The 137,819-nt window shown below is 38.4% G+C and overlaps 6 protein-coding genes across 7 annotated transcripts; 3 read left to right on the top strand and 3 right to left on the bottom strand.

The window, feature by feature from the left end:
* Positions 1–22,311: 22,311 nt before the first annotated feature.
* On the top strand, positions 22,312–27,199 carry LOC145029315 (ribonuclease TUDOR 2-like). The gene is made up of 14 exons (XM_078977890.1): positions 22,312–22,540; positions 22,883–23,055; positions 23,187–23,261; positions 23,365–23,478; positions 23,555–23,650; positions 23,742–23,948; positions 24,037–24,249; positions 24,323–24,430; positions 24,504–24,869; positions 24,935–25,273; positions 25,344–25,574; positions 25,637–25,825; positions 26,008–26,658; positions 26,758–27,199. Exons 2-14 carry the CDS (start codon positions 22,906–22,908, stop codon positions 26,959–26,961), a joined length of 2,943 nt encoding a protein of 980 aa, XP_078834016.1. The 5' UTR covers positions 22,312–22,540; positions 22,883–22,905; the 3' UTR covers positions 26,962–27,199.
* Positions 27,200–32,606: 5,407 nt separating this feature from the next.
* Positions 32,607–33,125, top strand: LOC145003812 (uncharacterized). The gene has a single exon (XM_078962727.1). It carries the CDS (start codon positions 32,607–32,609, stop codon positions 33,123–33,125), a length of 519 nt encoding a protein of 172 aa, XP_078818853.1.
* Positions 33,126–37,454: 4,329 nt separating this feature from the next.
* LOC145048795 (calnexin homolog) lies at positions 37,455–40,021 on the bottom strand. Its single transcript, XM_078997411.1, has 6 exons — positions 39,806–40,021; positions 39,660–39,729; positions 38,189–39,315; positions 38,040–38,111; positions 37,846–37,959; positions 37,455–37,754 (listed from the first exon to the last, which is right to left on the bottom strand). Exons 1-6 carry the CDS (start codon positions 39,899–39,901, stop codon positions 37,611–37,613), a joined length of 1,623 nt encoding a protein of 540 aa, XP_078853537.1. The 5' UTR covers positions 39,902–40,021; the 3' UTR covers positions 37,455–37,610.
* A 5,544-nt stretch (positions 40,022–45,565) lies between these two features.
* Positions 45,566–54,302, bottom strand: LOC145048783 (uncharacterized). Of its 2 annotated transcripts, none has more exons than XM_078997391.1 (5): positions 54,191–54,302; positions 53,301–53,388; positions 52,716–52,787; positions 51,095–52,323; positions 45,566–45,665 (listed from the first exon to the last, which is right to left on the bottom strand). In XM_078997391.1, exons 4-5 carry the CDS (start codon positions 52,317–52,319, stop codon positions 45,646–45,648), a joined length of 1,245 nt encoding a protein of 414 aa, XP_078853517.1. In that variant the 5' UTR covers positions 52,320–52,323; positions 52,716–52,787; positions 53,301–53,388; positions 54,191–54,302; the 3' UTR covers positions 45,566–45,645. The 2 variants fall into 2 exon arrangements, with proteins under 2 accessions (XP_078853517.1, XP_078853524.1); XM_078997398.1 differs by lacking the exon at positions 45,566–45,665 and adding an exon at positions 46,175–46,266.
* A 9,455-nt stretch (positions 54,303–63,757) lies between these two features.
* Positions 63,758–64,351, top strand: LOC145003793 (uncharacterized). Its single transcript, XM_078962710.1, has one exon. The coding sequence runs from the start codon at positions 63,758–63,760 to the stop codon at positions 64,349–64,351; it is 594 nt and encodes a 197-aa protein (XP_078818836.1).
* A 10,396-nt stretch (positions 64,352–74,747) lies between these two features.
* LOC145003782 (uncharacterized) lies at positions 74,748–75,808 on the bottom strand. Its single transcript, XM_078962698.1, has 2 exons — positions 74,885–75,808; positions 74,748–74,807 (listed from the first exon to the last, which is right to left on the bottom strand). Exons 1-2 carry the CDS (start codon positions 75,806–75,808, stop codon positions 74,748–74,750), a joined length of 984 nt encoding a protein of 327 aa, XP_078818824.1.
* Between the last annotated feature and the right edge of the window lie 62,011 nt (positions 75,809–137,819).

Genomic DNA, 137,819 nt, shown 5'->3' with positions numbered 1-137,819 from the left:
TTCAAGTCATTTTCCTATATTTTTTGTTGTTATTGTTCAATTGTGGAGGCATTGGCATATATTCTAATATTCAAGAGTAATTGTATTCCTAACGTTGAACTTAGACCCAAAGAGGTCAAGAAATTTATTGTTTTTAAGCATGAGTTTTGATTCATTATATGGTAACTGGATTCATATTTGGGGTCATTTTAATAAATAACTTTTGATTTTTTTAACCGTGTTTAAAATATTTTCACACTTGGTTCATTATAATGTAGACGAATTTATATTTGTTATTTGGTTTGCATTTACTTTTTATATGATTAAAATTTGAAAATATTTCCCTAAGTCAGTTTTTTTAAGAAAAAAATTCACATGGAAAAGTTCGCAGAAAAATATGGGTTCGCAAAAGATATTATCATATATATATATATATATATATATATATATATATATATATATATATATATATATATATACATATGTGTGTGTATGTGTTGGGTTTTTATTCAAAAACTAGTTTCAAAAATATAAAATTTGGCAACAGAAGACTTGATGATTTAAATAACATAAAATAAGTTGATAACCCACCAACAATCTTCCTACAAAGTTTGGAAAGAAAACAAACACAACCAAAGAAGAAGAACAACAAATAACAACCTTTGTAGTTCTTTAGATCATATTGTGAGGTTTGGAAGTTGATGAAGAATGACGAACTTTAGAGAAACCAACAAGAAGCTAACTTGATGTAGATGCTACCAATCTCTGCCTGATCTGCTGAATCTTTTCGGTAGTTTGCAGAACTACCTCAGTCCGACCCATGACCCGGTGTCCAACCTCGCCCCAACAGATTGGGGTACGACATCTCCGCCCATACAATAACTCGAAAGGTGGAGCACCAATGCTGGAGTGAAAGCTATTGTTGTAGGAGAACTCTGCAAGGGGTAGGTGGGAGTCCCAGCTCCCGTCGAAATCAATGATGCAGATCCTCAACATATCCTCGAGGGTTTGAATGGTCCGCTCGCTCTGGTCGTCTTTCTGCGGATGGTAAGCGGTGCTGAAATGTAGTCCCGTGCTCAGTTCCTCATGGAACATCTGCTAGAATCGGGAGTTGAACCGAACATCACTGACTTAAACAATAGATACTGCCACCACGTTGTGAGCAACAATCTTCCGAATATAGACATCGTCCAGCTTCTTGGCCGATGAACTCTCCCGAATCGCCATAAAATGGGCACTCTTGATTAATCGATCTACGATGACCCATATCACATCATATCCATTCGCTGTCCTTGGAAACTTGGTGATAAAGTCTATCGTGATGTCGCCTCATTCCACATGGGAATCTCCAGAGGCTACAGCTTGCCATGCAGCCTCTAACGCTCGGCCTTGACCATCCTGTAGGTCAAGCACCTATCGACGTACCAAACAATCTCTCGCTTCACGTACGGCCACCAATAACTCAAACTCAGATCTCGGTACATCTTGGTGGCCCCCAAGTGAATAGAGAAACAAAACTTATGAGCCTCCTCCAACACGATCTACCTAATCCAGCCAGACATCGGGACCCATACTCGACCACGAGTCAACAACCCACAACTATCCTAAACAAACCAAGTAATCTTGCCCTTGATCCTCTAAATCTTCCAATTTTCTTCTCGCATTTCCTCGACCTGAGTCTCTATGATCAATCTCACTAGTGGGGAGTCCACATAAATTCTCATACGTGATGTCGGAACAGAAGATCTAGCCGACTTGCAACTCAAGGCATCCGCCACCACGTTCGCTTTACTCGGATTGTATAGGATCTCGCAGTCATAATCCTTGACTACGTGCAACAACCTGTGTTGCCTCATGTTCAGGTTCGACTGATCCACAATGTGTCTCAGGCTCTTGTGGTATGTGTAGATTGTACAACAGACCCCGTAGAGGTAATGTCTCCAGATCTTGAGAGCGAACACCACCGCCCCCAACTCTAGAGCCTTCCACTCAACTATATGATAATTGCAAACTAGTCCCTGCACTTTATATTTAATACTTTTAACCCCAAAATTAATTCTGATTAATTTCTGGATAACTATTAATTATACATAATGATTCCTAATTAATATATTAATCTTTTAACATATTAACAAATCATTTATATTGATTTATTAATCTTATAATAAATCAATATCTCTCATTTCATAATTTCCTTGTCCGGTTGTTAGGTTTGAGGGCAACCCAAAAGGACTGTGCTGCTATCAATTCAAGTACATACCAATTATAGTTATGGGCTTAGACACCTAATCCAATAGTCTCCCACTTGGATAAGTCTGTAACTTTAACTGCTAGTATGACTTCTAAATTTGACCAACAAATTGTAGCTTCCAAAAGCTGATGTCAAACTCTGACCCAGTCAGTTACGTGTCCTAAGATAAGTGATCACATGACCCTTCGTTCTACTAGATATCCCTAGACATAAGACATGGAATACAATCAATCTCTTTGTCCAGAATCTATGTATCCCGATTTCTGATTTGTGATGATATAGGACTTCTAATCGAACGTATCAATTTAGTCCTGGTTGGGCCCAACACAAAAGTCAACACCAAATCATCAAGGGGCCCACATATATCGCTTTTCCCGTTATGGAAAAAGGAACGAATAAACATTGACTCATATGCTTGTATCTTTTACTCATCAAACCATACATGATAATACGTTTTATAACACCAAGTTACTGATGCGTTTTCGTATCACCAATGTATAGCCGACTTGCAAATTACAACTCATATATCTCTGTTTCAAGATCATAGATATTATCGGCTCAGTATTACTCATGATGAATTCCATGAAGTAATACTCTGAGCGTGGGTTTATCCAATACTCAAATCTCACTCTCTGAGTACTCATGAACATTGCAACAATTCTATTGATATGTCTATCCTTAGACAATCTGCAATCCAATTCATGACAGTCTTAATTCACTACTTACTTCCAAAAGTACGAGCGACTGTGGAGTTTGAATAATCATATTATTCGGGAAGTAAAGCCCATAAGGTGGATGTTCTGACCATTTACCCAATAAAACAAGTGTTGTTAAGTTTGGACGCCTAGCCAAGTGGGCCACAGAGTTGGACGAACACGATGTCTAGTACCACCCCATAACCAATATCAAAACCCAGGCCCTTGCTGACTTCCTGGTTTAAATACCATATACTATCAAGGGAGTACCAATGACAATATTTGTCGACCCATTAGAGCCTAAGGTCGGCAAGGAACTTTGGAAGTTGTATACCGATGGCACAACAAGTAAAAAAGGCTCAGGCGCAGGCCTAATCCTCCAAATCCCCAAAGGTGAATAGATCACCTCTACGGTTCGACTTCCAAGTATCTAACAACGAAACAGAGTACGAGGCGCTCCTGGCAGGACTAAGGCTGGCCAAGGAGGTTGGCGCAAAACAACTAGCAGCTCTTAGTGACTCATTGCTTGTCACAAACAAAATAAGTGGAATATACGAGGCAAAGGATCCTAGAATGCAGAAATATCTTGATGTGGTCCGTAATTTAACTAGCACGTTCAAAAGTTTTTTCATTAAAGCAAATCTCCCAGGGGAAAAATGCAAGGGCGGACACCCTCAACAAACTAGCATCCACCTCGTATGATCATCTCACAAAGAAAGTGCTGGTCAAAGTACTCCCGAAAAGGAGTATTGATAATAAAAAAGTCAATACAATATCATCTCCCCCAGAATGGAAAAAACCATTTGTTGATTACTTGCGCCACGGTGTGCTTCCGGAAGATCCACAAGAGGCGAGAAAAGTCAAAGTTCGGGCACTGCATTTTGTGATACGAGACAATTAGTTGTATCGAAGGGGATATCTAACACCATAGCTCAGATGCATTTCCAAGACAGAGGGGAAGACTTTCCTTGAAGAAATCCATTCCGGGGACACAGCAGCACATGAAGGCGCTCACGTACTTACATGTAAGATACTTCACATATGAGTATATTGGTCGGGCATATACAACGACGCCGTAGCCTTAACCAATAAATGAAAGGAATGCCAAGCATTCTCCCCTTTCCAAAATCAACCAGCGATGCCATTGACAAGCATCACTAGCCCCTGGCCTTTCCACTAATTGAGGATCGATATAGTGGGACCATTTTCACCGGTGCCGGGAGGCGTAAAGGTTTTGCTGGTAGTCGTGGACTATTTCACCAAGTGCATAGAGGCTGAACTACTGGCCACTGTCACTGGAAAGCATATGATAAAGCTCATGAAAAAGAACATCTTGGCCCACTTTGGAACCCTTAAGATCCTCATAAGTGATAATGACACTCAGTTTGAAGGAAGTTTCTTCAAGGAATGGTGTGAAGACAAGAAAATACACCACCGGTTCACATCAGTAGTGCATCCTCAGGCTAACAGACAAACAAAGGTATTCAACAAAACCATAGTCAATGGTTTGAAGAAACAGCTACTCAGATCAAATTCCGCATGGATGGATGAGCTTCCAACAGTTCTATGGTCCTATCGCACCACATCAAGGTCAAGCATGGGAGAAACACCCTTCAGTCTAACCTATGGTACGGAGGCGGTCCTCCAATTGGAAATAATCACTGGCTTCTTACGAATAGAGAGTTTCGATGAGGTGGCCAAGGAAGAAGGGCGACGCCAAGACCTGGACATGCTCGACGAAAAATGTGAGGCAACACAGATGCGCTAAGCACTGTATAAATCACGAACCAAGAACTATTATAACCGCCAAGTCCAGGCCAAGAACTTCAAAGTTGGAGAATGGGTACTAAGAAAGAACGAGTCTAGCCACGCTGAACCATTGGGGGGAACTTAGTGTCACATGAGAAGGACCATAAAAAATCATAGGAGCATATCAGAATGATGCCTATATCCTTGAAGCTCAAGACGGGCGTGCCATTCCAAGAACGTGGAATGCGTAGAGTGTCACAACTAGCATTCTTGCTAGGAAATTCTACTCTCATGCAATCATTCACCTAGTGTAATAACTTGTACTCTAAGTGCATACTATACTTCATTCTCATTCAAATATATCTCATATGTTCAAATACGGGTTGGAAACCCTAGAAATCCCGGCTCAAGTTCATTATGGACTATGATTCTCTAATTGGGCCTAATGGGCCAATAAGTATCCAAACCGACTATTATGCCCTGGGAACCTTAAATGGGCTCCAAATAGGCCACATTCATAAAACTTTAGCATTTTGGGCCATAATGGGCCTAAAATATTATTTTTACCTTTAATGGGCCTATTGGGCCATAACAACTCAAATTAGCCCTAATGGACCATAACCCATTCTTTTAAGTCATATTGGGTCATAAACCACCTTAAGAGCTCAATAAAAGAAAATTGTTGGGCTTTATGATTTCAAGGAAAGACCAAGATTAGGCCCCAAGTAATTTTTTTTACCTCTCTAGCCCAATTCTCGGCCATAGATAAATAAATAATAAAAAAAAGGGAAAGAAAGGATGAATGAAGATTAAACATGCATATGACAACTCATGTTTAACCACCATATAACTAAGGTAAAATCTGATGTTTCAAGACTAGGTATTACCTTACAAATAACAAGATTATGATCTCTCTCCCTCCTTTCCATACTCTCGGCCAAACACTCTCATCACCTTCATTTCTCTCTCAAAAACTCTCTCAAACACTCTCAAAAACCTCTTCCTTCCATCAAAAATCTCGAGTTTGGTGTGTAGTTTCAAGAGGATTCTTTACCAAAATCACCATCCTTGGTAAGTTTATGCTTAGATCCATGGTCTAGTCTCTTGATTTCTTCAAAAATCTTCTCTTAACTCATGCATTTTCGTGGATCATGACTCTTAGATCCATCTTGAATTCGAAAACTCCTCTAAAAAAGCAAGCTAGGCCGAATTCTCCTTCCATCTTCTCACCAAAACCGAACCAAACCCCAAGGTGAGTTCATACCCCTTGTTTTCTGTTTTTATATGATTTTTGGGGGAGAATACAAGTTGCTTTGTGTAGATCTATGTGTATATGCATGACTATGTGTGTTTTCCATAAATTATTTGGTGATTATGTGTTGATTTCTTCATTAATCTAAAAATATGTCAAGAACTTGAACTTTATCACTTGGATCTTTATATGAATCTTGAGAGAAGTATGTTTTATCAAACATAATACATGTAAACTAGTATATACTGGATTTATACACTTGATATAGCAAAAATGAGTGTTGTGGTTAGAGATCTATAAACTAAACTCACAAAACAGCCTTTGACAGAAAAGTTTTGGTCCAATCTTGGACTGTTTTGACCATCCAAATAGAAGTATTTTTCAAAACTGTTTTACATGGATAAATTTCAGGTTTATACCTTTAAAATTACTACTCGCACGTTTTCATACGATTTTTCTACAATTTTTGGCGAATTTTACAAAACTGCCTATCATATTTGAAATAATTTCGGACTAGGAATGGCAATGGGGCGGGTTCGGGGCGGGTCATGGTTTCCCAAACCCGCCCCGATATCTTTCGGGTATCTTATCGGGGCGCCCCATTGGGTTCGGGTTTTCCCGTCGGGTTTCGGGTATCTTATCGGGTTTACAATAATTCATAACGAAATCCTTATTCCGTTTAAGGGTACCCCGATGTCTTAAAAAAAACATTTTCTACCCTCCCTTTTAAATTAAAAATATGATGGATCACTTTAATAAACTTAACTCGACGTTATACTAAAACTTATTTGATTTAAGTTTAGTGTAATACGTCAAAACATAAAAAAAGACCATTCACATCGGATTGTTAATAACTAAAAAGATTATCCACAATAAGTATTTTATCTTTGAATGCGTGCAAGTAATATATATATATATATATATATATATACATATATATATATATATATATATATATATATATATATATATATATATATATATATATAATCGGGGCGGGTCGGGTCGGGGCGAGGATAACCCATTCCCTACCCCGAACCCGATAAAAAACCCGATAGCGACCTGTTACCCGACACGAAATAATCGGGTTTCGGGTTTCCCCGTCGGGTTCGGGTTTTTTTTGCCATCCCTATTTCGGACCAACCTGTGAAGATGAGCAATTTCACACTTGTTAGAAGCCATTAAAAATTATGAGAAAATTTTTGAACAAATTAGACAAAATTTCTAAACTTTGAGAATTTACGGATCCAAATTTCGACTTACGATGATTTTTCTACAAGTTTTCAAACAACTAGGTCGGAAAAGCTCAAAAACTAGGAAATGTGTATTTTCACAAAAACCAAGCCAAAAATGATATTTTTGACAAAAATGGGTTTAAAATGTTATTTTTACCACAAAGTAGTCACCAATACAAGTTTGTAACAAAATTGGAGATTAAAGTGTTATTCTTACAAAAATTGGGTCTTAATTGTAATTTTTATGCCTTATTCGGCCAAGAACGTCATTTTTACAAAAGTGGGTTTTTTTTATATCAAATTTGTAAATAATCAAGCTAAAATAAACAAAACAATAACAAACGGGTAAAAAACGATATTCATATCCTTATTGGGCCTGGAAATAATAGACACGTATAGTGAGCCTTAGTGGTCCACTTACATGTTTATTGGGGCTGGGAATGGGTTTTCTGCGCGTTCTTCTTTTTATGCTATTTTAGTGAATACTTGAACTAAAACCAATGATAAACCAACAAATGGATTTAATTTGACCATTTTCTAGGTTATTGGGCCTTAGTGACCCATTTCTATGTGTGATAGGTCATGTATACTATTTACATGTTTATTGGGCCTCATTGACCCATTAACATGTGCGACGGACCTTGGATACTATTTGTGTGCTATTTGGGCCTGTAAATACTTTATATGTGAAATGGGCCTTAGTTGTCCTTTCATATATATTTCGGGCCCATGTTATATAATCTCATTCCATTTGGGTCTTGAAATGATTTACATATTTAGCGATGCCTTAGTGGTTCACTTACATAGATCATTGGTCCTAGAATGAGTTTATACATTTTTCTTCGCGTAAATTCGATTAAGGATCTAGCGAGTTTTTATCGGTTGGCACCTATTAAGTGTACGATCGTAGCCTGTAGTTATAACCAGGGTCTCTTGGAGGGAGAACGGGGATTTGTGTATAGATCTATACGGGGTTGACACCCCACACCTCAGCTTTTCGCTACAGTTAGACTTACTCCAACGACGCCAAGACAGGTGAAATTGTCATTATTTAGTATGGTTATGACGGCTCGCTTAGAGGAATTAACGTTATGAAGTTTATGGAAGACATCTTTTTTTTTAGGCAACGTCGGGTTGTCTGGGAACATTCTCTTTACATGCTCTTACATTCTCTCTACATTCTCTTTACCTTTTTAGTCAGATAAACAATACCATACATGCATTAATACAAGATCTAACACAAACACACTAAACATTTTCAGAAAATGTCGGATTTTCTGGTGGTTTTCAAACTTATACAAATCATTTTCACAAACATGATTATGAACTCACCAACATTTTTATGTTGACCGTTTTCAAAATAATTTGTATTCTCAGGATACCGTTTAAGCAAGATGAACGAAACAAACTAATGGATATTGTGTGATATTTTGTTTCATCATACTCTACTATTTTGGCATGTAATATTCAAATACAATACTCAATGTAAACAATGAATGTTGTAATATTACATGTGTGATGATGATGATGTTATGTTTCAATTATATTCACTGTAATGATATTTCAAGATGAAGTCACGCGCAAGCCCCTGGACGTTTCCGCCGTCTGGTTCGGGGGTGTGACATAAAGTCTGCATCACTTCTACTCTTAAAACAAGTGTCAAAGGTAGAACCAATGCTAGCTAACGTATTGTGTGTTAATTTGATATGTAAACGTAATCAACATAAATTACTTTACTATTTTCCAGTCATATTATGCTCTAAACAAAACTAGAGTAAACAAAAAGGGCAATTTAGATGCTCCTTATATCAAAATCTAAGAAACAAAGAGGTTGTGTACATTTACAATGTGACAACAAGGACTGATCATCCAATGTCACACGAGCGAAATCATTACAAGAAGGCAGCTAGGGATTTTACTTTAGAAAGGCGCATAACCTTCCTCCCAAAACATGTTCATCAATTAAAAAACATGTGACATGAGTGTAAAAGGATCATAACCTTCTACCAATAAAACAAAAAAGCATAATCGGGTGAGCCCCAAGATGAAGATCTTGGATACACCTAGGGTCTTTAAGCATCAAATTAGAACAAATTTCTCAAAGACCATCTTTGCTAAAACATAAAGAGTTCACTAGTAACAGAACTCAAATCAGGGGTGCAAGCAAAACCTACGTAAATACCATGTGATGGCCAACATAAACCATACATGAAGCAATCAAAGATTATGTGCGGTAATACCAAACACTTGTACCCACGAATATAGAAGAAACATTGTCATGATTGTCGGACTCCTAGACTTTCAAATGATCACAAAAGGAAAAATAGACAAAAAAAAACAGACAAAGAAAAAGAAATCATTGTTCAAGGGATTACATCAAAACAAGTCACAAAGCAGAGCTACTTGTTACCAGGAGTGTTGACATCACCAGAAGGAAAGCTTGAATTAGGGATCGATCCCTCGCTCTGAGACTACTGACAGAGATCACGAAGCCCAACCATGTCTAGGGCACCCAAAAGAAGATGGCTAGCAAAGTCCGTCTTCGTGAAAGTCACCAAGGCGTCTTCCATCTCTTGAGTCTTGGCTGCCACATTCTCCTCAGGCTTTGGTTCAGCCTCCCTGGCGGATACGTGCTCCCAAACAATCCTTTTACCCTGTTCCACACCAGCAGCAACACAAGCTTCTTTCACAAGAACCAAGCCTTGGAGGAATTGTGGACTTTCAATCAACCTATCTACGACCCGACTGAGCCCTCCACTAAGGACCCAAGAAATATCCCTTTCCAACGCTCCCCTTGCGACATTCTCAATCACCAGATCAACCTCCAACTCCACTATCCGCTTGCTCAGACCTGTGTTTTCCAACATCAGGACCCCCACATGAGCATTCAGGCCCTGCACCTCTTTCACCAACTCTATCGCTGGATCCGCCAAGCTGCCCTCCCACAACACACTGCCTCCTGCCCAGCCTCCAAGCTGCTCTTATTGGCTTCTAACTTCGCCACTTGGGCCTTTAGTTCTCTCCATTCAATGCTCCTTCTATCCAAATCGGTCTTGAGGGTCTCCATCTCAGAGATGTGTTCGGCGACCACGACTAAATAAGACGACACTTGGGTGGCAGCGTAACACAAGTCATCAGCCTTATGCTCATCGGACGGGACGCTTAGGGCCTCATTTGTGGCAGGAGGAAATGCACGCTGACACCAATTGAGAGCGATGTCATTATCAGAGACAAGGTCCCGAGCAGTTAGTCTCCAAGTTGGTTTATAAGCATTCGGATGAGAACCCATCAGCAGGGGGTGGTTGCGTTTTTACCAGAATAGGTGGAGGCAAGACCGTGAGGAGGTGAAGACCCAGTCTTTTTTACAACTCCTTCAATTAAGGGAACGAGGATGGTTGTTTCGATGTTTTCCTCTCTCGTATGATGGGGCGGTTCAGTCGCCCTGGTATGTGCTTCCTCCGGTAGTTTCGAAGGACCTTCATCGGGAGCACGGTTGGAATCCTTAGAACCCCCTAGTAATAAATTATGTTTCTCACATAGAGGGGGTCATGCTAGCTGCCTCAGTTCGTCCACCGGAAGAGGCTTCCAATAGTGTGAAACGCCAGAAAACACGCAAATTACAAAGCGGATCGGGTGGAACCATGTAAAGTGGATCTAGAACTAGAAACCGAAAAACCTAAGAAAACCGGGATTTTCTAGTAATTACCATAGCATGTTGCACCATATATATATATATATATATATATATATATATATATATATATATATATATATATATATATATATATATATATATATATATATATATATATATATATATATATATATGATTGATATAAAAAAAACAAAAACACAAATTATGATTTTTTTTTTATTAGATCCAAAAATAAAGATAACGCTTGAAAATTTTATAGAATCACAATCTACAGAAACTACAAAAGCATAAAAAGTGTTAAAAGTCCTACACAGATTTTAGACCCTGAATCGACTTCCACATGCGTAAGTGATATTGCATGAGCCACCAACTATTACAGTATACTTATGAACAGGTCTCGCTAGAAAAGGAGGCAAACGAACAAGAAGATCACAAACACATTGATCATCAACTTGCGACAACCACTTGCAACATTCATCTTGCATGGGTGTGTTTCTATGTCGGTGATGCCTACGATGATTATGTTGTCTATGACCATGTCCACGATTATGCTTATGCTCTTTCTCATGTTCATTATCATCATCATCATCATCATCATGCCTGTGTCCATGTCCATGTCCATGTCTGTGCTCGTGCCTTTCGTCATCTGATGGAGGTGATGGTGGACCAAATGGGGCGCGAGGTGCTTGAGGAGGTACTTGTGTGAATGGGAGATATAAACAAGCTTGATTAGCAAGGGCCATTTGGTAATTGCAGAGTGGGCGAGGGATAAAAGGGGTGAGTGGTACCACAGGGACTACTACCTGGCCTTCAGTACTTGGACGAAGAACCAGAACCAACATGAAGAGCGCCAATCTAAGAACGGTGAATTTAATCATAGTTTCTGTACAATATCTAACAATTTATGTCCACTGGTATATATGTAAATCCATTCTGCATACGAGTAAAAACCATAAACTTTGTGTGTTCTTGGGTAGGTGTTCTTGTGGGCACGTGAAAATCAAAACAAGGAGTTAAGAGCTTGGTTTACTTTTGTAATTGTTGTTTTGTTATTCACCTTCATTCCCTTTGCATGATGTTCAGTTAAGAATTTGTTTGGTGGAGTGTTGTTGACTTCCCATTTACCCAACTTATTCCTACCACAGTTTTACAAGAAAAGATATGAAAAAAGTTGTTCCTTTTGCCAAGAAATTGCAGCCATGATTTAGGTGGTGACAATAAACAGATTCAAGCTTATAGGGTACTTCATAGCTGGACGTTATGTTAAATAAATTAGAGGGTTAGAAAGAACATTTCTGAAAATATGTGGGAGCCGAGAGCAATATGACCCTTAAAGGAAAGCTTATTTTAAGAATTTCATTTCCCCGGATCATTTTGTCAAACTAGGTAACGTAGTTCTTTTTAAGTTCCTTTACTTTTAAAAAAGCTTTTAAAAAATTTGTTACCATTAGAAGAATTTTTTTGGAGACATAACTTTAAAAACTATTTTTTTAACATTTTTTTAAGTTTTGTCATATTTAACAATATTTTATTTTACAATATAATTATATTTAGATATTAGATTTTTATTAGTTGATCAATTATTTCAATAAGCAAAATAAAATAAATATATTTTATAAAAAAGTTATATAATTTAATAAAAATTGTCAAAACCTTCAAAATTAAAAAATTATATATATAAAATATTATAAAACATTGAGGTTATACAATATTTATCGTTTTTATATTTCTATGACTATATGTGACAATTTTATTACCTATTAAAGTTTAGAAAAAAAATTCCCAATATTTTTTTTGGCATTAAATGTCTATAAGATATGGCATGCTAGTAAAAAATGATAAATTGAACGAGGGAAGTTTAAAAAATGTTTAAGATGTATAAATGATAAAGTACTTTTTTATAAAAAAGAATTTGAAAAGGATAACAGTTGGAGATGGTGTTTAATATATATAATCTTTTTTGTTAAATACAAGTTACTAGAAAAATAATATTAAAAATGAAATTAACCATTAGAGATACTCTTATAATACGATAATTTATTTTTACCAATAGATTTAAATAAATCCCAAAAAACTATCGTTGTTATTATCAAGTTTGATCATTTTAATTTTTTGCAGAATTTAGTATATTTTTCACCTTGAATATAACGATTTACATTGATGGGGACATATATTACTAAAGATATACATACAAGGAAAATATATAACAAAATTATCCTCATTTTGTAATAATTAAAAAATCAAATTGAATTGAATTTTAGTTCTAAATTTCTAATACTCATTTCAAGCTAAGTATTGGACCAATAAGGAGCTTTGCATAGACAATTTGAAAAGAGGTCATAAATGTCTTTTTGTAAAGATATCATCTAGTTGAAGTTTTACGGGAACAAGTCTAGTATCTTTTTCACAACGGATTTTTTTTATAAGACTCTCTTCCAATTATTCACTTAGGTATGAATAGATATAGAAAAGACCCCATTAATTGTGCTGGTTGGATTAAATCCAACTCTCTTGATATAGAAAACCCTAGTTGGGCCTTACACCTTCTTGAGTGGGAGAAAGAGTTTTTTTGAGCAATTTTAGTGTGTTTGTGAAGGTTTTTAGAGCTTGAAGAAGGAGTAAGGAGAGAAGCAGTAGATATTACATCTACAATGTATTGGCCACCATTTTGAGGGATAAAGTCATTACATTGAACTCTAGTTTATTAGATCCCTTTCCTTGGAAGTAAATGGCTATTTTTGGTGCAAAATGGAGTCCTACTCAGATCTGGACTTATCACAAGGATATAGTTCCAGATCTGGACCTCTTTAGGTCCCCAACGACATAAAGTTACTCACTTTATCCAGCCTAGGCCCTTTCCATGCACAAAAACCTTGTAGGAAGCTTAGTTTTGATGTTATGACCTTAGAGGACCTTGAATGCATGTAAAGTTTGCGATTTTACGTGGTATCTGCACTAGGAGAGGTGGAATCTGAAGTATGGGACCTTAGACCCCACTAAAAAGGGCTGAACATGAAAGGGAATGAAGGAACTCATCGAGTCCCTTAGTTGACTCAACAAGTCTGGGTAGGGTTTGCCGTTTTTAAGTTTCCGATTGAGTGTAGTGAAGGACTAGGATTTTGGCCTGAATGGACTTTAGCTCTTTTGGACATTTGATGAACTCGATGAGTCACTAAGGTGACTCGACAACTTGGCTCGGGATTCAGTGGAATGAATTCGGGAGGAACTCGACGAGTTGCTCGATGCACTCGGCGAGTTGAGGTCAACTTGGACTGTTGACCTTGACTTTGACCAGGGTTGACTTTGAGGGTATTTATTGGGATTGTGACAAGTTAATCACATGTTGATAATAGGCAGTTGAGAAGGACCAGTGCATGGAAAATATATGATCTTAGCTTATCAGTTCAGCATTAGAGAGGTGAGTCTCCTCACCATACCAATGGGTCGAATGCACCAAGGACGACCCATTTATGATTTGTGGTACTCTAGTTGTAGTTATATTATGAGACATGATAGTTGGTTATGTGCTAGGATTGGATGCTAGTTGTATATGTGGTATGCTTGTATGGAAGACCATGGGAGAGCCCATGACACCTAGATGTAAGACCATGTGGAGAGCCCATGGCTTTCCTACTAAAGACCATGTGGAGAGTCCATGGCAACAGGATGTAAGACCATGTGGAGAGCCCATGGCTTTCCTATTAAAGACCATGCGAGAGCCCATGGCACATAGGTGTAAGACCATGTGGGGAGCCCATGGCATCCTGGAGTAAGACCCTGGGGACGAGTTCACGACATCCCTTTATGTTATATGCATGGCTTATGTGATATATGTAGCTTTGTGGCTAATATGTTATGTGATTATGTGGATTGTGTGTGGGTTTGCTCTGGGGAACTCACTAAGCATTAGCCTATAGTTTGTTGAATTGTTTCAGGTACTTCGGAGCCTAAGGGCAAGGCAAGGCTTGATGGCGTGACATGCACTCTTCGGCATCTGTTTTGATGGGACACTCTAATGTTATGAATAAATGATAATGTTATGAATTTTGGAAACAAAGCTTAATGTACTCCACATTTTATGGAAATTCTTAGCTAATTAACAATGATAAATTTATTGGAAAATTTTGGGTCGTTACAAGTTGGTATCAGAGCCGTGGTTTGAGGGATTCGGGCACGCTCTCAAGTGTGTCTGGACTCAAACTAAGGAAATGGTAAAACTGTTCTCAAAAAAAAAATTCAAAACTTGTTAGAATAAGAAAAAGGAGAATGCAATGCGTGCAATCAACTGAGCCAAGTAAGTAGTTCCCCCAGCATGTTAGCCATGTTTTACTGATATGTGAGTTATGATAATCATATGAATCTTGCTACGTGTATGCTTACAAAATTGTATACAGTTAGGGTCTTATAGCCTCAGAATGATTGATTTGGTCTTATTACATGTTTCTTGTTTGGTTGTGGTCTTAGGGTAGAGTCTATTATTTGAAAGTCTATTTGATCATTTTCTGTGTATAATTTGCATGCATAAGGCAACCTGTTGTGATTGAGTTTTGGCTTGATAGGGATGGAAGAAATCTTAGGTTAGCTTAGGATTTGGGCTATGTCGGAGTGTGTGAGATATGATTTGTTTTAGGACGAATTAAAGTTATCGGGTAGAGCTTTGGAGAAGGTACAAGTAGGTGTGGAAGGTATTATTGGGTCCGTACTACTGAAAACATAGGACCTGTACACAAACCAATGTTAGACCTGGAAGCTCTATGGAGGACCGGTGTGGGAAGATCTAGGGCTGTTAATCGGGTCAACCTGATCGGGTTTCGGGTTAAACGGTTTGGGTTAGTTTGGTTTTTTAATTTGAAAAAATCACCCGAAACCCGACCCTATTAAGCTACGGGTTAGTCGGGTTCGGGTCAATCAGATTTCGGATTAATAGGTTCGGGTCAATTGGGTTAGTCGGGTTGATAAACAAACATTACATTCTTTTTAACTAACTTGGTAGAATTTCTGATTCACATAAGGTTTTACTTTTGAGTTTGTTTATCATTATGGCAGGAACATTTTGGGTGCATGAATAATAGAAAGTCCATGCAAGTGATTCGAGGAAGAAACTAAGTGCACGTTTTATTCAATTAAATACTTTCATGGTATCATTCATATATCAATTGTAAATCAACAAATGAATTAAAAATAGTATCAAAACATGATGCGTCAAAAGCCAAGAATGAGGAAAAAGAAAAGCCAACAGTGAGAAAGGTATAAGATAAGTTAATAAATATAATATAGATTCATTAGATAGATCAAAAATAATTTAGTTAATAGGATTGTATTTATTAGTGATCATCAAGCATGGCATTTCAAGTATTTGATGAGATTAAGTATTATTATTCGGGTTATTCGGGTCAACCCGAACCCGAAAAAATGTTATAGAACGAACCCGAAACCCGACCCTAATTATAGTTCGGGTTTATCGGGTTAACCCGAATAAGCCGAATATGAAATTTTAACCCTATTAAACCCGATCCGTTTAAACTTATTCGGGTTTGGGTCGGGTCGGGTCGGGTTTGGGTATTTTTGACACCCCTAGGAAGATCCCTTCTATGGAACATCCTGATCATTATGTTTTATGGTATTGTAGAGCAGTATGGTGGTGGCACGGTTTGGAGCAGGAGGATCAAGATCAGGGTCAGGATCTGGGTTTGGGTCAGGTAACACTATTGAGACCATTGACGAGAGGTTGCATGGGCTCATCACAACAAAGGTTACGAGGGGGATCCTTGACGCTATCTCAACTATCTTTGGGACGATCAAGGAGGGTATGATGGAGATCATGGAGGAGAGGCTCAGGGCATTCAGAAATGAGATTGTTGCGGTCCAAAATTTTCGGTCATGATTTTTGGGGTGTTACAACAATTACCCGGATTTAGCCGCGTCACCCCCTTTGTAGCAACACTTTGTCGACTTGTAAATCCCGTAACTTTCACATACGAGCTCCATTTTTGAAGTTTTTTTTTATATATGTACACGCAGGTATTGCCAAGATATACAACTCTTCTTCTGACCCTGTCAGCTAATTCTCGACCGATTTTAAATTGAATCGTTTGAGAAGATTACACTGTTAAATGACCGTGTAAATCTCATAACTTCTACATACGGACTCTATTTTCGTCTATCTTTTTATCGTTGGGATCCTATTAATGAGATGTTCAATTATCATTTAGGTTATGTTGACCAAAAATCGATCGATTTAAAATTCGAATTTCGGGTTGTGCAATGCTATGCCAAATCTTAGAAAAATCATAACTTACTCATACGAAGTCAGATTTGAGCATTCTTTTTATGCACGCTCTTGGGTTAACGTATACTACAAATTTAATTTAGATCTCTAAGGATAAAAAGTAGTTTATCAAAAATTTACTTTTTACGTTAAGCGGATGTCGTGCCGGTTTAGCCGTAAAATATCGGCAGGTCATAATTTATTCGTTATAACTTGGATTTCGACGTTCTTTATACTTCCAGAATCCTAGTCACGACCACTACCACTTTCTTCATAGATATTGAGTTTATCTACACTTTTATTTGTGACACTTATTTTCACTGTTAATTTATTATATTTTATAAATAAGTATAAGGCACATAAAATTGATGGGTTTTGTACATAAGAACATTCCTATGTGCGCATACAAACCCTAATGCTTGGATCTAGGTTTCTCTAATTAAACATGCATTGAATCCAAGACTCCTAATGGCTAATTAGGTAAAAGAACAATACAAAACCAGAGTTAGAATCATACCTTAAACCACTTGTTTGATCTTCTTGTTCTTGGAGCTTTAGAGTCACAATTGTCACTCCTCTAATGGCTTACAAACACCAACTAGCAAAGAGAATGATTTGAGAGAGAGGAGAGAGGAGGAAATCGGCCAGGGTATCCTTGCTGTAGAGGAGGTGCCGATTTCCTGTGGGCTAGACAATTGTGGAAGAAGGCGCATCAAATTCACAAAGCCTTCAGCTCTCTTTATGGCTAAGTTGCTAATGAAACTAGCATCTCTGCTAATAGCTCCCCTGAGAAATTTCACCCCATTCGGTTTGGTAAATGGATCTTCAAGAAGAATACATATATGCATGGTAATGTGCACACATTTAAAGCATGGTTGGTTGTGAAGGGCTTTACTCAAACCACCGGGGGTTGACTATAACGAAGCCTTCTCACCAGTAGCTTAGATACAATCTATCAGGATCATGCTAGCCATAGCTTCCTTTCATGACTATGAAATTTGGCAGATGGATGTCAAAACCACTTTCCTTAATGAGAAGTTGGCTAAGGATGTTTACATGAGTTAGTCAGAGGGTTTTGTTGATGCAAAGTATCCTAATAATGTAATGCAAAGGGTTTTGTTCATGCAAAGTATCCTAATAGTCCAAGTTAACTATTGTAACATGTTTTGAAGTAATAAGAATAAATTATGTGAATTTATGTGCTTTAAACTTAATTATTGTGATTTAATAAATTAATGGATAAAAATATACGTCGAAAATAAATATTGGATAAACCTGATATTTATGAAGAAAGTTGTAGTGGTTAAAATAAGGATTCTGGAGATATAAAGAATACTGAAATCCGAGTTATAACGAAGAAGTTATGACCTGTCGAAGTTTCGCGACAGAACCGACATGACGTTGTGTGACATAAAAAGTGAATTTATGATAAAGTGCTTTTTAGCCTTAGCAATCTATATGAAAGACGTAGTGTTCGTTAAATCGGAAGCGTGCATAAAAATAATGCCCAAATCTGATTTCGTATGAGGAAGTTATGATTTTCCAAAGTTTCAGCTTAACAGTAGACAGCTAAAAACTCGAATTTTATATCAAGTGATTTTTAGCCGACACAACCTAAACGAGAATCGAAGGTCTCGTCAATAGCATTACAACGGTGAAAAGATAGATGAAAACGGACGTAGGATGAAGAAGTTATGAATTTTTAACGGAATTTCTTGTCCCGATATGTTAAAAATAATAATATTAAAATATAAATTCAAAATTAGCCAACAGAGTCTAAACGAAAGTTTTAGAGTATAATCTCACCTACGCATGCATATAAAGAACATCGGAAACAAAGCTCGTATCCGAAAGTTATGAATTTTTGAAGTTCGGAGCATAAAAACCGAGAATTTTCGCATACACAAGGTCAAGGTTCGGCCACGGCGCCTAGCATGCGAGCCCGCCCCATGTCCGAGCAGGTGATTTCGAAGCACAGGTCCAATTGCAAAGCAATGCACGTCGTACCGGTGGCACATCCGAGCTCGGACCCGTGTTCGCCTGCGAACCAAGTCGTGTGCCTTGCCACCTCGCCTCGTTGTTACCACCTGCCTTGCCTCGCATCCGACGTGTGTCCCTCCTCCCCCTCGCTGTTTTCGCGTGCCTTCTCCCTTCCACCTTCGGTCTGAGGCCTCGCCCTATATAAAGGGAGGTGCGAACCCTCCCGGTTAATGTTACCAAATTTCACACATTTTCACCTCTAAACCATTTTAAGCTATACCAACATCCCTTGAAGCCCCGGGATCACACCTAACACCTGAAGAATGTCCTGAAGTGCCCGATAACTCCGAGAAATTTATCTTTTCAGTTTGAAGCTCAACCCTCGCAAGGCCCGATTTTCAATAAAGCTCCCGGTTTCATCGGAAACGATTGTTTTAAGATATATGAAGTGTTGCCCGATTATCGTTAAATCACGTGAGTGCATAGTTACTTTCATCTTACACAAAGATATGAAGTATTTTATATAAAATACGTGCTATGTGAATATATATTGTTTGTTTATTTGAGATGGATGTTGAATGAATGATTTATACAGGTCTTAAATGATTTCAACTGTATATGTATTTTATATCTACAAAAATGTTGGGTAAAACATGGGTAGATGAAATAGTTGGTATGTGATGAAAGATGAGTTGGATGAATCAGATGATCAGTGATATAGATCATGAGTTGAGGGTGAGAGGTGGAATATGAGAGAAGCCCTTACCCAAACATTGGCCCTCGTCATTCAGTAAAGTATGGATGACAACCATGGACTATTCTAGACGGTTCGTGGAACACTAACAGGATCGCAACCTGTAGCTGTGTGAACAATATATTCATTAGATGTACTCTAAAATCCTATTAACATGTATTGTGAGTGGACTCTCGAAAATAATATTGTCAATAAATAAGAGCTATGGACTTAGCACATGTTGTATAAACCCTAGCGACGATGTGACTTCGTGCCTATTCCTTAGGAGGAATCCTTAGGAATAAGTGATAAATGATTCTTAATAAATGAGAGCTATGGACTTAGCACATGTTGTATAAACCCTGGCAGCGATATGGACTCAGTGCATATTGTATAAACCCTGACGACGATGAGACATCATGCCTATTCCTTAGGAGGAATCCTTAGGAATGAGTGATAGATTATTCTTAGGGCAGATCCTTAAGAAATAAAAGAAGATAATAGGGATGAGTAATTGAGTTAATTGTCTGATGATAAAACATAATAATTTTATTATTGTGGATTGAAAACCCCGATGTACTCACCAGGTTTTCCAACCTGACCCACTAAATTTATTTGTATCACAAGTGTCGATACGAAGCTACGTTACACTGAGAGATTAAAGGAGATGTAAAATCACTAGTGTAAATGAATGTAAGTTCTGTTTATGTTTATGTTCATGTATTAACGATGACATCCTAAAGTTTTAAAATAAATAAAATACATTTCCTCGATTTGATAACATATTTATCATGTTTTTCTTGGAATAAATTCCACAACGTATTTCTTTAAAAGATACTCTGATTTTCAAAATCAAGAATAAACAAATCGGTCTTTTCTGGCTGATGGAATCTTTGTTTCGAAAAGAAGGTCAAAGACTTTGGCTTCTCTTGAAGTGAAGATAAGTCTTATGTATACGTCAAAGCTAGTGGGAGTATAGTAACCTTCCTAGTATTGTATGTTGATGACATACTTCTTATAGGAAATGACATTCCAACTTTGCAAGAAGTTAAGTCTTGGCTTGGAATGTGTTTTGCTATGAAGGATCTAGGAGAGGCTGCTTATATTCTAGGGATAATAATCCTAAGGGATAAGAGTAAAAGGCAAACTGGACTTAATCAAAGTACATATTCTTCTTGAAGATCCATTTGCAACTTTGCAAGAAGTTAAGTCTTGGTGTGAAAAGTGTTTTGATTTTGATATCGTATATTTTTTCCCTCTCAATTAAGTCAATATAATTACAAATTTCTTGTAATATCAACCAAATGACTAATTCTCCATGTTCTCTCGGTAACCACTTTTCCCAAATTGCAATAAAGTCAATAAATTTACTAAAATTCGATTTTAACACAATGTTTTGTTCATTTCATTTACAATTTTGTTTCCATGGCAACGAATTAACCAGTTACCAAATATAGAATGTTACTAAATAAACAACGTGGCAATATTATGATGTGGAAGCCATGTTGGATCTTATGTGGCACGATTAAATTTCAAATATATGGTTTTCATCGATCCAGTGGTTCAAACTCGCTTTAAAGTCAATGAAAATAGCATACTTACCCTTTTAGGAGATGTTATTATTGTTTAAAAGCTCGATTTGCACAACAAGTAAATAAAAACTCCTACAATGTCGATCTAGGAGATACTTAGTGAGTTTGAACCATTGGATCGACCTTGTAGGGGTTTTCACAATTAAGCTTCTAAACCATAATAACATCTCTTGAAAGGGTGCTATGCCAGTTTTTTTATTTGTAAATGAGTTAAAACCACTCGATCGACCTTCAGACGTCATTTGTAATGAAATACTCTGATAAGAATAGGAGAAGAAGAGAAGAAGATATGTGAAATTGGGTTCGATGCAAACCCTATATTTGAAACTCAATCTTGCCACATAAGATCCGACATGACTTTTACATCACAATATTGTCACGTTGTTTATTTGATAACCTTCTAGATCGATGATAATCGATCAATTTGTTGTCACTACAACAAAATTGTAAATGTAATGTCATAATTGGGAAAATGGTTATTAGGAAAACATGAAGAACGAATCATTTGATTGATATTAGAACAAAATTATAAATATAATAAGTTAATTGAAAAAACTACAATGTAAAAATCAAAATTTTCAATCAACTAACCTAAATCATCAATAAAAAAGTCATATTGACAACATATTTTCTTATTGGCTATTAAAGTAGGGTTATATATATATATATTAAAGTTCTAATCTTTTTATCAATTTAATAAGAAATTTCTAAACTTTATTTATTTATTGTAAAAAAATAAAGTTTAAGATTTTTTTATCAAACCTATAAAAATACTGAAACTTTAGTCCATATATCTCGCTCAAGCAACTTCAACATTTATGCGACACTTAATGGCATTATAGTAATTTCACCTGTAGAGGAGGGCAATATCACTACCAAGTTATATTCATAGCTACATAAATACGTCTCTTTTGCTTTTTAGTATCAAAAACATTCCTCGAGGTTTTCACCTTTGATCCGCCGTCTGGATAATTCCCGTTCTCTCAATTTCGAATAAGTATCAGTTCCGATGCGAATCGGCATTTATTATGTCTAGATTTTGATAGTCATACGTTTCAGTTCTGGTTTCTTATTAGTTTTATTTTATAATTCCGCTTTTCGGTTTTCGTGTGTTTGAGTTCGTTGATCAATCCATCGGATTCTGCCTTCAGGTATCGTCCCTTTTCAGATCTTAAACTGATACTTATTTATTCGATATGTTTTAATTTAGGCCTTTCAGCACTCTTACACTACTACGAAGTGTAGCTTATTATCAATAGATCGGCTGCGGTTTTATTTAATGATCACGAACGCTATTGCATGAATGTGTTTTCGTCTTACTCTGATTTCTATATTTGCATTATTGTATACCGACCTGGATATTGTGTTATGGCCATTCTTTTGAAAAAAAAAGATGATTTAATAATATATAACTGCTATTTACATTTATATATGTTAATACGTTCACTACTTCTAAGCTTCTTTCCAATGTGGTGAATGTTTTATATTTGCAGATATTAAGTGGTTGTAAATTGTAATGGCGCAAGCAGCTGCAACTTCAGGGTGGCTCAGAGGAAGAGTGAAAGCTGTTCCATCTGGAGACTCCTTGCTGATAATGGGATTTACCAAAGCTGAAATCCCCCCGGAGAAGACTATAGTTTTGGCTCATCTTTCAGCCCCAAGACTCGTATGCCCTTTTTGACTTCACTATGCTTTAAAACTTGTAGCTAGTTATATTGAGATTTGAGATACATTATGTACACTTTAATTTCTTGATTATCACATATACAATTCATTAAATTTATTTTCTTTGTGTAGGCCCGTAGAGGAGGCACCGATGACCCATTTGCATGGGAAAGCAGAGAATTCTTACGAAAGTTGTGCGTAGGAAAGGTGCTTATTCATAAATCATAAAAACCATCTTCTATTTGTCACCTTGTATTTATAAAATCTATATCAAGGTAATTAATTCATCTTACTTCTGTCTGTTTGCTAGGATGTTGTTTTCAAAACGGAATACACCATCCCAAATTTCTCCAGGGAATTTTGCAGTCTCTTCATTGGTACTACAAATATTGCAAAGGAGGTTGTTACTCATGGCTGGGCAAAGGTAATTCACCTTCCCTTTATCTTTATCTTCTCACAATTCTGAAATCTTATGCCATAGCTGAAAATGGTAATTACAGGTTAAGGAGGCTAAAGGAGAGGTGACTCCTGAACATGCTGAATTGCTACGCATTGAAGAACAAGCTAGGCAACAAGGAGTAGGTCTATGGAACAGGGTTAGTATCGTACTTTCACACACCATACTGTTACTGATTTATCTTCATTTGTTGCTGATATGTGATCACCGTGTTGAATCGGTGGATTCAGTCTCCTGGTGCTACTGCAGCTGCAATCAGGAACCTTCCACCATCAGCTGTTGGTGACCCAAGCAATTTGGATGCAATGGGGCTCTTAGCTTCAAATAAAGGAAGATCCATGGAAGCAATTGTAGAGCAAGTTCGTGATGGGAGCTCACTTCGTGTTTATCTGCTTCCAGAGTTTCAATTTGTTCAAGTGTTTGTTGCTGGAATCCAGGTATATATATGCATCTCTCATTTTCATCACCAATGTAATTATCTTAATAAATATGTTGCCCTAATTTAGTCCTTTGATTGTTGCCTAGGCACCATCAATGGGAAGAAGAACAACGGTTGAACCTGCTACAATTACCGAAATGCCCTCTGAAGAACTCAATGGAGATTCAAATTCTGAGATTCGTGGCTCGTTAACATCAGCACAAAGAGTTACAGTCTCGTCAACCTACAATGAAGTTGCCCCTGATCCTTATGGAAGGGAAGCTAAACATTTTAGTGAGATTCGTGTTCTAAATAGAGATGTAAGTTATTTCTCTCTCTCTCCCTTTCACTTTTTCTACCAATTTGTGTAACAATTAACAAAGTAATTTACAGGTCCGGATTGTTCTAGAAGGTGTTGACAAGTTTAGCAATTTGATAGGCTCAGTGTATTACCCTGATGGCGAATCAGCAAAGGATCTTGCTCTTGAGCTTATAGAAAATGTAATTCTGTTTTCACTTTTCACTTTTTTTTATGTGACTCGAACGATATTTATACAATGATTGGTTCTGTTAGGGGTTTGCCAAGTATGTTGAGTGGAGTGCAAGTATGATGGAAGATGAAGCTAGAAGGAAGTTAAAAGCTGCAGAACTTCAAGCAAAGAAGAATAAGATAAGACTCTGGACAAATTACATACCTCCAGCTACAAATTCGAAGGCTATTTCAGACAATTTCAGCGGAAAGGTGGTTGAAGTTGTGAGTGGGGACTGCATTATTGTTGCAGACGATTCTTCCCCATTCGGTAGTCCATCAGCAGAAAGACGAGTGAACCTTTCAAGCATCCGGTGCCCCAAATTAGGAAATCCCAGAAGAGACGAAAAACCCGCCCCATATGCCCGTGAAGCCAGGGAGTTCTTAAGAACACGCTTAATTGGCAAACAAGTAAGTAAAATTTTATAAAAACCCCAACAGGAAAATGTTATTTACTTGTTTTGTTGTTTATTTAGGTTAAAGTTTCAATGGAGTACTCACGGAAGGTTCCGACAGCCGACGGCTCGGCGGCGGCTCCTACCGGGCCTACTGATACACGAGTAATGGGGTTTGGCTCTGTGTTTTTGTTGTCCCAAGGGAAGGACGGTTTGGACATTTCACAACAGCCAGGTGTAAACGTCGCTGAGCTTGTTATTGCCCGTGGGTTTGGCACTGTAATCAGACATCGAGATTTTGAAGAAAGATCGAATCATTATGAGACTCTTCTTGCTGCTGAATCTCGCGCAACTTCCGGAAGAAAAGGAATTCATTCTTCCAAAGATCCTCCGGTTATGCATGTCACCGATCTGTTAACTGTTAGTATTCTAGTGATATGTGTTATACCGAATTTGAAATATTTCTAATTCTAATTCCGATTCCGTTCAGGCATCGGCGAAGAAAGCGAAGGATTTTTTACCTTTTCTACAACGGAATCGGAGAATGTCGGCTGTTGTTGAATACGTTCTCAGTGGTCATCGGTTTAAGCTTTTTGTTCCTAAAGAAACGTGCAGCATTGCTTTCTCGTTTTCGGGTGTCCGATGTCCAGGTCGGGAGGAGCCGTATTCCAATGAAGCGATTTCATTTATGAGACGGAAAATAATGCAGAGAGATGTTGAGGTACTACTTCGTAATTCCATTTTTTTATACTAATTTTTATTTATTATAATTTTTAATTTCAGATTGAAGTGGAAACCGTTGATAGAACGGGTACTTTCTTGGGTTCTTTATGGGACTCGAAAACAAACGTTGCGATTACACTTCTAGAAGCTGGTCTCGCAAGGCTTCAGACTTCATTTGGAAGTGATAGGATTCCAGATGCTCATCTTCTTGCTCAGGCTGAACAGTTTGCCAAGAAACAGAAATTGAAGGCAAGAAAGCTTTGATTCTATTTTATATTAAATTACACTTTTGGCCCTTGAATTTTACCGATTCTTTCAATTTTAGTCCTGAAAAGTTTTCTCGGACCAAAACTTCAAAAATCAGTTACACTCATGGAACAAATAGTCATTTTACTTAAATTTGAAACTAAGAATAAAATTTTGTTGTGCAGATATGGGAAAATTATGTTGAAGGAGTGGAAGTTACGAATGGTCAAACTCAAGATAAAAAGCAGAAAGAGGAATTCAAGGCGGTGGTGACGGAAGTCCTAGGCGGCGGCAAGTTTTACGTCCAGGCGGTTTCCGATCAAAAAGTCGCCGCCATTCAAAACCAACTCGCTTCTTTAACCCTAAAAGAAGCTCCGGTTATCGGCTCATTCAACCCCAAAAAAGGCGATATCGTCCTTGCTCAATTCACTGCAGATAATTCATGGAACCGAGCAATGGTTGTGAACACTCCACGTGGCGCTGTTGAATCAATCAAAGACAAATTCGAAGTTTTCTACATGGATTATGGAAACCAAGAAGTCGTGACCTACAATCAATTACGTCCGTTGGATCAATCTGTATCATCTGCACCAGGGATGGCTCAGCTGTGCAGCCTCGCGTATCTTAAAGTTCCAACATTGGAGGAGGATTACGGTCATGAAGCAGCCATGCTTCTAAGCGACACCACATTAAACGGTCCGAAGGAATTCAGAGCCGTGATTGAAGAGAGAGATGTGTCTGGTGGAAAAGTCAAAGGGCAAGGAACCGGGAATATTCTCATGGTGACTTTGATCGATGAGGAATTTGGTGAGAGCGTTAATGCTATAATGCTCAAGGTTTGTACTCTGTTTAAGTTATTCAAAAAATCAAAACCCTTTGTGTTTCTATTATGGATAGAAGTGAAATTAGGTTTTTTTTTTTTGTTGGGATTTCAGGAGGGAGTGGCGAGATTGGAGAAAAGGAGGAGGTGGGAGCCGAAAGAGAAACAAGAAATTTTGGATGAATTGGAGAAGTGTCAGGCGGAGGCGAGTAAAGCGCGGTTGGGGATATGGGAGTATGGTGATATTCAATCGGATGATGATGAGAATCAGAATCCTCTGCCTTCTTCTGTTAAGAAACCTGGTGGTGGTAAACGCTAAAATGCACCGGTTTTGGTAGTTGTGTTTGGGAGAGGACAGTTTTGTTTATTTGTTTTTTTTTAATTAATTTATTTTTTAATTTATATATAGAGACGGTTAATAAGGGGAAGAGGTGGGGTGGGAGTGTGTTAGAGCATAAGGAGGATGTTTGTTGGTTTTATAAATTTATTTCTCGGTGTGAGACTTTGAGTGTCTATGAAAGAAGGTAAAGTTTTGATATTTAGATCTTTTCACGAAATTGCTTTATGGAAACACACTCTTTACCTTCGGATGAAGGTGCGTAATTACTCTTTAATTGTGTTTATGACATTTGGGTATTGTAGTAAAGCGCTTGTATCAAAATGTGAAATTGTCTAAAAGTTATTTTCAGAAAAATTTCATTTAGTCTTAAAGTTTATTTTTTAATAAAAAAAAGTCTTAACTTTTTTGTTTCTTATAGCAGGAAATGATATACTATCGGGTAAAATCAAATAATCAAGAATTTTCTGTTCAAAAAATAAAATTTGAGGCTAGAATGAAACTTTTCCGAAAATATTTAGTTTTTTCTAACAATTTCCCTACCAAAATCTACACAAAATTCTCTTGAGTGCAAAGTTTTTCGCAAAAGAGTCTCAACCCATGTAGACTTGGTTCCTAAATATGGAGTACTTTGATAAAATTTGGAGGGATAAACATGGGATTTTGGGGAAAACATTGGATAAAAATTGTGTAAGAATCATTTGCTTTTTGCTTAAAGTGTGTCTTTTAAGATTCGGAAAAAAAAAAAGAAAAAAAAAAGAAAAAAAAAACTTATGGACGAATATTCTTATGGTTTTATGGTCAAAGAAGATGCTATTTGGAATATATTTTGTGACTTCAATCGAGTTTATTTGTGTAGAAAGAAAATGTTCACTAATGGACCACCTTGAACGACGCTTTTTAGAAGTTGTATCCATGCTAGACTAAAGCAGCATTTTTATTATCCTAAGGCAACCTTTCTTGAATGTTGCATGTTGCAGGAAATTATTGTTTTAGATGCCTCACTGAAATTAAATCTCACAACACACAATACAAATTGTTAATAAATACATATAAGGTGTGAGATCGGTGTATTACATAGATTGATTAAAAAGTTAAATATAAGGTATAGACATTAAATATTTTTTAAAGTAAAATTTTAAAATAAATATAAATTAAATGATGAATAAGTAATTCAATCTATACTAATAAAATATTATTATCATGTTTTAAAAAATCATGTTAAATATGAATAGGTAAAAACCAAGTATTTTTAAAGTAAACTTTGGAAATAAATAGAATAAACTATAAGGACCATTTATGTAATTTGTCTTAATTAATCTATACCAATAAAACTAATTAATTAATATAAATTGATAAATAGAATTCATTAAATACAAATAAAAATTCACAAACGGAATGTTTATTATATACATTAATTCACATTAATTACTACGATGTGATATTTAATAGGTGGAAGTTGAATAAAAATGAAAAAAATACAAAAATGATAAGTGAAAAAAAAATTAAAAATTCTAAGAAAATTACATGTGTCAAATTGAATAAAAAGTTGACATTTAGCAAAATTATCTTTATTTATTAGACTGCACGGTATGGGTGCGGTCCAAGACCGCACTTCGTACCACATAGGACGAGAACACTGCCCCCAGACCGCGGTCTCATGCGGTCTTGGCCGCAGTGCGGTCCTCTAAAGCCGTGTGTTTTGATTAGTTGAGGAAGGATTGATCCGTTGAGCATTTAAACTTTTCTTTTTTTTTTTTTTTGCTTTTTCTTTCCTATATATATACATACCAACTTAATTTTTTTTCACAACAAAATCTCATCTTTCTCTCAATTTTTTATTTTTTTTTTAAATCACCATTCTCTCAAAAAAAAATTTACGTAATTTGCTTTAGTTATTTTATTTATGTTTTTTAAGTTTCTAGAATTATTTAAATGTCATGTGTGTGAGTTTATTTTTTTTTAGTAACGCAATGTACTATTTTTTTTAATTTTCAAGTAATGAAAAATTATGTTTTTTTATTAAAATAGAAGTTATATTAAATTAAAATAGTTAAAAAAAAGGAAGTTTTATTAAATTAAAATACTTAAAAAAACAAAAAAAAATAAAAGAAATGAAAAGTGTGGCACCACACCGTTGGTGTGGCAAGAAACCACACTTGAGTGGTAAAAAGTAACATGACGTTTATGTGGCGGGGGAGGGAGTGCGGTTTCAATAGCACCACTCCCTCCAGCCTTATGATAGATTTTATTGCAACTTAACAGAGCAATTTACTTTAATTATTATTGAGTTGTGCTACAAGTACTCTCTTATCCTTATTTACCCCCCCTCCCCCTAAAGTCAATCAAATCAAAATTTTGACATTTGATTTGACATTATTTTTTTCTTTTTTAACACAAATTATTATTATTATTATTATTATTATAATTATTATTATTATTATACACAATTTTAACATTCGGACGACTTTATAAATTCGAACGGTTATATAAAATCATTATTTAAATATTTTTTATATTTTAATATTAATATTACTATTATTGTTATTATAGTTATAAATTTTGAACAATATTTTATAAATCAGACATTATAAATTCGAATGGTTATATAAAATCAGAACAAAAACAAAGTTTGTCTCTATTAATTACGAATCATAACATTTGGCTGCATGGAAAACATCGTATAGTGCTCGATTAAATGTTTTCAATCCGCATAACGCACCATGCAATTGTAATATAGTACCAATTAATATCCATAATTAATAAGGATAAATTTTGCTTTTATTCCGATTTTCTATAACAGTTCGAATTTATAATATCTGATTTATAAAATGTTGTTCGAAATATATAATAATAATAACAATAATAATATTAATATTAAAATATAAAAAATATTTAAAACCAATTTTATATAGCCATTCGAATTTATAATGTCGTTCTATTGTTAAAATTTTATACGAAATTTATAATAATAATAATAATAATAATAATAATACTAAAATTTAATAATAATAATAATAATAATAATAATAAATAAACAAATAAATAAATAAATAAAAAAGATAAAAGATCAAACCAAGAGGATGAGATTGAAAAATAAAAGAAGATACTTATAAAAAAACCCTTATTATTTCCTCATATTTTTAAAGTTTAGTCCTATATAACTCAATACTATCATGTATATAAAATTTACAACCTAAACACTAATATAATTAATTAATGATTTTATTATACCTAATAAAATATCTATATAACAAATAATCTTATCTACAATTAACAAAAAGATAAAAGTGATTTATAAAATAAACAAATAAAGTTGTTTAAATTCATTGACAGCCAGAAAAAGACAATTTAAAACTTTTTCCAGTGTTGTCGTCAGATGAAGTAAGGCTGGAGGGGGTAGGGTGAGGTTCAGGTGCGGTTTCAGCTGATGTGGCACTGAAACACCACCCCCTCTATGCGGTTTTGGAAGTGCAGTTTGAGACTACGGTAGAAATTGGGAGCGCTCCCTTGCTCTCTCTTCCTCTATCTCTATCTCTCTCTCTTCTTTCTCTATCTCGTCCTCTGTCTCTCCACCCCTTGGGTGTTGTAAAAAAACACGGTAGGAGGAGGGAGTGTAGCACCACTCCCTCCAGTCTAATAATTGGGGCTTTTCTAGTCGTTATTTTGAGCTGGAATCTTGACTATTTTGTCTTGTAGTTGGCATGGAGTGCCTAGGAGGTCACACGACACACTTTTTGACTATAGAGTTGATTTTTGGACTAAGTTTGACTTTGGGTCAGACTTTAAGGTTTTAGGTCATGAGGTTTAACATTTCATATATGCTTACAATTTAACAATAAAACTCATGTTTTTCTTTAGAATTCGTACATGCTCACCTAACCTACTATTGTAATGATTGATTTATCATTAGTCAAGTTTCTTATATGAACATAACAATTGGTTTTCTTTTAACATACTTTTAGGTAAATTATAGTAAGTTGTTTAACATTTAATTTAAATATCTTACAATACTTGTAACATAAATTTGTATGGGAAATGAAGTATATGGATGACGATGAGTTCAAAATGATGCTAACGTCATTATTTTGTGGCAAAGAATTCGTTATATAGGATTTTGATTCCTAATTTTATGAAGCTTAATGACGTTTATCCTATTTATAACTTGAACCAAGAAATTTCTATATTTTTAATAAAATAGTAAAAGAGTTGAAGTAAAATGAAATAAAAATTTTTAAAAAACTTGGCCAAAATATTATGAATTTTTTGACGGTAACATGGTAAAAAAATAGTTTACTGGTAAAAAAATGGTTGATTTGAAGTGTTTATCCGGTAATCCGGACTTCTTGTTAACAAAATAAAATTTGAGAACTTTTCATAAACTTAACTAAAATATTGAGATTTTCTGGAGATTTCCCTTAAAAAAAAAATAAACCTATTAGATCCATTCGCCTGACTCTTACACCCCGTTCCTGAGTTCAACTTAACGAGATAAAGGAAAGGAAATGGGTGGAAACAATGACGGACTGTCTTAGGGGCTGGGGGAGGCCATGGCCTCCCCGATTTTAAGCCTTCTAATGTCTGTTATACATAATCGGATATTATAGTTGATGGTGGAAAATTTTGTTTAGTTGTTGATGAAGCACGTGATCAGTCTAATAAAAAACAAATGTCAATTGTTTTGAGATTTTTAAATAAAGATGGCTTTGTTATGGAGCGTTTCTTTGGGCTTGTTCATGTACCTGACACTACAACACAAACGCTTAAGAATGCAATTTATTCTGTATTGTCACATAATAATCTTGATCTTAAGTCAATCCGTGGGCAAGGGTATGATGGTGCAAGCAATATGCGAGGTAATTTCAAGGGTTTGCAAGCATTGATTTCAAATGATTGTCCATTTGCGTATTATGTTCATTGTTTTGCCCATCGATTGCAATTAGCATTAATAACCGCTTCACGAGGAGTTGTTGCATTACAGAAGTTTTTTACTCGATTATCTTTTGTTGTCAATGTTGTTGGTGCTTCCTCCAAGCGTGCCGACCAACTTAGAGATGCACAAGCTGATGAAATTTCATATAAGATTTCTATTGATGAGTTAGAGACGGTAGAGGTCTTAATCAAATTGGTACATTACAACGAGCTGGTGATACTAGATGGAGTTCTCACCTCAAATCAGTTTCGAGCTTAATCAAAATTTTTAGTCCAACTTGTGAGGTTTTATTTAAAATTATTAAAGATGGTACCGGTTCAATCAAAGGCGATGCAGATTCAGCATATGAGGCTATTACTACATTTGAGTTCATTTTTATTCTTCATCTCGAGAAAGAAATAATGGAGATAACGGATTTACTTTGTCAAGCTTTACAAAGACAATCTCAAGATATTTGTAACGCATTGAGTCTAGTTGCATCTACCAAATTGTTATTACAAAAATGAAAGATGAAAGATGGGATGGTTTGCTCTCTCTTGTTATGTCATTTTGTCAGGAATGCAACATTGATATCCCTGATATGTCTTCTCCATACTTTAGTAGAGGGGCTTGAGCTCGTAACGAGTGTAGTGATCATACACTTGAACATCATTACCGAGTGGATATATTTTTTGAAGCAATTAATTGTCAAATAATGGAACTCAATCATCGATTCAACGATAGCTCAACGGAGTTGCTTCGACTCTCAACAACTTTAGATCCTAAAAGTGTTGATGAGCCTTTTCGAAGTGGTGATATAATTAAGTTAGTAGATAAGTTTTATCCTGAAGATTTCAATGAAAAAGAGAAAGTAGTTTTGAAGATACAACTTCAACATTATGAGATTGATGTCGTTCAACATGCAGATTATAAACTATTGACATCTATGTCAGATTTGTGTCAATGGTTGATAAAGACTAGAAGGGTAGCAAACTTTCATCTTATTTATAGAGTAGTTAGTCTCATACTTACTCTTCCAGTTTCTACTGCTACAACAGATAGATCATTTTCAGCAATGACCCTCTTTAAAACAAGGTTACGGAATAAAATGGAAGATGAGTTTTTAAATTACTCATTGGTTTTGCATTTCGAAAGAGAACTTGCTGAAAAGATTAGTTTAGAGACAAATATAGAAGACTTTAAAAATGCAAGCATTCGTCGCTTTCCACTTTGATTAACAATGTAACAATATTTATATTAGTTTTCTTGTTTAGACTTTTAATATGTCATTATTTTGAACCAAATAAAACTTGTTAATATAATTTAATTATGAAGTTTTGATATGTTATAATATAGTTCAATTATGAAGTTTTGATTCCGGCCCCCCAAGTTGTAGTGCTTGTGTTCCGCCCCTGGGTGGAAATGAGAAGAAAATAAAAGAAATTGGTGTTCCCGAGTTTCATTAACGGAAGGAAGTGGAGGGAAATGGAATAATCACTTTCCCTCCTATATTTCCTTCCGATTTGGGAGGATTTGGAAAGAAAGAAGAAAATGATTAATTTCCTTCCACTTCTCTTCAACTCGGGAACACAAAAGAAAATTTTGTTTTTCTTTCCTTTCTCTTTTTTTCTCTCGTGACTTTCTTTTCTCTTCTTTTTTTTTTTTTTTTTGATAAACTCGGAAACAGGGTGTTAATCCGCAAAAAATCACACTTTTTCCTTGGTAGTTTTTCTCCATTGGAGGTAAAAACTCTGACCAATTTCATTAAACTTTTCTCAGGTGATTGATAAATTTAGATGATGCAGTATGAGCTAAAACATGCCATTATTGCCGACTTGTCACAACCAAAATGACGTTATAATGAGCGAACCCCTAACCCTACCGCCGGTTATATCTCGTTATTAGTGAATTTTGTTGTTGTTACCACCGGATGAAACGCCAAAATTTTGAACGTTAGGCCTTTTTGACCGTTCGCCAATGGTCACTTGATTAAATAAATAAAAATTATTTTTTCTAATTATAAATACATTTCATTCTCATCAAATTAAGATTTTCTTTCTTTCTTCATATATTTTATAAAATCTACTTCTAGTTCAACAACAAAAAATGGAGCAAAATCTAAATACCCTTCCACCTAACCAAAACCCAAACACACAACCACATACAACATCTTCTATCTGGTTTGCCGGTTACGAGAACTATTTTAGCCTTCTATCATCTTAGCTTATAAAAAATCACATACCAAGGGGTCTCTTTCAATCCCGCATCCCACATCACCACCACTCCATTTTCCTAACTCACATTGTCTTCAAAAAAAAAAAATTCGGCCAAAATTCAAGTTTACAAAAAAATCTTTTTCCCATGCCACCTCAAACACAACCACAACCACAACCTTAAACACAACCACCACCTCCAACACAAACATCGGCTAAAACGCAAGCGAGGGGTAGTAAGAGAGGGAGAGGGAAAGGGAAAGTTATAGTGGTTAACACGAAAAACGAGGAAGCTTCACATTGGTGGACACCAGATGAAGAAAATTATTTGGCACAAGCGTGGTGTGGTACTTCAAAAGACGAATGTCGCGGAAATTGGATGATGAAATGTGCTTATTGGGAGGCAGTGCTAAAAAATTTCCACACTATATTGAAGGAAAAAAATGTATCGCAATACAGACATGTTTAGTAGCAAATAGACTCAAATTAGCAAGCAGTGCACAAAATCAATGGTCTTTATAACCGGCTTGAGGCGCAACAACAAAGCGCAACCAATGACTTTGATTTGTTCAAAGCTGCAAAATAACAATATCGAGTTGAGATGAGACATGTGTTCGAGTTTGAGAAAGCGTGGGAGTTTGGGTGATTTGATCCAAAATGGCTTAAAAACCCTACATCGGTGGAGGTTCAATCCAAAAGGTCTCAAATTCGAGCTCGGTCGACGTGTCGGACACACGGACTCACATCAACCTAAACGCCGACACTAAAGAGATCCTAGATGATATAGAGGAGATCTCCCCACCACTACCATCGCTCGAACGCGACAAAGAGAGGTGCGTTGCAAGGTATGCAGAGGAGGTTGAGGCAAAAGCAAAAGATGCAGCGGAAATGAGAACGAAATTTGATGAGCACAATTTATTACAGAAAGAAAAAAAAATGAGTTGAAACATCGCCAATTGGAGTTACTAGAAAGGCAAACATAGGAGAATCAGGAGTAAAAAGAAAGAGAACTAATGACAATCAGGTAATTCCGGATCCAAAGGGTTGATGGTTTTATTATAATTAAAATGAAATTTTTAGTCTTAGTTTTTGGAATGTTTCACAAATAAATCATATGCACAATAAATAAAATGATTTGCACTCATCTTCTTCAAGCATCACTCCCACTATAATTTTGGAATTATGTAGTTGATGTATCTACCTATCTTTTAAATATCACACCCACCACTACAATCCACAACTTCACTCCCATCAAAATTATATACTTCCGGAAACCTTCTTTATCTCACCTTTGTACCTTTAGGTACTTATGTTACCCCAACCTCACCTCTACTACCAAACACAAGTTTGACCCTCGTAGCACTCCTTGTGTTTTTCTTGTTTGTCCATCCAATCATCATGGATACTTATGCTTACCACTAAACTCATCCATACGATTATATCTTGACATGTCATCTTCAAAGAAGATATTTTTCCTTATTGAAATTTATCACCATACCGCAATAGCTTATATGTGTTTCTTGAACCCATCGGACCCTCTCCCTATCTCCCTTGTTACCAAAAATACTCTTAAAATTCTAGTTTGACAAACACAAATATAGCCCCTGTCGATATAACCCTAAACCAACCCCCACACCCCTTCCTCAACCGCTGGTAATCCTCGACCCAATCCATTACCAACCCATTCTACACTAATTTCAGCCCAACAACCCAACCCATCATCGATTGTCTATAACCCACCAAATAGCCTATAAACGGATGTATCCCCTCCACCCTACTTTATCACACCCTATATGCTCTTCCTACAACTCATCCTTGCAAACAAGAGCCAAGAATGGTATTTTTAAACACAAACCCAAATATTCCTTCCATAATCATGGCATTTCTCCAATTCCTAAAGCCCCAGAAATTGCTCAACTTGACCGTAATTAGGAAGATGCCATCCTTATTGAATATAAGCTTTACTTAAACATAATACTTAGGAACTTGTATTTAAACCACATGATGCAAATATTATACGTTGTCATTGGCTTTTTCGACACAAATTTCGTTCAGATGGGTCCCTTGAACGATATAAAGCAAGATTAGTTGTAAATGGAAAATCTCAAGAGGTCGGGGTCGATTGTGATGAAACGTTTAGCCCTGTGGTTAAACCTGCAACAATACACACGATAGTTAGCTTGGCACTAAGTTGCAATTGGGAGTTACATCAACTAGACGTTAAAAACACCTTTTTACATGACTCTCTTAATGAAACAATATTTATGCACCAACCCTCTGATTTTCATCACCCTTCTTTTCCCGACTATGTATGTCGGTTACGTAAGTCTCTATATGGACTTAAGCAAGCTCCTAGGGCCTAGTACCAACGGTTTGCTACATATTCTCTTCAACTTGGTTTTACATGTAGTAAATGTGATACATTGTTGTTCATTTACACCAACGGTTCTAATCAGGTCTACTTGTTACTCTATATGGATGACTTTATTCTCACCGCTTCCTCCATAACATTCAAGACTGAACTTCGAAAGTTTGCTCAGGAGTTCAAAATAATAGACTTGGGCCCTCTTACTTACTTCCTTCACATTCATGTTACACACACTAAAAATAACATGTTCCTTCATCAATGCAAGTACACCGAAGCAATAATCAAGCACACCAAATTAGAAATGTGCAAACCTATTGCAACTTCAATCGATCCTAATTCGAAGCTTTATCATGACTGGTGATCCGGTTGATCACCCCTCCTTGTATCGAAGTTTAGCCGATGCACTTCAGTACCTCACGTATATAAGGCCCGACATCTCCTATGTTGTTCAACAAGTTTGTTTTTTATGAATGCCCCACGGTTCCTCATTTTAATGCTCCCAAACGAATTATTAGATATCTTCAAGGTACTCTTTAACTTGGTTTACATCTTTATCATTCCCCACCCATGATGCTAATAAAAATTAAAACTACCATGCTGGATAACAGCTCCGTGGAACCACTGTGAACGTGGAACCACAATGAACGGAACGACATGGAAAAGTTAGTTTCTATTCATTGTAATCTATTTAATATGTTTAAAAGAAATAAATATAACATATTTTTCAGTATCGAAATTGTCACAATTCATTATCCTAATCCAAATCCAAAAACCATATATTCTACTTTTTTAGAAGAGCCGAAACAAAACATTCGAATTTCGAATTGGATGTTCGAATACAAATTATTTTTGAACACCCTACATTTTACATCTTTATTTATGATAGATACGTATTCTAATAGAAAAAATAATGAACCCATCACTAATTGGAAACCGCCATGCATTGCTGAATTAAATTGCTACATGTCCGAATTTATGTTTAAAAAAAAAAACTCTGATATACGATGCATGGTTTTTTAAACCATCAATAAAATAATAATAATAATAATAATAATAATAATAATAATAATAATAATAATAATAATAATAATAATAATAATAAACTAACACCAATAGAATTCTACCAGAACTCATCTCTTCAGTCAACTTGTCGTTGCTCACGTCTTGCATTTCTCTTACGAGTACCAGTCGCATCATGATCATCTTCATTATTCCCTCCTTTCCTCATCTTCCTCTCACCTTCATCCTTCTTCCCATCTTCCACTTCCACTTTCACCTTACCCTGTTCATGAATTATATTTACACATGGAGTAATTAATTACGTACACAAAACTTTTTATTTACAGAAAACCCCCTCAATTCTTGATACTTACATGTTTCTTCCCACCAAACAGCACCTTCAATGAGATACTACAAACCACAACCACAATCGAAACCATAAGTCCAACTGTAAGATTCGGTTGTTCCTTAGCCTTGTCAACAAGCTCCTGAAAAAAAATAACATCACAAATTCAGTTTCTAATAAAAGAAATTAATTAACCCAAAAAAAAAAAAAAAAAAAACTTACCAAAACCTTTGTCTTACGTTCGCCCAGAAAAGGCAGTTCCGCGATCTTGTAAAGAACGTCAAACACAGTTTTCTGCAACAAATATGAATAAAGATCTAAATAATATAAAACCGAAAAATAAAAAGGAAATTATTATTTAAAAAGATCACCTGAATCCCTTTAAGACCATCTAAACCGGTTGACTTCTCCGCTTTTCGTTTCTCGTCTTCAACCAAAAACTTGGGTTTCCACGTGGCATCCCTGATTGACTTTGCGACCTTTTCGTCGTTTCCGATCAAAATGTTATCAAACAAGATTCCATCTTGCATGGTCCAAATCTCGATTCCAACAGCGGCAATTGGGTCGAAATTAGGGTTTTGAAGTTCGAAGTAATTAGGGTTTGGAATTTGTCGTGGCTTCCAGATACCTTTGTAATTAGGGTTTTCAATTAGAGGTGCATGCCATTTACCCTTGTAATCCGGATTTCGTTTCATTGGTCTTTTCCATTCCCCACAACCGGGTGCCGATTCACATTTCGGGTTCTCAATTTTCGGAGCCTCCCATTCGCCGTCCTCCTCATCGTCCCAATCTTCCGGCTTTAACGATTCCGGATCCTCGATTTCCTCCGGCTCTGATTCCAGCCATCCTTCCGGCATCTCAGCTTCCTCGTCTAAAATTTCCATCGGAGCATTCTCGTCCCAGTCCTCCGGTTTAACCGCATCCGGGTCTGGAATCTTGGCTCGCTCGTCCCAATCTTTTGGTTTTTTATCATCCGGGTCAGGGATCGTCTTTTCCGGGATGATCGATGGCTGAAAGTCTTCGGTTGATAAGAAATTTGCTTTCTTTTTCTCTTTTCCGTCGACTAGGATTCGCAGGTCGTTATCCCCGGGGTTTATGATTGCAGTGTAGACATGGGTTAATTTGTCGGAAGGGACTGACGGAGGAGAAGTGAGGTGGTGTTCGGTATACTCTCCATTAATGGGGTTTTTATGTTTCAAGATGAAATGGACTTTATTTGTAGCACCGCATTTGTCAGGGCCGAACATTATTGAATAAGGTGATTCGTTGTTGAATAGTTTGGCGCTCCAACCGGAATCTTGTGGACGGAGATATTTTAGATATGCGCCACCGCATTCCAGACCCTGTTGAAGGCGGACTTCAAATTGGAGGATGGTTGTGGTGTCTTGTAGGTCTAGAGGTTTTTCGAGCTCCTTAACAATGGCGTATTTTCTAGCTTTTTCACTCACTAGCAGTCCATAATCTTCATGCCCATCGCTTTTCGAGTGTTGCCATACACCTACAGGTTATGATTTATGAAGAATGCAATGCAATTAAGTCCACAAAGTTTTACAAAATTTGAAGAAATTGTTCACAAAGTGGAACACATTTGCATGCGATAAATCGACATCAAATGTTGAAAATGTCTATGAAGATTAATTGAACATAAGCATGTGAATTGTGATGTTGAATAATTGACGCCAACATAAAATGCAGTTAATTAAAATCATGAACATACCGATAACCATTAATTCAAAATATCACTATCAATAAGCATGCACGTCTAAGCGAATTGTCGCATCATTCGGATAATATATATAATACAAATTATTATTAATCCAAAGCAATCGGCCCAAATCATACCTGAATAATCTTCATTCTCAGATACGATCCACCTTCCTTCAAAAGATTCATCGAATGAATCGTAAAATATCTACATAAACGAAGAATAACCGTCACCGTTTATGAAGTTACAGATCTACAACACATTTATGAATTAGCTCACTTACAGAGTCCGAAGAAGAACATATCTGTGTAACGAAACAACCTATCAAAAGCGCAGCAAACAACAACGAACAACGCATCCTCTGTTCGCTTTCTTCCATAACCTAATTAATTAAAGAGATTAAACTCCACTGAAGATCTTCTTAATGATGATTGATCCGAAGAAATCAGATCCAATTTTTCAGATCGTTGTTTGATCAACTGGCGAACCGTGTAGAGCGAGAGACTGTGGCCTTCTTCTGGTTCCGTTTGCTGAGGTCCTTATAACGATCATGGAGGAGTTGCGTCGACTTGGTTCAACCACTAATAACATTTACCACGTGAAATGTGCCAATAGAAATTCGCCACGTATTAATTAGTTTGAAACTTACAGTGTCATATTCTAAAATTGTATTTCTTAATATAAAATATTTGTTTCAATGAAGACAAAATTTCATAAATGTCCCCGTGGTTTCTGAAAAGCAGCAATTTAAGGATAATGTTGAAAAAACGCTACACCATCGGTCACTGTGGTTTGGTTTGTCATTCTGGAATCATTTTCTTTGCACATTTGGATTTTATGACTAACTAGTGTAGGGATCCATGCTTTGTATGGGTCAAAAAAAAAAAAAAAAAAAAAAAAAAAAAAAAAAAAAAACTTTCACATTTTTTATTGCTATAATTGGATGGACTTTGAAATACAAAAATAACACAAAAATCTCTTGGAATGACGTTAGAAAAACAATAAAATCATTAATAGGGTAGTATTAAGCCCAAAACTCAAAGCCCAAAGATCATCAGTACATGAATCCCCAAAGGTGGGGCCTTGGTGCCGTAAAAAAATTGCCGACTCATAGATCGATGCCTCCTGTACACAACGCCGCCTTGGAGGCTGGAGGCGTTTCTCCTGTCGCCTTAAGCCACCTAGTGCCTCTGAGCGCCTAAGGCATGCTTTTTAAAACACAAATGGAAATTTCAAATATGAAGTCTAATTTATTTTGGCTAATAATGCAAATGTGAACTTCAGAATTGAAATACCATAGGTCCATTAGTGAATGATGAACAAACACGACCTCGACCACAACTACTATTCACATCGTACATATAACAAAAATCGAATAATAGTAAGCTACAAAACCGTACGTTCCCCACTTCCTAGTAAAGAGCCTGGGGTGTGCATACGTTGTCGTATACTTTCAAAAGCTCAACCTGGAATGGAATTCAACAATGTAATGGAATCCTTGATTGCATTCTATGATGGTTATGCTTTTGTATGTATTATATCTATATACAATGTGTGTTTTTATTTATTAGTTATTTTAAAAATATAAGATGAATATTTTTCAAAGGAATTGTCTGTAATATTTGTAATATTTTTCTATCATAGAAGAAACAACCTTATAGCAGTGGCATAACTTTTATTTATAAAAAATAAAATTAAAGATAACGAATAAAATAATGATTTTTTTTGTAGAAGGAATTGTCATTTCAAGATGGAATAAATAAAAATAGTTTATATCCTAATGTTTCATTCCATTCCATTCCATGAAGAAATGAAAATGAAAAAAACATTGGCTAAGGAAATGAAAGTAACAAAACAAAAGGAATCGGAATAGCCCATTGCATTCCTTCAAACATTCTAATGGAACCATTTCATTCCTTCCTTGATTCCAATATACCAAACACTATCATATTATATTTAGAAAATTGAAAAACAAAAGGAAAAAGAAGGAAAAAGAAGAAATAGTCATTAGTACTTACCATAGCCTTGGTCTTGGAATAGAATGATCCAATGAAATTGGGTTTATCATCTCCCTTAAAACCAATCGTAGAACCTTCCAGATGTCCAGAATCATGCTCAAACCAGTCAACATTCGGTCTCCCAGTAACACCAGCATCATTGGAAACATGAATAAGTTTAATAGCTTGAATATCTGACAAAGAAAGATGTGTTAAAGGAAATTATGTTTTTTAGACCCATGTTTGCAAATTCTCATGTTATTAGTTGCAATTATACTTTAGTTTAAAACACGTTCATTAGTGTTGTACACCTGCTATTAAGTCCAAGACATCATTTACACTTTTACCAATTTGAATGCTTTTCTCCGCTTTGATCTCTCTTTACCCTTTTCACACACGCATATAAATTTAGTGAATTTAAATTAATAATCATATACTAATAACTACATACATAAACATCAAAGATTATAATATTATATATAAAAATATTTTTTTTTTGTTATTTGTAGAAATATAATTGTAATTTAAATTAAAATCGTGCTACTAATAAAAACAACATTTAAAGTAATAAAAACATCACCATTGTAAAGAAAAACTTAAGAAAGTATGAAAAATAAAGCATGTAATACTCGATGAGAGGTCTAACACACGTGAGATTGCAAGAGTGTTAAAGATATTTCTTTTGGTCAACTGGTTCCACATCACCCCTCATAAAAGAACAAAATGAACCATTAGTGAACATATGATTTCATCGGATGAGGGATCAAAGATATTGTGAATTGTACAAGTATCGATCCTTAATCCTTTGTAACTCGTTGATGCAAGATCCAAAAACTTAAATTTTTAGATAATGTTTCACACAAAAAAATAACAGGAATGCAAAAGAATGTGACATTAATCACGTTTTATTGAATTTTTTAACAGTTTTGCGCATCTTGACATGTAGACATAAAATCTGGAGGTTCTATATTCACTGTACAACTTATTTAAAATCAATTGAATCAAGAACAAAAGGATGACATGAAATATGTATGAGGAACTATCATTCATTTCGTCTCCTGGAGAAGATAGAATATGATTTTTCTTTTTTTTTTTAAACACGTTCTATGATCTGATGCATAAAGTCAAAGATTATTGAGCTACTTTACTATGAAGTCTAAGGAATGACATATTCAGTAATATGTTCGGGTGCATGAGTTTTTGTAGACATAAATCTGTGTTGACCTTCAACAACTGTCACGGTCCTATAGAAAAAAATATCTACGAAAATAATAGAGCATAGCGGCCTTTTACAAACAGGAAATCAGATTAAACTTGTCTATTTTTATGATAATCGATTGACAATGAAACAACAATTTTATGCACACACACACACTTGCAGCACATACATACATATATGTAATAAAAACTAAAAAAAAAAATCGATGATTTACCTTTGGTTTTTGGCAATATCTAGATAGAGAGGTAGACCTTTCCCCATCTCCGTTCTCCTGGAAAACAATCACAAAAAGAATATTAGGGGATACCTACTCATTTTTTTTACCGCTGGCCTTGAAGCCTTTGGTGGATACCTGCTCATTCTCCTTTGTCTTTGATGGGTACAGATATATGAAGTTGTTAACTTCAATAATGGGTTTAAAGTCCTTTTCCTTCTAAAAACGAAATAAATTGAGGTGAAACTGATTGAGAACCCGAAAAAATCAAAACCAAAAGATTATGGAGTGAAGCCGGTGAGATTTACCCGGTCGATCTCTCGTGCAATTTTCCAAGGGTTTCCAAAGACCTTTCCTAGGTGGGCATATCTATACAGAAAGTAGACACAAAGCATTCCTGTAATGATGGTTATTGATGGAGGGGATATCCGTGAGAGTAAGAAAAGGCCGGAACTGAATTGGAAGCCCTAATCGTCGACCAAAAATCGACTTCATGTTGCAAATAATCAGACGGATCTTCTAGCTTTTGAGCGGTAGTTTGTTGGAAATCGAAGCCCTAATCGAATATAGATGGATTTATTGGAAATCAAAGCCGTAATTAAATAGATAATCAGTAGACTAAAATGGAGGGTGGCATGTCGCTACATTCGGTTTTGGGAATTCCATCGAGGAATCGAGAAATGGAGTAGATGAGGCGATGAATGGTGATTCGGTGGATCGGTATCGTATGCGTAATTGGAAAAGGGGCGATTGGAAGTAACCTTCTTGAGATAAAGTGATTAGTCGGTGAAGTGGTGGATTCCAAGTTCGATGAATAGTAACAGAGTATGAACATTATCCAACTCGGGTACTGTTCATAAGAATGTTGGGATTTAATTAGTAGTATAATACCATTGGAAAACACTATTAATTAATTGCTTCATCAAAGACCATTTACCTTACTTTATTTTTTTTCCTATTATTTTGTCTTTCTATTGTTTCATCAAGGGCCATTAATGTAATTTGTTATTATTAAGGCTATTCGGAGTGGCTTGGGTAATCAGCCCGGATAGCTCGATGAACATCATGTCGAGCCCTCGGCATGCCAAGCTTAGCTCAGCAACTTAGCTAAAACTTACTGATGTGAGAGGGTATTAGGTTTGAATATTTGTGGATGTTGGAAGGGTCTTTTCACCGTTTTTTTTTTCAAAAAAAAAATTCAAAAAATACTTCCTTTTTTTACTCTACATAAATACTAATACATATTCTATTTTATCCCACTTCCCCATCTTTTTTTTCACTAAAACAATACAATTTTTATGAAAAAAATAGATTATCCTTTTAACCCAAAAGCTCAAAAAAATACCAAAAGAAAAACCCAAAACCCAAACATCTCATATTCTTCATCAAATTTGGTTCAAAAACCAAAGCAATCGGCCAATTTAGTTTCCACCAAATTTAAACTTTGGTGGTGAACCTCAATACAAAATCAAGCACAATGCTAAAATCAACCTCAATTCCAAAACCATCTACAATTTCAAAGACAACTCCAATTTCAATACCAACCACAAATGAATTTTTCATCCCAAATGAAAACCGACTTCAATCCATTTGATGATCTTCCCGAATCCCCAATAAATTTCCAGACCCAATTCCAAACTCAAGGGGAACCCGAAGTCGTCCCTGAAACGGAATCAAAGCTGGAAAAGAATCCATTACAACCCCCCAAAAATTGGAAGGGCAGCTCCAAAGCAATGGACACCAGCCGAAGAAAAGACGTTTGCTCGTGCGTGGGTGGATGTTTTTAAAGATCGGGTTGTCGGAAACAAAGAAGATTGTCCAACATTTTTTCGGAAAATTACACGGCATTTTCTCACGGAGATGAATCTTGGAGAGTACCTGTAACACCCGATTCCTGGTACGTATTTAATTCAAGAAAACTTTATGCTTTACTCTGGGACTCGATGAGTTGGAGGCCCCACTCGTCGAGTAGACTCGTCTTTCATCGGGGGTTTAAGTGACCTACTTGACGAGTCGGAAGACCGACTCGGCGAGTAGGAGTTGTCCGAGTGAAACCCTAAATTTGAGTGTTTGCACCCTATTTAAACAACTTATCTCCTCCCATATCAGCCTCCATCGTCCCTCACACTTCCAAAAGACCTTAAACTGAAACCTTAGCATTATTTGAGTGCTCTTAAGCCAGTTTTGTGTATTTTTTTTTGTGGTTATGATGCTTGAGAAGAAGAAAGGAGTTTGTAAGTTCCAGTTGAAGCTAGAAGATCCAGAGTTTGTGTTCCATCTCTAACTCATTTAAAGTAAAAAGCTTCAATCTTGACTTTCAATATGCTTAATCAACTTTAGGGCTTGGATTTTGGTTACTTTATGGGATTTCTAAGCCATTTTCGGGTTGTGAGGTGTAATGTGGAGATATGGCTTCAGATCTTGGACGTTGGAAGGGTCTCATGGTGTAAGACCCCATTCACTAAAATTACCATAAAGCCAAACATGCTACATGCATATTCATAATTATAATTCACACTAGTGGTCTAAATACAAAAGCATGGATACAAACCAACTAAAAGGGTTTTTACAAAGTTTCATAACTAGTTGTATAAATACATAACTACCCAGGAATTTATAATCCATATACATATATGTATACCAAGTAAAAACGTAGTAGTGTCAACTACTCTAAGTCCTCCAACAAAGCGTGTTTACTCTGGATGCTTATCACCTGAAATAGTTAAACACTAAAAGGGATAAGTGGGCGTCACTTAGTGAGTTCAAAAATAGATACAATATAATGCTATGCCATATACATAACAATATGACAGGAACAAAAAGAAACAAAGGACAACAAAGGCTTATATGTGTATCAAATGAAGGACTTTCCAAATCAATAAACGGTTAGATTCAAAGGATTACAATAATTAAGACACAATAATTTAGGATCATAAGCATCATAAATTCCAGCCCAAGAGGCACATAAAACACAATCCCTTTTAATCATGTTGCTAGAATATACAGGCTTTCAGCCCTACCTAGCCCGAAGCCAATACCAAAGTGATACGAGTCATGCTCTACATGGTCAAAGGCACAAAGCCAATACCAAAGTGATACGAGTCATGCTCTACATGGCCAAAGGCATCAAAATCAATATCAAGTAATAACCACTTAGATCAATAACACAAGAAAGCACATTGCACATATAACACATAACATACAATTGTCCCTATATTGAACTCACTGTGCTGTAACCGAATGTTGCGATAAAATTCCTCTTTTTCTGATGAAATTACACCATCCTCAGGCCTCTAAAACCTTCAATTATACCCCTGGAGTTCATATTTCAAATTTCATAAGCAATTACTCAACTACTCTCAAGTTATGTTGTTTTCAATTTAGAAATTTTAGTTTTTGTTCTTTGTATAGCTGTCACTTGCAGATCTGTTTTACCCTTATTAAATGTCAAAATAACTAATAAATTATACATATTAATAAAATAGACTCTTATATCTTTCTAATGCCACTGACCTCACATTTTTATGATTTTTCTATAATTTACTATGAATTTTACAAAACAGCATCCTAAAGCTGTCAAAATGTTCCAAAGCTGTCAAAATTCAGCCTTACTGCACTGAACATATAGCTGTTTTCACCCCTTTTAAGTCCGGAATTAGATTTTGGTTTTAAAACAAAAATCAAAGTATACATTCTCAGCTTTCCAGGGATATATAGCACATCTCCATACGATTTTTCTATAATTTTTGGTGATTTTTACAAAAACAGGACAATTATACCCTTTATAATTTCATTTTACCCTTTACATGATCAAACCTCATGATCAATATCACCAAGTTCTTCTTTTACAATGATAACACTGAATATTTTAGTAATCCATTCTAATTCAAGTATAAACCATGGGTTTCATTATTAATTTTCACTAATTACTCTTAAACCATATGATTAATTCTCAAGTTTACATGTAGTTACTTGATTTCCATTTAAGATTCTAGGTTAATAACATAAACTCATGCCTAATTTCATTAAATCAGTGGTAAACCCACTTTGATAAAACCCTAATCTCTTAATAACTCACTAATTACAAGGGTTAATCCAAAAATTAAGAGTTCATACCTTGATTACTAGACTTGATACTTCAAGAACACTCAAAATCTTGATTTAATCTTCAAAACTTGATCAAGATTGATCATGTATGTGAAAATCTCCCATAGGGATGGTGACGAACTGAAAATGGCAGGAAAATGACTCAAAATCGTGTTTCAATGGGTAAAAACCCGAGTTGGGTCGGGTTTGACCCGGTTTGGGTACCCGTTTTACCCCTAAACACTAAAAATTGCATAACTTTTCGCTCGAAACTCCGTTTTCGATGAGGTTTTCGCCTGTACGTTTCTAACGAGATAATTTACAACTTCCAATAAAAATATCCCAGAAAAGATCTTCCAATAAAATCAGATTTAATTATTTTTAACTTAGACGTTATACTTTTGTTAATTCCGATAGTTGACTTTTTGATCGGAATCACATAAGACTTCCCTATCACCTCTAATACATTCCAAATGATTCTAAACTTAGTTTAACTTCAAATATTATAAACCTATTTCGTTAGAAATCAACGCTTAAAACCATACCAAAAATAATATATATATATATTTTTTTTTAAACGCTTACAATTCTATTTTACTATAACTACCTACTTTAAACGTTTAAAACAACATAATATATAATAATATTCATTTTTAAACTAACAATCATATGAAACATGATAATTAAACAAGGTTACTAAAGTGTATGTTACAAATACCTCCTCCTTTTGAGGATTTCGTCCCCGAAATCACGACGATTTAAACAAACGGGGATATTTTTCTCTTATGTCATTCTTATTTTCCCAAGTATAATTTGGGCCTCGATGATGTTTCCACTTGACAAGCACTAACTCCACTTCTTTATTACGCAGATCAACCGTTCTCTCATTTATAATCTCTTCAGGTTCTTCTATATATCTTAACTTATTATCCAATTTCACCTCTGATAATGGAACTGTCTCATCATAGATGCTCAAGCATTTGCGTAGATAGCTCACATGAAACACATCATGAATACCTGCCAAATCTTCCGGCAATTCCAAGCGGTATGCTTGTTTACCAACTCTCTGGATGATTTTGAAAGGACCAACAAATCTAGGACTTAGTTTTCCTTTCTTCCCAAATCGCATAATGCCTTTCCACGGGGATACTTTTAGCATTACGAAATCACCCACCTGGAATTCTATGGGTCGTCTCCTCTTTTCTATATAGGACTTCTGTCGATCCTGGGCCGCTTTCATTCTTTCTCGTACAATTTGAATCTTGTCGGTGGTGTCTTGAATCATTTCAGGGCCTCCAAGGATCTTTTGTCCTATGTCTCGCCAACACAATGGTGTACGACATTTGCGACCATATAATGCTTCATATGGTGGCATTTTGATTGAAGCGTGGTAACTGTTATTATACGAAAATTCAACAAGAGGTAAGTATTTATCCCAGTTACCACCGAACTCCAAGACACATGCACGAAGCATATCTTCTACGGTTTGGATTGTTCTCTCTGTCTGACCATCTGTCTGGGGATGATAAGCTGTGCTGAGAGCAACTCGAGATCCCATTTCACGTTGCATACTTGCCCAAAAGTGAGAAGTGAAGCGAGTATCACGATCGGAAATGATCTTTAATGGCACACCGTGTCTTGCAACAATTTCATCCAAGTATACTTGTGCGTATTTCTCCATTGGATCCGTTTCACGCATGGCAAGAAAATGAGCGCTTTTAGTCAGGCGATCGACAATTACCCAAATGCTATCATGTTGTCTAGCAGTCTTTGGCAATTTGGTAATAAAATCCATGGACAGTTCTTCCCATTTCCATACAGGAACACTAAGACTTTCTGGGGTTCCATAAGGCTTTTGGTGCTCTGCTTTGACTTGTAAGCATACTAAGCATTCCTGTACATATCTTCCAATGTCTCTCTTTAATCCAGGCCACCAATAGTCAGCTCTTACATCATAGTACATTTTACTTGTACCAGGATGTATTGAAAGTTTAGATTTATGGGCTTCATCTAAAATCTTCTGTCTTAATCCACCAATCTTTGGAATCCATAGCCGATTCTTGAATACTTTTAATCCTCGCGGATCATCAAGTAAAGCATCATTATAATGTATCATCCCTTCTTTCTTCACATTTTCTGGCTTTAGGGCTTCTTCTTGCCATTTCTTTAGTTCATCTAGAATAGTGAATTTTACTGTGGTATGAGTAATAGCATAACACATACTATTACGATAAATTTTTCTGCTAAGTGCATCGGCAACTACATTGGCTTTTCCAGGATGATATAGGATTTCACAGTCATAATCTTTGATCAGCTCCATGGCTCGTTGTTGTCTCATATTCAAAGTTTGCTGACTGAATATGTACTTGAGACTTTTGTGGTCAGTAAATAATTGGCATTTTGTACCAAAAAGATAATGCCTCCAAAGTTTTAGGGCAAATACCACTGCAGCGAGTTCGAGATCATGAGTGGGATAATTCTTTTCATAATCTTTCAGTTGTCTTGAGGCATAGGCTATCACTTTGCCATGTTGCATCAACACACAACCGAGTCCCAATCTTGAAGCATCGCTGTATACGGAGAAATCATCATCACCTTCTGGGAGTGATAAGATTGGAGCATGAGTCAAAAGATCTTTTAGAGTTGAGAAAGCTTTTTCTTGGGCTTCACCCCATTCAAACTTTACTTCCTTCCTTGTAAGACTCGTGAGCGGTATGGCTATACGAGAAAAGTCTTTAATGAATCTCCGGTAATATCCCGCGAGACCCAAGAAACTACGAATTTCGGAAGCATTACGGGGCACTTCCCAATTTTGAATGGCTTCGATTTTGATAGGATCTACAGATACACCATCACTAGAAATAACATGGCCAAGAAATTGAACTTGGCGAAGCCAGAATTCACATTTCGAGAATTTAGCATATAGTTTCTCCTTTCGAAGAAGTTCTAACACCGCACGAATATGAATGGCATGATCAGATTCAGACTTAGAATAGATTAGAATATCGTCAATGAATACGATGACTGATTTATCGAGCATTGGGCGACATACCCGATTCATCATATCCATGAATACAGCAGGAGCATTTGTTAAACCAAACGGCATAACAAGGAATTCATAATGCCCATATCGAGTACGAAAAGCAGTCTTTGGCACATCCTGCTCGTGAACTTTCAACTGATGATATCCAGATCTCAAATCAATCTTCGAGAAATAGCTAACACCCTGAAGTTGATCAAATAAATCATCAATGCGAGGTAGTGGGTACTTGTTTTTGATAGTCACCTTATTCAGCTCACGATAATCAATGCACATCCGCATCGATCCGTCCTTCTTCTTGACAAACAATACAGGAGCACCCCAGGGAGAAGTACTCGGTCGGATAAAGCCTTTGTCAAGTAATTCCTGCAGTTGGATCATCATTTCTTTCATCTCTGTTGGCGCGAGACGATAAGGAGTCTTTGCAATCGGAGCAGCACCAGGCACAAGGTCAATTCGGAATTCTACTTGCCTATCCGGAGGAAGGCCAGGCAAGTCATCAGGGAAAACATCAGGATATTCGTTAACAACATGAACATCATTTACCGTTTTCTTCTCCTCTTTTGAGACATCAACTGAGTAGGCCAGATAGATAGAACACCCCTTCGATATGAATTTACGAGCTTTAAGGAAAGAGATTATTTTGAAGATTCTTTGTTCACCATAGACATAAATAGGATTCTCCCCTTCAATAGGAATGCGTACTATCTTTTCATAGCACAAGAGTTCTGCACGGTTCTTTGACAACCAGTCCATGCCGAGAATGATATCAAAGTTGGGTAGGGAGATAGGAATCAAATTGGCAAGAAAATTATAACCTTCAATTTCTATGACACAATCTCTATAGACTTTATCAACAAGTAATGATACACTTCCCGCAGTATCTACATGAAATGGTTGGGCGAGTGCATAACATGCAATTTGAAAAGAACGCGCAAATTCACGAGACACAAAAGAATCTGAGGCACCAGAATCAAATAAGATGTGAGCAGGTCTAGAATTGACGAGAAATGTACCAGTCACAACATTCGGGTCCTCGCGTGCCTCCTCTGGGGTAATCTGGAATGCACGACCTTTAGCCTTTGGCACATCCTCCTTTTGGGTTGAAGTACCCACTGATTGTTGAACGGAAGCTTGACTTCTCACCATTTGGCTGGTAAGAGTAGGGCAGAAACGCTTTCTGTGGCCAGTAACACCGCAAGCATAACATGTAACATTCCTCATCGGGCAAACGGGCTTCATATGACCTGTTTCTCCGCATCCATAGCAAATCACTGGTCCTTTTCCTACCCTGCATTGACCTTGGTGGCTCTTTCCACATTTCTGGCATGGTGGTGGAGCTCTCGACTGAAGAGAAAAAGATTGTGGCCGACCGCGACCACGAAAGGCGCTCTGAGATTGTACTTTTGTGCTAAGATCAGATTGAGCAGATCGACCCAATGGATTAGTTGAAACAGAAACAGTTCGATCAACACGTGGATGCTTCGGGATAGAAAGAGTGGCACCACGTATCTCTAAGTCATGCTCGCGCTTTCGGGCATACTCAACAGCTTTATCGAATGATAGAATATCCCGATTGATCACGAAATCACGGATTTCATACCGTAACCCTTCCATGAATAACTGACTTTTATCGTCTTCAGTCGGGATATACTTCGCAGCAAACCGTGCCTTTTGATTGAATTGAGTTTCATATTCGGTCACAGTCATTCCTCCTTGCTTAAGTTCGAGGAACTCCTTCTCCAGTCTTCTCCTCATATCTAGAGGACAATATTTTCCTAGAAAGCGGATTTTAAACATCTCCCAAGATAAATTCTCCTGGTCATACTCGTTAAGAGCTTCAAATGTCGCTTCCCACCAGACTAAGGCTTCTCCAATGAGCATTGCAGAAGCATAGTTAACCTTGTCTTCATTAACCACATGGGAGATACGAAATACTTTTTCTGTGTTCTGGATCCAGGTAAGAACAACAATGGGATCAAGGACACCTGAAAACTCTGTAGCACCACTACTCTTGAAAGTTTTGAATGAGGGACGTTTCGCTTTCTCTCTTGAAGACTCTCCGGTGGCTTTCTCTTTACCCTTATCACTATCCCTTTTGTGTTGTTCGAGAGTTTGTCGAATAACACCAGTAAGTTTATCCAAAAGCCGCTCCTCACGAGGGGATATTGGAGTATCTCCCTCATTAAGATGAAGATCTCCACCCACATCTGGTGTATGACTACCCTCCTGCTCAGCCATTGCTCTGAAAAATTTGGAGTAACATAACACGTAAGAATATAAGGATTTATCATTACCCAACACCCCACTTAAGTCTTTCCTATGGTTTGTATCCATATACGGACAATAAATATGTTCATATATTGAACTTCCAACAGTTTAAGTCTAAATACCAATTCGTGGTATTTAGTTCGCTTAAACCAGTGCTCTGATACCATAATTGTAAGACCCCATTCACTAAAATTACCATAAAGCCAAACATGCTACATGCATATTCATAATTATAATTCACACTAGTGGTCTAAATACAAAAGCATGGATACAAACCAACTAAAAGGGTTTTTACAAAGTTTCATAACTAGTTGTATAAATACATAACTACCCAGGAATTTATAATCCATATACATATATGTATACCAAGTAAAAACGTAGTAGTGTCAACTACTCTAAGTCCTCCAACAAAGCGTGTTTACTCTGGATGCTTATCACCTGAAATAGTTAAACACTAAAAGGGATAAGTGGGCGTCACTTAGTGAGTTCAAAAATAGATACAATATAATGCTATGCCATATACATAACAATATGACAGGAACAAAAAGAAACAAAGGACAACAAAGGCTTATATGTGTATCAAATGAAGGACTTTCCAAATCAATAAACGGTTAGATTCAAAGGATTACAATAATTAAGACACAATAATTTAGGATCATAAGCATCATAAATTCCAGCCCAAGAGGCACATAAAACACAATCCCTTTTAATCATGTTGCTAGAATATACAGGCTTTCAGCCCTACCTAGCCCGAAGCCAATACCAAAGTGATACGAGTCATGCTCTACATGGTCAAAGGCACAAAGCCAATACCAAAGTGATACGAGTCATGCTCTACATGGCCAAAGGCATCAAAATCAATATCAAGTAATAACCACTTAGATCAATAACACAAGAAAGCACATTGCACATATAACACATAACATACAATTGTCCCTATATTGAACTCACTGTGCTGTAACCGAATGTTGCGATAAAATTCCTCTTTTTCTGATGAAATTACACCATCCTCAGGCCTCTAAAACCTTCAATTATACCCCTGGAGTTCATATTTCAAATTTCATAAGCAATTACTCAACTACTCTCAAGTTATGTTGTTTTCAATTTAGAAATTTTAGTTTTTGTTCTTTGTATAGCTGTCACTTGCAGATCTGTTTTACCCTTATTAAATGTCAAAATAACTAATAAATTATACATATTAATAAAATAGACTCTTATATCTTTCTAATGCCACTGACCTCACATTTTTATGATTTTTCTATAATTTACTATGAATTTTACAAAACAGCATCCTAAAGCTGTCAAAATGTTCCAAAGCTGTCAAAATTCAGCCTTACTGCACTGAACATATAGCTGTTTTCACCCCTTTTAAGTCCGGAATTAGATTTTGGTTTTAAAACAAAAATCAAAGTATACATTCTCAGCTTTCCAGGGATATATAGCACATCTCCATACGATTTTTCTATAATTTTTGGTGATTTTTACAAAAACAGGACAATTATACCCTTTATAATTTCATTTTACCCTTTACATGATCAAACCTCATGATCAATATCACCAAGTTCTTCTTTTACAATGATAACACTGAATATTTTAGTAATCCATTCTAATTCAAGTATAAACCATGGGTTTCATTATTAATTTTCACTAATTACTCTTAAACCATATGATTAATTCTCAAGTTTACATGTAGTTACTTGATTTCCATTTAAGATTCTAGGTTAATAACATAAACTCATGCCTAATTTCATTAAATCAGTGGTAAACCCACTTTGATAAAACCCTAATCTCTTAATAACTCACTAATTACAAGGGTTAATCCAAAAATTAAGAGTTCATACCTTGATTACTAGACTTGATACTTCAAGAACACTCAAAATCTTGATTTAATCTTCAAAACTTGATCAAGATTGATCATGTATGTGAAAATCTCCCATAGGGATGGTGACGAACTGAAAATGGCAGGAAAATGACTCAAAATCGTGTTTCAATGGGTAAAAACCCGAGTTGGGTCGGGTTTGACCCGGTTTGGGTACCCGTTTTACCCCTAAACACTAAAAATTGCATAACTTTTCGCTCGAAACTCCGTTTTCGATGAGGTTTTCGCCTGTACGTTTCTAACGAGATAATTTACAACTTCCAATAAAAATATCCCAGAAAAGATCTTCCAATAAAATCAGATTTAATTATTTTTAACTTAGACGTTATACTTTTGTTAATTCCGATAGTTGACTTTTTGATCGGAATCACATAAGACTTCCCTATCACCTCTAATACATTCCAAATGATTCTAAACTTAGTTTAACTTCAAATATTATAAACCTATTTCGTTAGAAATCAACGCTTAAAACCATACCAAAAATAATATATATATATATTTTTTTTTAAACGCTTACAATTCTATTTTACTATAACTACCTACTTTAAACGTTTAAAACAACATAATATATAATAATATTCATTTTTAAACTAACAATCATATGAAACATGATAATTAAACAAGGTTACTAAAGTGTATGTTACACATGGCATAAAGGTGCCAACTCTATGGCCATGAGAGCCCCATGCATCTTGTAGGTCTCATTTTTGGTCCTTTTGAACTTAAAGACCCATGCATGGACGTAAAGTTTGTGACTTTACTTGTTATATCGACCCTAAGAGGTCAAATCTACCCTTTGGATGAGATGTGCTCAATAGAAATCGAGTTTATGGACATGGACTTAGTGGACTCGACGAGTTGTTCTTGAGACTCGGCGAGTCGGGTAATGGTTCCCCGACCTTTGCTGTTTTGAGGAGTCTGGTTGAGTCTAGAAGGGGACTAAACAAATATGGATGTGATTATAGACCTGGAAATCATGGGACTCGACGAGTGTATGAGCAAACTCGGCGAGTCCAAGGCAATCTCCCAACCCATGAAGATGGACTCGATGAGTTATTCATACAACTCAGCGAATCATAGATTGAACACATTCTTATGAGGGAGATGAACTCGACGAGTTCAAGGGTGAACTCGATGAGTCGGTTGAAGATGGTCCCGATATTATGGTTGAAGGAGGACCCGTCGAGTTGTTGCCAGACTCGACGAGTGGAGTCGGGGGTTGAATCATTTTGGAGGAATACGGACTTGACGAGTTGGTACACTAACTCGGCGAGGCAAGTCAACTGGAGTTTGACTTTGACCTGGATTTGAGTTGACCCTTGTAGAGGTTATGAGTACGAATTGATGACTTAGAAGAGTTGTCGTGTAGAGATTGAGGAGTCGAGGAAAGTCGATTTTCACGCCGGGGACAGTACAGACACTACGCGACATTGAGGCGAGTTACCTTCCGGTAGAAGTGGGTCTAAGGCACCACGGTCGACCCACTAGTGGTTGATTACAATTGAGATGATTGTCTTTGTGATAAATGTCTGGTTTGCTATTACTTGATATGTTTTATGTACCAATATGCTATGTTCTATATGATAGTGGTAGTAGGAGGGGAATAGTCCCCCGATCGGTTGTTAGAACTGAAGGGTAGGTCGGACACCCCAGATATGTCTGACAACATGTTTATGATAGGTTATTATGTGATAGTAGTAATGGTGAAATAGTCCTAATGACTGGGTGAGATAGACAGGAAGGTAGGCAGACATCCCAAAATGGTCTGACATGGGTAGTCAACACCCTAGAATGGCTTGACACGGGTAGTCATCACCCTAGAATGGCTTGACATGGGTAGGTCGGGCACCCTAGAATTTCCCGACAACATGTATGAGTGTATGGTATGTGGTATGATGGGGAAACTCACTAAGCTTTGTGCTTACAGTTTCAGTTTTGGTTTCAGGTACCTCTTCATCCAAGGGGAAGAAGCCGACGGTGTAGCAGCGTATCACACACACACATGATTTCCGCATTAAATTTTTCTGGGATTGTACTCTGGTTTTTATTACTATTGATGGTATGGTTTTGAGACACGTTGTTACGGTTTATAAATTGATATGACATTGACAATGTTTTGGGTAACTATTTTATAAGTTACTTAATTAAAAATGAAATTTTTGGCGTTGAAAATTGTGATGTTACAGTACCGAAAATGACCAAATTTATTCGAAGTGGAGAAATGTCAACAAAGTGGTGATAGAGTTTAATGAGGTGTTTTCAAGTTTCAAACGACAATGACAATGTGGTGAAAACGACAAAACTATCTCGAAAAAATCTATTGAAGTGTACCAGAATCAGAAAGGGGCTGATTTGAAATTTCTATATGTTTGGAATATTTTGAAATTGTCAAAGAAAATGGCTAGAGGTTGACACTTCTGTAACCTTTACGAGTGGTTCTTTTAAAATAATCAAAACATCCGAAACAATAGTCAATTATCCAATGCGTATGTTGGGATTGACCTCAATGAGGAGGTTCCTATTGAGGCTCCAAGAGCCACTTGTCCCATGGGAAGAGACCGAACCAAGCGAAAGTGGTTCGGGAAATGCTTCGGTTGACCAACTATATATATATATATATATATATATATATATATATATATATATATATATATATATATATATATATATATATATATATATATATATATATATATATATATATATATATATTCTCTTGCATATATTGTAGTTAATACGTGTTTATAAGTATATATAAATCATCATAATACTAAATATGTAAACCAATTTGGCAATTTCTAATTTCGCCACTAACTGTGTAATTCAATTTCTGAAAATGACATTTGCAAGTTGCAACAAGAATCACGCCATGGAACATATGAACCTACATGCGCATGTCGTAACAAAACGAATATTTTCCATGAAGCATATGAACCAAAAATGGGTTTTGATTCTTTAAGGTTGTGTTTTGTATACAAGAAAGTATGGGATGACATGACGAGAATAGAAATAACTTGATGAAACAGAACAAGCTTTCACTGAAGCTTTCTATTACTTTTTTTTTTTTTTTTTTTTCTGAGAGCTAGTCCATGTTTTTTACCTTCTGGATGAGTATGAAAAACTGCAACTTGCATGTTTACCATTGACGTCGGTCACGACTGCAATTCAATGCACATACCAATGGAGTTCTAATAGAAATAACACCGAGATGTAATAGAAAAAACACCGAGATGTTTTACATTTCACTGTGACTAGCTACCAATGGAGTTCTTTAACGGTCCTCTAGGGCTTCCAATACCCTAGTGCTAAATTTATGTAGCAATTAACACTAGAATATTGGAAGCCTTTGAGGACGGTTGAATACTCCCTATTGTAATTCGACACAATGATAATACAAGCCATTTATTGCATTTATAGAGCTAAGATCTGATGTTGTTTACGACTAGCACCATCTCAAAGTAAAATACCTTGTGCCTTCTCTAAACTATTAGGGGGCACAAGAAATGACACAAAACATTGGAAATGAAGATGGGGTGGATGCCATATACATGGTAATATACACCAACTGTTCATGCACATGCACATCATCGGCTTAGGCAAAATTACATGGAAAGGAAGATGAAATGAGGTTTTTATATTGTCTTAATCTGTATGAAAAATGATTTTTAGATGAATTATGCAATAGATTTTCAGTTTTTGACATATATATATATATATATATATATATATATATATATATATATATATATATATATATATATATATATGTATGTGTGTGTGTGTGTGATCCGTGTATTACACAAGTTTATTAAAAATATAATGATAAAAATATGTAAATATTAAACGTTTACACTTAAAGTACTATATTTATATAAATAAAAACGAAATGATAAATAAATAAATAATTCAATTTATATTAATAAAAAATTATATTTGTTCTAAATAATTGTGGTGAATATGAAGATGTCAACATTATATATTTTTTAAAGTAAACTTTTGAAATAAATATAAACGAATTGATGAATAAGTAGGTATTTGAATATATATACTAATAAAAAAAACTATTGAGGTATTGCAAATAATTGTTATGAATCAAAAATTTCTAAAGACTTATTTGAATACAAAGTTAGATGTCTTATTGCTAAGTTTATCATAATTATTAAAAAAATTATAAGAGGTAAGTTACACTAAAAATAAAAAATATTTGTAACTTAACATACCTATTAAGAAAAAAATAATAATAAGTGAAATGATATCATTAGAAACCATATATATATATATATATATATATATATATATATATATATATATATATATATATATATATATATATATATATATATATATATATAATGGATTTATTAAATAAAAGTTAAAAAATAGATTGAAATCAATGTGATTACGATGAACATTAAGTATGAAACAATAATAATATTTACTATAAATATCTATTGGTTATTTCATAAAAAACTACACTTAATAAATTAAGCAATTAACTAACCATAAATGTGTAACACAAAGTTACCAATGAAAAGTCAAATAAATTGCATGTTAAAAAAAAGAAATATTGGTTGGCATAGCGGAAGTTCTAAACCACCCAAACCGCATAAACTGTCTGCACCGCATCAAACCGCACCGCATAACGTGTTTAGAACTTCCGTTGTGCGGTTTGTGGTTTCTAATTTTATAAACCGCACTACATGGTGCGCTTTGCGGTTTTTAACTATTAAACCACGGTTAAAACTGCACCGCACTATATATATATATATATATATATATATATATATATATATATATATATATATATATATATATATATATATAATCATTCTACACAAATAAAATGAGAAAGAAGTTCGTTTATTTAATTTTATAAATAGAATTAGCATTGTATGATTGTTGGTAGAAATTACAACTAAAGTAATTAAGAATCTTTAATGAAAATGCCATAATTATATGATTTATTGTTATGTCGAACAAAAAATTAAGAAATAAAGTTAGAATATGATGACGCGCCCCTCAAAGCGAGCCAGAGACAAGAGTACCCCCGACGAGGAGTTCCTAATGAAGCCTGGGATGGCGGCTCGGCCGTCCTGACCGCCCGAGACCCATGAGTGGCGACCGCATGGGAAGTCTGCCCTCGCTAAAGGTTATCCTCAGCTACAGTCTAAGGAACACGACTCCAGGCGACAAAGAACACGACCTGAGCACTATCGCCTGGACCAATCGTTGGACCACACACGAACGTGGAGCATGGTCCTCCAATAAGGACGGTGGATCTCGTCGGGGCTGCAATCCTTGTCCCTCGTACGAACCGAGGAGGATCCTAAGTATAAAATGTCGGTCACTCTGCCTTGAGAGGTAAGCTATTCTCTCCAGACCATTCACCTTAATACTTCCATACTCATCCCACTAACTTGACCGTCGGAGTGTCTTTCCGGGACTTCCCCTCGGAAGGCCGCTGGCGTTTTCTTCCATCTTTTTGACCTCTCAAGTTCTATTCCATCGATCATCTCACATCAGCCAAGGTGGTTTGGAGCTAGGTCGCATCATTTGGCACCATCCGTTTGTGTGACAACAGATACGCAAACCCTTTTCTCTTTCTCTTTCAACCTAACCACACATGACGAAGAAGAAGGTGGGTGAGCCATCGGAACAACCACATAGCCCCATACATCCGATGGCGTCGTTGGAAGGAACCAACACTCCAACAACGCCATCCTCTAATGGCCCGCCACCATCTCTTGAAGTAGTGCCATCCTCTGGTGGTCTGCCACCACCTCTTGAGGCAGCACCATCCTCCGACGGCCTGCCACTATGTCTTGAAGTGACACCATCACCAGTGACCTACCACTACCTCTTGAGGCAGCGCCGTCATCTGGTGGTCCACCACCGTATCATGTGACGATACTATCACTAGATGGTCTACCAATCTTCGTTGCAACAACCATGCAATCGGTCTTAACCCAGAACCAAACATCGCCATCTACCCTGACCCACGCAACACCCCCACCATTCCCAAATAGCGGTGTGCCTGACTAGTACCTTGTGCCCCCTTTGCCACCATTATTCCCTAACACCACCGGTTTTAGCAACTCCCAAACAGCACCCATAACGCCTTTCGTAAACAGCTTACATGCGAACAATAGTATAATAGGCCCAAGTGTTACACCACAACCATATAACCACCCATCATTGATGGCGGGCACTGTGTCAGCACTACCACTCAGACTTTACCAACAAATACCCATGGCCCAACAGTAAATACCCATGGCCCAACAGCAAATACCCATAGCCTAACAGCTGATACCCATGACCCAACAACAAATACCCATGTCCCACACTTTCCCTACTCCATTTCAACCGTCAAACTTCTACGACTCAGTAACGCCAAACCTCACGACCTATAACAAAATGTTAGTACAACCCTTTTTGGCAATGCAACAGCCAGGGTATCACTTCACTCAGTGGACCCCAAACCAAGATTGCTTGTCACGAAGGGGCACATCACTGTTCGTCATAGAACTCTTGGAATACGAAATCCCTAACATTGCCAAACTCTCCCACCTTAAAACATATAATGGTACTACCGAATCAGATAGCCACATTGACACACACGAATGGACCATGACGTCCCTCAAGTTAGACGAACGGCTCTGGTACACATACTTCCCCACTACCTTAGATGGAAATGCAGGGAAATGGTTTAAGACACTGCGCCCAGGCATCATCAGCAACTTTAGCCAACTGAAGTGCCTTTTTCTAACTAACTTCATGCAACTCCGGAAGTACAAGGTTGACTGTCACTCGATCATTGGGTGTAAACATAGAGAGGAGGAGACAATCAAGGACTATTTCGCAAGGTTCACCAAAGCAACGCTAGATGTCCCACAGAATGATGAGGGGTTGATCGCGAGAGTATTCACATGGGGATTGTTACCAAGGTCGTTGTCCCATAAACTCATGGTCAAGCAACCCCAAACAAGAGCGGAACTAAAGGAGTGAGTGGAACGATTCCTACGCCAAGAATAAGGTGAAGCAAGCATATCTCAATGTCATGACATCCTCTGCTGGCAAACGAAACCACCACCCTACTCCCCACCACGATCCTCGGGGGGGGGGGGGGGGGTGGGGAGGCAAGTTTACAGGGTGAGATAGACGGTTGCAGGGGAGTTTCAGACCTTTCATTAAAGATGAGAGGCGGGAAAGACGACATGAAGTCTACACAGTCGATGAGAAACCGGCGACAAAAGGCACCAAGACGCGGTATTGTGAATACCACGAGAGTAGGAAACATGAAATGATCAACTGCTCAGTCCTAAAAAGGGAAATTGAAGAAAAGCAACTAAATGGAAACGTGATAGAAATTTCCAAGAGCATACGAGCCAAATTTGATGCAGAAAACCCCAAAGATGCCGCTGGAAGGGCAAATTGTAGGTTAGAAATCCTTGCGATTCACCACAAGAGGGGGAGAGCAGAACACACAACAAATGCACTAAGCATCACAAAAGCAATGCAGGCGATGATGTTCTCCATGGACGACCCAAGCCCAACCGGCTGGAGCAGGGACAACCCCTTAGTCATCTAAGGATCCATTCGAGATGTCATCTTTCACCGAGTGTACGTTGACACAGGAAGTTCTGTAGACATCATCTATGAACATTGTTTCCGGATGCTACCGAATGCGTGGAAGGAAGGCCTGAGGCCAACTGCAGTCCAACTCATAGGATTCACAGAGCACATCTTGTGGCCCTTAGGTACGATTCACCTACCGTTTACACTAACTGGCCAAGAAAAAACCAAGCGACGGACCGCCCTGGTGGATTTTGTGGTCATACGACATCCCTTAAAACACAATGTTATATTAGGGCGGATGGCTCTACTAATGTTCGGAGCAATCTCATCAACAATCCATGGGATAGTGAAATTCAGCACAAGTCGGGGATCAGGGTTAATCCCAGCCACTCCCTCAAGGGAGCTCAAATGCTACGAGATCATGCAACCAAGAGACATCTCAGCTGAAGCCAAGGGACCAAGACCAGACTCATCAAATGGGGGAGAGATAATTAATGGGGAATACCCAGACCAGTAAGTGAACGTGGGAACGACCCTTCCTGCGAAAGCAAGGCAAGCGTTGGTTCAATTATTGCAGAAGTATAAACATGTGTTCGTCTGGACACCCACACACATGGTGGGGGTCAACCTAGGAATCATAGAACACAAGCTAATGATAAAACCAGGAGCTAAGAAATAAAGCAGAAGAAGCGAGTCCAAGGTGGAGATCGAAAAATGGTAATCAACGCAGAAGTGGCCGAACTGAACAGCAACGGAATCCTTAGGGAAAAAATTTTCCCCACATGGATTGCCAATCCGGTAATGGTAAAGAAACACAACGACAATTGGCGCATGTGTATTGATTACTTAGATCTCAATAAATCATGTCCCAAGGATTGCTACCCACTACCGGAGATAGAACAGAAGGTAGAGTCCCTGCAAGGTTTCTAGTGGAAATGCTTCCTGGATGCATACAAGGGGTACCACCAAATCCTGATGAGCAAAAATGACGAAGAGAAGACAGCATTCTACACAGATCTCGACACCTTCTGCTACACAAAATGCTGTTTCGATTAAAGAACACCGGGGCAGCCGTTTACCAACGACTGGTCGATTCCCTGTTTGCCAACCAAATTGGCAGGAACATCGAAGTCTACGTCGACGACATGGTCATTAAAAGCCCGGACGAGCAGAGGCTACCGCGTGACGTGGAGGTGACGCTGCAAACTTTTGAAAGAGCTAAAATGAAGTTGAACCCCGCCAAGTGTACCTTCAGGGTGGAAGAAGGACAGTTCCTGGGGTATTATGTGACAAAGGAGCGGTTCCAGCCAAGCCCAACCAAGATAAGCGAGCTCGAGGAGACGCCTTCTCCAAACAGGCTAAGAGATGCCCAAGGGATGAATGGAAAGCTAAAGGTGCTCAACCGATTCATCTACAAGTCAGCCAAAAAAGCCATGACTTTGTTCCACACACTCAAAGGGTGCATAGAAAAGAATAACTTCTGATGGACACCGGAAGCTGAGTCTGTGCTACAAAAAATAAAAAAGGTGCTACACACACTCTCTACCCTGGCCAGCCCAATACCGGGGGAAACACTGCAGGTCTACCTGTCCGCATCAAAAGATGACATTTTGTCAGTGTTAGTAGCTGATAGGCAAGGGCGGCAGCTCCTGATCTACTTTGTGAGTCGGGCCTTACAGGGGCCCGAAATCAACTATTCAATCATCAAAAAGCTAGTGCTCACCTTAATCTACACAGCGCGAAGGCTCCGCCAATATTTCCAGGCCCACCAGATAGATGTGTTAACCAGTTGCCCGATCAAGCAAGTGCTCCTGAAGCCAGAAACATCCGGACGACTTGCAAAATGGACCATAGAGCTGGGAGAGCACGTATTAGCTATCATCCCAGGGTGAGCATAAAAGGACAGGCATTAGGTGATTTCCTACTTGAAATCCTAGGGGAATTTTAGCAAGAAATGATTGGTACGATCCGACAAGGGTGTCCGGAGGAAAAAACCGACCATCAGTGGACTCGTTACACGGATGGAGCCTCTAGTAAAGAAGGCTCGGGCACGAGGCTAATCCTAACCAGCCCTACGGGTGAAGAAGTTACATACACTTTACGTTTCGACTTCCATACCTCCAACAAAGAAGCCGAATATGAAGCCTTGTTGGACGGTCTCAGATTGGTAGTAAAAATGGGGGCGGAAAGGATTATAGCTCTGACCGATTCATGCCTGGAAGCCAACCAAGTCACGGGAGAATTCGAAGCAAAAGATAAACGGATGGAAAGGTATATCAAGGCGATACAACAAATCACAAGCTCACTGAAGAGTTTCACAATAAAGCAGATTTCGAGGGGAAGCAATAGGCAAGCAGATGCCCTCAGCAAGCTAGCATCAAAATGTTTCGGGCACCTCTCTAAGGAAGTTTTGGTGGAAGTATTAAAAGAGCGGAGCATTGATGAGCATCAAGTCGACTCCCTATCTACAACACAACCCAACTGGATAACGCCTATCATGGATTACCTGCAACATGGCATACTTCCCGACGATCACGGAGAGGCATGAAAAACAAGGATACGGGCCCCCCAATATGAAATCTAGGGGGTGGGGGCGCTGTATAGAAATGGTCATACGGCTCCATGGATCAAATGCATAGACGGAGAGTCATGGAAGAAGGCTCTAAAAGAAGCCCACGTAGGGTCAGCTGGAGCAAATGAGGGAGTGTGGGTGCTCACAAGAAAAGTACTATACATGGGACTCTACTGGCCAGACATACATCAAGATGTCATCGAACTAACCCAAGCATGCGTGGAATGCCAAACTGTCTCTCCAGCACAGGTAGTACCCCATCCAAATTAACGACTATAGACAGCCTGTGGCCCTTTTTATCAGTGGGGGATCGATATCATCGGTCCTTTCCTAGAAGCACCAGGGAAAGTGAAGTTCTTAGTCGTGGCGGTTGACTATTACACAAAGTGGATAGAAGCCAAACCGTTGGCGTGTATCACCAAAAAATAGATAATTAAGTTTATATGGAAAAGCATCATAATAAGATTTGGTACGCCCAAAGTTTTGATTCGTGATAATGGCTTGTAGTTCTCCGAGAATCCTTTCAGGAATTGGTGCATCGAAAGAGGAATGGAGCAAAGGTTCACATCAATGGCACATCCCTAGGCCAACGGACAAACAGAGGTGTCTAATACGATGTTAGTATAAGGGATTAAGAAGCGATTTGGCAAAGCAAAGGGTAACTGGGTAGACAAACTACCAGAAGTCCTTTGGTCATATCAAACCACACCAGGGACTAGCATAAAAGAGACACCGTTTAGCCTGGCTTATGGAGCCGAGGCGATGTCACCAGCTGAAATAATGATAGCATCAATACGAACGAAGTATTATCAGGAGCAAGAAAACAATGAAATTCTAAGGGAAATTTTGGATCTCTTAGAAGAACGGCGAGAGCATTCAAGTATGCGTCAGGATGCCTACAAAAAAGTAGTAGAAAGATACTACAACCAGCAAGTCAAGGACAAGGCTTTCCGGGTCGGGGATTATGTCCTGTGAAAGAATAAGGTCAGCCACTCACAACCCCATGGGAAACTGAGTCAGACGTGGAAGGGACCATACAAGGTGATAGAGGCGCATCGTAACAGGTTGTACTCCCTGGAAACACTGGAAGGAAGGCAAATACCAAGACCATGGAATGCAAGGAATTTGAGAAGATTCCACTTTTGAGCAGAACCACAAGCCCCTATACAGAAGGGAGGACGATGAGACCCCACTATTGAGCAGAATTATAAACCGCTATGTAGAAGGGAGGACGATGAAACATCCCTTGGCCGGATTGATCACCTGGACCAACAGGTAGACGCCCAGGGAAGTTCGATAGAGAATTACAGTGCAAAAATTAGCATGTATCAGAACTACGTAAATAAAAGAAGATGTACTAACCTCAATATGTGGTGTAATGAGTATGTCTAATATATATATATATATATATATATATATATATATATATATATATATATATATATATATATAAAACAAAACATAGAGGATACTTAGTCAATCCACAACGAGATGGAAAATCTCATAATAAAAAGATAGTTGAAAACGGACATCGGATGAAGAAGTTATGAATTTATAACGGAGTTTTCCTGTCCCAACCTACTAAAAATAATATATTTGTAATATATTTATAATATATTAAAAATAAAGTCAAAATTAGCCAACGGAGTCTAAACGAGAGTTGTAGATCATAATCTCACCTACGTATCTATATAATGAACGTCGAAAACGAAGTTCGTATGTAAAAGTTATGAATTTCTGAAGTTCGGAGCGCGAAACCCCAAAACTGTCAGATACTACGACGTGGCAAGCAGTGCCACGACGTGGCAAGTCTTCTGACACCTCCTGGAGTCCCCCAGACGCAACTTGCGATGACGCATGCAGTGAAGACCAGGCCCATGACGTGGAAAAAGGTACGACGACGTGGCAAGGGAAAATTTTGCCCTATAAATAGATTTGAAGGGCCAGCCGTTTAGGGTTGATATTTTCTCTCCTCTTTCTCCTATTTTACCTCGATTTACGTGCAATAAATATCCCGAATCCCCGGTATCATCGCAAGTCCCGAAGCCCGAAGATCCCGAGAAGAAAAGAGTTTCCAAGCCGAAGCTCTGCCCGCGAGGAGCCCGATTTGTGTGAAGATCTTCCAGATCTACCGAAGAATACTACTTGTACAAGTTGTAGTGTTGTCCGATCATCTTATGATCAAGTGAGTGTGTAGTTACTTTCTTCTAATACATAGTTATGAAGTATTTTATACGAAATACGTGTTATGTGTATAATTTGTTGTTATATGTGTGGATGTATATTCACTTTCTTCAATCTCATAGATATGATTTATTCTCTATGAAATACGTGTTATGTGTATGTGTCTCATCTGTTGTTTGGAATATGTATTGAATGAGAATGTTATACAGGTTTTAAACTATGTATAAAAATATATATTTTTATCTACTAATATGTTGGGTAGAACATGGGTAGATAGTTGATGTGTGATAAACAGATGAGAGACCTCGATGTTGTTTTTGATTTAGTCATCTATCAGAGTTTAGATGAAGACCACAAACTTTTCTAGATAGTCCTGTGGAACGCTAGCAGGCTCGCCACATGTAGGTGTTAATGAACTTGGGTGTTCATTCGATGTACTCCATCCCCCTCATGGTTTCCTTATTTGACATATATTGCTGGGAAACCCCCGAAGCATGTGTTGTCACCCCGATGAAATATTCTTAGAATAGGTCCCTTGTGTTAGCTATTTTAGGGATGTAAAGTGAGAATAACGAGAATGGGTAATTGGGTTATTGTTGGTTGATGAAAATTAATTTAATTGTTTATTGTGGTTTGAAAACCCTATATGCTCACCAGGCTCCCAAGCCTGACCCACTCAGTTTATTTGTATTACAGGAAGTGGCGCAAGGGCATAAGATGGATGAATCATCAAGTTGTTTTGTTTACAAGTTTGTATATGTATATATTTGTTGAATGAATTGTAATGTTATCGTTAATACTCTATGCTCTGTATCGGAACATGACATCCCGAGTTTTGATTATATAATGAAAATACATTTCTTTATGAAATGCTTTGGTAAATATTATTTTATCACGTTTTGTTTTTGGGAACAAATTCCGCAACTCTTTTAAATCAAAAGGATTTAATCTGAAATTATTCTAAAAGCATAAATGAAACCGGTCTTTTCTGGCCGTGTTTTTGGCGATGTCATAGTTGGTATCAGAGCGTTAGTTTAAGCGAACTAGGAATTAGTAGGATTTCTAGACTTAAACTTAGAATTCTAAGTGAAGATTTTGAGGTGTGTCTGTTATGTTTTAGATACAAGCACTAGTTTATTTTAGGAAAATTTCCTAAAATGTCTTTATGTGCTAAATGTTATATGTTTGCCATATATGATATTATTTGTTCGGATCTAGGGTCTATTGCCGACCGGATCTGGAAACCTTATGTGTGTAGGATTGTAAGCATAAATCTATGAATTTAGAACTAGCACGTAAACGTTTCGGAGTGATAAGGATGATTTGAGTGTCTATTGTGAATGAGGATCTAATTTCACCTTATTCGGTGTATAGATCAAGAATGGCAATAACAATAAGGGGTGTTGGAAACGAAAACGAGAACAGGAATCAACCACTTATAATTGAATAAGTAGCTGTTGAAGCTGCTGCACCAGAATAGATCACCATGGTTGGAGTGCAAGCCATGATTCGGGCTATGTTAGCTGAGTAAAAGGAAGAAATGTGAAAGATGTTGCATGGAAATAGGGACGAACCTATCATACCCATTGTGGAACCCGAACTGATTCTCGAACAATCGGAGGAAGGGAACAATAGTCGCATTGTGAGTCAAGTTGGGACTCAAGAAGAACGAAGGAATGATCGTGAAAGGAGAAACAACCAGGATAGAAGGAATGATGGAATGGGATGCAAGTATAAGGATTTTCTAACTTGCAAACTATCGACCTTCACTGGAAAGGAGGACACGATCGGATTCATGGATTGGATATCAAAAATGGAGCTAGCCTTCATGACGTGTGGTTGCAGAGGCAAGTTGCAAACTACTTTCGCAGTATGTCAGTTCATGGGTGGAACACTTTGGGGAAGAACCTAAGCCCTAATGAGCCACTACAGTTGACCTGGGTAGAGTTCTTGGTGTAGTTCAAGCGCAAGTTCTGTACGCCCCAAAATCTGTTGGAGTTGGAGAACAAGTTTCTGACATTGACAAAAGGCAACATGTTAATCGACGATTACACAAACGCCTTCACCGATAAGATGGAGTTTGCCTTGCTTATCGTCCCAGATGAGCTAACAAAGGTGGACCAGTATGCGAAAGGACTCCCATGTGAGTACGAGGTGCTAGTACGTCAGACACATACTCTAGAGGCAGCTATATAGGCTGCCAAATCTGTTGAGAACATGATTAAGGGGAGAACCATCAACAAGGTTGAAGTTGGTGAGAAGAGAAAGTTTGAGGGAACATCTGGTTCCGGTAAGAAAAAAATTTCAAAATCTGATTCGGAAAAGTTTGGTAGAGGAAAAGGAGGAGAAGCGAAGTGGTGTGATAAGTGCAAGAAGAAGCACTCGGGGAAATTTAGTGAGGATGTGACCTGCTACAAGTGTGGGAAGACGGGACATTATGCCAATGAGTGTCCGTCCAAAAAGAGGATGTGCTTTTTGATGTAACGAAGAGGGGCACATTTTGAAGGACTATCCGAAAAAGAAAGAGGCAGCAAAACCCAACATTCCACCAAAGCTGAAGGCGAGAGCCTTCCAGATGACACTTGAGGCTGCAAAAGATGAAGCTGATGTCGCTTCAAGTACCTTTCTCATAAATGAATTACCTGCTCAAATTTTGTTTGATTCTGGAGCCAACTACTCATTTATTTCGCATGAGTTTGGTAGAAAACTAGCTTTTCCTGTTGATAGACTAGATAATGCTTTATTAGTCGAAGTTGCTAGTGGCAAGTTTATACCTGTTAGCCATCGTATGAAAAACATCTTAATCAAATTTAATGGGAATAAGTTTCACAAGGAATTATTGCCTATCGAACTTAACGGTTTCGACATCGTGTTGGGAATGGATTGGCTTAGCGCCAATGATGCCGAGATTTTATGCAAGAAGAAAATAGTGAAAGTGAACCCGCCAGGGAAAGAGTCATTTATGGTGTATGGGGATTAACGCAGGGTGAATTCTGGAATCATTTCCCTAATGAAAGCCAGAAAGTGTTTGACCAAGGGGTGTACATCATATTTAGCATTCGTGATCGACGCTAAGAAGGAAAAAAAAGGTGATGCAAAATATTCCCATGGTGTGTGATTATCCGGAAGTATTTCCTGAAGATCTTACTGGATTACCACCTGATAGACAAGTGGAGTTCAGAATAGACTTGTTACCAGAGACGATGCCAATAGCAAAAGCACCTTATCAATTAGCACCGACGGAGATGAAGGAGCTGATGATGCAACTTCAGGAGTTATTGGACAAAGGTTTCATTAGACCTAGTTCATCACCCTGGGGAGCTCCGATGTTATTCGTGAAGAAGAAAGATGGAAGTATGAGAATGTGCATCGATTACAGAGAGTTGAACAAGGCAAAAATAAAGAATAGATATCCGTTGCCGAGAATTGATGACCTGTTCGATGAACTTCAAAGCTCAAGTTATTTTTCAAAGATCAACCTAAGGTCAGGATATCATCAGCTGAAAGTGAAAGAGAAGGATATAGAGAAGACTGCATTGAGAACGTGATATGGACACTACGAGTTCTTAGTTATGTCGTTTGGACTAACCAATGCTCCAGCAACATTCATGGATTTAATGAACATGGTTTGTAATCCGTTTCTAGATAAATCTGTGATAGTGTTCATAGATGACATTCTGATTTACTCAAAAAACCAAGAGAAGCATGGCAGACACTTGAGAGCAGTGTTAGAAGTCTTGAAGAAGGATAAGCTATATGCTAAGTTCTCCAAATGTGATTTTTGGATTCGAGAAGTCCAATTCTTGGTTCACGTGGTCAACCAAGAAGGGATAATAGTTGATCCAACAAAGATTGAAGTTGTAATGAAGTGGGAACAACCGAAAAGTCCCATGGAGATACGAAGCTTTTTGGGATTAGCCGGATATTACCGAAGGTTTATCCAAGGCTTTTCTTCGATCATTAGTCCATTAATAGGTTTGACCCACAAAGGAGCTACTTATGCTTGGAATGATAAGCATAAAGAAGCATTCGAGAAGCTAAAGAAGAAACTATGTGAGGCACCGATACTTTCTCTGCCCGATGGAGTTGAAGACTTTGCTGTCTACAGCGATACGTATGGGTTGGATTGGGTTGTGTTTTGACCCAAAGAGATAAGGTGATCGCATCTGCATCTCGACAGTTGAAGGAGCATGAAAAGAACTACCCGACTCATGATTTGGAGTTGGCAGCGGTAGTTTTCGCCCTAAAAATATGGAGGCATTACCTCTATAGCACGAAGTGCAAACTTTTCATTGATCATAAGAGTCTCCAATATCTCTTTAGTCAGAAAGAATTGAATATGAGGCAACGACGTTGGCTAGAGTTACTTAAGGACTACGACTGTGAGATACTTTACCACCCTGGTAAAGCTAATGTTGTTGCTGATGCCCTCAGTCGGAAAGTCAATCTTGAAAGGAAGAGGCCAAGAGCGTTGAGAATAGAAGTTGTCTCTACAATTGTGGAGAGTATAAAGAAGGCTCAAGAGGAAGTTTTTGAGAAGAATGACCGAAAGGAGTAACGTTTGGGCAAAACCTTGGTGTTCGGTATAAACAGTCATGGACTGAAGGTGTTCCAAGATCGGATTTGGATGCCTAAGACAGGAGGAGTCAGAGATCTTCTGATGGAAGAAGCTCACAAGAACATGTACTCGATTCATCCTGGTAGCACTAAAATGTATAGGGACCTGAAACCCTACTACTGGTGGCCGACGATGAAGCTTGATGTTGCAAAGTATGTAGCCGAGTGTGTGACTTGTGCTAGAGTCAAGACATAACATCAGAAACTATATGGGAGTTTAGAGCCTTTGCCTGTACCTATGGGTAAATGGGACGGCATTTCTATGGATTTTGTCGCTAAACTACCCAGAACAAAGAATGGTCACGACATGATTTGGGTGGTCGTTGATCGATTCACTAAGAGTGCGCATTTCATAGCAGCCAATGAGAAAATGGTATATGGAAAATCTTGCGAATTCTTACGTGAAGGAAATTGTAAGGCTTCACGGTGTTCCGTTAAAGATTGTATCAGATCGTGATATCCGTTTCACCTCAAGGTTTTGGAAAAGTCTACAAGAGGAAATAGGTACCAAGTTGTGTTTAAGTACAACTTACCATCCGCAGACTGATGGTCAGAGCGAAAGAACAATACAAACACTTGAAGATATGCTGAGAGCATGTACCCTAGAATTCCTAGGTAACTGTGATGAACATTTACCTTTGGTAGAATTTTCCTACAATAATAGTTTCCACTCGAGCATAAAGATGACACCTTATCAAAAATTTTAGGGACAGAAGTGTTGTACGCCGTCTTGTTGCCTTGAGGCTAGGGAAAAGCAATTTATGGGACCCGAGATGGTTCATCAAACTGCTGAAAAGTTGAAAATAATTAGGGAAAGAATGTTAGCCGCTCAGGATCGTTAAAAGAGCTATGTTGACAAAAAGCGAAGACCAATGACTTTTGAAGTTGGAGATTCGGTTTTGCTTAAAGTCTTTCCCTGGAAAGGACTTATAAGATTTGGTAAAAAGGGAAAATTAAGTCCAAGGTTTATTAGACCGTTTAAAGTTCTTCATAGGGTTGGGTACCAAGATTACAAGCTCGAACTACCAGAATAACTGAATGGAGTTCATAACACTTTCCATGTGTGTTATTTAAGGAAGTTCACAGGAGAAGTTCCCGACATAATTCCAATTTCTGAGATAAGAATTGATGAGAACAAGAGGTTGATTGAAGAACCTGAAGTAATCGTTGACCGAAAGACTAAGAAGTTGAGACGCAAGATGGTAGATTTAGTGCTTGTCCGATGGAAACACACAAATGGGCCGAATCTCACCTGGGAAACAAAGAGTGACATGATGAGTCGCTACCCGCAGTTGTTTGTTGATGTGTGATTCCGGGGACGGAATCATTCTAAGGTGGAGAGAATTGTAACACCTGTGTTTCTGGGCTTGTCATTAATAAAAATGTATTAGTCTACATTAACCTTTGTAAACCATTTTGAAATAATAAGAATCTATTATTTGAGTATTATATGTTTTGTGCTTAGTTGTGTGGCTTAAATGAATTAAGAATAAAAATAAGCGTCAAAATAAAATAGTAGATAAAGCCTATATCTTTGGATAATGTTGTAGTAGTTGAAACGAGGTTTCCGAATATATAAAGAATACCAAAATCCGAGTTATAAAGAAGAAGTTATGATCTGTCGAAGTTTCGCGACAGAACCAACACGACGCCGAATGATGTAAAATACGAATTTAAGATAGAGCGATATGTAGCCTTATTAATCTAAACGAAACTTGAAGAGTTCGTTAAACCGAGAGTGTGCATAAAAAGAACGCCTAAATCTGACTTCGTATGAGGAAGTTATGATTTTTTGAAGTTTCGACTTAGTAGTATGCAGCCCGAATACTCGATTTGAGATCGAGCCGTTGTTAGCCGAAACAATCTAAACGAGAATCGAAGATGTCGTTAATAGTAGTGAAACGATAAAATGATAGGCGAAAACGGACGTCGGATAAAGAAGTTATGAATTTATAATGAAGTTTTCCTGTCCCGGCCTACTAAAAATAATATATAAATAATATATTTATAATATATTAAAAATAAAGTCAAAATTAGCCAACGGAGTCTAAACGAGAGTTGTAGATCATAATCTCACCTACGCGTCGATATAAAGAACGTTGAAAACGGAGTACGTATGCGAAAGTTATGTGTTTCTGAAGTTTGGGGCGCGAAACCCCAAAACTGTCAGATACCACGACGTGGCAAGTCTTCTGACACCTCCTGGAGTCCCCCAGACGCAACTTGCGATGATGCATGTAGTGACGACCAAGCCTACAACGTGGAAAAAGGTGTCACGACGTGGCAAAGGCTAATTTCGCCCTATAAATAGATTTGAAGGGCCAGCCGTTTAGGGTTGCTATTTTCTCTCCTCTTTCTCCTGTTTTACCTCGATTTACGTGCAATAAATATCCCGAATCCCCGGTATCATCGCGAGTCCCGAAGCCCGAAGATCCCGAGAAGAAAAGAGTTTCCAAGCCGAAGCTCTGCCCGCGAGGAGCCCGATTTGTGTGAAGATCTTCCAGATCTACCGAAGAATACTACTTGTACAAGTTGTAGTGTTGTCCGATCATCTTCTGATCAAGTGAGTGTGTAGTTACTTTCTTCTAATACATAGTTATGAAGTATTTTATACGAAATACGTGTTATGTGTATAATTTGTTGTTATATGTGTGGATGTATATTCACTTTCTTCAATCTCATAGATATGATTTATTCTCTATGAAATACGTGTTATGTGTATGTGTCTCATCTGTTGTTTGGAATATGTATTGAATGAGAATGCTATACAGGTTTTAAACTATGTATAAAAATATATATTTTTATCTACTAATATGTTGGGTAGAACATGGGTAGATAGTTGATGTGTGATAAACAGATGAGAGGTCTCGATGTTGTTTTTGATTTAGTCATCTATCAGAGTTTAGATGATGACCACAAACTTTTCTAGACAGTCCTGTGGAACGCTAGCAGGCTCGCCACATGTAGGTGTTAATGAACTTGGGTGTTCATTCGATGTACTCCATCCCCCTCATGGTTGCCTTATTTGACATATATTGCTGGGAAACCCCTGAAGCATGTGTTGTCGCCCCGATGAAATATTCTTAGAATAGGTCCCTTGTGTTAATTATTTTAGGGACGTAAAGTGAGAATAACGGGAATGGGTAATTGGGTTATTGTTGGTTGATGAAAATTAATTTAATTGTTTATTGTGGTTTGAAAACCCTATATTCTCACCAGGCTCCCAAGCCTGAACCACTCAGTTTATTTGTATTATAGGAAGTGGCGCAAGGGCATAAGATGGATGAATCATCAAGTTGTTTTGTTTACAAGTTTGTATATGTATATATTTGTTGAATGACTTGTAATGTTATCGTTTATGCTCTATGGTCTGTATCGGAACATGACATCCTAAGTTTTGATTATATAATGAAAATACATTTCTTTATGAAATGCTTTGGTAAATATTATTTTGTCACGTTTTGTTTTTGGGAACAAATTCCGCAACTCTTTTAAATCAAAAGGATTTACTCTGAAATTATTCTAAAAGCATAAATGAAACCGGTCTTTTCTGGCCGTGATTTTTGGGATGTCACACACACTGTCTATGTTCAGCTACTGGAAATACTTCCCTTACTGCCTCAATCAAACCCTACATAAGTCACATAAATGTTTGAAATTAGAATAACAATAACTAAATTTAGAACATGCAGTAGTTTTGAACCATACCTTGTGTTGATCCGAAATTAGAACCAAACCGTTACCATCATTCCAACATTGCAAATCTTCTGAAAGAGTTTCTAAGAACCATTTCCAGTTCTCTTTGTTTTCCATAGAAACAACTGCCCAAGCAATCAGAAATATTCCATCGTTAGCATCTCTACCCACAACACAAAGCAACTCCCCTTGACAAAGACTTTTCAGAAAACAACCATCGAGGTTAATGATCCTCCTACATCCTCCCCTCCATCCCTCTTTTACTGAAGCAAAACATATGTATATTTTGCTGAAATAATTCTTACCATCAAACACTGAATCAACACAAATTTTAACTGTGGATCCAGGATTTGATCTTCTAATCTCCTCACCATATGACCATAATCTTGCATAATTCTCAGCTATTGTCCCTTCAACTAGACTCAATGCATACTTCTTGGCTCTCCTACATTGACTCATACTCACATTAATCCCAAAATCGGTTTTTACCTCCTCTCTAGGCATTCGGACGCTCATCTTTTGATTGTTATAAAATTGGTGCTTAAAGTGAGTCGCTATCCATTTGTAAGTCACAATTGATCCGAATTTGAAATTCTTTGCACAATTATGCTCACCAATAAAAGATTTTATCTGGAAAGACTTATCTTCACTCATCCAAGAACCCCAAAGCCTAAAAGTACATTTGCCATCACAACATTTGACAAGTAATCGTCTAGTATCATTCTTAACAAAACATAATTGATAACCATTCGCGACAGCATAGTTACAAAGCATGTGTTTCAATTGCTTAGGACTCTCAAACCTCATACCTAAAACAAGTTCCTGCTCCTTCCAATTGAGCTTATCATTGAAAATATTTGGCAATTCGGGATAAACATCTTCATTGTCACCCATGTCTTCTTCAAAAAAATCACCTGCACCTGCTTTCTCACCCATCTCTACCTGAATCTCATTACCCTTTATAAAAAATGAGGCTTCTGATGGTCATCCTCATCACCATCAACATCCTCATCCTCGTCGTCATCATCGTCGCCATTCTCTTCCTCATCGTTTGTGTCACCCACATCCCGATGCCCTGGTCCAACTTCCTTAACCAGTTCTGCACCATCAAGTACTTCTTCCTCAACATTACCAACAAACTCGTCTTTGTGTTCATCCAACCATTCCTGTATGTTACTATTCCCTAAATGGTCTACATACATAGGGAGTATAACACCACATTCATATGCAATTGCTATGAAGTCGTAATAATCGGGGTCATTGCAAATTAGAGTCAAACCTTTTGGAAAATCAATATCAGGTTCGCAGTAATAGAGCTTCTCACACATTTCCCCAATAAACCTTTCGATGAATGCAACACACCCATCCTTGTCCATTCCTGCGAAATCGATGTCTGAAAACCTCTGATTAATTCCACTGGTGTAGTGTATGGGGTTTCTGGCGAACATTCCTTGGAAGTGAACATCTACTTGTAAAAATAGGAGTTCCATGCTTGAGGATTCAGAAGCAGCTCACAAAAAAGGGTTTTCCTATGAAGTGTTGAATAGTAGATGTAAAAGGGCTCTTTTATAAAGCATATACCGACATTAAGAAGGAGGCGACTAATTAATGACATGACATTAGACAAAAGTCATAGTCAGCATCCGATGTGGTGTTAGTAGAAGGACGTGGACTTAAAATGACCGGATAACCCCTTCAAAATTGAAATAAGGACTTAATCGACCCGACAAAGAGTAATTTGTTCCCTTATTAAGCCATAAAATAAATTAAGTGGCTAAATGGGTCAACCTTATAAACATTATAGGGTCTATACGTCATTTTCCCTAAAAGTTAACAAACATAACTTTATAAGTAGAAGTAAAGATATTATTTTAATATTGAAATTTAGTTTATATATATATATATATATATATATATATATATATATATATATATATATATATATATGATTACAATTACACTTTAGGTTTGATATTTATTTAACCTTATTAAACAACTTATAATTATTATCAAAAAAAATTGAAAAGTCATGGGAGTTTCAAATGAATGTGATGAAAGGAAAAATGCATGGAAGTTTCAAATGAATGTGGTGAAAGGAAAAATGATTCATTTATAAGTATATAATGATGATAATGATGATAAGATAATATAAGATAAGAAGATGATATGATATGATCAGTGGCGGACGCAAAACATTTTCATAGGGGTGACACTAATTTTTTTTTTCCACATAAATCTATATTAGTAGTGTCACTCGTGTTTTAAACCGGTGCACCCAATAGAAAAAACATTAAAAAAAAAATTTACACTACTTGCCGGCATCGGAGCAGTGGCCCGGGACCCCTAGGGCACCACTAAGGTCCGCCACTAGATATAATATGATATTTTATATTTTCTACCAATTTATACACCTCACACGAATTATGCAAACATGTTTTAACAGATCATAATAAGGAAAATGTTACATTTTTTTGGCCTCAAAATGAATTGTGGTTGCATATATCTCGTCTATAGTTTTATCTTATTGCAAATAGTGAACTTTAAATGAAAATTCTGGATCCATTATGGACGAAAAGATTGGTTCAAAACAACACTCAGATATGTATGTCGTATGTGTATGCTCAATTGATACTACAATAAATACGAATCTTGGAATGATCTATTGCCGTTTTGTCTCTATGTATTTCTACCATTCCAATGTTCTGGTTACAAAAAAAACATCAAATGGTTGGTTTGATCAATCCTAAGTGATTTTTACTTAAGGGGCATGTTTGAGCGTTGATTTCGAAATATATATATTATTATAACTTTAAAAGTCAATTTTAGGTAATCATTTAATTAAATGACCGAATGATTTCGAACAGACTCCATTTTATGAGTTTGGTTCATGCTCGCAATATATATATATATATATATATATATATATATATATATATATATATATATATATATATATATATATATATATATATATATATATATATATATATATATATTCTGAAAACACGAAGAATATTGAGAAAATGCTCAATGGGGTTCAACACTACCACATACTTGATGTTCATATACCCGAGTGGGTATTGTAACTTGTAAGTCCTTGAGGAATATTGAATTTCTCCACTAAACTATACATAATTTTCTTACTACACTCATGATCTAATACAACTCATTTGCCACGTTTATATACAAAGTTGAGGGAATTCGAGGAATGTACAGTTAGGATTACTTGGTGATAAAAAAAAATGTTTACCCAAGCATTGAAACCTACGAATGGCATTCGAAACTTGATCATGAACTCAATGCACCTAATTTTATTTTCCCATATTCGTAAAGCGGATCCTCATTATCGAACCTAGCTAGTTCTTATTAATTTTGACGATTCATTAAACAGTTTTATCGGGAAAATGAAGTATATTAAACCAAAGGATTTCATAGAAAAAGTGACTATTCTAGTTGACTTTTACATGATGGTAAAATTGGATACTTGTTTCTTTGATCTCTACTCATCATTAACGGTAAATCCAAGAAACATATATATTCTAAAGAACCGACTTTTTGTTTTGACAAAAGTATTACCAATGTCTACGGGAAATCCAATCAAGTTGCTTGTTTGTCTATGCGGCAAATATATTAGGTTGACTATATACATATGCCATATGTAAGAAAGCTTTAGACGATGCCTTTTCAATTTAAATTTCATAGTTAATTTCATTTTCCTTGATTTCTCAGCTCGAGCAATAATATTGAAGTTACTCCTTTCATATATAAAGATGCCACGTACGTACAAGAATGATGAAGACCATGCCAAAACTTGGTTGAGTTAATTCGAATACGTTCGATGATTATGAATCAGTCTATTGTCCCATTAGACAGCTTGGCATTTTAGGACAATAACATATGGACAATATAGCTTTGGTAAATTGTTCTTATGTTAAATTTTGAAACGAAGCTAGAGATTGAGATTTGTCAGTACTATGTTTGGAAGATTAGCCGAATTCTAAGCTTGAAGTAGAATCAAAACTAGACATATTAAAAAGTTGACATAGGTTCTTGTGAGGTAAGTTTTCTCTGGTAAAGTCGACATGAAATAGCAAGAAAATAAGGTCTAGATAGAAATTGAAATGATTATGTAGGTCTGTTTCGAAATGTCTGTTTCGAATTTGGGACGGAGAGCGCATGTCAATATTCACACATGCATTTATTATAACAACTAGCTATGACCCGTTTAATATATGAGATCATTCAAAATAATATTTGATATATCAATTGGATGCCTATGTATGATATTAATTGGATGTGTATTTGTGATAACATGAATTTAAGTTTTAATTGTAGGAGATTTTAAATATGAAGGAATTAAGTGGTTATAGAAGGTTTATTCTGAAATTTAATAAAATGATATATATATATATATATATATATATATATATATATATATATATATATATATATATTAAATTTAAATAAAAATAAAAAACACAAGAAAATGGCAAGTAAAAAATTCAAAAAATCTTAAAAAATGGCATCTGTCAAATTTATTAATTTATTGAGAACATGAAAAAATTATTTTCAGTTAGATAATCTATTTACACATTGAATACATTTTGTGCAACTTTTGATTTGTTTCTTGAGTTTCTATTTTGATTATATTATTTAATAGGTTATAATAATCGGATACCTCGGTTCACAGAGTAATATAATTGAATAAAACACTTATTAATAAAATAAAATAAAATGATATTTTAAAGACTAAATATGTAAACCGGATAAATTTATTACCCTTAAAATATATTAGCCATATTTTATTTCAGGTGTAAATTCTTTTCACTTGTGCCATATTTTAAGATTCTTTTATTTTATAAATTTTAGTTGATTCTATTTAATGTACATACTATTTGTTATAAACTAAAAAGAAACTTGTGTAACAAATTTATTAAGACGACATAACTTGTAAAAAAAATAATTTTTTTTTTTTGTGAATTAGTTTATCTCTTGATCACTAGGGGATATACATTCGACGAAGCGGTCTAAGAACGTTGATACTAGGACTGGGGGACAGCCATGCCGCACTTGAGGGAATTGCGGAAAGGCTCATTTAGGGACGTACCGATCAGGGAGTGGGTGCCACCGATGTGGCAAGTAGGGCCATTTGGCCAGGGATTGCAGGCAGCAGACTCTGGCTCCCGGAGTCAGACTTTGTTATCATTGTGAGCAGGTGGGCCATATGAAGGCCCAATGTCCTCTACTAGCCGCTAAGTCGGCGTAGGCTCTAACGTCGGCTATATTGTGGATCGCGGATGAGAGGCCAGTTAAAGCAGAGCCTCCGAAGGCTCAGGGGCGTGCCATCCAGCTTACAGCCGAGGAGGCCAAGGCAGCGCCGGACGTGGTTGCTGGTATGTTTGTATCCTTTATTTCTTTTATTATATATGTTTTATGTTTATCTGTTGTACCTGTAGTTAGGTACATTTTAGTGAACTCCTTGTCTGCATTGGTTTTATTTGACTCGCGGGCAAGTCAGTTGTTTGTATCTCAGACATTCAGTAGGGAGTTCAGTGTGCCAGTAGGCGAGCTAGAGTGTCCGTTGCGAGTTTCCATTGCCAACGAACACGAGGTTTCTGCTTCTTCGGTCTACCGAGGTTGTGAGTTGGAGATCTTCGGAGGAGTTTGCTGATGTATTTCTGGAGGAGTTGCCATGGATACCTCCAAGGAGGCAGGTCGAGTTTCGGATCGACCTGGTGCCGATACAGTCACTATCGCCAAGGCGCTGTACCGATTGGTACCACCAGAGATGCAGGAGTTGTTATCAAAGCTGTAGGAACTGCAAGGCAAGTAGTTCATTCATCCGAACAGTTCCCCATGGGGAGCGCCGATACTCTTCGTCAGGAAGAAGGACGGTTCGCACCGGATGTGCAATGATTATAGGGAGTTGAACAAGTTGACGGTGAAGAACCGTTATCCACTCCCGATGATAGATGATCTCTTTGATCAGTTGTAGGGTGCATCTTGGTTTTTCAAGATAGATTTGAGATTTGGGTATCATTAGGTTCGGGTCAGAGAGGAATACATGGAGAAGACCGCGTTTCGGACCCGTTATGGACATTACGTGTTTGTGGTGATGCCGTTTAGGCTCACCAACGCGCTAACATTATTTATGGACCTAATGAATCGGGTTTGCAGATCGATGCATGATCGCTCGATCATCGTGTTTATAGATGATATCTTGGTGTATTCCAAGACTCGAGAGCAGCACGAGGAGCACCTCAGGGAGTTACTGGGGGTTCTAAGACAGGAACGACTGTATGCCAAGTTCTTGAAGTGTGAGTTTTGGTTACGAGAGGTCCAGATCCTTGGGCATCTCGTTAACCAGAAGGGGATTTTGGTCGACCTGGCCAAAATCGAGGCAGTCATGCAGTGGGAGGTGCCGAGATCTCCCTCGGATATCATGAATTTTCTGGGATTGGCAGGGTACTAGCGGAGATTTATACGAGTTTTCTCCAAGATTGCAATACCCCTCACTCGTCTGATGAGGAAGGGGGTGGATTTCTGGTGGGGCCCTGAGCAGTAGAGGGCATTTGAGACCCTCTGACAGCGTTTGTGCGAGGCACCAGTTTTGACTCTCCTGGAGGGAGTTGAGGATTTTGTGGTGTTCTGTGAGGCATCCATCATAGGTTTGGGGGCGATCCTCATGCACAGAGGACATGTCATAATCTACGCATCGCGGTAGCTGAAGCCGCTTAAGACGAGATGCCCTACACATGATCTGGAGTTCGAAGCGGTGGTATTCACTCTCAAGATTTGGAGACAGTACCTCTATAGGGCGTTGTACCATATACACGAATCACAAGAGTTTGAGACACATCATGGATCAACCGAACCTGGACATGAGACAACGCAGGTGGCTGGATGTAGTCAAGGACTACGACTGCAAGATCATTTACCACTCCGGTAAAGAGAATGTGGTGGCGGACGCTCTAAGCCGCAAGTCAAAGGGGTCTTCCACCCCAACGATATGTATGAGGATAGCGGTGGATTCCCTGCTGGTGAGTTTCATTAGAGATGCTCAGGTTGAGGGCATGCAACCAGGGAATTGGAAACCGGAGAGAATTAGGGACGATAACACCTAGTTTGTGCAGGATAGCCGGGGATTATTGACCCGATGCGGTAGGGTATGGGTTTCGATGTCTGGTGGGGTCAGACAAACAGTTATGGTGGAGGCTCACAAGTCTCACTTTTTTATTCACCCGACGGCCACCAAGTTGGATCGAGACTTGAGTTTGAGTTATTGGTAGCTGTGCATGAAGTGAGCAATCGCTTGGTACGTCGAGAGGTGCTTGACCTGTAGGATGGTCAAGGCCGAGCATTAGAGGCCGCATGGCCAGTTGCAGCCCCTGGAGATTCCCATGTGGAAATGGGATCAGATCACGATGGACTTCATTACCAAGATGTCGAGGATGGAAAAGGGGTTTGATGCTATATGGGTCATCGTGGATCGATTAACCAAGAGTGCCCATTTCTTGGCCATACGGGAGAGTTCATCAGCCGAGAAGTTGGCCGACGTGTATGTCCGCGAGATTGCTGCTTGCCACGGAGTTCCAGTATCCATTGTTTCCGACTGAGATGTTATATTTACCTCTCGTTTCTAGTAGAAGTTCCACAAGGAACTAGGCACGCGACTGCATTTTAGCACAACATTTCATCCGCAGACCGACGGTCAGAGGGAGCGGACCATTCAAACCCTCGAGGATATGTTGAGGGCGTGTTTTATTGACTTCGGTGGGAGATGGGATTCCCACCTACCCCTTGCAGAGTTCACCTCCAACAACAACTATCATTCCCGCATTGGCGCCCCACCTTTCGAGCTGTTGTATGGACGGAGATGTTGCACCCCAGTTTATTGGGGTGAGGTTAGACACAGGGTGATGGGACGGACGGAGGTAGTCTTGCATACTACTGAGAAGATTTAGCAGATTAGACAGTGGCTATAGGCCGCTCATAGTCAGCAGAAGAGTTACGCCGACAGATGCCAATCTGAGTTAGAGTTCTAGGTCAGTAACATGGTACTTCTGAAGGTATCGCCTTGGAAGAGTGTGATCCGCTTCAGGAAGAGGGGGAAATTGGGTCCCCGATACATTGGTTCGTTCAGGATCATTGCCAGGGTTGGCAAGGTGGCATACAAGTTAGAGCTACCAGAGGAGGTCAGTCGGATCCACAACACCTTTCACGTTTCGCAATTACGAAAGTGTGTTGTGGATCAAGAGGTAGTTGTGTCGTTGGATGATATTCAGGTCGATGAGCGATTGAATTATGTGGAGAGACCCATGGCCATACTAGAGAGGAAGATGAAGGTTCTATAGAGCAAGGGGATACCTTTGGTAAAGGTACAATAGGAGCATCGGAGGGGATCCGAGTGGACGTAGGAGCCCAAGTTCGAGATGCGGGAACATTACCCGGATCTATTTACCGCATCAGACTTCAAGGATGAAGTCTAGGTCAAGTTGAGGAGAAATGTAACATCCTGAGATTTTTGCAGGTATTCCCGAACCCTCCTCTATCATTACCTTGCCATTTATAGTCCTTGGGGTTGGAAGTGTAGAGTCAAGATAAGTTTAAGGTCCAAAGTTGCAACCTTGGGCCAAGAAGGAGTATGTTGCACGTACATAAGAATATGTTACGCGTACTAAGGTCCGCCTTAGTACGTTGGGCATAAATTTGTGTAAGCTGGGCGTACTAATGTCAGGATGAAACCCTAATATTTAGGGTTTGGGGGTTATATAAGCAACATTATGAGCACCTAAACTTCCTTTACTCTAGCCTCCATTGCTTAGCGTCGTCTTCCCTAAACCCTAGCCATTTCCTTGAGTGTTTGAGCTTATTGAGTGTTTCTTGAGTGTTTTAAGAAGAAGGTGTTGCATCAAGGAGTTGAGGAAGAAGATCAAGGTTGTAGATCTGAAGTTGGGTTGTGCCCTAGAAGCTCCATAAGGTAAAAAGTTTCAAAATTTATGCATATATGTGTAGATCTTTCCATTTTGCTTTAAAGAACCATTTCTTGTCCCAAAAAGTCCCAAGATGGTTCATGGTGTGTTTTGGACGAAAATGACTGTCATTCTAGACTCTTGAAGGGGCTTTGAGTGATAAAAATGAGGTCCCAACAGCTGAATGTGTCCCATGCATGGAGTAAGAAGGTCTTAATGGATTAAGACCAACTATTAAGAGTTTTCTGGACATCCAAAGTGATAAAGTTCGTGACTTTATGGGTCCTAGGCATGTTAGGTCACTGGATCTGAAGTTTGGGCTTAAGTGCTTAAGCCATTAAGCAGTTAATAAGATTTTGGCAAAACTCGGCATACGCCCAACGTAAATCCAGTGCGCCCAGCGTACTGGGTCAACCACCTTAATGGTGGTCAAACATCTGGACGAGTACGCCTCGCGTTCATCCTCTGTTCGACCTTTGACAATTAGGCTTCGAGTTTTGGGCTGTTTATGGGCTAATCGGGTTTGGACCTTTGTTGGACTTTATGAATAAGATGTTTTGGGCCAAATTTTGATAATGAATCTTAGGATTAGGCCCAATTAGAGAGTTGGGCCCAATTTGGTAAATTGGGCCAATAATGGGCTTTTCATAAAGACTTTCAAGATTTTGGATTTGGAATTGGGCCTTAGCCCAATATAGAAAAAGGACATGATGGATTGTATGGAATGTAGTCAAGATTATTATTTTGTATTGACTTAGTATCTATTGTGTTATAGTTTGGGATTTCCGATAAGATAGCAATCAGAGATTTTCAGTACTTCGGCACTACTTGCGAGGTGAGTTATCCTCACTATACTTAAGGGTCTAAGGCATCAAGGCCAGCCCTTTTGGATTGCTATCCTGATATGTTGTATGCTCGAGTATTGTATGATCGGTTAGATCAGTATCCTAGTAGATAGGATGTTATATGTTGATATGATTCGTTTATTTCAGTATCCTGGTATATAGGATGTTATATGTTGATATGATCCGTCAGATCAGTATCCTGGTAGATAGGATGTGTTATACTATTATGATATGTTAGATCCACTTGTCTGTCTATAGACTGTTATATGATTATTTGTTATATGTGCACATGTTGTTTGGCGGTTGAGGCTTATTTTCTTTGTGCGAAAGCCAATAGACATGGGCATTCCAGCCTGTTGGTTGTTGTCCGTGGATATTCCATCCCGAGGATGATTGGACTCATAGCATGTGGAAATTCCAACCTATTGGTTGTGGGCTTGGGGTATTCCAACCCGATGGTTGACTGGACCCATAGTATGTTGGCATTCCAACCGGATGGTTGAGGGCCTGGGGTATTCCAACCCGATGGCTGATTGGACCCATAGTATGATGTTTATGATTATATGTGTATTATTCTGTGTATGGGTATTTTGGGGGAACTCACTAAGCTCTCAGGCTTATAGTTTCAGTTTATTGTTTCAGGTACATCAGGGGACCGTGGCAAGGCAAATGTGTGATCATACCGCTCCTCACTTTTTTTATGATTGTGTTTCTGGGAGACTCTAATATAGACTATTTTGAAAATAAATTTGTAATGACTGTTGGTTTTTAAATGTTTAAAAAAGTTTAATTTGGCATGATTTTTATGGGTGTTACAATAAGCTTCTACCATCCTAAAATTCTTTTGTGTCACTTCTAGTTATCAATCCTCCTTGCTGCTCTCCGATGTCAATATCCCCAATACAACAATAATCATTTAACATGTGCTAGTGCGAGATAATTAATCATAAGGTTTGTTTTAATTAAAAAGAGAATTCAAGGATGCCTACTCTGATGCTCTTTGAATTGTAACTGTAACACCCATTTCCATGTATTTCCATTTAAACACTTGACATTTTAAATTTTAGCATTAAGCTCCTTTGTCGGGCATACCAGCCTTGTAAATCAAGCGTAAGCCAAGATAAGGATCGAGGTGGTGGAGGAGTACATTGGGCGTACATATTGGTACATCGTGCGTACTCATGCCAAAACCCAAAAATTTATGGTTGTGTCCCTTATTTAAGCGTCTTAATCCCTTTGGACCTCCTTATGACTTCCATTTCCTCCAAAACCTAAAATCAAAACACTAGACCTTCTAAGTGAGGTTTGAAGCTTAAGAGTGATCCTTAATTATTCTTGATAGAGAAAGAAGAGGTGGTGGTGCATTCTAGCATTTGTAATCAGAATCTACATCTCCATGTTCACCTTTTGAAGGTATAAAGTTCAAACCGTGGAGCTTGTTTTGATAGATCTAGTTTAGACTTGGATTTAAGTTTTTTTGTCCCCAAACCTTGATCCTTTTGAGTTTGGAACACTCCATAGAATATGATCTATCCTTTCAGAAATATTAGGGTGCTTCGAGTCATAAAAATGTTAGCTTGGTCCTTTCCTATCTTCCATGCATGAGTTATGGAGATTTTTGTGAAGTGAAATGTTATGGTTTTAGGATCTAGCTTTCTTTAGCTATGCAAAGGCATAAAGTCAGAGACTTTATTGATTATGACATCCTTTTAGGATCAGATTTGAGGTTGGAGTAAATTTTTTAATGATTAAGATATTAAAAATTAGATTTTGAGGCAAGGCTGCTTACATTGAGCGTAATCCTGGCTACGCCTGGCGTAGCCAATTGCGAACCCAACTCCTCCTACCTTACACTTTACACCCAACGTAGATATGTGTACGTCGTGCGTATGGCCACGATTGAATTTCATTGACTTTTGACCAAGGGTGCATTTTTTACAATTTGTGAGGGTTTTGGATCTTAGGAGGGGTAAAATGGTCTTTTGCCTAATTTATGGATTAGACTTCGCTTGGCTTTAGTGAAGTATGAAAATTACTATAGTTATTAATTAGGGTTAATTGGTGTAATTATTATGTAGAGTCCAGTTCTGGGAGTTCCGATATTAGTTATATCAGTCAACTGTACGAGATAAAGTCTCTTCACTTATTCTTACTTGTGTGGTAGAAGAGATTTATATATGTGATGACCAGTTGGTTTATGTGCTATTATTGTGATATGTGTTAATTTATGTGTGTCGAGACTTTGGGTGGTTTCTAGGATTGTTGATAACCTACAGGGCGTGTTTTTTTTATGGGTTTTGAGCATAACATCAATTCTATGGTGTTCATGCAACCCTAATTGCTTGGATCTAGTTTTTCTACTTTGAACATGCAATAAACTTCCAAGACCTACAAACCCTAGATCTAGAATACAAGTAATCAAATTAACATATAAACTAGGGTTTAGATCTTACCTTGATTGTTATGTAGCAATAACAATCTTAATCCTTCTTGTGATTGTCTTTGGAAAGCTTAGTGCCTCAAATGTTGCACCTCTAATGTTTTCACAAACACCATAAGCAATAAGGATGAAGAAGGAGTAGTGAGGAGGCACCAAAACGTCCAGAAACCCTAAAGTAACTCTTGTCCACATTTTTAGTGCTTAGGGGTCCTTTAAATAGGTAGGCTATTAGGGTTATCTAACAAGGAAACCCTAATTTGACTGCTTAAGCCCTAAGCAGCCCATGGACTCCCTTTGGAACATTCCTTGGACAAAAATCATATGGGCTTCCCATAGATTTCATCCAACCTATATTCCAAGGTGATCCATAGCCCAATTGCAATTATCTTATAATTACACTTCCCGTTCCCTAAGTTTAATTAATCTCTTTTAGCCACAAAATTAATTCATAATTAATTCTTGACTAATATTAATTAGACAATATGATTTCTCCCTTAATATATTATTCTTATAATATATTAATAAATCATAATTAATCGTTTCTCTCCTTAATTCTTCCTACAAGTTGCTATGGTAAAGGCAACCCAAAAGGACCATGCTCATAATTTGGTTAAGTACATACCAAAATAGTTATGGACTTAGACACTAATCCAACAGTTTTCCCATTGAGACTTTGGGTAATCTACTAGATTGTTGATAGCCCATAGTTGTTTATTTTGTGCAATATTACATGTGGTATATTAGGGAACTCCTTAAGCTTTGTGCTTATAGTTGTTGATTAAATGTGCTTCAGGTACTTCTGAGGATTGCATGAAAGCGAAGGTTTGATTGTACACATTCACTTGCAATTTATGCTACCATATATTTTTTGACACTTTGATAATTTGATGTTGATTTTGTTTTTCACATTGTGATTCTCTTGTGGTGTTTTTTATAAACAATGTTTTTATATGAAATTAAAAAGAAATAATGGGTTGAAAAATCTGAATGTTACAAGTTGGTATCAGAGCCTTGGTTTGAGGGATTTGGATGAACACTCACGGGATTCCTAACTCAAACTAAGGATCTGGGGATTTTTTTAAAAAACCTTTCAAAAGAATCAATGAATTTCAAAGGAGAAAACCGGATGAAGCAATGTGTATAATCAGCCAGAGCTCGAGCGGTAGTTTCCCAAAATATCTCTATTTATTCTATGTGTAGTGTTCAATGCTTATCTACAAAGATAGGTGATAGGCTAAGAATCAATCAGGAAGAGTGTGTTAGCGTTGCCTGATTTGAGATGCCTTTAGCCTAGGAGATTGCTTTTACTGATGGGTTTTATACATAGCAAACAATCCTATGTTTGCATGCAACCATAATTTAAGGTGTCAAGCCCAAATCCCTATTATCTTTTTTTTTCCAAAATCGAGAATGGTGGGAGAAAGAAAAGAGAAGGAAGAGTTTGGGCCATGTTTGCTTATATTCGAAATTATAAGGCCCAAATTGAAAGTTTTCGGCCCATTGGTCCCATATGAAGGTTTACGGCCCAATAATGATAAGGAAAAGGGAGTTTACGGCCCATTAAGGTTCAAGAAACCATTTACGGCCCATTAAGGCCTACGATAACAAAGTGAGACTGTAACGACCCAATTTTTACGTCCAAAAATTTCATTTTTAAAATAATACTTTAGAAAACCTTAATAAATAAAAACATTGTCTGATCCGACCCACAGAAACCATGTTCAAAAAGTCAACCATACATCATAAAAATATCAGAGTACAATCCCAGTGAAACTCATAAATGCGGAAACCGAAGAGTGTGTATGACGTGCCGCTACCGCGCCGGCTCCTTCCCCTTCGAAGCAGAGGTACCTGAAAACAAAACTGTAAACGTAAGCACAAAGCTTAGTGAGTTCCCCCAACGTACCGCATACCATACAAATACATAACATTTATACTGCCAGGCTATTCTGGGGTGCCTGACTACCCGGTACGGCCATTCTGGGGTGCCGACCTACCCGTGTCAAGCCATTCTGGGGTGCTGACCTACCCATGTCAAGCCATTCTGGGGTGCTGACTACCCATCGGTCCTAACAACCGATCCTCGGGGACTATTTCACCCCCTGTCACATAATACATAACAGCCAGCATGCAAACATATCATCACATACTGTCAGACGTATCTGGGGTGTCTGACTACCCTTTGGTCCTAACAACCAAACTTTACTACTATCACATACCACATATCATGCTAGCATATAACATATCAGGTAATAGCAAACTTAGATGATATCACAAAGACGATCATCTATCATACATCTCCTACTGGTGGGTCGGCATTGTGGCCTTAGACCCACCACTACTAGAAGGTAACTCACCTCGAAGTAGCTGCTGAACTGGTAGGGAACTGACTGACTACTGCTGCTCCGGGAGTCCTCCGGCTGCAATTCCCATAACATACTCAATCAAACACTGCTAACCGACCTTTGGGTAAAATGACTATTTTACCCCTGGATAAACTCTAAGCCAAAGCTGGAGTCAACTCTCAGTTGACCCGACTCGCCGAGTGGATCACCACTCGCCGAGTCCTAAACAACCAATGTCCTTGGGTCCTGGATCTACTCGTCGAGTCGGGCTATGACTCGACGAGTCCGCCTTCTAACTGTCATTCCATCACCTTCATCCTACTCGCCGAGTTGTATGAACAACTCGTCGAGTTCATCTTCATCCGATGAACACTTTCTGCTAAGACTCGCCGAGTTGTATGAACAACTCGCCGAGTCTGTTCTTGAGCTATGAAGATTGCCTTGGACTCGCCGAGTCAGAGCATTGACTCGCCGAGTCCTAACATGGGTGAGTTCAGCTCCCAACTCACCGAGTCACCCCCTGTGACTCAAGGCACAACTCGATATATGAAAAAGGGACCAAATCGACGACTCGCGACCAGACTCGCCGAGTCACCCATGAGACTCGCCGAGTCGTCGCCATGCACTCCTTAAATATAGCGATTTGCTCGATTCCAGTCCATGCCATTCATAGATCTGGACTTCTAGGGCACGAATCACACGTAAAGTTTCCAACTTTACGTGTGGATATGCACCAAAATGAATTATAAGGCTCAAAATGTCTCAAAAGGATAGATCTAGAGCTAGCAAGCCACATGGGGCCATAAAGCTCACAGATCTGAGCTCCTGGAGCTTAATATTGCACAGATCCAAAGGCCAACCGCCTTATTACGCCATAATAAGCACATACACACTTGAGGAATTAACCAAGGATGACCCAAATGAAGTTTTAAGCATAGAATGAAGGGGAAAACGAGTTATACCTCAAAGGAGATGTTGGAAGAACACAATAATCGCCTGGATGGCTTCCTTTCTTCTGAACCTACTTCCTTTCCTCCTTCAAAGCCTTTAAAACACACAACAAAGCTTCAAATCTTCAAAGAACAAGCACAAACGAAGGTTGGGAGCTCTGGGGAGAGAATGGGGGCTGGCCTGGGGCGGATAAGTTGTTTAAATAGGGTGCAAACCCCTGAAACTTAGGGTTTCATCCAACAGCTGTGACTCGCCGAGTCCAGGATATGGACTCGTCGAGTCGCCCACTTAAAACGCGTCCTGAGTCCCGTCCCTACTCGGCGAGTCGGACCCTATGACTCGCCGAGTCCAAGGCTAAATTAGGGCAATGCTCAAATAAAATTCACATACCGGAAACCAGGTGCTACAATTCTCCCCCACTTATTTTAGACTTCGTCCTCGAAGTCTGCTGCCTGATCCTGAAACAGCTCGGGGTAGTGCTCCATCATCTCGTCTACCGGCTCCCAAGTCCACTCTGAACCCTTGCGGTGCTGCCATTGCACCTTCACTAGCTCCACTCTCTTGTTCCTTAAATCCTTCGACTTCCTGTCGAGGATTGCGACTGGGCGCTCAATATAGTTCAGGCTGTCATCAACCTGAATATCCTCCAAAGGAACTACTGCAGAATCGTCCACGAGGCACTTTCGCAACTGCGAAACATGGAAAGTGCTGTGGATCTGGCTAAGCTCGGCTGGCAGATCCAGCCTATATGCCACCATGCCCACCCGGGCTAAGACCCTGAACGGTCCGATGAATCGCGGGCCCAACTTCCCCCGCTTCCTGAATCGGATGACGCCTTTCCACGGCGACACCTTCAGGAGGACCATATCCCCTACCTGGAACTCTAACTCGGATCGACGCTTGTCGGCATAACTTTTCTGCCGACTCTGAGCAGTCTGAAGCCTGCTCCGGACCTGCTGTATCCTCTCAGTCGTCTTGAGCACCACTTCAGTGCTCCCCATAACTCTCTGGCCCACCTCACCCCAGCATATCGGGGTCCTACACCTCCGCCCGTACAACATCTCGAAGGGAGGGCGGTCGATACTCGCGTGATAGCTGTTGTTGTAGGAGAACTCGGCCAAAGGGAGATAGGTATCCCAGCTACCACCGAAATCCAGAACACACGCCCGCAACATGTCCTCCAAAGTCTGGATGGTCCGCTCACTCTGTCCATCAGTCTGCGGGTGAAAGGCGGTGCTGAAATGCAGACGAGTGCCCAACTCGTCATGGAATCTCTTCCAGAATCTGGAAGTAAAACGGACATCCCTGTCCGAGATCACCGATACTGGCACCCCATGCCGCGCCACAATCTCCCTGATATAAATGTCGGCCAATTTCTCGGCCGATATGCTCTCCGAAATCGGAATAAAGTGAGCGCTCTTGGTCAATCTATCCACGATGACCCAAATCGAATCCACTCCACGTGCGGTCCTGGGAAGCTTTGTGATAAAATCCATCGTGATATCTTCCCACTTCCACAGTGGAATGTCCAACGGCTGCATCTTGCCATGCGGCCTCTGATGTTCGGCCTTGACCTTCCTGCAGGTCAAGCACCGCTCGACGTACCATGCCACATCCCGCTTCATGCAGGGCCACCAATAGTCTAGACGAAGATCCCTATACATCTTCGTCGCCCCGGGATGAATAGAGAATCGGGATTTGTGCGCCTCCTCCATCAAAATCTGGCGCACGCCCCCGTGATACGGCACCCACACCCTATGGTGCAGTGTCAATAACCCTCGGCTATCATAATCGAAGGAGGAAGCCTGACCTACCACGCGCTCGCTCTTCCGATGCTCCTCCTTGATAGCCTCCTGTTGAGCTTCCCGAATCTGCTCCAACAGGGGAGTCACCACAGTCATCCTCAAACAGGCATCCCTGATCGGTGCCGTCTTGCGGCTAAGCGCATCGGCCACCACATTGGCCTTTCCCGGGTGGTAAAGGATCTCGCAATCATAATCCTTCACCACATCCAACCACCGACGCTGCCTCATATTCAGATTCGGCTGGTCCATGAGGTACCTCAAACTCTTATGGTCCGTGTAGATGGTACACCGGACCCCATAGAGGTAATGTCGCCAAATCTTGAGGGCAAATACCACCGCCCCCAACTCCAAATCGTGCGTCGGGTAGTTCGCCTCGTGAGGCTTAAGCTGCCTCGAAGCGTAAGCAATGACATGCCCCCTTTGCATCAGCACCGCGCCCAACCCAGAAATGGACGCATCACAATAAACCACGAAATCCTCTACGCCCTCTGGCAGGGCTAAGATCGGCGCCTCACACAATCTCTGCCTCAGTGTCTCAAATGCAGCCTGCTGCTCGGGTCCCCACCGAAAGACCACGGCTTTCTTTGTCAGCCGCGTCAGGGGCACGGCTATCTTGGAGAAATCCTGGATAAACCTCCGATAGTAGCCTGCCAATCCTAGGAAGCTCCGAATTTCAGATGGGGACTTCGGAACCTCCCATCTCATCACGGCCTCGACCTTGGCCGGATCGACCAGAATCCCGTTCTGGTTGACGAGGTGCCCCAGAAATTGCACCTCCCGCAACCAAAACTCACACTTGGAGAACTTGGCATACAAGCTCTCCCTCCTCAGGGTCTCTAACACCTCTCTCAAATGTTCCTCATGTTCCTCCCGAGTCTTGGAATAAACCAAGATATCATCGATAAAGACTATCACAGACCGGTCCAGCATCGGTCTGCATACGCGGTTCATGAGGTCCATGAACGCGGCAGGAGCATTGGTGAGCCCAAACGGCATCACCACAAACTCATAATGGCCATAGCGCGTCCGAAACGCGGTCTTCTGCATATCCTCCTCCCTGACCCTCATCTGATGATAACCCGAACGCAAATCAATCTTGGAGAACCAAGATGCACCCTGAAGCTGGTCAAAGAGGTCATCAATCCTCGGAAGCGGGTAACGGTTCTTCACCGTTACCTTGTTCAGCTCCCGGTAGTCTATACACATCCGATGCGACCCATCCTTTTTCTTCACGAATAGAATCGGGGCTCCCCAGGGTGAACTGCTCGGCCGAATAAATCCCTTGTCCAGCAGCTCCTGCAGCTGCGTAGACAACTCCTGCATCTCGGGAGGAGCCAACCGATATGGTGCTTTGGCTATCGGAGCCGCACCGGGAATGAGGTCAATCCTGAACTCCACCTGTCGCTCCGGAGGTATCCCAGGTAGTTCCTCCGGAAAAACATCAGCAAAATCTCGAACCACTGGGACCTCGCTCACGGTCGCCTTACCCGCCTCCCGGGTGTCCATCACGTATGCGACATAACCTGCGCGTCCCTGCTGAAGGTAGCGCCTAGCCCTCGCGGCTGAACATACAGTGGGTCCACACTGCGGCCGCTCTCCATGAATCACTAGCTCTCCCCCGCTTGGGGTCTTGACTCGCACCAGCTGCTGCGCGCAATCTATCACTGCCCCATTAGGGCTCAACCAATCCATACCGATAATCACCTTGTTCCCACGCAAAGGAATGGGAACTAAGTCTACCAGGTAACACTCCTCAAATAGTCGCAGGACACAATCTCGAAACACCATCGATGCTCGCACCGATCGATCATCCGCAATCTCCACCTCTAACGGACAATCTAACTCGCCTGAAGTCTCATGAAATCTCTTGCTAAGTGCAAGAGAAACGAACGATCGGGATGCACCCGAGTCGAACAATACCTGAACCGGGATGCCGTTCACATGGAACGATCCTAATACACATGTATACACACGGAGCACATATCAATATCATAACAACGGAAAATAAAAGATAGAAGGAAGGAATCATACCCGTCACCACATCGGGTGCGGCGCGCGCCTCCTCGGCAGTCAACTGAAATGCCCGACTCCTCACCACTGGAGCCTCTGCCTTGCCCTGACGGCCATCCGTGATCCGCAGGGTCGCTGGGGCTGGCGCCTTCACTGGCGCTGAAGCTGTCAACATGGGGCAATTGGCCTTCTTGTGGCCCCTCTGGTTGCAGTGGAAACACAGCAACTCCGATGTCTGAATCACGGTCGCCGGAGCAGGACAATCCCTGCTGATATGTCCAAACTTGCCGCACTTGTAGCAGCCTGATGATCCCATCCTGCACGGCCCCTCGTGCGGCCTGCCGCACCTCCTGCAGCGGCTCGGTCCTGTCTGGCCCTTCGGCCTCCCATCCACTCCCTTAGGCTTCTTCCCCGAAGCTCCCGATGCCTGACTATCCTCCAGTCTCCGTTTCCGGATGTGCTCCAAATCTATCTCCCTCTCCCTAGCCCTGGCAATCATGGAGTCCAGGGTAGGGCAAGCCGAAAAGCTCACATGCTCCCGAATGTCCGCTCGTAGCATATCGTGGTAACGAGTCCTCCTCATATCCTCGTCACCTGCATACTGGGGCACCAACAAAGCCCTCTCTCGAAACTTGGCGGTGATCTCCGCCACAGTCTCTGTCGTCTGTCTCATGTCTAAGAACTCCCTGGCCAGCTGCTGAAGCTCGACCGCTGGCGCAAACTCTGCCCTGAACCTATCCACAAAGTCCGTCCAGGTCATGGCCTCGATGGCCGAGGCTCCCATCGAGTCACCCACTGACTCCCACCAATCTCGTGCCCGGTCCCGCAAACACCCTGCTGCGTACCTCACCTTCGACCCCTCAGGGCAGAAGCTGATCAACTGGGCGGACTCGATATCCGCAATCCACCGCCTAGCGGCAATGGGGTCCTTCACCCCATGGAAATCCGGCGCACCACTGCTCCTGAAGTCCTTGAAGGACAGTGTGCGAGATCCGGACTGGCTGGAGGCCAAGTCGCTCCTGAATGCCCGTAGGCGGTCCTCCATCAACTCCATGATCCCTTCCTTGATCGACCCAAAGATGATGGGGGTCGACTCAAGGATGCCCCTAGTGATCTCTGACGTGATGAACTCACGTAGCCTCTCCTCAATCGGCTCGGTGCCAGATCCCGAACCTGACCCCTCTCCTGATCCGCCCTCTGTCGGTCTCGGTCGAAGTACCACCATTCTGCAAAACATCATAATAATCATTAGTGGTACTGCTACTTTCTGAGGGATCTCAACTACTTACAGGTTCCTTGGTTTCGTCTTGGCCTTCCTCAGCTCGGGTACGGATCCTCTGCTTTCAGTAGTACGGGCCCATACTACCTTCCACATCTATCCGTACCTTCCCCGAGGAATTCCTCGACTCCACCGTCTCCCCTTCACTACTGCTACTCTCTGCTATTCTCATCCTGGGCTTGCCCTAGGGGAAACCCAAGTTCAACACAACCGGTCCTCAGCTGCTGTAGGTCTCCTCATAATGCCAGTTAGCCACCACCTAAACACCATCACATGTAACGAGGATCAGATAATCCTTCAAGTAACAGATCCGTCCCTACAACGGTTGGACTCAAACAAGAGCTGCGCAATAGGGCCAGTTCCAATACTTTGGGATTATTCAACCCTGATTACATGTGGTGTGACGTGTTTACCTAGTGGCTCACTCCCATTACTCAGAATCCCACCGAGCACGAAGCAAGCAGCATTCGGATAGGGAAGAACAGACTCCAGCCAAACTGTTCTTAGAACAAGAAATGACACTTAACATAGGATGCTGAGCTCCTCCTATCAGGCATAACCTAAACAGGCTATCCTACTGCTGTCTACTCAATTCTAGCATGCAATATTCTTAAAGCTGTAACACATAAGCAGGCACATAAGGCATCACTCCTAGATCCTTAGCCTATTCTAGCATGCAATATTCATAAAGCTGATAAACATAACATAAACTTGTATGGGTACTTTGGGGAATACTTACTTGAGCTCGGCCGGTCGCGCGCGTCACACACTTTACTCTTTCCCGTGACTCTTTTCCGGTTTTTAAAGAACAATTTCTTTTTTTTTTTTTTTTTTGGAAAAATCTTTCAATCCCTCGATTTGAGTCCAAACACTCCCGAAGGCGTGTCCGAATCCCTCAAACCAGGGCTCTGATACCAACTTGTAACGACCCAATTTTTACGTCCAAAAATTTCATTTTTAAAATAATACTTTAGAAAACCTTAATAAATAAAAACATTGTCTGATCCGACCCACAGAAACCATGTTCAAAAAGTCAACCATACATCATAAAAATATCAGAGTACAATCCCAGTGAAACTCATAAATGCGGAAACCGAAGAGTGTGTATGACGTGCCGCTACCGCGCCGGCTCCTTCCCCTTCGAAGCAGAGGTACCTGAAAACAAAACTGTAAACGTAAGCACAAAGCTTAGTGAGTTCCCCCAACGTACCGCATACCATACAAATACATAACATTTATACTGCCAGGCTATTCTGGGGTGCCTGACTACCCGGTACGGCCATTCTGGGGTGCCGACCTACCCGTGTCAAGCCATTCTGGGGTGCTGACCTACCCATGTCAAGCCATTCTGGGGTGCTGACTACCCATCGGTCCTAACAACCGATCCTCGGGGACTATTTCACCCCCTGTCACATAATACATAACAGCCAGCATGCAAACATATCATCACATACTGTCAGACGTATCTGGGGTGTCTGACTACCCTTTGGTCCTAACAACCAAACTTTACTACTATCACATACCACATATCATGCTAGCATATAACATATCAGGTAATAGCAAACTTAGATGATATCACAAAGACGATCATCTATCATACATCTCCTACTGGTGGGTCGGCATTGTGGCCTTAGACCCACCACTACTAGAAGGTAACTCACCTCGAAGTAGCTGCTGAACTGGTAGGGAACTGACTGACTACTGCTGCTCCGGGAGTCCTCCGGCTGCAATTCCCATAACATACTCAATCAAACACTGCTAACCGACCTTTGGGTAAAATGACTATTTTACCCCTGGATAAACTCTAAGCCAAAGCTGGAGTCAACTCTCAGTTGACCCGACTCGCCGAGTGGATCACCACTCGCCGAGTCCTAAACAACCAATGTCCTTGGGTCCTGGATCTACTCGTCGAGTCGGGCTATGACTCGACGAGTCCGCCTTCTAACTGTCATTCCATCACCTTCATCCTACTCGCCGAGTTGTATGAACAACTCGTCGAGTTCATCTTCATCCGATGAACACTTTCTGCTAAGACTCGCCGAGTTGTATGAACAACTCGCCGAGTCTGTTCTTGAGCTATGAAGATTGCCTTGGACTCGCCGAGTCAGAGCATTGACTCGCCGAGTCCTAACATGGGTGAGTTCAGCTCCCAACTCACCGAGTCACCCCCTGTGACTCAAGGCACAACTCGATATATGAAAAAGGGACCAAATCGACGACTCGCGACCAGACTCGCCGAGTCACCCATGAGACTCGCCGAGTCGTCGCCATGCACTCCTTAAATATAGCGATTTGCTCGATTCCAGTCCATGCCATTCATAGATCTGGACTTCTAGGGCACGAATCACACGTAAAGTTTCCAACTTTACGTGTGGATATGCACCAAAATGAATTATAAGGCTCAAAATGTCTCAAAAGGATAGATCTAGAGCTAGCAAGCCACATGGGGCCATAAAGCTCACAGATCTGAGCTCCTGGAGCTTAATATTGCACAGATCCAAAGGCCAACCGCCTTATTACGCCATAATAAGCACATACACACTTGAGGAATTAACCAAGGATGACCCAAATGAAGTTTTAAGCATAGAATGAAGGGGAAAACGAGTTATACCTCAAAGGAGATGTTGGAAGAACACAATAATCGCCTGGATGGCTTCCTTTCTTCTGAACCTACTTCCTTTCCTCCTTCAAAGCCTTTAAAACACACAACAAAGCTTCAAATCTTCAAAGAACAAGCACAAACGAAGGTTGGGAGCTCTGGGGAGAGAATGGGGGCTGGCCTGGGGCGGATAAGTTGTTTAAATAGGGTGCAAACCCCTGAAACTTAGGGTTTCATCCAACAGCTGTGACTCGCCGAGTCCAGGATATGGACTCGTCGAGTCGCCCACTTAAAACGCGTCCTGAGTCCCGTCCCTACTCGGCGAGTCGGACCCTATGACTCGCCGAGTCCAAGGCTAAATTAGGGCAATGCTCAAATAAAATTCACATACCGGAAACCAGGTGCTACAGAGACGTTTACGCCTAATAAGGCCCATGAGAAGTATTATGGCCCAAAATGCTCTTGTTTAATGAATGTGGGTCCAATTAGGGCCCAATTGAAGACTCTTAGTTTAAAAGAATCAAGTTGAGGGTTTATTGGTCCATTAGGCCCAATAAATGATTCCTGGCCCATTATGTTTGAACTGGGATATTAGGGTTTTAAACCTACAGTTGAGTATATGAGATGTATTGAATTAGGTTTTGAACTTCACTCTTAAGTTTTGATTCAAATGGTTAATTTTGAATGAGCACAGTACATGACATCAATTTAGATTACAAAGTATACTTGAGTTGATTTTTACATGAAGGCAGAATTTCCTAGCTAAAAATGCTAGTTGTGACATCATCCTTTCGTTAGAGGGAATTTCTTCCCAAAATTCTTTTGAAAGATAGAACTATGAACGAGAGAATATGTGAGGGTACTTCTACTTCATCTGGTCTTTACGTTCCCATGTGAATTCCAGTCCACTCTTAGCGTTCCATCGAAACTTCACAATCAGAATGCGACTATGTTTTGTACGCTTCACTTCCCTCTCCATTATCTCAACTGGCTCTTCAACGAACAAGAGATTCGCGTTTACTTCAATCTCTTCCAAAGGAAGGACAAGGGTTTCATCTGATAAGCACTTTTTCAGGTTTGAGACGTGGAACACGGGGTGTAAATTGCTGAGCTCCGCAGGTAGCTACAACCTATAAGCTACCGGACCAATCTAGATAAGAATCTCGAATGGCTCGATGTATCGTGAATTTAGTTTTCCCCGCTTCCCAAAGCAGATCATCGCTTTCCAGGGAGAGACCTTCAATAGCACCTGCTCTCTGACTTGATACTCCAAAGGCTTTTACCGTTTATCAACATCGTTCTTTTGTCAGTCTCGCGATGCTTGGGGCTGTGCCTTGATTTGAACTATTTTCTCCGTCGTTTCCTGAATGATCTCAGGGGCTATAAGAGTGTTATTCAGTGCTTCTCCTCTTGCTAGTTGGGTGTTGGTCATCTCAACCTGACATAGAGGTATTCTGCCTTCACGTCCTCTATGGTGAGGTGGATTGATGGTCATGGTTAATGAGGATCATGTACTGGACGTCCCAAATGTAGTACCTCTAAACCCTAAGGTGAACACTATTATCACTAAGGTTAAAGTCGCTTGATGTAGTTGGACTTCTACTTTTTAGGCTGCCATTAGAGTTTCTTACTGTGGGATTCTGAACTAGTAGGATGTTTATCTTTGCTTGTTTCTTGGGGCAGGTCGAGTAAGTCCTCATTTCAGGATAGAGGATATTGATCCTTAAGGATGGGTTTGTTTGATTCTTAGTAGTCAATGGTCCTATGGACACTTAGCCTTTCCTCTTTATGAGTTGGATAGGCGTTCTCTGAGGTTCAAGGGCGCTAAGTGTCCTTGGTGGTCTGGCTATGCAAATGGCTTCATGAGTTGAGTCAATTTCTGACTTGACTTGCCACATATATGTAACATTTCCGAAAGATGTTGGGTCAAAATATGGTTTATACTTTTCTTTTCTGGGCAATTATATTTTTCTTTAATATTTTTAGAGTTTACGGTCATGTTTACGGTTGAGTTTACGTCGTAAACACCTTATGGTCGTAAACCCATTTACGGCCCATGTTCTTCGGCCCATGTTTCCCTTGTATATATATAGGTGTTAGGGTGAGGAGTAGGGATTGATGAACACGAAAGGAGTTTACGGTCAGAGAGAAGAGAGTTTACGGCCAGAGAGCATTTTGTGTGAATATTTTGTATCTGGAACTTTAATTCATATCAATTCATACGAAGATTCATGTTATTCTTCTTCTCCTTCTCTTCTATTTGATCTTACATCATCCGTTTGATTGGGATTCCGCACCATCAAACGGATCTGGTTGATACACAGGCAAATTAGGGACTTACAATTGGTATCAGAGCCAAGTTATATCAGTCAATTTTGTCAGATTTAGAGCATTATTTGATCTTATTTTCGAAATATTCTTGCGTTTTTGGATAGATCTCTGAAAAATAAGGGGGGTTTGTTCTTCGTGTTTTTCATAAAAAAAAGGTTTTTGATCGAGTTTTGGAGCTTCAATGTCGAAAAATCAGTGTTTTTATCGGAGTTTACGGTCGGCAACTAGGGTTTCAGAGTTCACGGCCGAAAACTGTTCACGGTCGCCGGAGGATTGCGGCCGATGTTTGCAGTCCGAGGAGTTCACGGCCTCGGTTGGGAATATACGGATCGGAATTTGCGGCTCGGCTCAATGGCCGGCTAAGCAGCAGCTCGCAACAGCGTTTCTATAACAAAAGGGCGCGAAGAAATTTTGGGGGGTGCCGGGATTCGAACTTGGATCTCCCGCATAGAAGGCCAACGCCTTACCAGTTGATCTACATTGCCACATGTTTCTTTCCTTCCGTTTTTCATTCAAAACCTCTCATTTTCACATCTAAATTTCGAAAATTGGCACTTTTAACTCCAAAATTCAATTCATTTTAATTTTAAATTCCTTTTTCATCCAAAATAAAAAAAAATTAAAAAAAATAATAATAAATAAATAAAAATTAATTAAATTAAAATTAATAAATAAAATTATATTTTAATTTTTGACTTTTTTTAAATTTTGACTTTTAAAGTTTGACCTTTGACTTTAAATTTTAACTTTTTCGTTTAACTTTTAAAATTTCAAATTTAGCTTTTCGGTTTGACTTTTAAGTTTGACTTTTCAAGTTTGACTTTTGAGTTTGATTTTTTAAATTTGACTTTTAAGGTTGACTTTTGAGGTTTATAGTCAAAGGACCTTTTTTAAATTTAAGTTTGACTTCTAGTTGTGCTTTACGAGGGAATTGAAAAACATGAAAGAGAGTTGTCAGGAGATGTTAAGACAAAATTTCAACATGTTCGATTATGTCCCTAGAGAAACCCTGGAAGCTCAGTTGCAGCGATTTACCACACTCACTACTGAGATGAATATAGTTGGGATCTTTTTTACCAAATCTGAGATAAATAAAAAGCTGCTGAATGCACTTCCGAAATCGTGGGATATGGACGTGGCTGACATCAAGAAGACAAAAGATCTCAATCATCTTAGTCTGGCTGATATAATTGAAGAACTTAACGCTTTGAATTGTCGAAAAACAATGAGTTCCGCAAACCTTCCAGTCAATGAAGTGTCGTGTTCTCATTCATATGAAGTTTCATGTTCTCAATCATGTGAAGATACGATTAAATTTCTTTGGGAACAAATTGATTCATTAAAAAGGGAATTTGAGGACCTGAGATATAAAAGATATCAACTCAGGAAAGGACAAAAACCCCTGAAGGCTGAATTAGAAGCAAAAACCAAGGACTTTAGGAAAATTCGGGAAGAGTATAGCAACAAGTGTGAAAATTATGATTAGATTAAAAGACAACTTGTTGCTGTAACTGAAGAACTTGACGCTTTAAAAATTAAGTGTGGAAAAACAAATGTCAGTTTCAAAAATTATACTGCGTCAAGTCAGACAGTCGAGTCCTTATATGAAACCCAATTAAAATTCAAAGAAAATCAAAACAAGGGTCTAGGGTATGATAGTGTACCTCCTCTTTATAATCATAACTACACATCCCACCCTATGACACATGACAAAACTGACAGGGAGCCACATCTTCGATATGGAAAACGAGCTGGATTTGTGTCAGGAGGATTTATTCAGGTTGAAAATACTAATGTTTCTGCTTCATGTGCAGTTAAAGTAGCAGAAGATGAGAACAAGGAGAAAACCATTGAACAAACCAACATCTCCTTGAACTCTGAATCTGTTGCTTCGAACTCAACTGCTTCCGATCAACCTGTCGTTGAGAAATACATGCCACCAATTCCAATGCAACAGAGTTCTTGTGGCAAGTGTGCATGTGGGAACAACAAGAGACAAGGCAAAGATACGCCACCAGGGGCAGGAAGAGACAACTTCACAGTGAAGAAAAAGACATGTTTTCACTGTGGAACACCTGGTCACATTGCCAGAAATTGTCCTAATCGTGCATGCGTTCCCTACTATGCACAAGGATGGAAAAATACACCAAGTGGGAGATACTTCAAAAGAAACCCTTCCAGGTCACGTTCAGACAATGGTGACTGGAACGCGCACAAGGCCAAGAATCAAACCCACAAGGCAAAGAATCCGAATACCAAGGGAAAGAAGGAAATGTCGGCCAAGAAGCCCAATCCAAGAGATGCTCCAGTAAAACAAAGACTAGTTAGGTCAAAGTCATCTCGGCAGCCGACTTCAAGTTCCAAATCAAGTGTCGAGGCACCCATCAGATTGAAAAAGAAATGGGTTAAACCCGAATATAGATGGGTACCAAAGGTGAAAACTCCCAAATCTTCTAATGATTCTAATATTTCATCGTCTTCTGTTTGTGATAAGTAGGATATGTCATGGGAGAAAGTACCATGTGTTGATGACAAAGGTTGACCCAGTTTTAAAATGGAATTGGTTTCAAAGACCAACTGATCCCGCTCTGTGTCAGAGCAGTTATGGAGGCATATCATCAGACTTCGGTTTGTTGATAATGGTTGTTCCAGGCACATGATAGGAGGCATCTCTCAACTGTGCAATATTTTGACCTTTACTTGAGAGTATGTGTCCTTTTGCGGGAAAGGAAGAAAGGAAGAGATCACAAATGGGGTTAGTGCTTAATGATATGAATAATTTTCGGATCTGTTCTGAGGTTATGCTTGCTGTTCTCAAACCTTCTGAATGCAGATTCAATCGGTGAATTACGGTTTGTATTTTCTTCTCTATACTCCTGAGTTTTTCTTAAGTTGATCACTTTAAAGACTAATTTTTGTTTTAGGATAGTTTAAATTTGCGCATTTACTTTCGTGTATCTCCTATGCACAAATTTAGGGGGAGAAATAAAAATAAAAAAAATACAAAATATAATAATAATAATAATAAATTAAAAAAATCCAAAAACATTACAAAATCAGTAGATAAAAAATATGGTGTTAATGGAATGTGCTTGCAGGAGATGTTTGGGGAAATGAAATTAGCAAGTGATAACGGGCAATCTGAATAGGCGTAACGTACCTAAGTTGAATCGTCTACGCTCTGTATTCGATTTTGTTTAATTAACCTAATGAATTTAAGGACTTGACAAACTTTGACCTAGTTAGATCCGTTTAACCATATGTCACGACGCTCGGATAGGTTGAGCAGGGAGATATACATGGGAATCTACCAATCACATTAAATAATCCGTATCTAGAACTGTGGATTCACTTTTCCTCGATGTGCGGATTTTGTCTTTAATTCCGGTTGGATGGGGCGACTGGTAAATTCCGATAAATTAGGTCTGTAGAATATCATTTTCTTTCTTTCCGTCTGTTAGTCATATTTTGTCTCCTTTGCGTGACTTCTAATCCGACCTGGTACACAACATATGAAACTCTATATTCTCTACATGTTATATATATATATATATATATATATATATATATATATATATATATATATATATATATATATATATATATGAAATTCCTCTTATTTGTTAGCCATATGTTGTCTCTTTTGCGTGACTTCTAATCCAACCTGGTACACAGCATATGCAACCTTCTACTTCTCAACCCCTCTGAAACAATAAGTAATAGAATTCTGAATCTATCCTCTCTCTGAATGGTTGTCTGCTCACCCGGTGTAAGGAGTACTCTGGAAGTTCCTGATGGCTGGGCATATTAGGAAGCGGGAAACACATTCTAGTACACTTAAAAATGAACACATACAGATTGTCTGTAGATCTCGCTGCTCGATTTAGGTGGACAACAATATCCCTCGTTGTAGTCAGTTAAATGGTCTTAAGAAAAATTTATTTAAGAATTAGGGTCAATCATGATGATAAAATTACAATTAGGTATATGCATAAGTCATGTCATTGGTAAACTATCCAAAACTGTCACAAATGTTTTGTGTTTAAGTGGACCACAATACTGGCGATCAATCAGACGAAGATGTGAAGATAAGGGTACCGACAAGCAGAATAAGGTTGTCCAACAACTTTGATCCCAAATCACTCTTAGAGTTAGCTATTATTTTTGTTTTTGTTAAGTTTGTTCATAGTGTTCTTCTAATTTAAATAAAGGGAAGAATTAATATATATATATATATATATATATATATATATATATATATATATTAAAAAAAATTATTTAAAAAATAAAAAAATAGTGTTATTTATGTTTTATTTCTTGTTCAAAAAAATCAAAAATCCAAAAATATTTTTGTTTCTGTTTTAATTTGTGTGCTAAGTTTTCTTTTAGTTTTGTTTTATCTTGAAAAGTGATTTCAGGTATAGATAAGACTCATGGAGTTTGTGTTGAAGATTTCTGAGCCAAAGCTTTGTCCGTGAGCATCGAAGAATTCTCATGCAAAGGAGCAAGAAATGAAGATTCTTCTTTCAAATTCAATCTTTCAACCCCAAAATCAAGGTGAAGCTAAAATTGAAGATTATGTGACGGATTGCATTGAAGCCTCCTCAATCAGTCTGCTGCTATCTTAAACCTGCTGAAGTGATCCAGAAAGATTATTTCTCTCTGAAGATGTTCTCTCTGAAGATTCTCAAGCTGAAAGCACCAATTTTCAAGAATCAGTACGTCAAGCCTCCTCACCCAACGTACGTTCAATGCCAAATTCTGAAGAAAAGGCCAACCGCTCAAGATGAAGTCATTCATTGAAGATTCATCAAGTTCATCTTGAAGTCGTGAAGAATTTGAAGATTAATGCTGAAGCCAAGTTCCCAATTGAGATTATCAAGAAAAACCAACTACTTTTTAGGGGAGCTTGTTGGGTCATTTAAGAAAAGAAAAGAAAGCTATAAACCAAGGGGGAGATTGTTGGGTCAAAATATGGTTTATACTTTGCTTTTCTGGGCAATTATATTTTTCTTTAATATTTTTAGAGTTTATGGTCATGTTTACGGTTGAGTTTTCATCATAAACACCTTACGGCCGTAAACCCATTTACGGCCCATGTTCTCCATCCCATGTTTCCCTTGTATATATATAGGTGTTAGGGTGACGAGTAGGGATTGATGAACACGAAAGGAGTTTACGTCCAGAGAGAAGAGAGTTTACGACCAGAGAGCATTTTGTGTGAATCTTTTGTATCTGGAATTTTAATTCATATCAATTAATACGAAGATTCATATTATTCTTCTTCTCCTTCTCTTCTATTTGATCTGACATCATCCGTTTGATCGGGATTCCGCACCATCAAACGGATCTGATTGATACACAAGCAAATTAGGGACTTACAAAAGAGCTTCTCGAATCCATTACAGAATGATTTATAAATCTTTAAGTTACCCTTAATGTCCTTAGCTTCTCGTTTTCTTATATCTATTATGGGCTAGGAACGAGTGTGGTATTTCTTACATAAGTACTTAGGAGTTTAGATGTCAAGGATGATTTGGGGATCTATCCTTATAAGTTGTAAGGACTTTGTTAGTCGATTGGTCAAGGCATAGGGTCTCCACATGAAGTTTGTGTGGTGAGTATCAAGCCATCCCCTGTCAAGTGATGCCGTTAGGTTTCTTAGAGTTTGTAATTGATGTTGGATTGATTTGGAAGGGATGGTTGCTCGGAAACGAGAGTGTGTTTCATGTACTCGTTTGTAATGTTCCCGATTCTGTCCCTGTTATCACTATTATGAAAATTTTAGTGAGTATTAGTAGTATGAGTGTTCTGATTATTAGCGATGAAATTTGATAGCATGGTTCTCACTAATACTTTCTATAGTCTCTTGACAGGTATGAAGCATGTATAGTTAAGAATGGAAGACTGTCGACTGAGGAGCTCTGTCCTAAATCCATAACCACACAAGGAACATAAAATAGAACGAAATTATGCACTCTAAACGTTTAGAACCTCAATTATATATGACCCTAATATATACACTAAGTTATTGTGGCTCACCTGCAAAACCCTTGGTTTTTATACGAATGATATGTCTTGTTCAGACAATAGAGTAGTCCATAATTAATGACTAAAGCCTTTGAATATCTTTATTGGGAAAACATACCACAGTTTATAGGTTATTCCGGGATGGTATCTCCTGTAATGATTGTTAACACTCTACCTTCCCTTCCATAGTTCCTTGTTATTAGATAGTCCCTCCTGAAGTGTCCAGATTCATCACACTCGTAACAGTTTGAGCTCATTATGATGTTGGGGGTCTAGGGGATTGGTCGTGTTGATGCCCTGCAAGAATGGATAGGGTGCCCTTCCTATTGTAATTCTTACAATAACTTTCGACAGGCTCCCTTATGATGGAAACTGCACTTACTGCATTTTGGAAGGTTTCCAGCATATGGTTTTACTGATGTTGGTGTGGTAGGTGTCTTGGAAGCATGAATCGCAACAGTCTGTTGTCTTTTTGAGGGATTTTGTGTTGTTTTATCCTTCCTCTCTTTTTGGGACTTTATTTTCTTGCTCTTAGGTTTGTGGTCCGGGGGCGTTCCTATCGGCAACCCCTCATCAGTGCCCTTGGTTGTTATTGCACTTGAAGTTGTTGACACCTTTTTCACTTTCATTTCCCTTTGTGTTGTTGAGTTGTGCCATGACAGCTATCATAACCATTGTTACTATGACTTGGAAGGTAGTAGAGTCTATTCGTAGGATCGGTGTCTTACTGGTGTGCTGGTTATTTCTGTGGGATGACATTTTTCTGCTACATGATGATAAGCAAGCCCATAAGTAACGATGGTCACTTCGCGTTTTGTGGTATGATTCTCATGGTTTCATCCTACATCTTTAAGATGTAATTATGGTGATAAGTAGAAGTAGATCTTGCATGCATGCTAAGTTTGTCCATAGATCATTTTGGTTTCGAGATCCTTGAGTATCTAGCGTTTTCAGTGGCTTGGTTATGCATATAAGTGAATTTATATAATAACATGAAATAAGGGAAAATAGAACACATAGCAGATAACAACATCACAATAAACACAAAGTTGTTTTAGTAGTAATAACCATCTTAGTACATGAAGGAGAACCATAACAAATAGTGGTGGGGATGGAGCTGATCCTAATCGTGGGTGGATGCATCTGGTGGTGGTGCTCAGATCCCAAAATATCGCGCCACAAGGTCATCCAATTCACTCATTTCTCGAGTGATATTTCCATTCATTTGTTCTGCTTGTACGGCTCCGCAAAGAGTGGCTACCTCCACTTACAGGAGGCGTAGTCAATCGATAGAATCCTCTGGTGTTGCGGGATGGTCCTGTATCATCTCTGTAGAGTGAGGCTCACTAAGACTTCCTCAATGTCCCCTACTTCATCCATCTCCTCATCGAATTTCTTGTACTCATAGTCTATCTCCACATACTCAGGTCCTAACCTGGATCTGTTCCTTGAATCATATCGGGTTCTCCCTCGATCAACCTATTGGCCACTAGGGCCTAATAGTAAAGGACATCCTGTTAGAACTCTTCCATGATGACTATGCGAGAAACAGAGGGTTGAGAAGTGTGTATGGGGAGTGTATCTAGATAGCATTCCAAATACTCATATAGTATTTTATTTGTTCATTTTTGAGTTCCTTAACGCTTTTTGGATACAAGGTAAGTTTCTAAATTCATTGCCCCACCATGATCACTCCCAAACAGATGTTGGTTGTATTTTGAATAAATATAGTTAACCAAGCTCTATTTATCCCTAATACGACTACATAATTGTCTGGGCTTAACAACGGTGTTCAATTTCCTCCAGAGACTTTTAGTGTTATTTTATTAATGCACATCTAGGTACGTATTTTAATTATTTTATTAAGAGTAATTTAGTCCTGTTGTATTTATAGTTGCATATCTTGTATGATTAGATATGTCAGTTCACTATAAACAATGCTCTGATACCAATCTGTCACACCCCCAAACCTGATGGTGGAAACGTATGGGGGCTTGAGTGACTTCATCCTTGTAGTATCATTACAATGTATATAATTGAAACAAAACATCATCATCATCACACATGTAATATTACATCTATTATTGTTTACATCAAGTATTGTATTTCAATGTTACATGCCAAAATATCTAAAATATGATGAAAACAAAACATAACTAAATATCCAAGTATTCTTGCTAACCAACCTGCTCAACGATTTCCTAAGAATACAAGTTAAATTTAAAAAGTTCAACATATATAATGTTGGTGAGTTCATAAACATGTTTGCGTAAAATGTTTTGTATTACTTTGTAACTACTAGAAAATCTAATATTTTCTGAAAAATGGTTTGAAATGTTTGTGTCCGATCTTATATTAATGCATGTGTATTAATATTTGTAAGAATATAAAAAGGAATAATCCCATACAATCCGATGTTGTCTGTTTATGAAAAACGTTTGTGATCTTAACACCCGAGGCTAAGTACCAGTGCATGTATGTTGCCGAGTTATCCACAAAAAATTGTTTCCCGTAAATTTTATAATGGTGTTAATTTCTCTAAGTGAGCCGTTATAACTATACTTTATAATGACAATTTCTCCTGTCATGACATCTTTCAAATGCTGACTTGTTTAAGGTAAGGTTTGTCACCCTTGACTGGCCTAGTCTAACTATAGCGAACAACTCAGGTGTGGGGTGTCACCCCCATATAGATCTATACACAAACTCTCACTCTCTCTCTCCGAGAGACTCTAGTTATAACTACAGACTGTGTTTGTACACTTAATTGGTGCCAAACGAAGTGTCTCACTAGATTCTTAATCGAATTTACGCGAATAAACATGTAAGGTATATTTCGGGCTCAATAAACATGAAAGTGGACAACTAAGGCCTACTTAACATGTAAAATATATTCCAGGCCCGATAATCATATAATGTATATTCCAGGCCCAATAAACATGGAAGAGGACCGTGAATCACATATAATAACCTTATTTTTGATTATTTTGTCATTTTTAGCCCTCTTATGCAATTTTCTTAGTTTTAAACAACTTTTAAGTGTTTTAAAACTTTTTCTTTGCATAATAAGTTGTAATAATTGTTATGTTCTACAAATATCAACATAACTTACCATATTTTCATGTTTATGAAGTTTCTAACACATAATCACACTTATATCATGGAAAACACACAAAATTATGCATATACATGTAGATCTAAACAAACAACATGTATTCTCCCCCAAAACATAGTAAAAAACGAAAATAGGGGGTATGAACTCACATTGGTGTGAAGATTTTGTTTTTTGATGAAGAATGAAAAGGATCTCGACCCTAACAAGCTTCTTGGGTGGAGTTTCGAACTTAAGATGGATCGAAGAGCATGGATCACGAAATGATGTGTTAAGGAGTGAAGCATTAACATAAAATTAAGTTAATCATCAAACTTAGAGAGTACCTTACCCAAAAGTGATGATCTTAGATGAAACATTTGGTGAACACACTCTAGTTCATGGATTTTTGAAGAAACAAGGGGTAGAATATCTTTGATGTTATAGAGAGATATGAGAGGTTTTGTTAGTGGATTGTGAAGTGAAAAATGGAGTGTTGTGGGTGTTCTCGGCCAAGGATAAGAACAAGAAGGAAGAGAGAGAAGTTAGATGTGATGGTGCATGGAATCATGAGAATTGCTTAGATTATTGTTGGGTAATTGCATGGAAATCCATTACATAATTATAAGTTGTCAAACTTTAATCCTTATTATCTTTTCTCTCTTTTTTTTTGTCCAAAACCGAGAATGATGGGAGAAAGAAAAGAGAAGGAAGAGTTTGGACTATGTTTGCTTATATTCGAAATTATGATGCCCAAGTTGAAAGCTTCCGGCCCATTGAGCCCATACGAGGGTTTACAACCCAATAATGATTAGGAAATGGAGTTTATGGTCCATTAGGGTTCAAGAAACCATTTATGACCCACTAAGGCCCAGGATAACAAAGTGAGATATTTTAGGCCCAATAAGGCCCATGAGAAGTCTTATGGCCCAAAATGCTATTGTTTAATGAATGTGGGTCCAATTAGGGCCCAATTGAAGACTTTTAGCTTAAAAGAATCAAGTTAAGGGTTTATTGGTCCATTCGGCCCAATAAATGATTCCTGGCCCATTAAAATGTTTGAACCGGGATATTAGGGTTTCAAACCCACAGTTAAGTATATGAGATGTATCGAATTATGTTTTGAACTTCACTCATGAGTTTTGATTCAAATGGTTGATTTTGAATGAGCACAGTACATGACATCAATTTAGATTACAAACTATACAAGAGTTAATTTTTACATGAAGGTAGAATTTCCTAGCTAAAAATGCTAGTTGTGACATTGCCCCAAGGGATTTCGGGTTTACTTCAATTGTAACTAGAAGAGTCATTTGAGATACGAGTGTCATCAACTTGGAGCGAGGAGAGTTCAGGCTCCTGCTCCTACTACTTTGCATATTACTGATGGCCGACAGGGGAAGGTCGAGGCTACAAGGGCTCGAGGGAGAGCATTTCAGCTGACGGCAGAGGAGGCCCGATCAACACTAGGCGTCATGGATGGTATGTGTTTCTTTATTATTTCAGTTGATTGTTTTTATGTTTTCTTATGATATTGCTCATGTTAGATACTTTCCTTTTGAATTCTATACTTGTTCTAGTGTTGTTAGACTCAGGTGCGAGTCAATCTTTTGTGTCATCATCCTTTCGCCATGATTTTAGCATTGCACGTGAGGCCTTGAGTAGACCATTGAGGAATTCTATAGCGTTGGGTATTCGATAGACCATATCCCTATTGGGATGTAAGATATATATGTTATTGTGGCTATAGATTGGTTGAGCGGGTTTGGGGATCTGATTGACTTTAAGCGAAAGTTGGTTATAGTTTGAGATCCTAGTAGGGGAGTGCTTACCATGTACAGTGAAGGGACCAGGCCATGATTGGTTTTCTACTCTGAAGCTAGGGGGTTTATATAGGAAGGGAACAAATGAGGTTTTTAGATATATACTTGGTGGTGATTTTCGGCTCTATATATAGCTTATAACTGGTCGCCACATCGTGGTTTACCGCCACAATGTCGTGGTCCACGTCGAAATCTCGTATCCTCCACGTCAGCCTGATGGTCATGAAGATTCTAATCACCATGTCGTGGTTGGATCACCATGTTGTGGTGAGGGGTAATCATCATTTTCTTAAAACATGAAAGTCGTTTGAAACTGTGTGTAGTTTTTAGAAAATATTGAATCTCGTCAATCCAAGTTACGAGCCATGAGATATGGCCGAAACACCGACGAGGGGTGAGGCTGTCCAACAACATCCTTTTTGTGTCTTTTTAGCTCCTTTCTCATCCTTTTGCATTCCAACTCCCATTTTAACTATAATTAACATTTCAAAGCATATTAAGTATCTTTTAGTTCTAAATAACATATAAAACATAGTTTAAAATGATAAGAAAACATCATAAATATACGCATAAAATAAATGTTATCAATATTGAAAACTCAACTTCAAATACAATTTCAAGCATAAATATCAGTTAAAAAAAGAAACAAATAGATTTACGAGCGTTTTAATGTCAAATGGCATAAAAATTGTTGAAAACTTGTTATTCACAACACATAACCTCAAAAGATCAAGCTCTAAATCTTGGTTTTTGTAATCAACATCCTGCATGCATGACTATTATGTTAAAAAAAAATAGTAAATTTCAATATCCAAGATCCTGTATAAAAGGTAATTGTAAAGAATAGCACATAATTTCATGATAAATGAATCATTCTATAAAATTTGACCTCAAAACAAACATTTTACTCAGATTACTCCAACATATAGAGTTTACTATCATAACTATATAAATCATTTTGGCTAGAGCAAACCGAGAAAAGCTACAAAATAAAACAACATGACACAAATACCAAATCCATGTATAGTTATTCATATGAATCCATGAAGCCTCAAATGGTGAGAAAAACAAACTCTGAAACGAAACATTCCACAGAATCTCAAATAAAATATGCTAAAAAAAATTAAGAAACATAACCTAGAAAAAATATTACAAATCAACAAATATACCAATTTGCCTCCTAAATTTAGAGTTGTGTAGAAATTGACCACCATATATGGTAGTGAAGGGGAAGAACATGATTCATTCACAGAGATTGAAGACTCGCATATATTTTATCAACTTCCACCGTTATGGTGACTGTCGAAGTCTGAGAAGGGCTAGGAAGGTGTGTCTCGGCTTCGGTTCTCTTAGCAGACATAATTCTCAAAAAGTTTTAGAAGACTTCATATCTTTCTCTTTTTTCTCATTCTTTTTCAAAATCATCATTCTTGAAATACAATTAAACCCTAACTTCATCAACTTATAGTCTACATTCCTTTCCTCTTAGGAAATCAATCAAACAATACAACTAGAATAAGCGACATAAGCACATATAACATACATATACACACACATACACACGGAGATACATACAAAAACAGTGATAAAACATTTAGAATAACTCAAAGAATTGCATTAGAACTAATAAATAACCAAGATGTTGAAAACACAAAATAATTACTAACATGATAATCAAATTTAGCTAATACCAACATTAAAATTGGGTGATCTATTTATTTTATTGTGTAAAGTTGTTCTTCTTTAATGAATATTATACATGAAGTTTTATATACAAAGCGAGCCAAAAATAAGTATGATTTCAATTTTAATTTTTGATAATAATATATTCTAGATTTATTAACTATAATATAAATATTTTTCGAAATATTTGAGTATAATATGAAATTTTGAAATACAAAATAAAATATTAATTTATTTTATGGGATATTAATATATTCAGGAGCTCTAAGAAAATGTCATATGGCAAACAATAAATATGGATACGTAATAGAATGACACGTGGCAACCTAAAATTATTCTTTTATTAATATAGGAAGATAAAACTTTATCTATCTGACTGATTAAAAATAAATATAACCCAAATAGATCAATAAAATCCTTCAAATCTGCCACCTCTGTAGAATACCAACTTTTCACTACTATAAAATAGGATGTTATTAGCCTTCCTAATTGCTTATTATCGAAAAAAATTCCAAAGCAACTAAGATACATGGAAACCTAGAACTATTCTTTTGTTAATATAGGGAGATAAAAATTTACCAATTTTACTAATTGAAAATAAATATAACCCAAATAGATGAAAATCCTTCAAAACCGTTACCTTTATAGAATACCAACTTTTCACTGCTATAAAATAGGATGTTATTAGCATTCCTAATTGCTGAATACTGAACGTAAATTTCCAAAGCAAATAACTTTTTTGTGAGATGGTGGAATGATGAGGGTTGCTACTTGTGATGTTGGCAGTGGAGAACTTTAGTGGGAGAGTGGGTAGCCCGTGTTACCACTGAATTTTTTTTTCCGTAGTGAAATTTTTTTAAGAAATGTTTTGGAATAGTGTAATCTGGTGTGCTAAACATAAAATTATGTGTACTACCCTTGACATTTTGTTCTTTGTTCACCATGGGAAAGTTGATGGTAATGGTTGGTTGATGGAAGTAGTCTAGTTAAATCATGTGGTGGTGATGGTGGTTGTTTGACCCTCCCTAAAAATGGTGGTGGACAAAACAACCATTGAAAGATGAAATTAACATTGACCCATTGAACATTTTACTTTATGTAAAATTTTAAGGAATGGTTTCACTATTTCTTATAGGATTTTATGGCCTCATCTAGTTGATTCATTCATCCATCAAGACCATAAAGAGGTTAAATAGTACAAGATAGCAACAAACTTCCAAAATAAATGGAAGATAAGAAAGAAAATATATTGTTAGAGTATAGGATTTTCGTATGTACTTAGAATATCCCGATATTGCTAACCCATAGTCATTCTCAATCGATGGCCTATATCTATGTTGTGTACATTCTCCTTTTATGAAGATTAATGAAATATATCATTTAACATGGTATTAGAGTGAATTGATTATTAGGATTAAGAACTTTGACAAACACATACGAAACACAGATATTTGCACGATTAAATATGAAAAGGATTGAAACAAAAACCTAATTATTTAAGTGGTTTACTGTATCAGAGTAATCAAATTATGTGTAATGTGGAACTAGAGAGAGAGAGAGAGAGATTTTATTGATAATCTTTAATCTTTAAAATACAACAATAATTAGTTTACAATCAATGATACTATTTATAGAGAATGTTGACCTAAAGCTCCTTTTAGACTAAGCCCATGGACCCATGATATAACCAACATAAGCTAGCCCATGAACTTATAAACCTGGTCTCCAAGAATTTGGATTAATAGAGGTTTCACTTCTCCACTACCAGTGACTTCTTTTCATCTCAACTATACGACCTCTATTCTCAAGACTTTGTTTCACGAGCGCTCTTCTCCTATACGAATCCTCATATGCTAACAAAAGCCTCTAATGTAGATAGAAGTTTCTAATGCTGATAAAAGAGTCCAATGTCTTTATCTTAAATCAGTCTCCACATCTAAAAAATTAATTCCTTTTCCATATATAATCTCTTAAAATATCTCCATTATTCCCTTTTCCTACTGAATCTTCATCCTCACTCCCCTTCTAGTCTGTACTGCCTCTGTTTGACACTAATATAGTCGATGACGATATCATTTAACGACCCAAAAAGTTTTCCATCACCAACATTAATTTGAATGTCACTCTCCTCCTTAACCTTGAACGAATTAATTATAGTGCATGGAGGAAACACTTTTCCTTTCACTACATCAGATACGAGGTTGCATATGATTATCCAAAACCTAAACCTATATAACCACAATGAGTGAAAATAGATTTAATTTTGAAAGTGTGTATATATGGTATCACGCTTCAATCCCTTCTCTAGATGTTACTAAAAAGGATTCAATGGCTTGTCAAGTATGGCTTCGATTGTAGAAATGTTATGTGACAAAAAGGGATAAAAAAGCAATACAACTCGATAGCAAACTCTAAACTGACACCATACGAGACATGTTTGTCAACAATTACTACAAAACAGAAAAATGTCAATTTTTAATTGGGTTGTGTGGTGATGTAATCCCTACTTGCATGTTCAATGTTGTCATAGCCTTTTGGCCTTTTTAGTCCAATGTCTTACTATGTTTTTTTTTCAATAGATATGGAGTCAAATATTTCTTTTAAATACACAACATATATTTGAATGAATTCTTTTAAATACACACCATATATTTGAATGAAAGAAAAGAACCAAGTTTATTCATAAAACTATAGAGCTACCTTGTCGACTATTAGATCGAATTTGGACCAAAAGTGTATGATGGTAAAATAACAATTTTATCTTAAAAATAAAATAATGGTTTATTAATTATATTCCTAAATTATATCATTTATTTGTAATCAATGGTGTATGAAAGTTTATCCAAAAGAACCATGTTAGAGTTTTTTTTTTTTAAATAATGGTTTATTAATTATGTTCCATGAATGGTGTAAGAAACTTTATCCAAAAGAACCCTGTTAGAGTTTAAGAAAAAAATCGACCAAGAAAGAACCTTGTGCAGACTATAGAAACTGATTTACAATGAGTGTATAAGAATTGAAATAGGAAACATTTCTAATAGATAGCTAACTTGATAGGTGGAAACCGTTACAGTAAAAAAACATATTGCATAATTTGATATATTAATGAAACTCGACTGTAAAACGTTAGATGGTTTAAAATTGTTGATTAATAGGGAGAAGAAAACAGACAGAGGAATGAATAAGTTGACATCCATGTGGTTTTATATAATTATCTTACAAAGTCTTGTAACAATACTCAAATAACCTTTATAAATAGAAAACATTTATAATAGATAGCTAAATTGACTTCATACTATGTTTTTTTGGGAACCTACAACTAATAATCATATGATGCAACAATAATTCAAAAAGGTTGTATAAAAGGGAAGTATCATTATAATCAACATAGTCAAATGCAACACTTACAAAAAATGTTTCATGGAAAATAACTACTATTATGCAAAAAAAAAAAATGGTTTCGAGGCATCTTCAACAATATCATTTAATTTAATAAAGATTTGTGATAAAAAAAAATTGTTCAGGCCATTAACAATGAACAAAATATTTGAGATTCAATTCAATGAAGGTATAAAGTTGGAAAAACTAAAAGACCATAAAAGGTCCTTTGTTGATGGGTTTTGGCCATATGAACATTCCTATGTGCACATGCAAACCCTAATGCTTGGATCTAGGTTTCACTAATTAAACATGCATTGAATCCAAGACTTCTAATGACTAATTAGGTATAAGAACAATACAAAACCAGAGTTAGAAGCTTACCTTGAAACACTTGTTTGATCTTCTTGTTCTTGGAGCTCTAGAGTCACAATTGTCACTCCTCTAATGGCTTACAAACACCAACTAGCAAGAGGATGATTTAGGAGAGATGAGAGGAAAGAAATCAGCCAGGGTTTCCTTACTTTTGAAGAGATGCTGATTTCCCTTCCCCAAGGGGTCTATTTCTACTTGTAAGGCTCCTAGGGTTTCACCCTTAAACCCTAATTGGATAACTTAAACCCTAAGCAATCCTAATCCTTACCTTAGATAAGCCTTGGACGAATTTGAGGCTTATCCTAGCCCTAGAAATCGTCCAAACCCTATCCCTTAAGGATTTACAGCCCAAAGTGTAACTATCAAACAATTCACAGTTTATACCCTCTTATTTAATTAATCTCTTTAAGCCACCAAATTAATACTAATTAATCTATGACTTATATTAATCAAATAACAATATTATTATTTCTTATATTATTCTCATAATATATTAATAATATCTATTCTCTCATAATAAATCATCCTGTCAAGTTGCTATGGTGAAGGCAACCCAAAAGGACCATGCACAATCGGGTCAAATACTTGCCTAATATAGTTGCAGCCTTAGACACTATTCCAACAGTCTCCCACTTGGATAAGTCTAGTAACTATATGCACAAGTACAATCCGATTTGCAATCATAGCTCTAAAAGATGCTGTCAAACTCTGATCTAACAATCTTGTCCTTTAAATAAGGGATCGTACAGTCCTCTGTTAGATATCATGCTGACAATTCTATGGAATGATTAGTCAAGCATTTAGGTTTCTCAATCTCCAATTTATTCGACATAGAACTTAATCGAACACATCAATTTAGTTCTGACCGGGCCCGGCACATAAGCCAAATCAAATCATCGAGCGGCCGAGATATCGCTTTTTTCTTCTTAGGATAAAAGTTACAGATAAACTTCGACTTATATGCATTTACTTATTCATTAATCAACTATACACAACAATGTGTTTTATAACATCGAGTTACCAATGCGTTTTCGCATTATCAATGTACAATCAATTAACAAATAACAAACCATATATCTAGGTTTTAAGACTATATGATATTATCGTCTTGCGATCACCCTCTTATCACATTCCATAAGGTGATTCCAGCACGCGCGGGTTTGTTCCAATGCTCAAAACTAGTTCATAAGCACTCATGAATGTTGCAGCAATCTTTTGCTATGTCTAATACCATTTAGACAATCTACACACCAATTCATGACAATCTTTATTCATATCTACTTCCGACATATGAACGATTGTGGACAATTTGAATAATTCGATTATTCTTAATAAACTCAATTATTCTGGAAGTCAAAACATGCAAAATGAAATAATAGTTAAACAATTAACATAAGATAGTAACATTACTTATAAATAAAACTCCTTTATTTAATCATCAAATGTTAATTACATTTATCTATTATACGTTTCTAATACTATCTAATATATGCTAATATCATCCTTCAGCCCAATACTCCTAGCATGCTGCAAGTGCTTAACCCTACTCAGTCCCTTCGTAAGCGGATCTGCTGGGTTATCTTCTGATGATATCCTCTTCACTACGAGATGTCCTTCTTCTACACGATGTCTGATTAAGTGATATTTTCTATCGATATGTCGTGATCTACCATGATCTCTCGGTTCCTTGGTCAAGGCAACCGCTCTTTCATTATCACAGAAAATCTCCATGGGCTCCTTTATGGCAGGTACAACTCCAAGATCACCAATGAAGTTCTTCGACCATATTGCCTCCTTCGATGCTTCGCTCGCTGCAATGTATTCTGATTCACATGTTGAATCAGCTACGGTTTCCTGCTTGGAACTTTTCCAAGTTACTGCTCCTCCATTTAGAGTAAAGATCTAGCCCGACTGCAAACGGTAGTTGTCCCTGTCGGTCTGAAAGCTGGCATCACTATACCCTCGCACCTTCAAGTCATCACTCCCTCCGAGGACTAAGAACCATTCCTTCATCCTCCGAAGGTACTTAAGGATATTCTTCACCGCAATCCAATGGGCTTTGCCAGGATTCCCTTGATATCTACTAACCATGCTCAAAGCAAAGGCTACATCAGGGCGAGTACAAGTCATAACGTACATTATTGAGCCAACTGCGGAAGTGTATGGAACTCGGCTCATTTCAGCTATCTCAGCTTCGGTACTCGGACTTTAAGTCTTACTCAACTTGGCATTGCTTTGTATCGGTAATTCTCCCTTCTTTGAGTTTTCCATACTAAAACGTTTTAGTACGTTCTCTAAGTAAGTGTTCTGACTAAGTCCTATCAGTCTCTTACTTCTTTCTCTTACTATCCTTATTCCCAAAATGTAAGAAGCCTCTCCGAGGTCCTTCATAGCGAAGCACTTCCCGAGCCAGGACTTAACCTCCTGCAGAGTCGGGACATCGTTTCCTATGAGTAATATGTCATCGACATATAGAACGAGGAAGCTTACTATACTCCCACTGGCTTTGACATATACACATGATTCATCTTCGCTTCGTACAAATCCAAACTCTTTGACTTTCTCATCGAAGTAGAGATTCCATCTGCGAGACGCTTGCTTAAGTCCATAAATGGACTTCTCAAGCTTACACACTCTATTCGGATGCTTCGGATCCACAAACCCCTCTGGCTGAGCCATGTAAACATCCTCAGCCAACTTCCCGTTAAGGAAAGCGGTCTTGACATCCATTTGCCAAATCTCATAATCATGAAATGCGACAATAGCTAGCATCACTCTAATAGACTTTATCTTCGCAACTGGTGGGAAGGTCTCATCATAGTCAACTCCGGGAGTTTGAGTAAAGCCCTTCGCAACCAATTGCGCCTTATATGTGTGTACGTTTCCATCCACGTCGGTCTTCTTCTTGAATATCCATTTGCACCCAACGGTCTTACGTCCGGGTACATTATCAACCAAATTCCAAACTTGGTTATCATACATGGATTGGATCTCGCTATCCATTGCCTCTTTCCATTTCACAGACTCCGGGCCTGCCATGGCTTCCTTATAGCTATTAGGTTCATCAAGGTTGATTAGTGTACTATCACTAATATACATGTCCCCTTCAGTAGTAATATGAAAACCATACAACTGGGGTTGAACTCTAACTCTTTCGGAACGTCTAAGAGGTAACGATAGGTCAATCGGTTCAACCGGAGTTTCCTCCTCGGGTTGAGTGCCAGCGGTAAAGGTTCCATCATCTATCGACTCTTGAATCTCTTCAAGCTCGATTTGCCTCCCACTGTCTCCTTGGCCTATGAGTTCTCGCTCTCGGAAAACTCCTCTCCTCGCAACAAAGACAACATTTCCCTTTGGTCTTTAGAAGAGATATCCAAAGGATTTCTACGGGTAGCTTTCCCCGTCCACATCGCTCACTACGAGGTTCGAGCTTGTCGTGAGTATCTCGTCTTACAAAAGCCTCGCAACCCCAAACCTTGATATGTGCTAACGAAGGAGCTTTCCCCGTCCACATCTCGTGAGGTGTTTTGGCAACCTTCTTAGTAGGGACTCGGTTAAGGATATGGGTGGTAGTCTCTAAGGCATACCCCCAAAAAGAGATAGATAGTGAAGCACGACTCATTATAGAGCGAACCATGTCCAACAAGGTTCGATTACGCCTTTCTGCCACACCATTCAACTGCGGTGTCCTAGGTGGCGTCAATGGTGAAACTATTCCACACTCCTTGAGATAATCGTGGAATTCAAGACTTAGGTACTCTCCTCCTCGATCGGATCAAAGCATCTTGATTTTCCTGCCCAATTGATTCTCCACTTCATTCTTCAATTCTTTGAACTTTTCAAAAGTTTCTGACTTTTGCTTGATTAAGTAGATATACCCATATCTACTATAGTCATCGGTAAAAGTCACGTAGAAGCGGTTTCCATCCTTCGTGGTAGATCTAAACGGTCCACACACATCGGTATGTATGAGGTCCAATAGACCCTTACCCCTTTCGCACGCACCATCGAAGGGTAACTTAGTCATCTTTCCAAGTAAACAAGACTCGCATGTGTCATCTTCCCTAAGGTCGAATGACTCCAACACTCCATCCTTTTGGAGTTGGGCTATGTGTTTCTTGTTGACACTTCCAAGATGAAAATGCCACAAGGATGCCTTATCCATACTATTGGAAGAATCCATGCATAAAACATCATTTCCTAAGTTATCAAGAATCATAACAGTTTCATAAATTCCATTACACGGTATTGCTTCAAAATAAAAGACACCATTTAGATAAGCCAAAATAGAACCATTCTCATTATTAAAAGAAAATCTAAAACCTTGTCTAAACAAACCATGAAATGAAATGATGTTTCTATCCATTTCTGGCGAATAGCAACAATTGTTCAAATCTAAACATAAACCATTCCTAAGCACTAAAGAATACACTCCAATCTTGGTCACAGGTGACGATATTATATTCCCCATGATTAGATTTATTCTACCATGCTCCACGTCTCTATTTATTCTTAGTCCCTACACATTAGAACAAATGTGGTAACCACAACCGGTATCAAGAACCCAAGAAATATCTTGAGATGAATCGTTAGATTTAATTGTATATACCTGCGAAAGACGGCTTGATCTTTCCTTCCTTGATGGCTTGCAGGTACTCTGGGCAGCTTCTCTTCCAGTGTCCTATCTTGTGGCAGTGGTGGCACTCTTACTCCTTTGGGTTAGGGCAGGGCTTAGCGGGATCAACTTTGGTCCCACTAGAAGAGGCACCTTCTCGGGATTTAACCTTCCGATAGTCTTTAGATGAAGCCTTCCTCTTCTTTCCCTTTCCTTGTACAATTGCCAAAACAGGAGCGGCGGGCGGATTGGGAGTTGGTGCAATAGACTTGTCCTTGAAGTTGCTCTCAGCAACCCTCAAGAGACCTTGGAGTTTGCTTAGGGTGACCTCTTCTTTGTTCATGTGATAGGTCATCCTAAATTGATTGTAACTTGGAGGAAAAGAGTGAAGCACCATGTCGATCACCAAGTCTTCCCCAAAGTCAACATTCAACTTGCGAAGACGGTCGACATACCTTTGCATCTTTTGCAGGTGCACGGTAAGAGACTCTCCATGACCCATCTTAGCAGAAATCATGTTAGTGAAAATCTCATAACGCTCTTGTCTCGCGTTTTGGTGGTATCTCTCCAACAAGTCTTGGTGCATTTCGTACGGATACATGTCCTCGTAGGACTTTTGGAATTCGGAGTTCATAGTGGCTATCATGATGCAATGAACCTTCGTTGCATCACGCTCATGAGTTTCAAAAGCGGTCATTTCAGCCGGAGTAGCGATTTCAGGGTTGATTTTATCGAGCTTCTCGTCGAGGACATACTCCTTATCCTCATAGCGAGCAATCGTGCGAATGTATCTTATCCATTCGCTAAAGTTCGTTCCATCGAAGGTGACCTTTTGACAAAGACTCATCAATGTGAATGAACTAGCAGCAGCGTTGTTAGCATTCAACATCTACAAATAGAAAGGACAAAGATAGATTAGAATATGAATCCCTAATTATCACCCAATAAGAAAAATTAGGGCTAGGATCCAACAACAATATTTACATATTAGAAAAGGGATGTCGTAATCTAACATGCAAACAATTTGAAGGCAAGTGAATGACGATTCACTAATTCTCCACCACAAAACATAACTTTAAGTACCAAATGTATTGAGAATTCCTAGGTTTCGATGAGATTCATTGAAACTTTTCAATGACATGTTTAAATCTCGATATGCCCCTCTTGTTTGTGACTGGGATACCGAGGATCACAAAACGGGTGTGAATTACCATGAAAATTCACATGGTGCCTTCATTGTAACGATCACCTATTCGATGTGCCAGTAAACCACACACGCTCCATCAAACTATGATAAACAATGAATCACCCTTTGCCACCTTTGCTTAGAACCAATTAGTGTGTCGGTAAACCACACACGCTCCACTAACTTCTCAGCAAGGTGCAAAGTGTAATTTCATGAGATTGCATCAATTCACTTTTCCTAAAGTAAATAGGATTGGGAAATTTTTGAAAAATTTAGTTACTTTATATTTCTTATTATACTTTTAATGAGAGGATGAGGTTGCCATATCCTACCCGTTCGTCTAACGATCCTCCACCGATCAAGCAAGCGGTGGGTGTGAGTGTACACCCATTAAGCGCCATTTTATAGGCCGCAACCTAATACCCACCTTATAGATCGGCTTCGTGAATGAGGCCTAATAACGGTAAGACTAGCATTTAGTTATACATATATAGATATTAATCTTGTAATATTATATTAGTATAGGGTTGGATTTTAAACTTGTAAAAACTCTAGCGTTTGAAATTGAAATCGTCTAAATTAAACTTTTAATCATAAAACATAAATTTCAAAACTTGATGGCAAGATTTAAACTTTTTAAAACATAAAGGATCAAATAACAAATAATTCTAAATTAACAATTAATCACATAATTATCCATATTTGATTTATTTATGATTTCTTGAAAAACAATTTACCAATTTAATCAAAATAATTAATAAGTATCATATAAGGAAATTAAATATTTTATTAATTGATAAATATCTTCAATTAGATCAAAAATATAGTCATATATATATCACAAAATCGGATTTGGGTTGATCTAGTATGATAAAGGTAAGTTTCCATAAGATAAATATGAAAAAATCCCGATTTCGGCTCTTCCTGATGCTCGGACTCACCGAGTCAGGCCAACTCGCCGAGTCCATGACTCAGAAACATAAAAATCGAATTTTGCAGGTAAGATTCAAACAATCAAGCAACAATTTAATAGAAACCAATCTAGGCTCTAATACCACTGATGGGTTTTGGCCATATGAACATTCCTATGTGCACATGCAAACCCTAATGCTTGGATCTAGGTTTCTCTAATTAAATATGCATTGAATCCAAGACTTCTAATGACTAATTAGGTATAAGAACAATACAAAACCAGAGTTAGAAGCTTACCTTGAAACACTTGTTTGATCTTCTTGTTCTTGGAGCTCTAGAGTCATAATTATCACTCCTCTAATGGCTTACAAACACCAACTAGCAAGAGGATGATTTAGGAGAGAGGAAAGGGAAGAAATCGGCCAGGGTTTCCTTACTTTTGAAGAGATGCCAATTTCCCTTCCCCAAGGGGTCTATTTATACTTGTAAGGCTCCTAGGGTTTCACCCTTAAACCCTAATTGGATAACTTAAACCCTAAGCAATCCTAATCCTTACCTTAGATAAGCCTTGGACGAATTTGAGGCTTATCCTAGCCCTAGAAATCGTCCAAACCCTATCCCTTAAGGATTTACAGCCCAAAGTGTAACTATCAAACAATTCACAGTTTATACCCTCTTATTTAATTAATCTCTTTAAGCCACTAAATTAATACTAATTAATCTATGACTTATATTTATCAAATAAAAATATTATTATTTCTTATATTATTCCCATAATATATTAATAATATTTATTCTCTCATAATAAATCATCCTGTCAAGTTGCTATGGTGAAGGCAACCCAAAAGGACCATGCACAATCGGGTCAAATACTTGCCTAATATAGTTGCAGCCTTAGACACTATTCCAACATTTTTAACCACAAATCCACAACCATGGCATGGAAATTTTGGTGCAATTTGCATGTGATTATTTCGTTGTAACTTGTAACAAGCACAAGTCATAACCATATATTAACAACCATCAAGTTGGCATAGTGGTAGCGCTTGGGATGGAAGCATTCCAATATAGAGCTCCTACAAGCTCAAATCTCACTTACTTTAACTTTGAGTGACCAATGTTAAAACATATGACAACGTATTAAAAAATTCCAAAAATGGATTTGATTTCTTTAGCTTGTGCCTAGTACATACGACAAGAGGATGCATGATGCAAGTGGATTGGATCGGATGAGACTCGCAAGATTTACAAGGTTATTGTTATGATGATGAAGAGGATATTCATATATTTTGCATAAATGAGAGATTAAGAACAAGTTCGAACCCATTATATTACATCTTTTTGGGAGGGACAAAACCCTATAGTTGTTATATTGCCATGTCTTAGATTGAGACTAATGCAATCGAAAAGCAATAAAAGGACATTTCTTATGTTCCATAATGTCCTAAACCAAGAAGAAATTAATAATATATATATACTTCAATCTATAATGAGGAACTACAACAAATAACATCTAAATGTTTTGATTTTCATTACAATGTACCGTGGAGATCTTTAATGACCGTCTAAGACGTCCAATATTCTAATGCCAACAAATATATCTAACATTAGAATATTGGAAGCCTTTGAGGAGGATTGAACACTCTGTAATGCAATTTAACGCACTATACGCTTGGTTGGTTGTTGCATTTATATAGTCAAGATCATAATTTTTGTGACTAGCACCATCTCAAAGTGAAATGCCTCGTGCCTCCTCTATTTTGGGGGCACAAGAAATAAAAGGTATAAAAATTAAAACAATGGAAATGAAGATAGGCTAGATGCCATAATACATGGTAATTTACAATGCCATCAACTTCTATGTGTTCATGCACATGCAACATCACATATATACTTATTCATTCTATTTTTTCCTTTTTCATTAAACGGAGTTTGAATAAAATAATGTGTATGAAAATAGCGGCTCATTTGAGAATATACAAGGGAAAATAAAAAAATAACAATATTAAAAAACATATACAGATAGTTTAATAGATTAAATATTTTTTTATTTAAATCTATTGAATAAACGACACAAAAGCACATCAGAGCGGATAAAAACTACATGAAAGGGAAGATATGCTTATAACTACTTGTATCGTGTCTTTGAAAAAATATTATAGTGTTTTAGATGAGAACAAATAAAGATGATTGAAAGGTTATTATTATAGTTCACTCCTTAAAAAATTGTTATGATGATATATATCATGATAAAAAAAAGTTCTAATATTAAAAGTCGGTTCAGAATAATGCTCAGATTCGTCTTTATGTGTATGTTCACTTCATACTAGGAATCTAAGATTGATCTTTTGTCCTATCTTGTACCTATCATTCTTCTTGTGCCATTCCAATGTCATAGCTACCAAAAAAACATCAAATGTTAGTTTTATCAAACCTAAGTGATTGCGACTTAAGGCTTATTTCAACGATGATTTCGACAGTGATTATTATAATATCAAGAACCAAAAAAAATCATTGGATTATGTCCTTTTGATGATAAAATAGTTGAATATATATATATATATATATATATATATATATATATATATATATATATTGTTATGAAATATTAGTTTGTGAATGGCCATTGGATTTCTCATTTCTCTCATAACTCTCTATCATTATTTAGCATTAGTAACAATCATTTCAATATGTTTTATGAGTGTAATAATACATCATCATAACGTGCATTCATCTTTCATCTTATTTTGGTTGTATAAATAGTGAGTCATATGTATTAGAAAGTTGATGATTTTATTACAAGTATTTGAATAAAAGTTGCATCTACTCTCATGTCTTTCTTTACTCTATTATTTATCTTGTTATTTGATCATATTTTATAACACGTTATCAGCACGACTCTACCATAGAGCTCTAACTCCTTATCACCTTTTGTCATTTTAGGTGTGTATTTTTTTATAAGTTAATATATACAATGCTTACAAGTTATTTTTTTGGACTTTCTTAACTAATGATTCCTGAACATACAAGTCTTTATTTTGATTAGTATTTTCACTATGGAAAACCATGATAGAGTAAACTTTCTCTATTTTTCATGCCACTAACATGATCCCGCAGTAGCAATATCATGAGAAAGGTTTAAAAAAATGAATTAATCTCAGATCTTCTTGTGTCTGAACAAAACAAAGAACTATTGATGAAAAATCATCAATCATGTCTGACCGGTTCTAGTCCATTCCCTGAAGTGAATGTAACATCATATAATTATAATACTCATGAGCCTAACAGTGGTCGTAGAGGTCATCATAATTATTGGAACAACAATACCAAGATTGCAAGTTACCACCAGAAGCTGGAACATAACAAAAACCCATATCCTTATGATAAAAGTGGTCAAGACAAAAAGAAAATTGAAAATATTTGTCACCAATATGGAATGACCGGTTACTGGTTTCTTACATGCTTCTCTCTAAAGCATTTTGTTGATCTTTATCAAGCTTCTCTAAAATCTAAAGAAAAATAAAATATCGAAACAAATTTTATTCAAAATAATTTTCACGAAGATCAACCATAAATGACACATTTGGATGTTGTCGATTTTCTAGTCTACCCAAAAGGGACAAGTGGTCCTATGGATGGTGATGGAAGAAAAATGTATAGTTTTGTTTCATGACAGTTATTATGTTTTTTTTTCATATTTGTTTCATGAGAAATGATATCATCACAATCTTCTCAAAATAATAAAATATGAATTTATTTCTCTAAGTTAAATGTTTATTATGTTTTATTTATTTATTGAAGAGAAATATGGATATTTACAAAAGAATTGAGGAATATATATGTCTTGCAGATAGTGCAACAACACATTACATTTTTAATAATGAAAATTATTTTGCGTACTTATCAATTTGATAAGAAAAATGTTTATATAATAACAGGTAGTGTAAAAAATGAGTGAAGGCTCCGGAAGAGCGAATATAATATTACCACAAAGGACAATAATTGCAACTGGTGATGCATTATTTTCATCGAAATCACCAAGAAATTTATTAAGTTTTTAGGATATTCTGTCCAACATATATCATGTTGAAATAACTAATGTGGTGATAAAGAGTATCTCAACATTACGAAAATGATATCGGGTAAGAAACGTCTTTTTGGAAAAATTACCCGTATTGTCCTCTGGATTGTATTATACAAATATTAGAATGATTGTATCTCATGTTATTGAAAATAAAAAGGTATGATAACACCTTCAAAGTTTGGCATGACCGGTTGGGCAATCCCGGATCAATTATGATGCGTAGAATAACTAAAACTTCAAGTGGTCACTCCTTGAAAACCTAGAAGATTTTCCAAGGTAATGAGTTGTCTTTTGTTGCATGATCTTAAGAAAAATTAATTTCCCTTCCATCATTAAACAAAGATGGGTATGAAAGTCCACGTTTCTTAGAAAAAAATCAAGGGGATATATATCGACCAATTCATCCACAATGTGGACCATTTAGATTTTTTATGCTTTTAACTGATGCGTACACTAGATGGTCACATGCATTCTTATTTTTTAGTCATAATCTTGTTATTTCAAGATATCGTTACTTCAAGATTACTTGCATAAATAATCATCTTAAGGGCACATTTTCCTGATTACCTAATTAAGAAATTTTGACTTGAAAATGTTGGAGAATTTATATCATAAGCTTTTAATGACTATTGCATGTCGATTGGGATAACTATTGAACATCATGTTGCATATGTTCATACACAAAGTGGTTTAGCTGAGTCGTTAATCAAACACCTTTAATTAATTGCAAGACCATTACTAATGCATTCTAAACTCCCTATATCGACATGGGGACATGCAATTTTACATGCAACATCACTTATTCAACCAAGCCAACTAGTTATCATATGTTCTCCCATATTCAACTGGTTTGTAGTCAAGAACCAAATATTTCACTTCTAAAGACGTTTTGATGTGCAGTTTACGTACCAATTTCTCACCTCACCACACAATAATGGGTCCTCAAAGAAGAATGAGAATTTATGTTGGATATTAATCTCCATATATAGTAAAATATTTAGAACAATCAACTAGAGATTTATTTACAACTAGATTTGATGACTATTATTTTGATGAATCATATTTTCCAACATTAGGGGGAGAAATAAAGAAGCTGGAAAATAAAATCCCTTGAAATGAATTATCACTTTAAGTTTTAGATCCTCGTCCAATTCAATGTGAACTTGAAATAAAAAACATATAATTCATTTATAAAATGTAGCAAACCCATTGTCAAATGCATTTACTGACCCTAAGAGAGTAACAAAGTCTCATGTACTAGCTGTAAATACTGTAGTTAGAATTGATATCACAGAAGGAAAAAATGCAACTACATATAAATCCAAGGCAAGCCTGAAGCGTGGAAGACCAACCGATTCTAAATATAAAAAATCTTCGAAAACGAAAGGGAGAAAATATAGTTGATGGTCCAAAAGAGAAAACAGAATCTCTTGAAAATATTAATGAAGCTCCATAAGAGCCTAATGACACAACGTAAGAAAATAAGGTACCTAAAAAAATGAAAATGATGAGATCTCAATAAATATGTCATGATGGGAATAAGATGGTACCAAATTAAGATAGACATCGACGATAATTTTTCATATCATGTTGCGTGTGCGATTATGGAAGAAAATAAGGATCTTGAATCTAAATCTATAGAGGAATGTAGAAATAGAAAAGATTGGCCAAAATGGAAAGATGCAATCAACAAAGAGCTTAATTCTCTTACTTAATGAAAAGTTTTTAGACCTGTAGTCCGTACATCAAACAGAATAAGACTAGTGGGACAAAAAAGAGTATTTATGCTTAAAAGAAACGATAAAATGAAGTTGTGAGATATAAAGCAAGACTCATTGCACAAGGTTTTACCCAAAGGCCCAAAATTAATTATGAAGAAATGTATGCTCCTTTGGTTGATGCAATCACATTCCGTTATCTAATAAATCTAGCAACACATGAAAAACTGGATGCGTCTAATGGATGTGGTTACTGCCTATTTATATGGTTCCCTTGAGAATGATATTTATATGAAATCCTAGAAGGGTCTAAGGTGCCAGAAGCACAAACTTCTAATTCTCTAGAAGTATATTCAGTAAAATTAAATAGATCTTTGTATGGATTGAGACAATATGGCCATATGTGGTTTAATTGTTTAAGTACATTTGTGTTGAAAAATAGCTACAAAAATGATCCAATAAGCTCATGTGTATTCATAAAAAGATCCAGATCATAATTTTTCATAATTGATGTTATTGTAGATGATTTGAACATAATTGGAACTCCTAGAGAATTAGAAAAAGGCCACTTCTTGTTTTAAAGAAATATTTGAAACGAATGATCTTGGTAAAATGAAATTTTGTTTGGTTCTTCAAATTAAGCACACAAAAATGGAGTTTTTGTACATTAATATCTAGAAAAGATGCTTAAAAGGTTTTATATAAATAACTTTCATACATGAGTAACCCGAAGCTGGTAAGGCACTTATATGCTAAAATGGACCAGTTTCAGCATCATACAAAACATGAAAAACTTGTTGTTCCTGAAGAGAACTACGTGACTTGTGACTTGTGTGTAAAGAGAACTACGTGACTTGAGTGTCGCGATGAGCTAAGATAGCAATTGTGAATAGGAGGGTTGTAAAGTCATTTTATTGGGTGTGCAAGGGGTAGCCCTTGGAGGTTCAATCGTTGGGTCGGGAGCTGACCTGGTACTCATAGTTGGGAGTGTTTTATCCGAGTCTTGTAACATCCCGGAGTATCAAGAGTAGATTTGAAGGGCTAAAAGTGTAAATTTGAAAGGACAACTCGGCGAGTCCATGGGTGGACTCGGCGAGTAGAGTCGCGACTCAGGTCGCGTGTTAAGTGGCCTACTCGGCGAGTAGGCACTGAGTGGAGAAAATCCTAAATTCAGAGGATGAGCCCTATTTAAAGGACATTATACCCTCTCCCCAGCCTCTTTGATCTCCCTTGAAGTCCAGAAACCCTAGATACGTGATTATGGAGGATTTGAGTGCATTTGGAGCTTGGGGAGGTGATTGTTGAAGAAATCTTGAAGGAGAAGAGACTTGGATCAAAGGGCTTTGCAAGGATTCAGATTAATCTTCTCTTGGAGCTTCCTTTTGAGGTATTATTTCATTGTTTGAGCTGCTATTGTCTAGATTCATCATTTTTGGAGGTGTTAGAGATCATATCTTTTGGTGTATTGGAGTTTAGAGGTTAGATCTGAGGTTGCTACCTCACATATGGAATGGAGGAGGGTTAGAATGCATAAAGGTCCCTGTTTTTGAGTGATTGATGGAGCTATGTTGTCCCAAAACCCAAACCCTAGAGTGAAAATGCCTAGATCTTCTTGGATTCACGTAAAGATTGCCACTTTACGTGATAGATGGCCTTAAGAGGGGTAGATCTATGGTTTGGATCATCTGGATGGCTTGGAAAGCCTCTGTATGGATTCAGATCCGGAGGTACTCGGCGAGTCACATGGGTGGACTCGGCGAGTTGCTTGAAGAAAGGCTGGAACTCGGCGAGTTGGAAGAACAACTCGGCGAGTTGGATGAAGATGGCCTAGAACTCGGCGAGTTGTAAGAATAACTCGGCGAGTAGGTTGAAGATAGTCGTAGACTCGGCGAGTCTGTTCTTGGACTCGGCGAGTCTGGTCGTAGGGTCCACGTTTCTTTTGGAAGGGCTGTGACTCGGTGAGTCAAGGGATGACTCGGCGAGTTGGGTCGCGAATTGAAGGAGGTCCTATGTATGGGGACTCGGCGAGTCATCGGGTTGACTCGGCGAGTAGAGTCAGTCAGGGGTAGACTTTGACTTTGACTTTGACCAAAGGTTGACCAGTTGATTTCCAGGGGCATTTTGGTAATTGTTGAAAATTGTTTTAAGTTCAGTGTATTGGTGGTTGGCGAGTGGTGGAGATCTTACTAGTAGTCGGAGCAGCTTGAGTTATCCGTTCAGCCGGCAGTTTCAAGGTGAGTTATCCTCACTATATCAACAGGGTCTAAGGCACCAAGGCCGGCCCTTTATCGGATTGAGATCCAGGTATCTGTTGTTATGTTATTGCTTTGATATGTCTGCATCCTAGTAGTTAGTATGGCATTCGTTAGAGACCTGGTTTAGGTCGGTATCCTGGTATATAGGATGATGTTATGCTAGTGACCGGTTAGGTCGGTATCCTGCTTAGAGTATGTTGTATTACGTGATTTGCTAGATCGGTTTGATTGAATATGAAATGTTATGTGATTGTATGTTTATGTGCACATGGTTGTTTGGACTGGAGTTGGGTTGACGCGGGTCCTGCTTCGTGCTGTACGCCAAGATACCCAGGGCGGACCGGTTGTTCCGAAGGCCCAGCAAGCGGTTCGGATAGGCTTTAGGCCCCACGAGGGCGGACCAGACGTGTCGAGGCTCGGAGAGTGGACCAAGCCGACTGAAGACCCGATGCGGGCGGACCAGTCATACTGTAGACTCAGAGAGTGGACCAGGTGGGTTGAAGGCCCGGTGCGGGCGGACCAACCACACTGTAGACTCGAGGGACATGACTGGACTCGGAGGGTGGACCAAGTGGACTGAAAGCCCGTCACGGCGGACCAGTCACACAGTAGACCCGATATGCATGGTTGTTCTGTGATTCATTATGATATAGCATGTTATGTGTATGGTATATGTGGTTGGTATTTTGGGGGTATCTCACTAAGCTTTCGGGCTTACAGTTGTTGTTTAATGTTTTTCAGGTTCTTCAGGAGACTGTGGCAAGGCAAAGGCGTGATCGTACCGCTCCTCGTGTTTATGTTTTATGAAATGGACCTGGGAATACTCTGATAATAAATGTATTGAAAACCTTTTTGTAATAACTTAATGAATTGGGATGTTTTTGAAAAGTTTAAATTTTGTTGAAATTTTTGGTCGTTACAAGTTGGTATCAGAGCCTTGGTTTGAGTGAATTGGAGGAACACTCGTGTGACTCCAGTCTCAAATCGAGGAGTGTTTTCAAAAGAGAATTTAAAGTGGTTTTCAAAATAAGTAAAGGAGGACGCGGAGGTACGATCAGCCGGAGCCAGTAAGTAACCCCAAAATACCATACATGATATTGTTTTATTGAGCTTTGATAGAACAGCATGCTAGTACTAGGTTAGGGATCTTCAGTATTTCATGATAATGTTGCCTGTTTTATGATGCCTACTAGCCTAGGGTTTACCTCTGTATGAGATTTCCAGTGTTCTTCTAGGAGTGAGGATTGAGCATATGTTATGTATATTTGTCTCTAGGGTGTTGTGGTAGTACTTCATACAAATATGGGTAGGTGTGGAAGGTAGTATGGGCCCGTACTACTGAAAGCACAGGACCCATACGCGTATCAGGGAAACCATGACCTCTAGGGTTGGGTTGAGAGTTGGTTCCTGGGATAGTGGGAAGTGTCTGAGATTTTGTGGCTTATTTTCAGTATGGAGATTTCGAGGCATGCTGGGAGTGGATCCGATCAGGATCGGGAGCAGGAGAGGGAGTTCCGGGCGGGTCTGTACCGCCCGAGGTTGTTGGTCAGATGAGCACATGCGATTTGGATGCTAGGATTCATGAGATCCTGCATGATGAGGTTGCTGCGTTGTTCCGGGCTGAGCTGCCGGAACTGTTTGGGTCATTCAAGACCGCCATGGTCGAGTATTTTGATCAGCGTTATGCGGCTCTTGCAGAGACGGCTGTCGCGACAGCTACAGCGGCTGTAGCAGCAGCAGGGGGAGGAGCTGGTAGAGGTTTTCAGTATCGGGACTTTGATAATACGAAGCCTCGTACCTTTGATGGAGTTCAGGACCTGATTGTTGCTATGAGATGGTTGTCAGACGTGGAAGGGTGTTTCTTCACGTGTTCATGCCCTGCTGATCAGAGGGTGAGGTGTGCTATGAACCTGTTGAGGCTCGGGGCGAAGGATTGGTGGAGATTGACCACAGAGTCGTATTCGGATGCGCAGAGGGCTGCGGTTTCATGGGATCAGTTCAGAGAGATGTTCAGCACTCGTTATGTTCTGTGGGTTGAGAGAGAGAGATTGGATCGGGAGTTCCTGGAGCTGAAGTAGGATTCGGAGTTGGTGACGGAGATCACCAGGATGTTCACTGAGAGGGCGATGTTTTGGCCCGAGTTTGCTTCGGAGGAGGCTCAGATGTCCCGATATCTGAGTATGCTCAAGAGGGATATCAGACAGTTTGTGTCTGCGTAGAGGTGCGAGACTTTTTTGGAGTTGCAGGAGGCCGCCAGGCGGCGCGAGTTAGAGATTGAGATGCAGTTGCGTGAGCTGAGGCAGGCTCCGGTGCAGTTGCAGCCGGCGCCGAAACGGTCTAAGACCGTTGATTTTAGATCGGGAGATCAGAGCAGCCACACTTGTGGGAAGTGTGGGAGGGGTCACACCAGAGTTTGTCGATCCGGTGGTGCATGCCGCAAGTGCGGAAAGGAGGGGCACTATGCTAGGGATTGTCGGCAGGCAGTCCCGAGTCGGGATTTGAGGATCTATTATCATTGTCATCAGGTTGGGCACTTGAGGGTCAACTATCCACAGCTTACTGCAGGACTGGTGCAGGCTTTAGCATCGGCCACATTGAGGATCACGCGTGGAGGTTAGGGTGGAGCGGAGCCCCCAAGGGCTCAGGGTCGTGCTTTTCAGCTTATAGCGGAGGAGGTCAAGGCAGTGCCGGATGCAGCTACGGGTATGTTCTTCTGGATGTCTTATTATTTTATGGTTATTATAGAGTATTGTTTATCTGCTAGTCTTGTTGCGTGGATTTCAGTATTGTATTCTTTGGTGTTGAGGGTTATGGCTTGGTTATGGTTTTAGTGTTGGAAAATTTGTTGGTTATCTCTCATGAGGATTGTTCGTGGGATTCGGGTGTTGGTCTGGATATCAGGTAGCATCTGCAGTCTGAGGAGTGGTTAGCTGAAGATCGAGTTCTTTCAAGTCCGGAATGATCAGTGTTGATGTGTGATCTGTGAAGATTGCTCATGTTAGTGGAAATCGGTTCACGTGAAAGAGTATGTGTCGTGAAGGGTTGTTGAGGGAGGTCGGTGATGGCGATCGATGGTTGATAGTCAATGCTCTAAGTGGGGGAGAATTGGAGAATTCTCCGGAGGATCGACAAGTATGAAAGGTTGTTTAGCTGCATGGGATTCAGTAGTGTCCCGATCAGCCAAGGGCATTGGCTGGTATGAGTAAATGGTAGGCGTGCGGGGCGGGATACAGACCAAGAGCGATTGATTGTGGAAGGCCTAGGATCGGGCTGGGACTGAGTATATGGGATGGAGGTAAAGTTCGGAACCCCTAGAGGGCTAGAACAGTATGTATGGGAGGATTCTCCCGAAGGAGTAACTCGGATTGTTGATTGCTAGTCGAGCGGTCTGGATAGACTGAAGGCCGGTAGACGTACTAGTCAGGCCGAAGGCTCGGGGAGCGGTCCAGCCAAACTGAAGGCCCGGGAGGGCGGTCCAGGTCTGCTGAAGGTTATGAGAGTGGTCCAGTTGGCTGAAGGCCTGGTAAGGCGGTCCAGTCATGCTGAAGACTCTGCATGTGTCGTTAGATCGGTGCGAGAAAATGAATTGAGTATGTCGCGATATGTTAGCGCTGCAAGGTCTGGCCCCGGATATTGATCACGATCAGTGGAGGTAGTGCATGGACTTGAAAGTCTTCGCGAGTGGATTCAGAGTATGTATGGTGCATGGGATAGCGGTTATGCCATAAGGAAATGGTGTAGTATTGGGTGAGCACCGTGACACTTGTGGTAGTGTCAAGGCAGCCCAGTGAATCTCCTTGGTAAGGAAAAAGAAAAGGAATGTAGCTTCGAGGGGGGAGTGTATGTCACAAAAGTGAAATCAGTAGTGCGAAGTTATGACTGAGGTGTTTCAATTATGGCTATTGCGCAGTGTGTGCGGCGGTGATATGGAATCACATCCGGTTTGGATGTCTGCCAAGGTCACGTAAGGAAATTCCGAGGGTGTAAAGTCAAGAGACTTGTAAGGGATGCAGGGATGGAGTTTTGGATTCCCAGCTTGATTTTGATGAAGGAACTGTGTAGTAATGGTTCATCCTGAGGGATGTTTTGAGGGTCATCAGTGTGATGGGTTTCCTAACCAAGGGTGCTAGAGCTAGTTCAGCATGTACATGTGATTGCAAAAGGAGAACTCATGGGATTTGCTCTGAAGAATGTGTCTTTCTATCAGCATGGAATGGATAGAGTTGGACTCGGATCAGGAATCCGGTGGTGCATGGTTATTTCTAGCTCATATGGGTCGAGTGATGGTTGTGATTTGGAGCAGTGTTGCATCATGGATGGTACTCAGTTGTTAAGTGAGGTTATCAAAGGGTAAAGCCAGTGGCCAGCTTGTGACGGTGGTCAGGACACCGCGAGAAAGGGGAGAGTGAGTTTCTGGTTTCCATGGTTGTGCTTTGAGGAACCTGGTTGGGTTAATGCCAGGAATTGTAATGCGAGAGAATTTCTAGAGTTGAGTTTCCGCAAGCTTCGAGGACGAAGCCTAATTTAAGTGGGGGAGAATTGTAACATCCCGGAGTATCAAGAGTAGAGTTGAAGGGCTAAAAGTGTAAATTTGAAAGGGCAACTCGGCGAGTCCATGGGTGGACTCGGCGAGTAGAGTCGCGACTCAGGTCGCGTGTTAAGTGGCCTACTCGGCGAGTCCAAAGATGGACTCGGCGAGTAGGCGCTGAGTGGAGAAAACCCTACATCCGGAGGATGAGCCCTATTTAAAGGACATTATACCCTCTCCCCAGCCTCTTTGATCTCCCTTGAAGTCCAGAAACCCTAGATACGTGATTGTGGAGGATTTGAGTGCATTTGGAGCTTGAGGAAGTGATTGTTGAAGAAATCTTGAAGGAGAAGTGACTTGGATCAAAGGGATTTGCAAGGATTCAGATTAATCTTCTCTTGGAGCTTCCTTTTGAGGTATTATTTCATTGTTTGAGCTGCTATTGTCTAGATTCATCATTTTTGGAGGTGTTAGAGATCATATCTTTTGGTGTAGTGGAGTTTAGAGGTTAGATCTGAGGTTGCTACCTCACATCTGGAATGGAGGAGGGTTAGAATGCATAAAGGTCCCTGTTTTTGAGTGATTGATGGAGCTATCTTGTCCCAAAACCCAAACCCTAGAGTGAAAATGCCTAGATCTTCTTGGATTCACGTAAAGATTGCCAGTTTACATGATGGATGGCCTTAAGAGGGGTAGATCTATGGTGTGGATCATCTGCATGGCTTGGAAAGCCTCTGTATGGATTCAGACCCGGAGGTACTCGGCGAGTCACATGGGTGGACTCGGCGAGTTGCTTGAAGAAAGGTTGGAACTCGGCGAGTTGGAAGAACAACTCGGCGAGTTGGATGAAGATGGCCTGGAACTCAGCGAGTTTTAAGAACAACTCGGTGAGTAGGTTGAAGATAGTCGTAGACTCGGCGAGTCTATTCTTGGACTCGGCGAGGCTGGGCGTAGGGTCCACGTTTCTTTTGGAAGGGCTGTGACTCGGCGAGTTGGGTCGCGAATTGAAGGAGGTCCTGTGTATGGGGACTCGGCGAGTCATCGGGTTGACTCGGTGAGTAGAGTCAGTGAGGGGTAGACTTTGACTTTGACTTTGACCAAAGGTTGACCAGTTGATTTCCAGGGGCATTTTGGTAATTGTTGAAAATTGTTTTAAGTTTAGTGTATTGGTGGTTGGCGAGTGGTGGAGATCTTACCAGTAGTCGGAGCAGCTTGAGTTATCCGTTCAGCCGGCAGTTTCGAGGTGAGTTATCCTCACTATATCAACAGGGTCTAAGGCACCAAGGCCGGCCCTTTATCGGATTGAGATCCAGGTATCTGTTGTTATGTTATTGCTTTGATATGTCTGCATCCTAGTAGTTAGTATGGCATTCGTTAGAGACCTGGTTTAGGTCGGTATCCTGGTATATAGGATGATGTTATGCTAGTGACCGGTTAGGTCGGTATCCTGCTTAGAGTATGTTGTATTACGTGATTTGCTAGATCGGTTTGATTGAATATGAAATGTTATGTGATTGTATGTTTATGTGCACATGGTTGTTTGGATTGGAGTTGGGTTGACGCGGGTCCTGCTTCGTGCTGTACGCCAAGATACCCAGGGCAGACCGGTTGTTCCGAAGGCCCAGCAAGCGATTCAGATAGGCTTTAGGCCCCACGAGGGCGGACCAGACGTGCCGAGGCTCGGAGAGTGGA

Source organism: Lactuca saligna, chromosome 1 (assembly GCF_052625555.1).
Source record: "Lactuca saligna cultivar CGN05327 chromosome 1, ASM5262555v1, whole genome shotgun sequence".
NCBI lineage: Eukaryota > Viridiplantae > Streptophyta > Magnoliopsida > Asterales > Asteraceae > Lactuca > Lactuca saligna.
The sequence above is the reverse complement of the archived record's forward strand: the minus strand, read 5'-3'. Positions and strand labels throughout refer to the sequence as shown.

Bases quoted from the DNA above. Each gene is read 5' to 3' on its own strand.
- LOC145029315 (XM_078977890.1), top strand. From the start codon at position 22,906: ATGGCGCAAGCAGCTGCAACTTCAGGGTGGCTCAGAGGAAGAGTGAAA. The intron at 23,056-23,186 runs GTATGCCCTTTT...TTCTTTGTGTAG, and splicing joins ATCTTTCAGCCCCAAGACTC to GCCCGTAGAGGAGGCACCGA. The intron at 23,262-23,364 runs GTGCTTATTCAT...TCTGTTTGCTAG, and splicing joins GAAAGTTGTGCGTAGGAAAG to GATGTTGTTTTCAAAACGGA.
- LOC145003812 (XM_078962727.1), top strand. From the start codon at position 32,607: ATGGAACTCAATCATCGATTCAACGATAGCTCAACGGAGTTGCTTCGA.
- LOC145048795 (XM_078997411.1), bottom strand. From the start codon at position 39,901: ATGGAAGAAAGCGAACAGAGGATGCGTTGTTCGTTGTTGTTTGCTGCG. The intron at 37,960-38,039 runs GTAAGTTTTTTT...ATTTTTTTTCAG, and splicing joins AACGTAAGACAAAGGTTTTG to GAGCTTGTTGACAAGGCTAA. The intron at 37,755-37,845 runs GTAAGTATCAAG...ATTCATGAACAG, and splicing joins TGTTTGGTGGGAAGAAACAT to GGTAAGGTGAAAGTGGAAGT.
- LOC145048783 (XM_078997391.1), bottom strand. From the start codon at position 52,319: ATGGCTGAGCAGGAGGGTAGTCATACACCAGATGTGGGTGGAGATCTT. The intron at 45,666-51,094 runs GTACATTTCTCG...TAACTATTTCAG, and splicing joins GGACCCGAATGTTGTGACTG to GTGATAAGCATCCAGAGTAA.
- LOC145003793 (XM_078962710.1), top strand. From the start codon at position 63,758: ATGATTGGTACGATCCGACAAGGGTGTCCGGAGGAAAAAACCGACCAT.
- LOC145003782 (XM_078962698.1), bottom strand. From the start codon at position 75,808: ATGGGTGAGAAAGCAGGTGCAGGTGATTTTTTTGAAGAAGACATGGGT. The intron at 74,808-74,884 runs GTATGGTTCAAA...TGACTTATGTAG, and splicing joins TAATTTCGGATCAACACAAG to GGTTTGATTGAGGCAGTAAG.